The sequence below is a fragment of the Mustela lutreola genome, chromosome 2 (genome assembly GCF_030435805.1).
Source record: "Mustela lutreola isolate mMusLut2 chromosome 2, mMusLut2.pri, whole genome shotgun sequence".
In the NCBI taxonomy this organism is placed as follows: domain Eukaryota; kingdom Metazoa; phylum Chordata; class Mammalia; order Carnivora; family Mustelidae; genus Mustela; species Mustela lutreola.
The window spans coordinates 155,543,335-155,665,230 of NC_081291.1; the positions used below are offsets into that span (position 1 = coordinate 155,543,335).

General features: G+C 41.1%; 1 protein-coding gene and 1 pseudogene across 1 annotated transcript; one reads left to right on the plus strand and one right to left on the minus strand.

Moving 5' to 3' along the window:
- Positions 1–54,670: 54,670 nt before the first annotated feature.
- Positions 54,671–121,373, plus strand: PCOLCE2 (procollagen C-endopeptidase enhancer 2). Its single transcript, XM_059163857.1, has 9 exons — positions 54,671–55,162; positions 56,160–56,268; positions 93,385–93,640; positions 97,697–97,821; positions 101,592–101,728; positions 111,648–111,802; positions 115,812–115,895; positions 117,914–118,081; positions 120,795–121,373. Exons 1-9 carry the CDS (start codon positions 55,080–55,082, stop codon positions 120,923–120,925), a joined length of 1,248 nt encoding a protein of 415 aa, XP_059019840.1. The 5' UTR covers positions 54,671–55,079; the 3' UTR covers positions 120,926–121,373.
- Positions 63,934–64,058, minus strand: LOC131826099 (U4 spliceosomal RNA; annotated as a pseudogene).
- Positions 121,374–121,896: the final 523 nt, after the last annotated feature.

A 121,896-nucleotide genomic window follows, 5' to 3' on the forward strand; every position in this document is an offset into this window, starting at 1 on the left:
TAGCAATTTAGAGTTCTTTCCTATTCTAATTTTAGTTACACAGAGAGGTCATAAAGCACAAAAAGACATGAGTTTAAGGAAAACTTCTTCTACAGCTACACATATAATACACCAACTGTAGGTAGATGATGCTCCTATCTTCCATTGTCTTGGTTTGATTTTTTGGTTTTGATTTTGGTGCCTCCTTTTTCATCCCCTTCAGCACCTAGAGAAAGGGTCAGATATTTAAGATGGCAGATGTGAAATCCTGCCAGAAGTCCCTCATTTTGATCTCCGGTGTTAACCTCTTTCTTGCCAAATGTAAAGTTTGTTCATTTATAGGTGCAAATTTATCACAGAAACACATAAAGGGATCCGCAACAGGTGGCGTAAATCAGGGTTCCTCCCTTCAGTTTTATTACCAGGTGGACCTGGCTAAAATAAATTTAAAAATAAGAGTTAGAAGAAAAGGGGGGTTTTCTTACCAGTAGATGGAATTCTACATTGACTCCCCGTCCTACTGCTTCATGGAATCATTTGAGTCCTGGGGCTATCATTTGCTTGCTTGTAGCAAAGGGAGCTGTCTGGATGGAGGATGGTGGGTGAGTCATAGCTATCCTGTAAGCCAGATTCCAGTGTTCCAGAGCAAAACAAAGCAGCGCTCATTATGCTGCTCAAAAGCAGGACACCTTAAAAAATAAACCTTTCACTCCCTGTCCTTGCTGTCCAGTCCCATAAATACTTCTAACAAGGCCTATGTCAGGCCACAGTGTCACTCAGCTCCCTCCACAAGGGCTGGTAACTCTTCACAACCGGCCCTAAGAAATCCCAAAGAAAAAACAGGTGCCAATCTGAAAAATGGGGGGCCGCATCAGGAATAGCTGCTTAAGTATTGGGACATCTTAGCGTCCAGCCTGGTTCCGTGTGGCGCTCTGTCCCCACTGTCCATGCTGCAGCCGTGGAGCTGGATAACCGCAGTCAGGCAACCTCCCGTAGATGCTGCCCGTAGGTCTTTACAACTGGTAAGAAAATGCTGGACACCACCCCCCGCCCAAGTTGGGTGTGGGAGCAGTGGGGATCCTGCCCTCCTCCTCCAGAGAGTGGTGTCTAAAGAACGATGGACACACAACACACAAGCTCTTTCCCCCTCTCTCTCATGCGCATACCCCCAAACTCAAACTTCCTGGTCACTGCGAGATGGTGGGACAATCTCCAGCCGTAAAGGTCCCTAGAAAGGGCTCTTCCAGAACCACAGAAGACAGAGCGGAGGAGATTCCTGCAGGAATCCTGGCAGGCCGGGCATGGGCTCTGGAATACACTGAGCAGCCAGAGGGAGGAGTGCGTTTTCCCCACCGCGGGCATGGGCGAGCTCTCAAGGGGCAGGTGCTGGGAGGTCTGCGGAGCAAGGTGGCGAGTGGGTGGGGGGTGATGCGGTCAGAGCGCAGGTGCCTGTGAGAAGGCCCAGGGGCTGGGCGGTGGGACCAGGGAACTCGAGGTCCCAGGGCAACCCGAGACACCTCCACGTGATCCTGAGCCTGTAGATGCTCTAATTCTGGCCTCTTTCCTCCATTGCAGCCTCTTGCATCATCAGACCTCGGTTGGGTTGGACTTCTGGAGCCATTATTCCCTAGTCTTGTCGGCAAATTACTTGGTCCCTCTGGACCTCCATTTTCTCATCTGTAAAATGGGGTTGTAAATCTCTCTCTCTCAGAGTAGCGCCAACAATCCAGTGGATGAATGTAAAGCTTTTCAGCTCAGTGCCTGGCACATGGTAATTGTTCAGTACATTTTAGCTAGTGTTGCAATAACTAAAACACTTAAGAATCCGTAGCACACCCAATCCATGAGGTTCCTGGGGGAATGCGTGCATTCTGGGGAAAAAAGTGGAATTGATTTAACTTTCTTTCTACATCAGTGCTATCTAATAGAAATATAATGCAAACTGCATATGTAATTTTCTAGTATCCACATTAAAAGGGTAAAAAAAAATCAAGTGAAATTAATTTTAGTAATACTTTTGATTTAGCCCAGTAGATCCTAAATATTATCATTTCACCAGCCACGTTTCAAAACCTTCAATTTCTTCAATATGGCTCAGACTCCTTGTCACCATATGGGTCTCAGCTCAAGTGTCACCAACACCTTTGAGCATATAAGGAACACCTTGGTTTCCTCCCCACCCCACATTCACCATGGCTTCACCCTGTTTTATTTCCTACACATCACTAGCATGTGAAACTACCTTGTTTATTGTTTCCTTTTCTCCATGAGAATCTAGACTATAGGACTGCAGAGATGAATTTAGCAGCCAGCATGGTGCCTTCCTTGCCTGCTGCAGACCCCCCTGAACACTTGTCGAATGTATAAATAAATGAACGAACAAATTCATAAATGAGTGGATGTGGTATTATCCACCCACTCTACAGACAGAACTGTCCAATGTTGACTAAGAAGATCTCTCTGCAATGCGGAAATTATACTATATGTGAAGAATTCAAAGGATGCACAATACTCACAAGGATATAAAAACAGAATTCTACCATTTTGATGATTATGGTGGCAAAGGCAAGTAACTTAGTTACTACTTTTATGCCTAGGTTTATAAACTACCTCTCCCAGCTATGATGGCACAAGTATCAGATGTTCTTCAATAGCCATTTATTTACTTTATGCATTATCTAAAATGTATACCAATTCAAAGATTTAAGATTTTTAAAAACAGTTTTAAAATAAAGATTAATACATAAAAATATTAAATTGTGCCCAAATGGTGAGGAGTCAGTTAACCATGACTAGGTTAACTTCAGTAAAAAGAGATTAACTGGCCTAGCTTAAGAGTATGTATATATCTCTGTTGAGACACTTCAACAACAGAGCTTTCTTGTAAAACTATATTTGGGCAATGGGTCAATAACAATAGCTAAAACCTATATCTGGTTGGGCCACTCGGTTATGGCAATAATGAGTTTGTGGTACTGGTTCTAATGGATTCATTTGTTATTATAAAATAGCTAGTGAAATAGTGGTTTCCAAACCTGGCTGCGTAGAAGAATTACCTAGAGAGGATTGGGAGGGAGACAAACCATAAAAGACTCCTTATCTCATGAAACAAACAAGGTTGCTGAGGGCTGGGGGGGCTGGGGAGAGGGTGGCTGGGTTATGGACATTGGGGAGGGTATGTGCTATGGTGGGTGCTGTGAAGTGGGTAAGCCTGATGATTCACAGACCTGTACCTCTGGGGCAAATAATACATTATATATTAATAAAAATAAAAATTTTAAAAAAAGAATTACCTAGAGAGCTTGGCAAGAGAGCTGATTCCTAGGATCTATCCTCGTAGATTGTAATTCAGACAATCTGTCAGGGCTTTGGAAACTGTTGTTAGAAAAGCTCTCTCAGTGTCTCCAGTAACGAGCGGGGTCTGGGACATTCTGCAGCAGAATTGTCCAATTACCACCAGATACACATTAACCAGGACACCAAAGAGACTCAGTTTTCAAGGACATATCATGTGCATGAGTCCCTCCCAAAGCCCTGTATCTAATTTTGTGTTTGTAATTTTGCATTCTTTTTCTTAAACAAGACCCCCCAAATTATAAAGGGTTCACTCCCCACAAAACCTGGATCTGCTCCCGACCATAAACTATACTATAGTCAGAAAACTACAGCCACAGAGCAAATCCAGCCCTCTGCCTATTTTTGCACAGCTCATAGCTAGGAACAGTTGCTCCATTTCTTACTGGTTGGAAAGAATGAAAAGAGTAACACTTGGTGACACGTGAAAGTTACATGAAATTCAAATTTCGCCTTCTATAGGTAGTTAAGTTGGCTCCCAGCCATGCAGGCTCATTCATTTACAAATTGCCTGTGACTGCTGCCATGGCAGAGTTGAACAGCTGCCACAGAGATTGCATGGCCTGCAAAGCTCAAAGTATTTATTATCTGGCCTTTTACAGAAAAAGTTTGCCAACCTTGACTTACACTGTCAGCTGATAACATCATAGACACAACAGAACAGTGATTTAAATGGGTTACATTATTTAAAGTGAAAAGCATGCATGATGGGGGAATGGTGTAACATTGTTTTATGAAAATCTAGAAGTGACTAAACTCACGTGTGAATAGCAAAAAACCATAGCATTTTGTTCAATATCACTCAGAGTAAGCTATGTTTGGTCTATAGGTTAGGAGCAATGACTGGGGAGACTAAAGGCTTTATGAGATGATTAAGAATAGAATGATTAGCGGTAAAACAACAACAACAACAACAACAACAACAAAAAACCTTCCCAGGTAGGACATACAAGAAGAATCTGGCAAAAGATGTATGCAGTTAGATTAACCATTAAGCATAAACTAGGCATGTGTTCTGAGTTGTGGAAAAGTATAGTAAAATGTTGCTGAAGTTGTACTTCAAAATTTAGCTCTGAGGTGGGATTCTAAAACAAGTTAACCCAATACTTGAAATGAAGCCAGAAATGTTTGAACAATAATGATTAGGTGAATTGGGCAAGAACTGTGACAGATCATCAAAGCAGATCCAAACTACTGATTTGACTGTCCCGCTTCATAGAAGTAGGACAATAAGTTTACAGAGAGCTGTGTGAGGGTCACTCTGAAGATCTGAGGTAGAAGAGGGAAGCCTATCAAAGGACAGCTAGTGTACCACCTGAATTGTTGTGAATGCTGGCTGGCCAGAGGCCATAAATGTTGCAGATTTCTCAGTTAGGCAAACAACAGGTAGAAAAGTAGACTAAAGGGCAGATCAGTTGGGGAGATTAGTCAGGTAAAATGTTATTAGGTTAGTAGGTCAATGGTGAAGGCACAGCTCTTTTATCAGTGGTTGACTTCAAAGATCTCGTGATTGGATTATACAAAAAAAAAAAAAAAAAAAAAGGACAAGAGATCTTCCTTAATGGACTCAGGAGCCCAAGACTTTGAAGATCCAAGTGGTCTGCTATTCTAGGTTCTGATGGAATCTTAGCTGTTTGAAGACCATTGGTTCTGTGTCTTTTGAAGAGATCACAGTCTTCTGTTCCAAAGACTACCTGGGAATAATAGCCCCAAGGGTAGCCTAACATTTCAATTTTCGTGATAAGAGAGGAGTCTGGAGAGCTGGACGGTAAGAGGATTAGTGATTTATAGGCAGGCAGACATAGGGAAAAAAGAAGTAAAGGAACATTTTGGAGCATCTGCTATGAGCTAACTTCGTTATCTCCACATCCCCTCAGTATAATGATTCCAGTAAATATCTGAAGAAACAGAAACAGTAAGTTTTGTAACAGGGAAAACCTTAGCATATCTAACTACATATTGCTTCTATTTCCCTTGCTGCTATGACCTATAGCTTAAATCTTCTGCTTACAGCTAAGATGTACATAAACTGCTTTTTACCCAAAATCTACCTCACTCGAGGAGATAAGGAAATAAGTACAGAAATGACTATACTCTGTTCAAGATATATAGGATTGACAGGACCAGACTCCCATATACAAAGATCAACTGACCATGGTCAGAGAAGTTACATGACTTTCCTGGGATGTCTACAGATAATCAGTCACTTTTTGACTCCAACCCCATTCTGCTTCTCCCTTTTGCTAATGTAGCAGAAGCCTGAATTTCTTGCCAAGGAGAGATATTCTTTAGGATAATAGTACGCCATCCCCTTGGTCTGCTGGTTTTCCAAATAAAGTTGCATTCTTTACCCCAACATCTTGCCTCTCAACTTGTTGGCCTGTCGTGGGGCAAACAGAACGAGCTTGGACTCAGTTACAGTTTCATGCTTACAACCAGCCAGCCAGTAATGGCAGAGTTGAAGTAGGAACTCAGGTCTGACTGTTTGCCTGGTCCTGAGTCTTTACTTACGACCCGGCCCCCAGCAGGCTCTCCAAGCAGAGAAAGCAACAGGCAGAAATGCACAGCCTCATAAATACGGTTTTCCACTTTCAGTGACCACCAAGATATTTCTTTAAGTTTACTGGAGTTATAAAAACAGAACTAAACTAATATCCTTCATTAATTAATAATATGTCTCCAAGTTGGAAGGTCACATTACCCATTGTAGTCTTTCTTAAAACAAATTGCCACGTTCTAAATCTATGAAATGTCCTCTATTGGGTCCTTTTGAGACTGTACAGAATTTAAACCTGCAAACTGGCTGTAAAAATTGCCTCATAGGCAAATGCAAAGTCTTGCTGACTCGATTGCCCCCGATGGGGCTCTTTGCTCCATCTGTGACTAGTTTCTCTGTCACCAGATTCCAATTAGAAATGAGGTTGTAATTTTAAGTCTTCCCTCCCCATGGGGGTTTCTTTACGAGGGTTTCTTTACACAGGCCATTACAGTAATGAGTTCCATGGTCTTCCCTCAGGTGATGGTCACTGGTAAAAAACACATTCAGTAGATTACTAGAGCAATTATTACAAGCTTCTTTAAAAAAATTGGTTAAGGGGTGGCACCTGAGTGGCTTAGTCAGTTGAGCCTCTGTATTTGGCTCAGGCCATGATCTCAGGGTCCTGGGATCGAGCCCCACATGGGGCTCTCTGCTCCCCAGGGAGCCTGCTTCCCCCGCCCCCTCTGCCTGCCTCTCTGCCTACTTGTGATCTCTCTCCCTCTGTCAAATAAATAAATACAATCTTTAATAAATAAAGAATCGGTTAAGGAACATGTGCTACCATTGAGAAGTCCTTCAACAAGATACGTGATCAATTTGTAGATAATTCTGTTCTTTCCTAAAGTGCATCTTCAAGTTTGTCGGAGCTTGAAGTATTTACATTTCACCCCGCAAATTACAAGCCATTCAAAGGAAGCTATAGGAAGACACTACTATCCAGTAACACTGTTTTAAATAATCCCAGCCACTCTGAATTTCGTAGATTTCTTTTGTAAACCTAGGTCTAATCTCAGATTAAACAGAACAAATGGTAGCTAAATAGACAGCCTCTTCAAATCTGTTTGCTTTACCACAGATGAATAGGCCAAGTCTTTCATAATTTGTAGTTGAGAGCTCTCTTCCCAACTTAGAAGCAGAGGGAAAAGGAAGACCAAACACCAATTTAAACAAAGGGTCTGTAATTATAGGATTTTAGGTTTGGAGTCACTTCACTTAATCTTTGCATGACCCAGAATTCAACCCAGAAGATTAAAAGAACAGCATTCTCAATTCTATTCATGAAAAGGAAGGACTTGGCTAGAGTTAATAAAGCTGAGGGAAAAAAATATATAAGTTGTTAGTCAAAGTGAAATAATCCTCACTTCAGTGCAAAGTGGAAAAAAAAAAATTCATTGTACATGGTTTCCATTGTAAGAGGTAATAGTTCTGCATACAGAATTGTAAAAGAGGACATAATATCCTGAAGCTGAATGATTCCATGTGGGAGAACCATACTAAGATTCCACTGTTGAAGCAACCCCTGGAGCTTCTCAGATCTAAATAAAAGATTGATGGTGATTCTGAGTTTAAAATTTAATGCCGAGTCTAGCTACTTAATTTTACATTACAAGAATGGTGATGGTACTATAAATCAATAAAATCAATTGTGCCCTCTTAGGGGATGGATTTTACAACAGGAAAATTATTTACATATTGTACTTTTAAAGAAGGCATTGTTTACTTATTTTACGCACTGTCACTTGTCAAAATTTTCATCTTGATACATTTAATGAGTAATATTTTTACATGCTTCATTAGAAATCCACTCTTCTAAAAATGCCCTGTTTTCCCTAGAAGTTACTGACAGACATGATCATTTCTATCTACAAACATGGTATATGGATTTGCAGATACAATCTAGTAACGTGATATACCTATATTCAAGAAAGCAATTCCCCACTTTAAATTTAGCTGATCCTCTTCCTGGAAAAAGGAACTTCAAGACAGCTACATTGTGCTGCAAAGAAATAATCAATACAATCATCATAGCTATGAGGCTGCTTTGTAAATATATATAAGTGTCTGTTTACTCAACACCTTAGTTACTATGCAAGTCTTTTCCCAAAACCAGGTTACCAATTCACAGGAGCTTTATCTTTGGCTAACCCCATCTCTCAAGTGAGTTAAAGTCTTGTGAGAGAAGGTAAGTGACCTTTCCCTGGGTTTAAAATGGGCTGTAAGATGAGGACCTGTGAAATGCCGCTCAAAGGCTAGAGTAGCCATGTTCTTCTCCTCTGTATGATGTCATTAGTGTTCCCCCATCTCCCTTCCCCAACCTCCGGAGGGAAAAGGCCATCTTACTAAATAATGCACATATAAGTACTGTAACAACATATGTCTCCAAAATGTGTTTTTGTAAAACCGTAACATCAAGATTTTGGTCATTTGGGCCGATCAGATAGTTGGTGATGTTTATCATCAAGAAATCAAAGATGACAGCATGGAAAAACGTCACAAATGCTATCCTAAGTAACCGTTTAAAACACATTTCAGAATAAACTGTGATAAGAACTTCCAGTCTATTAACTCAGAATTAGAATGTGAGAAAGACAAATTTCCAGCTCAATAATGAAATAATTTATTATTTTGTTTTCTTAACGGGGGCGGGGAGATATATTTTGATCATTAGGGAGAAATCCTGTTTCTTATTCCTCAATATATTGGATTAATACCATAGGTGCATCATGCTAACTAATGTTTCAAAGAACATTAATAATTTTAACTCAAGATAAAGATATAAAGAGCACCAATCAATTATATTTAAGTTCTGAAATCAAGAATTTACTCAGAAAAGCTTTTCTGGGCTTTCATCAGCTAATATGATTATTCTATAAAGATGGTCCTTGTATCAAATTTAAGCTGTTTTTTCTTTTCCCAGGTCACTTGCACTATTATCACCTCTATAAAATCCCACATTTGGAAAAACACAAGATATATGACATTCATTTTTTTAAATTTATAAGATTTTTAAAAATTACAAAAGATACAAACACACAAGTCAAACATTCCAGAGGTGTATAACACCCCTTCCTTCTCCAATCCCATCCCCCTGAGGCACCCAATGTTAACATTTTAATGTATATCCTCCACACCAAACAAATACATATGAATGTACCTATCCAAACACAAATGCATAATTATAAAAGTCAGAATCAATTCATCCACATTGTTCTCTATATTAATCAGGACTCTTGATTACAAGTAACAGAAAAAGAAAGGAATTTAAGTAAGAGGGAGGATTTATTGGTTCACAAACCTGGTAGGCTTCAGGCATAGCTGGATCTAGGGACTTAAATCTGTAAAGTTTCACAGGCGAGGTAAACATAACACCAGGCAAGGTGGGTGCAAGGCAAGATTTATTAAAGGCACTCTCCCACGAAGTTTCAGGGCTCAGGAGAAGGGGAGCCAGGAAGGTCCCACCAGGAGGAGGTGGGCACCCTCGGGGTGAGGTTCCTCAACTCCAGAAAGGGGAGTGGGGGAAGTGGCACTAGGAGGGAGTTGGTGGGGGTCTTTTATTGGGCCAAGGCAGGGCATGGGCTCACATCCATATTTGGTGATGGGACGGTATGGGGTGAGGGCTCCTGATACTCCTGTTTCCTGCATAGGTGTGAGGTTACCTATGGAGACGTGATCTGGGCGTTAGCCCTTTTGGCGGGAGAATCTAGGGTTAAGGAAGGATGGGAGGGGACTGGAAGATGGCGGCCCCCGCGGTCATTTCCATTGTTCCTCCTGCATTCCCGGAACCGCCGACCCAACACTATCAATCCCTGGTTTAGCTTTGTCTTGATTCAGTTTTTCTCCATACTGGGACATTTTTGGGAAAGTCTCCCCCTGTGGGGGCAAAGATGGATGCCACAGCTCGGGGTGTACATACTTACAGTTCCAAACCCAGGAGAAAAGAGAGTATGTTTCTATTTATTTTTTTACTTATTTATTTATCTGACAGAGAGAAACAGTGAGAAAAGGAACACAAGCAGGGAGAGTGGGAGAGGGAGAAGCAGGCTTTCTGCTGAGCCAAGAGCCCGATGCAGAGCTCCATCCCAGAACCCTGGGATTCCAGAACCTTGGGATCATGACCTGAGCCGAAGGCCGTTGCTTAACAACTGAGCCACCCAGGCATTCCTGAGTATGTTTCTTTTTCAACAGAATCAGTGAAAGTTCTGAAACTTTGCACTTATTATTTCTTTCGTTCCTTTTTTTAAAGGTTTTTATTTGTTTGATAGAGAGTACAAGTAGGCAGAGCAGCAGGCAGAGGGAGAAGCAGGCTCTCCACCAAGCAGGGAGCCTGGTATAGGGCTAGATCCCAGGACCCTGGGATCATGACCTGAACTGAAGACAGCAGCTTAAACGACTGAGCCACCCAGGCCCCCGGAACTTACTGTTTCTGATCAGATTAAACATTCATCCCTGAATCAATCCCTGTGGCTAGAGCGATGCTCTGATTCTCCAGGCATGTGTCATGGGCACACTTGGGCTGAGAACAAGGGTCTATCTTAGTTTGGGCTGCCATATAAAAATATCCTACGCCAAGTAGCTTAAACAACAAGCATTTATTTTTCACAATTTTAAAGGCTGGAAAGTCCAATATCAAGGTGCTTTAAAGATCTGGTACCTGGTAAGGACATTCTTACTGGTTTGCAGACCGCTGTTTTGGAAAGACAAAGAGGCTGAGAGAAGTCAGAGGCAGAGAGAGACAGAGAAAGAGATGAAGGAAAAGGAGTAAGGTGCAGGGGGTGTGGAGGGAGATGGAGAAGGACCGAGAGAAAGCGCTCATGTCTCTTCTTACAAGGGCACAAATCCCATTCCTGAAGCCTCCACCCTCATGGGCTGTCCCCTCCCAACAGCTCCACTTCCTAATTGCCATCACTGTGGCAGTTAGGATTTCAACATTTGAACTTGGTGAGGGGGTGTGTGTGACACAAACTCTCCCAAAAGGAAAACCCAGGTCCTATTTTATGAAAAAGTTTAACGAATCCTGGGTCGGCAAAATCAACACATGATCTATTACATCCTGTATCCTCCTTTCTTCACTTAGTAGGTTATTATGAATAACTCTCTGTATAATCAGTGTAAATATAGTAATGCCAAAATGGGGGGGGAAACCCCACCTCATTCTGTGAATCCCCATAGAATTTACCATTCTAGGGGTGCCTGGGTGACTTAGTGGGTTAAGCCTCTGCCTTCAGCTCAGGTCATGATCCCAGGGTCCTGGGATCGAGCCCAGCATGAGGGGGGGGGGGTCTCTGCTCAGCAGAGAGCCTGCTTCCCCACCCCCCCCATCCCAGCCTGCCTCTCTGCCTACTTGTGATCTCTCTCTGTCAGATAAATAAATAAAATCTTAAAAAAAAAAAAAAAGAATTTACCATTCTATTCCTGATGGATATTCAACTGTCCCTGCTCCCTCCACTTCCCCCAACTTCCCACAGAGTTTTATAAACAGTGCTGCAAGAACCATCCTTGTATTTTCTGATTCATTGGTTTCTGAAATATAGATTCCTCAAAGTGGGATTGCAAGTTCAAAAGATGAACATGTTTAATATTTCAATATTTGCTGTCTGATTACATTTCAAAATCTGTTGTTTGCACTCCTATCAACAACATGGGACGAGAATGTTGGTTCCTCCCATCTTTTATGATGTTATTACATATGTTAATGTTATTATATAGAATATTATATAACCCATAGGATAGTATAACCTCTTCAGTTTTTTTCAAATCTCAAGGGAATAAAACAGTATCACCCTCATAAAAAGAATAATGAGGGGTGCCTGAGTGGCTCAGTCGGTTAGGTGACTACCTCGAACCCCTGCTTCCGCACTCACATCACAAAAGCAGAGATGGCAACCTGCTCTTTTCTCTCCCCAACGTTGTAATAGATAGACTTCTGGGTCTCCTTCATGTGGGAGACATACTCTGAAGGAAGTCATCTCATCTCCAGACTGAGAAGCATAACATAGCAGCTCAGCAAGGCTGTGACGAGGAGTCGAGCTCTCATGGATTCCAGGCTTGAGGTTTTTAGAGAAGGCCTCGTAGAATTTCCTATAGTTCTCCTTGTCCTCTGCCAGCTCAGAGGAGAGCTCAAGGCATCATTACTTTACAATGGTTTTGCAAATGACCTTCTAGAGTTTGCTCTGCTGGAGCATTTCTAGGGAGATTTCTAGGGCAGGTCCTTGGAGTCGACCACACCCCGAATGAAACTGAGATGCTCTGTCATCACAGCTGTCCTCGATGAACACATGGCGGACATAGAGTTTAATGTTGTTCATTTTCTTCTTGTTCTCAAAGAGGTTGAAAGGAGCCCTGCGAGGGATGAACGGCAATACACTGAATTCCAGGTGATCTTCTCCAAAAAAGTGCTTAACTACCAAGGGTCTTCCCAGTCATTGGTAATAGAAGCGTGTATTTATTCTCACATAGGATTGTTGACTTTTAATTAGTTAACTATAGTATATTGAATTACATTGATATATTTCTTAAGGTTGAACCACCTTTGCATGTGGTCACAGGGCATTAGTCTCTGAATCCACTTTTAAAGTCAGTTTCTAATTATTATTATTATTATTATTATTATTTTTAAATTTATTTGAGAGAGAGACAGTGAGAGAGAGCATGAGCGAGGAGAAGTTCAGAGGAGAAGCAGACACCCCCATGGAGCTGGGAGCCCGATGTGGGACTCGATCCCGGAACTCCGGGATCATGACCTGAGCCAAAGGCAGTCGTCCAACCAACTGAGCCACCCAGGCGTCCCAGTTTCTAACTATTTTATCTTTCTCTACAGTGAAAGAGATCTTGTTTTCCTTTTATTTTTAAGCTTTCTTTCTACATATATATCTTTACATAGATAGATATTTATTAAAATCCCTAAATATAATCATACATGTTTGCATCTTTTGTTTCCCTTTTTGTTTTGTTATTTCCCCACCTTCTTTGTCCTCATCACCCACACCATGCTTTCCCCTCCCTTCCCTTCACTCCCATGCTCACATGACTGTGTTAAAAATAGATGGTGCATCTTCCCATGTTTCTTCTTCAAGCTGATATAACATTATAAATATAGATGTGTGTATCTGAATGTTTTTAGTTTGTCCTAGAGATTTTTCTTTTTGGGTGGGGGGTGGGAGTAAGGATAGGATTCTTTTTGAATCTATGGGGGTTTTTCCATCAGTTCTGGAAATTCACACACACACGCGCGCATACACACACACACACACACAATTTCTAAGAAAAAGACAGTCTTTTAGCAAACACTTTAAGCATACTAGGACATAAGGCACCATGAACAAGATTCAGCGTAACAGGTAGATATCAGCAAAGGACTCCAAAGACCTCAGATACTGAACATATCAGACAGCAAATACAAAATAACTATGTCTGACAATTTTAAAGAAGTACAAGACAGGCTTGAGATATGGACAGGCAATAAGAAATCATTTTAAATTATCAGAGACCTAAGGCCCACCTGAAACTTTTAAGAATGAAAACTATAATGATGAAATTTTAAAAAAACTCGGTGGAAGATTTCTATTTCTGACTGTATTGGTTACCAAGATGTTTTGGATCACTCTCCCACTGAAAAGAACTAAAAATGCTGGCTAGATTAGAAAAAATATCTTAGAGGCATCAAAGAGCTAACAGAACGGTAAGAAATAGCCAAGCCGAAACCCAAGTGCAAGTGTGTTGCAGAAAAATAAGCATAATGATGAAGCCAGTATGTATTTATTCAAACTAATTTCTAAATGTTCTTTAATTTGTGTGGGGGCATACTTCGTAACCTCATGTCTTGATGACCCTGTGAACAAGGCCTCAACACTGAACAGCTGTCGCCTAGGCTGCAGGGATACTCAACAAGTGGGCTTGTCTGGACAAGGGCCAACTGGGAGGCACTTGCCTGCACATCCCAGAATGAGACCTGTCCCTTGAAAGTCTAGACCACAGACAGCCAACTCTGCAGGACCAGCCCAACGATGGGTTTGCAAACCCTTAGCTCATAACATGCAAGTAGGATTGGGCTGGGGTGAGGATGGGAAGGATGATCTAGCCTGTCATTCTTCCTACCTGCCTTACTCACAACAAAGAGGGTGGGGGAGAGGGCATGAGGCTCACCCTCAGTTCCGGGGCAACGAGGCTGCTGAACTGAGTTCAGAGCTGCTGTCCTCCCCCCACCCCCTGCAGTCACCAGGTGACTATTCCCTGCTGCAACCTCCTTGCCTGCACTGGGTCGATGCATTAGGCTAAGTTCAGTCACATACCCAACCCATTCTGACACTTCGTTATTGCTCAGGGCTCTGAGAACACGTCCTGCCAGTACTCCAGACTCAGTTAGGATGCTTCTAGCTTCACATAGCAGAAAGTCCAGTTCAGGAGGGCTTAGACACAATGAAAGGGGATGTTTGGCTAAACATTCTAGAGAGGATTCTCAGTCTGAGCATTATCAATGGATTCTAACTGATCACATTTGCTGAAAAGATGTTGGGTAAGTCAAAGGCTAGGTAGACCTGCAGTGGAAATTGGGCCACAGAAGCAGTTTGGTCAAGATGGTGCACTCCATTCCGACCCTGGGATTCAGGATGCTAAGCACTACTTCTGACACTGTTGCTCTAGGGCATTGCATGTTGCTCCCATGCACCACACCTGCCTCTAACAAAAGGAATTCTTCAATTCCTTCACATTGCTAGCTCGGGATTCACAGAACCACACAGGTTGTTCAGATGGCTGAGCAGAAGCTGTGAAGCTGCCTGGGACAATGACTATCTGGCCCTCAGTGTGTTCTACACTGAGAGGCATCCCTGTCCCCCAGGGATATGCATGTGGTGGGATATCCCCTAATATGGCAATGTGTTGAGCAGCAGGCCCAGGCCTCACAACCATATTCACTCAGAAGGAGGGAGAGTATCTGCACTCCAAAAATTCCACAGAAATCCTGAGCTTCCAACTGACTGAGTTCCCATGCCCAGTCCCTATGGCTGTAGGAATTTCATGAATCACTTGGCTCCAGAGCCTGGGATTACTTTGATTGATTTAGGCCAGTTAGGGATCAGCCCTGGAGCTGGGGGTGAGGATAATCCCACCTATATAAAACGATTTTTTTTTTCCCCAAAATGAGTTGAGGTTGAGGCTTAATGGATGTTGGAGAGAAAACACTGTCTCTTCTCCAGCTAGTCTCACTGGTCTTTCAGAATTTTTTCTTCAGAATAAAATATTCTTTTCAGAATATTTTATACCTCTGTTATTAATTTTTTTAAAAAGATTTATTTGATAGAGAGAGGGTGCACAAGCAGGGGGAGTGGAAGAGGGAGAAGCAGGCTCCCCATTGAGCAGGGAACCTGATGTGGGGCTCGATCCCAGGATACTGGGATCATCATGACCTGAGCCAAAGGCAGATGCTTAACCAACTGAGCCACCCAGGTGCCCCTGTTACTAATTTTTTAAAAATGTACTGATTACCTCCCCAAATAGACAATAGGATCCTGTGAACAAGGACGGGTTTTATAATGTCAGGATTCTCTCAGTGCCGAAAATGTGATAAGCTTTCAGTAAATGATAATAAATTAAAGATTGGTTCTCCATTGCATTGCTCTGAAGTATATGAAGAATATCAATTCAAAGTATATGAAGAATATCGATTACTCAAAAGGATGAGAGTGAAGTTGAATTGAGTCAAATAATTAAATAACTAGACTTTTCACCAATTGTTTTAGTTTTTCACAGATACTCATTAAGTTTTTACACAAAATGAGAGTAAAATATTTATCTTTCACGTAACAGGGTCGATAGGGATTCCTTTTAAAGAGTTTTGTACTATTTGGGATAATAGCATCTTCTAAATCTAAGTTTTGTTCTTATTTCTCTTAGACCCCTAAAATTGTTGTAAAGGGTCTTCTTTATGAGATAGGTATTTACTGTGTTGCCTCTGAGTTTATGTTTTTGATTAACTTATTTTTCCCTTTCTTCCACCCTACCCCAATCTGCGGGACAATTAATACAGTTGGTTATTAGAAGAAACGCATTTCCTCAAAAGTGTGCCTTGCCCTGTTTAGTGCGAAAACGAATTCCCCTTTGGGTGAACTGATACAGTAATATACTTTATAATTACTATCCTTACTCTATTAACTCTTCAGTAAATAGTGCAAGAAAGTGCTTTAGAGACCAAGCTTCTCTAACTCCCTCAACAGTTGCAGATGAGCACTATAAAGAAATGGTTTTTGGAGTTTTTTGAACATCCCTTGGGAGTTAAATAAGTAACTGACTTATATAATTAATATACAAATTTGGCAAACACCAAAGTTTTATGGATTGAGTGTCTATCTATATAAGGAGTTTATAGTGAATTTTAAAAACAGTGTTTCAGAGATTTCTAAGTTTCCAAGGATTGGAGTAAAGAAGGCAGTTCCATGCCTCCAGTGTTAAGCAACAGTAACTAGAAAGTTGGACTTGCCATCTTAATTTTACACAGTTGATGTAGAGCCCCTTGATGCCCCGTCCTTCACTCCTCCTTGCCCACTCTCTTTGCAATGTGACTTTGCATCTACTCCCCCTAGGATGAGTCCTTCAACTCTGGGTTTGGCCAACAGACTAAGAGAGAGTGAAACTGTGCTGGTTCCACCCCTGGGCCTCGGAAGACTTCATGCTCAATCCCTCTATCTTGGAGCTATATAAATACTTTATTTTCATATACCTCTGAGATTTTGTGGATGTTTGTTCACAGTATATCTAGTAGATAAAACTAGTTTATTTGTAAAGAATTCGTATCACTTTTTTCTGGGAATGAATTTGACTTAAGATATAAAAATTGCTCTTAAAAATCAAGACTCCAGGCGTGCCTGGGTGGTGCAGTTGGTTAAGTGGTTCCCTTCAGGTCAGGTCATGATCTCAGGGTCCTAGGATCGAACGCCACACCAGGCTCACTGCTCAGGGGGGAACCTGCTTCTCCTTCTCCCAATCCCCCTGCTTGTGTACCCTCTCTTTCTGTGTCTCTCTCTCTGCCAAATAAACAAATAAAATCTTTAAAAAAAAAAAAATCAAGACTCCAGTTTCTGAAAATCAAGAGTCTATAGCTAGTTCATAGACTTGGGGTTCATCTCCTTGCAATGGAATAAAGTAGAAGTTCTTAAAACTTTTGTCCCGTATGCTCTTAAAAATTATTGGGGACCCAAAAAGCTATTTCTGGTGGTTACATCTATTGATATTTACAGTTTGGAAATTAAAACTGAGAGATTTTAAAATATTAAGTAATTATAAAGTACCTATAATAAACCTATTACATCCTTTTATGAAAAATAACTATGTCTTCCAGGGACACCTGGGTGGCTCAGTTGGCTCAGATCATGATCCTCAGGTCCCAGGATAGATTCCCAGGTCAGGCTCCCTGCTCAGCGGTGAGTGTTTCTCCCTCCGGCCCTCCCCTGCTTGTACTCACTCTCTGTCTCTCTGTCTCTGACAAATGAATAAATAAAATATTTTTAAAAAAGAAAAATAACTATATTTTCCAGAATGAAAAAAAGATACAGTGAGAGAGTAGCACTGTTTTACCTTTTCACAAATCTCTTTAATGTCTGGCTCAGCAGAAGACAACTATACATTCACATAGTTTCTTTAATTTGTCTTTAATTTATTACAATATATTATTTTGATTAAAGTACATGAAGAAGATTTGGCCTCATGCAGATATGATGTTGGAAAATGAAAGAGAATTATTTTGGGGGGGCTGGAAGAGTATTTTTTAAAAGATTATTATTTATTTATTTGAGAGACGGAGAGTGAGAGAGAGCATAGAGGGAGAAGAAGACTCCATGCTGAGCAGAGAGTCCCACATGGGGCTTGATCCCAGGACCTTGGGATCATAACCTCAGCCGAGGGCAGATGCTTAACTGACTAAGCCACCCAAGCCCCTGGAAAGGTATTTTAACAGTCTTTTCAGATTATTGGAAGATATTCTTTTGTGCTACTATACTAAAACTTAACAAGCAATAGTTTCTTAAAACTTGGCAACATTGTGGAAACTGAAAGCGTATTGATGATTATTCTGCACTCTGTTATCTTAAAATCCATCGGTCTCTTTCGAATTTTGAACAGATCTTTTGTGCATTTATGGTTTTGACCTCATGATCCCCCTGAAAAGGTCTTGAGACCTCCCAAGGAGTCCTCAGACCACACTTTGAGAACGACTGATACAAAATATCCAATAAGCTTGGTCTACATTCTACTCCAAACTTGCCTCTTCCCATGAGTCACAAATAAAGAACATTATCCACGATCTCATTTCCTACATTAATAAAATCTGTACTTATATTTTTCTGATCCTTGAATTTACATAAAGGGAACCAAGGAACACAAGGCTATTTCTCACATCGTCCTTAGTCTGTATATGCTGGGTATTGAACTTAAGCTGAAGGTATAGAGACGAGAAAGGCAAAGTCCTTGCTCACTATGCATTTATAGTCTTACAGGGAGGTTAACAGATAATAAACAGGTAAACAAATAAACAAAGATGACAGTTTCAGGTCTTGGTTAGAGTTCTGAAGACTATGAGGCTCCTCACAAAATCCAAACCTGATGTTGCCTCGTGACGCCAGAGGGAAGCATGACTTTTCAAATTTGGGTAAGTGTAGGAAAGAGGCAAAAGGAGCCCTGGGTGGAGAGGAGGGGTGGTTGTGACCTGCTGGGGGCAAACAACAGGGGAAACAGAGGAGGTCATCTCTGGAGCATGGTGGAGGCGGAGTTGCGGCTGTTTTCTTGGCAAATCACTGCCCAGCCTGGTGCCACCTTGAGGCCAATAGCAGCTGGCCAGGGGTGTCAGAGGCTGGCCACGGTAAGGAAGATAACAATGGGCCATCCATCCCTTCCACAGCCTGAGGGCTAGGGGACTACCAATGAGGGGAAAACAGTCTCTGTAAAGTGCAGGACAGGGTGCTTGTTCTCTGAGTGGCGTTTGTGTAGAGCATAAGTGGATGGGGTGAGGGGTAGGACAGCTCCGGCTAGGGCACTGGGGGTTCTTCTTATACTCACCTGGAGGGAGTCACCTCCAAGTTTAAAGCCCAGCTCTGTCACTAACAAACTTGAACAGGTCATGAACCACTCGGTTTCTTTACTGGTAAAATGGGGATGATAATAACACTTCAGAAGGTTCTTGTGAGGATTGACTGATTTAATATATATAAAGTATTTAGACCTTATATGTATGTAAGTATGTACTTACATATGGCCAGCAATCCCTCCCCAGTTAGATGGGGAGATCAATTCTCTCCCAGATCTATAAAGGGGCAAAGATGGGGATAGTCAATGTAAAGCTCTTTTGGGGAGCTCATCCTAAGGGGGGATACATGCATTCTACAGAATGCCAGGGATCGCTTGGAAGAAATGAAGACAAACACATATGGATCTTTAAATCCCACTACTGATTGTAAAACATAAATAGAACAAGGTCTATGGAACAATGCTTTAATAAAAATTTAAAACATATACCAAACAGGGGCGCCTGGGTGGCTCAGTGGGTTAAAGCCTCTGCCATCGGCTCAGGTCATGATCTCAGAGTCCAGCGCCGCTGGTGTAGTGGTATCATGCAAGATTCCCATGATCTCAGAGTCCTAGGATGGGGTCCCGCATCAGGATCTCTGCTCAGCGGGGAGCCTTCTCCCCCCCCCCCCGCACCTCTCTGCCTGCCTCTCTGCTTACTTCTGATCTCTGTCAAATAAATAAATAAATATATAAAGTCTTTAAAAAAAGAAAACATATATCAAACAACACCTGACATTTTACAGTATTGCACTTATATCAAAGAGTATATATCTACTATCCTACAGTGGATGCCTATGTGAAAGGAAAGAGAATGAAAATGGAGATCAGGGCTGAGTGAAAGAAATATCCATGAAAGAAAGGGAATAATAGTGTATCATGAATTGAGGTATATGATTGACTCACTGTTTTTTACCTGAAGCATTAAAAAAAAAAAAAAATGAAAGAACAGGACGGAGGGACGGAGGGAGAAAGAAGGAAGAGAAAGTATAAGATAATTAGTTAGTGTCTGGGCTGCAAGTGGGATGATTAACACTGAGTAGGGTGGTCAGGGAAGGCTTCTCCACAGAGGTGACAGTGAAGCCTGTTGTGTGATGATTTGGGAGTATGAATTCCAGGCAGAGGGAACAGCATGTGCTAAGACCCTGAAACAGAAACAAGACATATTCAAAGAATAGGGGGGAAAAAGACAAGTGTTTTTGGACCATGGTGAGCATAAAGGTGAGTTTTCATTTTAAAATATGGTCTGTTACCAGGCTTTCCCTCATACACTGGTCTATATATCTAGATGATTTTGGACAGTTGGTTTCACAGAATTGGCAATTCCCCAAGAGAAGGGAAGTCCTCTGTGTGCTTGCTTATGGTGACCCGGCTTGTGACAGAGAGATAAGAAGTGAGCATCAGGCAACGGGAGAGGGGAGGACAAAACTTTGCTCCCTCGGGTGTAGAGGAGCCAAATCCCACCCCAGGGAAGACAGAAATTTTAGTGGGACGTCCGACCTCAGTTCTCCCCACCAGTCGCTGGGCAGTCAGCAAAGTACCTGGTTGGGACTTCTGAGGTAACAGTATCGCAGATGTGGTCCTCTTTCCATCCACGCCCTCAACATTTCCCTGGCAACAGCACTTCCCTGGGGCCACTGTCGACAACTGTCACCTCTGGGATTTGAACCGTGGTCTCTTTTTTGCCCCCCTTCCACACCTTTCCAGAGAACATACATTTCTTGGTTTCTTTCAAAATAACATCTAAGTGTATCAAAACTACAAACCTCGGGTTTTCTCATCTGTCCTGGGGTATTGATCTCTCATCACCTTACCAAATGCTGAATATCTCCTGAATAGCTAGCAAATAAGCAAAAACAAAACAAAAAGCACCAATAGCAAGATTTTTTTTCTGAACAAGAAATCCTTTAGAACAGAGACCTGGTCTATCTTGATTTCCATCTATTTTCATGCCTTGAAAAATGCCAGGTCTACAATAGGTAATCAAGAAAATGGGTTGAATGAGTTCATACACACACATACTCACACACACACAATGATGAAAAAAAATCCTATATCGTTCTCCAATTCCAGCTGGAGCTTTTACTCCAACTGGAATTCATCTTTCTCAAGATAACAAGCATAAATGTAGCTTCGTTCGGCACCAATTTTTGCTCACTTGATTTTCCTCCTTGGGGCTATAATGGATAATGATAATGTTTATTGAATACTATGCGCCAGACACTGAATCTCATTTAAAACCCAAGACAACCCTATGAATTGAGGACTATCTTATCCTTACCTAAAAGAAGAGAAAGTTGAAGCTTAAAGAAATAAAAGAACTTTTAAGTGATGGCTACATATGTGTTTTTAATCCCAGGTCACCTGACCCCAGAATTCTTGGATGAACTTCTGAAATTTGGGTCAATTTTACAAAAATTAAAGGTATTGAATTTGTACCTGAAACAGCAACTACTCTTCTGAATATTGTTTTTCTCTTCTAGACTAATCATTGGCATCCATATATTTAAGCATATTTTTCGGAGCTGAAAGCTGAAAGCTTTTCACAATCTTGCAATGATTTAAATATAAGGTTATAGGACAGCTTGCAAAAGAGCAGCAGAGACAGAACAGAAGTGAAGTCTTCTAAGCCATAGACTGTTCTTTTTTTTTTTTTAAGATTTTATTTATTTATTTGACAGAGAGAGATTACAAGTAGACAGAGAGGCAGGCAGAGAGAGAGAGAGGAGGAAGCAGACTCCCTGCTGAGCAGAGAGTCCGATTCGGGGCTTGATCCCAGGACCCTGAGATCATGACCTGAACCGAAGGCAGAGGCTCAACCCACTGAGCCACCCAGGCGCCCCCATAGACTGTTCTTAGTGTGGAGTTTGCTTTAATTTTAGTTTTCAGTTTGAAAGTCCCCTTTTCCCCCCTCTATTTTTCCTTCTTTTTCTTTGTTCTAATGGTTTAACTAATTTTTGAGATCATAAAACAATGTCTGAGCATTGTGACAATTTTGCTGCAGCAAACATTCTTTGTCTGAGTCTGAGTTCCCTAGAAACGATAGTCTGAGGCAAAATTTACATTCTGAATCTTTACTGGAAGAATGCGAAGCCCAAAGCAGCAAGAGTGAAGGAGGACAGGGCACTGAGGCAGAGAGGAGGGGAAGGAAAGTTCTTAAATGGCCCTCCACGTCACTAAAAAGCACAACTGGTTGCTCGGTCAGGTAAGAAGTTTCTAGAAAAGCCTCATGGAAACAGTTCTCGGAAGAGTCCTTTGAAGGAGAGGAAAGAGAAAAATTTATCTATGGTTCTGTCTCTCATGCTTTACCTCTCTGGGGTTGAAATTTGCTTCATTGGGTCTGAACGCCTCGAACTTCTGGAATTGTTTCCTGGCTCCCCTTGCAGCCATAAAGAAATGGCAGTGAGAGCCACCAGCCTATGAGCCGACACAAGCCAGGGACATTCCTTTTCTGCCTGCAGTCTCCTGGGCCCTATCACGCCAGTTTGCCCCTGGCAGTCTTGTTGTATCTTGTACCTCAGTGGTGACAGGGAGGCCCTGGGTAGGAGGGGAGAGGCCTGTAGTGTGAGGCACAAGGTAGGTGAGGATTGGGCTGTGCCTTGGGTGAGCCGGGGGACCTGGAGCCCAGCTGGCTGAGCAGAGGAACAACATGGCTTCCACAGCAATGGCCCAGAAGGCCATCTTCCTTGAGCGTCATCGGTGGCATCGAGTAGCCCAACAGAGTCAGTCTGTCAGAACGTTCTCACACATGTCTGTCTCCTTGTGCACATACAGGAGATGTCCGCTGTGTGTGCCTCTGCAAGTGGACTGGCTGGGTCACTGGGAAGCTTCAACCGAACCAGACAGTGCCGTGTTACACTCCTAAACAATAGCTTTCAATAATTGCTTGTTATTGATTTGGTCTGATTTTTTTCCCTTTTCTGTACATACATCTAAAATTCATCTGTTGTTTCATACATTCGCCTTGGGACGGGGCGAATCACTGCATATCCCTATCACGATGTCCTCCTTAGTAAACTATAATAGGCATCTCTTGCCAAACTCACGAGGAGACTGAAAATAGGAATTAAAGGGCATCTGTGAAGTATTTCAAACTTCTTGAAGAGAGAGGCTATTTAAATCCACATTAATTTTAAAACCAAAATTTCCCATTATTTCCAGGAGGGGGCACAAATTCATCTTATGTGTATCCTAAGGCTCTTCACCAGCCTCCTGAACCTCACCCCTCACACACACACACACACACACAAATACACACCCTAATTCCAATTTTGCACTCACCCAGTAGATAAACCACTTTATACTATCATTTCAAAACCTACCAAAGGCAACTTAGGGCTCCCAGGCTCCTTACTCTGCTGCAAGATCCAGAACGTCTGCTGGGGCTTCGTGAGGTCCCTGTGTGGGGCTGCGTCCCCTGGGCCTGGAATGCGGAAGGAGGAAGAATCATACAAATTCAACACATGTGGCTCTAAGTTCCTATACTATTTTTCCTCGTTTCCTATGGCATGGGGGAGTCCATGAGTAGTAATAGGAGGGATCTCAAACAATAAGGGTGTGCATGGTCTATAGGGAATTTTGAAACAATAATAAAAACAGGCTAAAAGTTGGTCTGCTTTTAAGAACGATAGTCATACATCAGCAATTCTACACAATGTCCGATCTCATGTAAAATACTCTTCCTCCCCCCAGATCTTTTAGCAGTCTAAGTTCTCAATAATTTCTGCAGTTACTATTCAATATTATAATAAATAAAATTAATACTTTTTCATCCTTCCAGAGGCCTTGATCTCTACATAGAAGTTAAGTCAGAAGAGCACAGGCATCAACCAACCCATCTACAAGTGTTTGTTGGGGAGTTAGGTTCCTTATGGTTCGGAACCATCTATGCTTGCTTTTGGTGCCTTTCCTGACTCCACCTTGGGTGGAACTATCTGCTACTGCACTTAAACATAGATTTGAAAGAAGTGATTGTAACAGAACTTGTGCTACTTCCATTCTCTCTCATTCAATTTAATCCCCTCATTCTATGTGGCCACTTAGAGCTTTTATCTGTGATTATAATTTAAAACAGTGCAAACTGCAAGCTATAATATTCTTGTTTGGTAAGTGCAAGTTTTCATACATGAAATATTTTACTCTATTGGAATAGTATCTTTAAAATTTGAAATGGATCTTTTCTTGTTATTTTTCTTGCTTAATTGTGAACTAATGATTATTAGTTGTTAGATTACTCATGTCTGTGGCAGGCTAGTATGTAGGTATATGCTTTTTCCCTTTCATTTGGAAAAAAACTAATGTAATTTAAAAATATTAGTCCATTGTTTTTCCCTCTTCTTTGATTCTGTGCTAATTTATTTTATGATTTAATAATTATTTTTATTGACGTGATTACATATACAGAGTTCAATAAAAGAAAAATCTCACTGTTTCTTTTCTGTCCATTATTATGATTATTCATTTAGTTTCAGTGTTATTACTGAAAATAACATTGTATGCAGAAGGTTAAGCAATGTCCTGCCCTGTTGGTTATACCAGGTACATGGCTGTTTCCCTGGAGGGGTGAGACCGCCCTGTAGACCCACAGAGCTGCCCACCCTGAGGAGACCGCCCCCTGCTGCCAGAGTATGAACCTGCCTATGAGGCTAATGGAGGGAGATTAACCCTCACTTTACCTTCACTTTTTTCTTTGATTCAAAGTTGTATATATAACTAAAATGTCAACTCCAAGAGGTCTAGAACTTTGTCTGGTTCAGCCCCGATCCCCAGGAACAGAGCAAGCAATGAATACACTTTTGTTAAATGAAAGTAGTGTGGTATTAACTTGGCACACGCTGGCCTGTGCACAACTTTGTATTTCTGAGCAATTTGTTGGCATGTTTCCAACACAAGATAGGAGCACAAAAGCAAACATCATGTATTTCTTGTCTTCCCCCACCCCCCATCCCGGCATCCCAGCAGGGCCAGAGACTCTATAATTACAGAATGACTAATCTATTAACCGTATAGGACTAGGACTCAAAAGACTGCTCTGAAAAAACTAAGAATGATCAAAGAGTTAAAATTAAATAAAATAAAGTAACATTTTATATTATTTTCTTATCATCTTACTGGTTTCTTTGGAGGGCAGAGTTACTCATTAGAAATAAAATGCTCAAATTATCAAAAGACACTATAATTGCTATTGACCTCTCCCAAATTTTAATAATTTATTTCTCATTCATCTAATGGATGCCCAGACATACATCTAACTATGTGTCAGAATTACTAAAGTTATATTTAAAGTAGGAAATGAGGGATAATGTAATCTTTTAAAAGCTCTGATCAGATCAGATAAGATGTTCTTTCAAAGGTAAGTAATATAGAATGTTGGCATTAGAGACCCTAAAGCTTATGTAGTCCAGCCTCAGTCTGTAAATGAAACCTGCAAGAATGCAAGATTTTGTCCAGACTCACAGTGTACAGGTAGAGCCAAGACCAGAGCCAACCCTAACTTTTACCACAGCCTCTCCTCCGAAATGACAGAGATTCCAAAGTCCAAGAAAATGGCTCTATACTTGTTTATTATATCAACTCGCTTAAAGTATTTAAGATAGTGTCCAGAGTTATAGCTGTTTACAGTGACCATTGACAAAACAAGGAAAAAAAAATTATAAAGAAACTTTACATTGGCAGATATCAATATATTAAATAATGATTTGAAGTTATTTTTACGAATCCCCTTTATAGTACATATATACACGGAGTAGAAGACCCTGGTGTCATGAGTTCAAGCCCCATGTTGGACATAGAGATTCCTTTTAAAAACTGGTAATAAATACTTATTAAGCATCTATATGCACATAACATAGTCATTTTTTATAGAGACTTCTGAATGAATAAATAATAGCACACGCTTACATAAAACTCACCATATGTTACTCTCTATTCTAAATGCTTTACATTCATCAACTTACTGAATCTTCACAACAACCCGCTATCATCATCATTCCCATTTAACAGATGAGGACATTGAGGCATTGAGAACTTCACCAAGACTAAACAGCTAATAAGTAGAGCTCTCTGAATCAGATCATCTAGCTCCAAAGATTGTACAAACTATGATCTACTTCTCATTTTAAGGAACATAAACATAGGAAAAGGTTAATGGAAGTACAGGTTAAAGAAAAACAGCTAAGGAAAACTATAAGGCCCACAAGGTGGTACACAAGAGCTGAGTGAATGTTAAGTCAAGGATGTTTAGGTGCAAGTGGCAGAAACTAAGTTAGAAATAGCTTAAGTTATTTCAAAATCTATTTGTTTGCTGTCCGTATTAATTTTAACAGGTTAAATTGTGCTCCTCATCTCAAAATTCGTATACTGAAGTCCTAACAACAAATACTTCAGAATGTGACTCCAGGGATGCCTGGGTGGCTCAGTGAGTTAGGCGTCTGACTTTGGCCCAGGTCGTGATCTCAGGGTCCTAGGATTGAGCCCCACAAGGAGCCTCATGTCTCCAGGCCCTACACTCAGCAGGGAGACTACCTCTCCCCCTGTGCCCCCCCACTCCAATTCGTGCTGTCTCTCTCTAATAATAAATAAAATCTTTAAAAACAAACAAAAAGAACGTGACTCTATCTGGAGATAGGGTCTTTAAAGAAATAAGCAAAAATGAACTCGTATAAGTAAGCCCAATCCAATCTAGTTTTCTTAAAAGGGGAGGGTAGGATACAGAGAGCACAGAGGGAAGACCCTGGGAAGGCACAAGGGAGAAGATGGCCGTCTACAAGCCAAGGAGAGATGCCTCAGAAGACGCTAACCCTGCCAACACTTTCATTCTGGACTTCCCGCCTCCAGAACTATGAGGAAATAAATTTCTGGTGTGTAAGCCACCCACCCAATCTGTGGTACTTTGTGATGGCAGTCCTAGCAAACGGATATAGAAGGATACTGAGTGGTTTATAGAATTGAAGGAAGAATTACAAGAACAAGTCAAAGAAGTAATCTCAAAGATTTGAACAGGGCCTCAACACATCCAGGACACTCACCTGGACGGACGGACAGACAGACAGACAGACACACACACACACACAATCAACTTCTGTCCCTCCCCCACCCCGTCCCTCTCTCTCTGTCCCTCTTTCTCTGTCTCTCTCTCTCTCTGTCTTTCTCTCTTTCCCTCTCATCTGCATTTTACTTCCTTCTTATCTATTTCAATAGGCTTTTTTCATGTGAAGGGGAGACGTGGCTTCCAACCCCGCTTTTCTCTCCTGGTCTCAGAATACAGAAATGCCAAGAATGGATTCGGTTGGCCCTGTTTGGGTCACATGTCTAATCCAGAACCAGTCAGTTCATTCTCTTGCCATATGATGTCTCCACCACCCTGGCCTGGCTTCTGTCCCTGAGTCTGGAGCCTCTTCACTATCTCCAGCATAACCCTGGCTTCTGCTGAGGTGGGAGAGAAGTCATTCTTAGGCTGCTGAGAGAAGAGGAAAGGAGTCGGGGATCTGACTGCTCCTCCAGAAGACTTTCCACAAACCACAGCCCTGCCTCTTACCCTCTCTTTCGGAAGGATTTGTGCCTCCAATTTCAGGGCCTTTCCAGGGTGCTATACCCCAGACAGGCTTCCTTCTTCACAGTTCCTCATCTGGCCGGTTTCCGTAGTGTAGTGGTTATCACATTCGCCTCACACAGTTCCTCATCTGCAGACGCTTAGGTTTCTGTTTCCTCAGCTATGGGGGCTTGGATTCCCTCATCTAGCTGCTGTCCATGTTCCCAAAAAGGTTGACACTGACTCTTCACCCATTTTGGCCCTTTTGCTGTCAATTTAGTGGCATTTTAGAAAGGATCAAAGCAAAATGCATGTTTTTAAACTGCAGTGTTTAACCAGAAGTCCATTCTGGGGCTTTTCAAATCCTCCTGCTCTCTGAACACGCCATGGCAGCTGCCCTCATGTCTGGGAGGAGAGGTGTTGGCACAGGGGCAGCAGGACGAGAACAGTAAAAGAAGCGCGGGCAGGCTCTGGCTCTCACCCCTCAATCAAGCACCCCTACAAACCTCTGCCTTTTTCTGTTTTATATTTTGAACTTCTAAGATTTTACATGAACAAAAAGCTTTTAACTAAAAATATAAAACCTTAGAAACCACCACACAACACCAGGCTGCTGCCTACCTATTTTATAGAGTCGTAATCACAGTGTCCGTATGGTTTGGTCATCTGGTTTTGTTGCTTATGTGTTTATTTATTTTCCATCAGATTGCCGTATAAACCTGTTTCTCTATTTCTGTTGCTTTTTCATAATTGGTTTCTTAACCCAGGGCCTCATACATAGAGGGTCCTTAGTAAATAGTGATTGAATGAGTGGATCAATTGTAATACTTAATAGCTGCTATTTCTGAATATTTTTGATATTATAGTAATAACTTCTGTTGAGTTCATGCATTCATTCACCCAACACATATTGTTGAATACCTGCTATGGGCCACACACTGGTAGGTGGGGCTGGGAATACAGCAACGAACAGACAGAGTCCTTTCCATGGGGTCGAAAGGGGGAATCTGACAAGTAAGTTGTCAGTCGCAATGCAGAAGCATCAGAGCTACCAGGAACAAAAAGAACTATTTGGGCACCTAGTAGAGGCCTCTAGCTTAGTCTGGAAAGTCCATGAAATCTCCTTGGAGGAAGAGACCAACGAAAATCATAAAAAATAAACAGGACATGCCAGTGCAGGAGGGAAGATAAGTGCTCCATACAGAGGAAGTAGCCGGTAGAAAGACTCTTGGCTTTTCATTAAACAGTAGCTCCCTGGGCACCTACTGTGGGCCAGGTATATAATGTATTTAAGGTACCTGGGGTACATCTCAGTGAAGTTGTCTGCAAAATGAGCAGAAATGTAGTTCAGAAGCACAGGAGAAAGGGCTGGGCTGCAGGTGGGGATGTGGGTATCCTTAGGACCGACATGGTAAGTGATGTGGAACTGAAGAGGGCAGTGAGATCCCTCAGGGAGAGACGTGGAAGAGAAACCGGAGGCCACTATCATCACCCTAATTTTATAAATGAGGAAATTCAGGCTCAGAGAGGTTAAGTAACCTGCCCAAGGTCACACAGCCATTGAAGGATTGAACCAAGACTGCATCTTAAAATCTCTTGGCCCTTGGAGCTTATGATCCTTTTCAGGACACCACGCTGACACTGCTGACTTCTCTCTGCTTTTGTTGCTGACTTGAAGAATGGAGAAAAATCATTTTAGGAAATGTTCTAGCATTGTTCTCAGTAACTGTCATACAGAAGGTAATAAAACATGCGGTTTTAGGAAGCCCTTTCAGAGCAGTAGAAAAGGCTGTAGATTCTGTCATTTTTCCTTTAAAATTCAGTAATGAGTATATACCATAAACAATAGCAACCTCCAAGAAATAGCCAGGTAGAATTTAGTCAGTGAAAAATAAAGGTATTGGAATATGAGAAGCTAGATAGGAGAAAAAGTCACTTCGCTTGGCTTTCATTTGGTGGCACTTAATATTTAATAAATTCTGAGTGTTCAACTCCCTGGCATGATTCTAAGAACCAATTTCTCACAAAAAATACATATGTCAGTGAGTTTCCTAAGAACATTCTCTCATGGTGACACAAAATTAGGTGGCCTTAGTTCTTCAAACTTGTAAAAATGACTGTTTGCTTAAATGATTTTGTTTTTCTAGCACAGAAACATCAAGCATAACAAGTTTTCACTGCCTGGAATGAGAACCCTGCCCTCATTCCTAGGTAATGATCCAGGAGTTGGATTGTATTTTCTTGTTTTCACAAACTCGTTGCATTATGGCTTTTTCCATTCATCTAATAACATTACTCATTATTTCTTGACAATGATCATTTAACAATTCATTTGTTTTTCTTTGGGATTCTATTTCTAATTACATAGTCATTATAATAAAATTAAAATATAGCTCAATTTCAGCTAATAGACTGTGGCATTCTTCATATTAGAAAAAACTTCTATCTGTATGGCGTTATAAAGACATCGAGTTCCAGGAATATTCTGAACAAAGTAAGAAACATCCAGTAATAGTCCTTACTTTGGCCAGATTCCCAGTAATGTCATTTTCCCCAAAAGGCCTATTAGAATGCTGGTTTCTTTTAAAGATGAGCAGTCCATCCTTGTTTGATGTGAAAGATGTCTCTTTTGGCCTGGCTCCCTTTCTTCTCTCTGACCACCTGTCTTCCATCAAAAAATGCCCCATGAAACACTTTTTAAAATAAAAGTGAGAGACGCCTGGCTGGCCCAATCAGTAGAGCATGTGACTTTTGATCTTGGGATCATGAGTTCAAGCCCCATGTTGGGCATTGAGATTACTTAAAAAAAAAAAAAAAAAAAAAGTAAAATTAAAATTACTGTGTTTTGAGATTTTCTTTTTCCCCACAGAATTCTGGATCAAGCCTAGTGAATCAGTTTCAACAAATACAATTTTATAACCCTTAAGAAATCCTTCCAGATTCGTTAACATCTGAAAGTTTTATGATGGATTTATTATTTCTTCCTTTTTATTTAATGAAAATTTTAGAATTTGGTTAAAATAACTTACTTAAGTAGAGAATTTCAGAGAGGAGCCTAGCTTTTGGAGACACTCTCTGTCACATTTTCAGCCATGCAACAGCTGTGCTTTGCCCTTAGCTTCAGGGCCCAGGGTAGTAGGTGGAGTGCATTGCTGCATCCAATGGGGTAAGGCCAAGGCAGGAATGCAAATGTGAGAGTGGCCTGGTAGGAAGCAACATGGTTTATGGCAGCTGTGTTACATTGCATGTTGCATGCTGGTAGAGTTCTGGTCTCAGGTAGACCTGATTCAAATCCCAGAAAACCTCACCATGACCTTGGGAATTTCCTTAACCAACACGAATCCCTGTTTTCTTATTCACAACGTGGAAAAACTTTTGTATCCCTCCAAGTCTTGTCAGCAGACAGAAACCATGCCAGTGACTGAGAAGTGAGAATGTAATATAAAAGAAACTGTTAAGCAGATATAATAAAGTTGTTAACTTGGTGACTGAAAGGTGAAATGGAGGCACTAAGAAATCATAGCAGTAGCCACTGTGGGAAGTAGCTTCCTCCCCTAGAGGTGCAGAAGAGAGGAAGAAGTTGGAGGAGGGACCAAGAGCCCTGCAGCTGGAGTACCAGTGGGCTGGCATTGGTGTCTCTGAGAAGGTGCAATGAGGCTGCTCCTGCACGGGAACTGGGTTCAGACGGCCCTCAGCCAAGGTGAACAGACATGGCTGACCTGCTGCTCACAGAACAGGAAGTAGCTATAAGCCCCCAAAGAAGGAGCAAGTTCCTTCTCCCCCCTCCAGCCTTCTAGTTTCTCTCTGGTTTCTCCACTGGCAGAGCCCAATAAGGAGTAGTTGGTAAAGCAGAAATGTGGTCTGTAGAGCCCCAGATAGACCCAGCACCACAAAGCAGAGAACAGAACAGTGGATTTGCAATTGAGAAACAAAAAGCTATAGGTAGCCCAAATATCAGGTAGTAAGCACCCACTCCATGCCACGTCGAGGGCTTACCATGCATTCTTATTTATCTTCACAACTTAATGAAGTGCCCTCAGTTGACAGATGGGTAAGAAAGGAAGCCAGGTTTATCTGACTTCTTCAGTCCTCTGCTGTATATAACAAGGTGTTGCCTGAATCCTATTTCCATAAGCAGATGCTGTCCTTTCCACCTTCACCCTTTCTCTACGTTCAATATTCTCAGAGCTTGGTGGTTCCTGAGGAGAGGTGAGGGAAGTGGAGAGTCAGGCAAATTTACATAGGAGCTGAGGGAAGGAAGTGGACCCATTTTGTGGTTCAGAATGTGGTCCATAATAGCCCGTAATGTGGCCCTGACAACAGATGGGGGGAAAAAAATCAAACATGAGAGTTTCAAAGGAATTCACCTTGCAGGAAGGAGAAGACCAAGCCAATGGCTGAGGTACTATTAGTTCACTGGGGAGCATCAGTACTGGTCAATGAAGCCCTGGTACCTGGCATGACCCAAGAGGGTTGCCAGGGTGAAGGACACATATGAAAGCTGGGGTGGAGCTTCTGAGAGAATCTCGAAGGGCAGAAGCATTCTTCTTTGTGTCTTGAGCTGCCATGGCAGCCTTGAAGGGATCTGCTTTGGGGCAGTGAGGCAAAAGAGCCATCTCTGGTCTCCAGGACTGAACAAAGAATTCCAGGGTTAGTGAGAGCAGAGGAGATAAGAAGTGGCATTCTGGGGCGCCTGGGTGGCTCAGTGGGTTAAGCCGCTGCCTTTGGCTCAGGTCATGATCCCAGGGTCCTGGGATCGAGTCCCACATCGGGCCCTCTGCTGGGCAGGGAGCCTGCTTCTTCCTCTCTCTCTTTCAGCCTGCCTCTCTGCCTACTTGTGATCTCTGTCTGTCAAATAAATAAATAAAATCTTTAAAAAAAAAAGAAGTGGCATTCTTCCTGAACTTTCAAGGTTTCAGTGAGGATAGCAAAGACTTTCACAACAGCAATAGCACATCGTGAAGCAACCAGCTGCCGTGTCACCTCGAACAGCACTAGAAAAAGAATAAATCTATAGAGAGGATTGTTGATGTCAGAGCCACAAGGCCAAATGAATGACATACTCCATTTGCCTTGGGCTAAGTTCCCTGGAAACAAACTCAGATGAGACTTGCTTGCAGGTGGTTCACTGAGGGCTCTAGCCAGTGACAACCCCTATAAAGAAGTAAGGAAAGCAAGGCTTGGCAGGGCGAGAGATTGAACTGCAATGCAGGTGTGACAGAGGCCTGGTTGATTTCGCCTTCAGTGGGAACTGCGATGGTCCTTCAGAGTTGGACCGATCTTTTGACTGCCTCCAGACCAGCCACTGGGGGGCAATCCTTGGAGATGGGGTGTAAATCTTGTCCTGTGGGAAATTCCTAGACAGATGCCAACTGGAAGCCCTTAGCAGCTGGCGTCCCAGCAGCTGGGGGAATGAATGCCTTGGACCTAAATGACAGATCAAGGAGGCCCACTACTGCACCTGCTACGCATCCATCCATGAAAATAAAAATCTGGGGCACCTGGGTGGCTCAGTGGTTTGGGCTGCTGCCTTCGGCTCGGGTCATGATCTCAGGGTCCTGGGATCGAGCCCCGCATCGGGCTCTCTGCTCCGCAGGAAGCCTGCTTCCCTCTCTCTCTCTCTCTCTCTCTGCCTGCCTCTCTGCCTACTTGTGATCTCTGTCTGTCAAATAAATAAATAAAATCTTAAAAAAAAAAAAAAGAAAAGAAAAATCTACTGGATAACTACTCTTAGTCAGGCACTGTGCTGGAAACACATCAGGGATGGAGACAACAAATAGCTGGCTTCTTGGTAGAGTTATATTTCCTAAATCCTTGTTTGCCTCAAGGACCTCACTGTAAACTATGGATAATAAGATCCTAAGTCATAGGATTGCTATAAGAGTGAGTAAGATAATTCTGCCTGGCACACAGTAAGCTTTCAGCTAGTACCATATGTTGTTATTACTATCTGTAATGTCTACCCTATGGTGTTTGAGGACTGCCTGGAGGACCAGCAGGGGAGTTAACTCTGCTGTGACCCCTGCCACAAGCATGGATCTGCGTGAAGGAGGAGCTCCTAAGAGAGAAAAAGTTGGAACACTGAGCCAGCCCCGCGGGCAGTATTAAGTTACCCCTGAAGGAAAGGCATGGTTCTGAGAAGTCCCCAGGAGCTCAGAGTGTGAAAGGACTTTAAGACAAAGTGCTAACACCCTGGGTTCTGTGACTAAAATGTCTGTGGCCGCATAACCATATCCCCTCTCTGAATACCATGCCAGCCCAGGCCAGCAGCTCTGGGAGAGCAGCTCTGGGAAAATCATCAAGCAATCGTCTCAAGCTCAAGTCCACCTCTCCATCTTGTTGCTCCTGGGCTCTGAACTGGGACTTGAAAAGGGCACTGCACCTAGGACTTTCCCTGGCCCCATGGCTTCAAATCCTGGACTTTTTAATCACAAATAGCTGTACTCCAGTGCCAGCCCCTGGCTTACCCCTTGGCTGGACACATACCACCTGACCCCCCTTTGTCAGAGGGACTGGATGGCAGAAATGGCAGTGGAGGGATTTCACGGTCCTCACGTGGAATCCCTGCTACAGATATGGGAAGAGAGACTATTTTTGAAAGGGTTTGGGTTTTTTCAGCAGCACAAGCAGTGTCTGCTATCTCTGGAAGGCACTGGGGACAGCAGCAGCAGCATCATGCTTTGAACCCCTGGGCCTTGGCAGCCATGCAAACATCCCAGGAGACCACAGCAAAAGCCACAAAGTGGCTACAGGTCCCGAGTGTTACCCAAAAGAAATGTTTCACAAGTACACATGAGACTCCTTGCTAAAGTCTCCAGGAACAGAAGCTGACCTTTCCTCCTGTAATTTGGGAGGGGCTGATGTTCTCACATAGCAGGTGAAGGTAAAACCACACAAATTTTAGTTTGTTTGGTCTTGTGACTCTGTCCGTCCCATCTGCCCCCCGCACTACCACCATCTTGTGTGGCTTAAGGCATTAAGAGTTATATTCAGGGGCGCCTGGGTGGCTCAGTGGGTTAAAGCCTCTGCCTTCGGCTCGGGTCATGATCCCAGGGTCCTGGGATCGAGCCTCGCATCGGGCTCTCGGCTCAGCGGGAAGCCTGCTTCCTCCTCTCTCTCTGCCTGCCTCTCTGCCTACTTGTGATCTCTGTCTGTCAAATAAATAAATAAAATCTTTAAAAAACGAGAGAGAGAGTTATATTCAGGTAATTGATACTGTTTCATCACCCGTTCTCCAGTTCTGCTACTGGAAACCATAACCCAGTTCCCTTCAGGGAGATTACCAACTCTTCTCCCAGTTCATAAAATGATGGTGGGGTTGATTGTACCATTGGTTTGAGGTATGGACATATGACTCAACTCAGCCTAGTCAATCAGAAAGAATGTGACTTTTTTTTTGGTGGCAACAGTTGGTTTGGGGATGGGCACATGATCCAAACAGAGTCAATAAAACTTGGGGAGATTTTGTTGGGAATCCTGGGGAAAGGGTAATCACTCCTTTCAAATAGAATTGAATGAGGTCTGCTGCTGCTGGAAGCATCTTCTGACCTCAAGGGACAGTAATGTTTGAAAGTTGAGCCAGCATTGAGAAGAGCAGAGGTGAGAAAGTGACTGGTTCTCCAGTGAGACCATTTGAGCCTAGATCTATCTTCGGATTTTTCAGTTATTAGAGCCAATGTGTTGTGTTTTTGCTTAAAGCCCTTTGGGTTTTTTTTCCTCTGTCACTTGCAGCCAAGAAAATCACGACAGAATATATAGATCAAGCAAGCAGCACAGGACTGGAACATAAAAGACATGCAAGTTAAATTTAGTTCCTCTTCTTTCCTTTCACTTAATCCTCATTACAACGATTATATGTAAGTAGGAATAATGGTTTTATTGTCCTATTAAAACAGTGATAAAATTACACACTCGATATGTTGAATGAGTTGCTCAAGGTCTTTTGGCTAATAGATGATTGAGCTCAGGTTGGTAACCTTTAGATTTGGGAAACAGGAAAACTCAACAATATCAGTACACCAACCATAATAATTAATCACATCTATTTACTGATACTGTCTCGAGGATTTTTAAGTTTATTTTAAAGATTTGATTTATTTATTTGAGGGAGAGAGCATGATGGGTCAGGGAGGAACAACAGAGAGAGGGAGAAGCAGGCTCCTTACTGAGCTCGGAGCCCAACACAGGGCTTATTCCAGGACCCTGAGACTCTGACCTGAGCCGAAAGCAGATGTTTAACTGATGGAGCACCCCAGGTGCCCCATGTCAAGGATACTCTTAGATAATTACTTGATCATGCAAACATTTTCTCTTTACATCTGTCAATGTCACTTTATTCTGCTACTGGTCATATTTTCAACTCCATACAGCTTTTCATATTCATGAAGAGAAAAAAGTGGCTGTAAGAAACAAATTCAATTGGTCAATAAGAATTTATTAAATCCTTAGACAGCCTTCCATTACCTTTTCAACTCCATTTCCTTAACCTTTGTGTCCCTGGTTCTCCAGAGCTGCCCACGGAGCTCCCCACCTGAGAGATCTATGGGACAAACACAGTTGTCGGGAAAATCAGAGCTGGGTGTAGACAGCACTTAAACAGCCCTGAACTGCCTATTCCCAAGCATGAGTCACCCCCCTAGCATAGGAGTCCTGGTTTTGAATGATGCCCATGGACATTCAGATAGACAGATAGCCTGAATGACCGGCAAACAGACAAACTGATTCTTTCCATTGTCCATCCCCAATTCTCCATAGCCTCACCCTGTCTACCAGCTAAGATGTGAATGTCTCTTACTGGAAAACTGGAGGGCAGACTCTTACTCCGTTCGTTCATGAGTTTGTGCCACCAATACTAGTCACGGACCTACTGTGTGTCAGAGGCTGGGCCAGACTCTGATGATACAAAGCCCACAAACAGCCCCTACCCTCAACAGCTCTGTGGCTTTATGGAAAGAGAGACATACCCATTAAGAACAAGGATTCTAGGGGCGCCTGGGTGGCTCAGTGGGTTAAAGCCTTTGCCCTCAGCTCAGCTCATGATCCCAGGGTCCTGGGATCAAGCACCACATCGGACTCTGCTCAGCAGGGAGCCTGCTTCCCCCACCCCCCGCCTCTCTGCCTACTTGTGATCTCTGTCAAATAAATAAATAAAATCTTAAACAAACAAACAAACAAACAAGGATTCTAAAGCAATTTAAGTGTTATGATAGTGTATGCGGAATACAGTGGAGGAAAATCACTGTGGGACTAGTTCCACCTGAGGTTGGGGAGCAGGAAAAACTCACAGCTCATTGGTGTTTAAAGTGAGTCTTTTTTTTTTTTTTTTTTTAAGATTTTATTGATTTATTTGAGAGATACAGCGAGAGAGGGAACACAAGTGCGGGGAGTGGGAGAGGGAGAAGCAGGCTTCCTGCGGAGCAGGGAGCCTGATTTGGGGCTTGAACCCAGGACACTGGGATCCTGACCTGAGCAGAAGGCAGCCGCTTAAGGACTGAGCCACCGTCTTGAATGAGAAGAAGGTGTTTGCCAGAAGAGTGGGTAAGAAGAGCTTGCCACTTGAGTTGTATATGACAGAAAACTTGACTCCAACTGGTTTAAGCAAGATGGGAACTTATTGGGGGAACTGAGCGAGGAAACAAAAAGTCCAGGGATAGACTTGTCAGGCATGGCTGGATTCAGGGCCCAAATGCTGTCTCCAGGACTTGATTTCTCTCTGTCTTTCATCTGCTTTCCTCTGAGATGGCTTCACTAGCCTCAAGATGGTGAGAGCAGATCCAACCCTACATTCTCTCAGGTTTCAGCTTCAGAGCAAAAAGTACTACTGGCGGGGCACCTGGGTGGCTCAGTGGGTTAAAGCCTCTGCCTTCGGCTCAGGTCATGATCCCAGGGTCCTGGGATCAAGCCCCACATCGGGCTCTCTGCTTAGCAGGGAGCCTGCTTCCATCTCTCTCTCTCTCTCTCTCTCTCTCTCTACCTGCCTCTCCCATCTACTTGTGATCTCTATCAAATAAATAAATAAAATCTTAAAAAAAATAAATAAAATAAAATCTTTAAAAAAAAAAAAAGTACTACTGGCATGCTACTCTTAGAAATGTCTCATTCTCCAAAAGTGTCTCATGTTATCCCCTTGGCTCTGTGGAGGAGGCAGTCCTATGTCTACCCCTGAAGAGATCACAGTGGCCAAGGGAGTGTGAGGCTCCGGTTCACTGGCCTGAGTCATTGCTCTCCCTAGAGAGCCAGGGCGGATCCTTCTTTACCAGGACAACTTGGACTGAGAGGAGAAGGACAATCCAGCACTATTATCAAAGAAAGGGGAGTTAACGACAAACTCCATTTCAGGGCAAGTCCTGTTGACCCCTGTTATTCCAGATCACTGTGACTAGGAGTCTAGAGCTGAGAAGGTCAACACCACAGAACCTCTGGCGACTAACACGAAGTCAGATTTTCCGGAAGGACCCATTTTTGTTCCTCTCAGCTGGAGCAGTCATCTTCCTAATGGAGTCTACACTTGGGGGAAACGTTTTTTTTTTTTTTTTTGTCTTCATTCCCACTGGAGAGCCCGGGCCTCTGGGGGGAGCCAGTGAGCAGCCTCAGTCTGGAGAGACTTCTGGAACCTTGGGAGAGGCCTGGCTGAGCTGCCAGACAGGACATCATCTTTTCCATCTCTCTTCTGCTCCACTACCAATTCCTCCCTCTCTATTCCTGTGTCTACCAAGGTCAGGTCACAGGTAGTGAACCTCAGGTTTCTATTTTTTATTATACCTTATTGGAATCTCATAGCAGGAAAAGCTAGAGGCTTCACTTCCCTGGAGTTGGACTTCAAGTTTGAGCAGTGACCTCGCTCTTGTATTTTGGAATCTATTGCTACTTGCTTTTTGCATGCTATGCTCAAAGCTAGAGATATTCTCACTCTTGGTATTGTTTCTTCTATTTCTGGAACTTTCTGACTTATGTACAGGTTCCTATATCCCCATCGTCCTTCTTATACAAATAAGGGGGGGGGGAAATACACACACACGCACATATATATAAAGTATATAAATATAATTTTTAGGCAGCTATGTATTTTATTGTTTTTTTTTTTTTAGGATTTTATTTATTTATTTGACAGAAAGAGAAACCACAATCGAGGCAGAGGGAGAAGCAGTCTCCCAGCTGAGCAGGGAGCCGGACACCGGACTTGAGCCCAGGACCCTGGGATCACAACTTGAGCTGAAGGCAGACACTTTCCCGACAGAGCCACCAAGGCACCCTGGCAGATATGTATTTTTAAAATTATTTATATTGAGATATAAATTACATACAATAAAGGGCATCCATTTTAAGTGTATAGTTCAGTGGTTTTTGACAAAAGCATACACCCATGTAATCACCACCACAATTAAGCTATAGAACATTTCCATCTGGCACCTGGGTGGCTCAGTGGGTTAGAGCCTCTGCGTTCGGCTCAGGTCATGATCCCAGGGTCCTGGGATCGAGTCCCTCATCGGGTTCTCTGCTCAGCAGGGAGCCTGCTTCCTCCCCTCTCTCTCTGCCTGCCTCTCTGCCTACTTGTGATCTCTGTCTGTCAAAATCTTTAAAAAAAAAAAAGAACATTTCCATCAGCCCCCAAATTCCCTGCTCCTTTGCAATCTATACTTGCCCACCACCCACCTCTATTTCTGACCCCAGATAGCTGTGATAGGCTTTCTGTCACCCTAGATTAGCTTTGCTTACTGTAAAATTCCAAATAAGTGAAATAAATAAATGTTTGCTCTTGTAGATCTAGTTTCCTTTGCTCAGCCTAATGTTTTTGAGATCTGTCCATGTTTTGGCATATATCAGAAGTTTATTCCTTTCTGTGGCTGAGGCATTTTCCATTGTAGGCAAACCACGGTTTGTTTATCTGATCTCCTGTTGATGAACACCTGGGCTATTTTCACTTGGAGCTATTATGAATAAAGCTACAATAAACAGTCATGTATGTCTTTGTGTGGACATATATTTTTATATGTCCTAGGAGGATTCCTGGGTCAAAAGTATATGTTTAACTTTATGGAAACTAGGCAGATTGATATTTAATAGAAGAATAGAACACTCACTAAATATTTAATACTCCAGACTTTGGTTTCCTCATTAGCAAAATGGGAGTATCTGCCCTAATTCTTGCCACCATTGGAATGATCAGAATGGATAATGCAGGTATTCACCATGAAGTACTAAACTGTGCAGTATGGAGAAAGGGCGATAGGGATCCCGAGGGAAGGGAGACAACACTCCCTTTCCACTTGCCTCCCTCCAGGGAGACTAAATGGAGAAGGAACTGATCTTGGATGCTCAATTAAATCTACCCAACAGGTGGGTGGTTGGATGGACGGATGGGCGGATACAGAGAGTTAGATGTTATAGCTTCAAGGAATAAATAATAACTTAAAGAATATAGGAAGAATATGATATTTTTTAAGTTTGTGATATGTTTGGGGCGCCTGGGTGGCTCAGTGGGTTAAGCCTCTGCCTTCAGCTCAGGTCATGATCTCAGGATTCTGGGATGGAACCCTGTGCTGGTCTCTCTGCTTGGCAGGGAGCCTCCTTCCCCTCCCCCTCTCTGTGCCTGCCTCTCTGCCTACTTGTGATCTCTGTCTGTCAAATATATAAACAAAATCTTTAAAAAAAAATTTTTAAACCACATTGCTGTCAAGAAGGCCCCTAACAACTTTATCACATATATTGTCTTGTTTAGGTGCTCAATAGAAGCAAGAGTGACAAGTGGCCAGCATGATCCTCCAAGAAAGATGACAGTTTTGCTAAAGAAAAAGAGTCATCTTGGCTCTTGCTTCAAACTATGCTATATCCAGCTGTGGACTTTCCTAGTAGTGTCTCTACTTTCTACTAAAAGCAAAAAATAGGCAATGCAAGAAATATAAAAGAAAGAAATGCACAAGTTTATGAAAGAATGTTTACTCTTGTGTGATAAAGGTCTAAGATGACATGAAAGTTTCTCTTTCCTAATACTTTCTGGCTGCCCAAGCTCCTCCCTTTCTGAGGCAGCCTCATGCATTGTTCTGGGCCTGGGAGGAGGTACAAGAATCCCCTCTGCTGGTGTTGGAGACAGTGGAGACTTTGCAAACTAGAAGTCAAGCTTCCTCAACTTAGAGTCTTTTTGCTTGCTGTTCCCTTCACCTGAAGTGCTCTTTTCCCTTTCTCAAGCCTTGTTCTTTCTTATTATTCAGGTCTCAGTTCAGCTCCTACAAACCTTGAAGATTCCCTGCTCACCCAGGCCCCTATCATAGCACAATGTTTTAACTCTCTATTGAGCTTTTATCTCCTGGTATTTTTCCTATATTTATTTGTTTGCTTTCTTACTGTTCGTTTGCCTCACTGAAACATGTGGTCCACAAAAGCAAGGACTTTTTGTCGTATTTGCCATGTGCTCAGTTCCTAGCTCCTGGTACATAGTAGGAGCTCAACAAATATTTGATGAATGAATGAATGAGCTCACGGCTTGAGAAGGAGAAGAGAAGGAAAGTGATGATCTTTGAAGTGCTGGAGGATTTACCCAAAATAAACAGAAGAATCAGGAAGTGACTAGGTTTAGAGTCAATAGGTAAAACGAGTCTTTCAGCCAGATAAGGCTTGAGAGATGGTTTCATTTGTTATAAAATAATAGAGAAAGTTCCATTTTTGTGACACCTAGACCTGTCACTATGAGATTCATATGTGCTGCATAACTGATGAAATGAATGAATGTTCTTACTCATATGAAGACTATTGACTTCAAAATTAGTACCTGGTTTGATGAGCAAGATTTTATGATTTAATGATTTAACCAATAGGACTTGTGTCCCTAATTGTATATATGACATTTGACCAATTTAACCATAAAAATATTTTTTATTTCTTTAAAAAATATTGTAAAAATCTCTAAAAATATGTCTGTAGAAATAAGCCACTGATTTTTTAAGTGTCCTCTGAAAATATAATCAAGGGGTTTTTCTTGATTCCCAAATGTATTTTTCTTTTTTTTTTTTTTAAAGAGTTTATTTATTGGACACAGAGAGGGGGAGGAGAGCAAGCACAAATAGGGGGGAGTAGCAGAGAGAGAAGCAGGCTCCCTCCTGAGCAAGGAGTCCAAGGCAGGGCTGATCCCAGGACTGTGGGATCATGACCTGAGCCAAAGGCAGCCACTTAACCGACTGAGCCACTCGGGGACCCCATATTTTTCATTTTTTTAAGAACTCTGAGCTCTTTTGTCTTTACTTGGATGAATAAAATAAAGGACTAATATAATATAATTCTGTTTAATTAAACAAACAAACAAACAAACTTGAATTTAACCCAATCAGAAAGTTCATTTCCAGGGGGAAGGGTACAAACTCTAGTTGTTTGCTGTTTGGAAATTCTAACTGGTCTGAGGTCTATCTTTTTCTTTATCCTTCCTCTTGGGTTTTAAATGCCAGAGGTGGGAGGTGCAGGCTACACCTGTTTAGAATGTTTGGAAGCAGAGCTCTCCTCACAGACAAGGAAAGGATAAACAAAGCAAAAGGAGGAAGGAAAGCAGGAAAGGAAGCATTGGCTAAAGTCAAAAGCACTTCTTATTTAATCATTTGCAAGTGAGAAGCTATTTGACTATCCTGTATTCCAGGCCAATTTGTTTTAAAATGTAATCAATCATCGCCATCAGCACTGCCCATTAGCTGTAGCTAACACTCCAAATGTGACTAGTCAGCTGAGGAACTGAGTATTTGAACTTTGTTCCATTTTAATTAATCTACATTTAAATTCAAATAGTCACCTATGACTAGTTGCTCCACATTGAACAGCATGGATCTAGATAACTAGGTACATTATACTAATCAAATGCTTCAAAATTAATTAATGTTATGGAGTGAGTATTTTGAAATTTATTAAGTAATCTCAACACCCAATGTGGGGCTCGAAATCATGACCCCGAGATCAAGGGTCACATGTCCTTCCATCTGAGCCAGCCTGGTGATGGAGTGAGTATTTTGGATATGTAGAGATCCAACCTCAAAAGAAGTAGAAAAGAGGCAACAATTAGAGAGGACGTGCTCCTCATTGTCTTCTTGGCTTTTCATTGTGTCTGATGTTCTTCTATTTCCTTGGCTTTTTGGCAGCCAATGAGCAAGTTTCTCCTGTTTCTCTAGTGGTTTTTGCAGATTAAAAAAGGCGGGGGGGCGCCTGGGTGGCTCAGTGGGTTAAGCTGCTGCCTTCGGCTCAGGTCATGATCTCAGGGTCCTGGGATCGAGTCCCTCATCGGGTTCTCTGCTCAGCAGGGAGCTTGCTTCCTCCTCTCTCTCTCTCTGCCTGCCTCTCTGCCTACTTGTGATCTCTCTCTGTCAAATAAATAAATAAAATCTTAAAAAAAAAAAGTCCAATTACCAGATCTTTATCTGACATACTACCTGTTGGGTCCCCCAATGTTGGGTCCCCCAATAATGGGTCCATGATTAAAGGAGCGAGACTGATACAAAGAGAAGGTCAAGCAAAGCTTTATTTCGAGCCAAGCATCGAGAATGAAACCGACCATTCAGGGCTGCACTTCTTAAAGAGAGGGCAACCCCTCCCTGCCTTACAGACTAACTTATAGAGCAAAGGCCATGTGGTTGGGCCTGGCCACACACAGGTGACCAATGAGATTGTAACACACAGAGGAAGCTGCACAGTCATGCTAGGCAGCAGTCATGCTAGGCCCCACGCAAGTGGCCAATTGAATTACAATTCACCCCAGAGTAGCTATTTGGTTTTTTTTTATAAGTATCTTTTTCTTTTTTTTTAATTTATTTGACAGAGAGACATCACAAGTAGGCAGAGAGGCAGACAGAGAGAAGCAGGTTCCCTGCCGAGCAGAGAGCCCGATGCGGGACTCGATCCCAGGACCCTGAGATCATGACCCGAGCCGAAGGCAGCGGCCCAACCCACTGAGCCACCCAGGTGCCCCCCAGAGTAGCTATTTGAACTAGCCTATCACCTTGGTCAGAATTGGCACCCAAAAGGCGGGGCTCTCACTCCTTGGTACCTAGGGAAACAGTATACATGCTTTACTGATTGGATGTCTCCACCTGGCCTGGCTCACCCTTGTATTTGGGCTTTGTTATCTGGAACTGGTTTCCTGGACTTGCTTTTAAGTAAATTCCCCTGAGGGGGTGGGCAGGGTCAATTTAAGTTTTACTGCATAAACAACAAAATGGCTGTTGAATCGGGGTGGGGCCACTCTGGCTGAATAGGCCCTTACACTACCCACATAGACACTTAATGATTTGGTTATTTGTTTGTTTTTGCTCTGAAGAGTTTGGTATTTAAACATTTTCGTGGTGGTAATGATTTTGAAGGCAGGGAGTTATTTACTTGGGATATCATTGGTTAAAATACTTTGGGCTGCCCAAGTTCTCAGACCTTCTAGAGCTATCTGATGACAGGACAACCTGGAGAAGGAGTGAATTACAGTGTGCTGGAGTCATAATTATTCTTGAGATAATCACTTGGATTTCTAGCTTTTCTTTTTAAATTCATTTTTCTTGCTTGGTTGTTCTTTTCCTCTGCTACAAGTCTTTTTTTGTTGGTGGTGACGTAAGATGGTGTGTTTTGGGTTTTATTTTAAGAGAAGGGGAAACGCAATCCAAAGATGTCTCTAGATTTGTGACCCAAGAAGGACCATGACACGAGCAATCTAGAAGACGAAGGTGATGCGAGATGCCTGCTGTGAATCTAATTCTGTGCACGACCACTTGTAGGTGTCTACTCTGGGACAAGAGTGCAAAAAAGGATTCAGAGCCTTGGGCTTCCTAAGAAATGCATCCTTACAAACAGCCCTACATCCCATGGAGTAGCACTTCCAATGGAGTAGCACTTCGAGGGCTTTTTCCCACCCAACCTAAGAACTCTGATAAACCTGGGAAGCACACAGGTCTGCCCTAAAGTGAGCATCATAAAGTTGAATTCTTGATATCTGCAGCCTTCAGCTGGGGTACAGCAGCAAAATGTTTCTCCCACTCCCACTCTACTCCCACCTATATTGAGGTAGTCTTAGAATATAAGTGAGGTTTGGTTGGGTGAGGTCCAGAGCTGATGACCAAGAAAAAATTGTTGAGACATCTTTGGTGCAAAATTGTGGTTTATTAAAGCACAGGGACAGGACTGTGGGAAGAAAGATCTGCTGCCCCAGGGTTGTGTGGAGTGGTCCATTATATACTTGTAAGTGGGGAGGGGGCCAGGGATGGCATAAGTCTCTAAGGAATTTTGGAAACAGGTTTACAGGACCTTGAGGTGCTAGCTATTATTGGGAAAAAGGCTATTCATCACTGGTAATAAAACCTTTGTCGTGAGACCCTTTAGATGTACATCAGTGGGCCATATGCCTGGGAATAATTGTCAACACTATCTTGGAGGGTTTAGAGATAAAAGTAGTTTCCAAAGGAATTGTTAAAGTAGACTTACAGGATACTGGTTGGGGGTAGGGGTAGGTCAGACTAAAGTTGCCCTTTGCCCTTAGCAAAGCCTTAAGGTGGAGGTAGTTGAGTTGCTAGAGGAATGTCACTCTGCCTGTTTCAAGGGCTTGTCAGTGGGTAAGGAAATTTAATAACTTTTCTTCTGCCTCTGTTTCCCAAATCAATACCAAGGACTTGAAAATGAAGTTTCCTCTGAGGATAAAACCCTAAAATCGACTCACAGGACAGCCACAGGAGCGTACCAAATAGATCTCCCTTCAGGAGAGAAGTTGCTGTAAGGACTAGCATTAGTTGGCAGCTTCCAGGGACCATAGTTTCAGGCTCTGCTGCAGAATGTGTGTCAAGACCCCCTCTACCCAGGCTGCTCCTGGCCAATGGCTGAGCAAGGCAGGTGGACTAGAGCCATGCCATTCCTACCCAAAGCAAGTCTCCTGTAACAGGCTCCTTGTTGGAGCTCCTGTCGCTGCCTACTCCCTCTTCCTTTTCCCTTTGTCCTCCACAGGCATTTCCCCCAATATATCCCTTGTACATCTAAGTCTGTGTTGATGTCTTCTTCTCAGAGGACCAACACAATATGAAATGAGTGGAGTCAGTTATTTGAAGAAATAACCTTAAAGAGCATTCCAGGCTGTGAAGATGCCAACGGAACCAGGTCTGCTGTACTCCAGGGCCTACCTAGGGCAGCCCTGGGGAATAAAGCAAGCTCTCGTAACTTGAGAATGGAAGGAGGCTGGAGAGGGAAGGCAGAGGGGAGGGAGAGGAGAAAAATTTTGGATTAGCTGTGATTAAAACCTAATGAAGCTTTAGTAACGCATAGAAAAACAAAACAAAAGCTGTAGCATTAGAAAGAAAAAGTAGTAGAACTAGTAGATAAGACAGAAGAGGATGGTCAGTTTAGAATTTAGAAAACGGAACTTCACAGGGTGAAAATATATTCGTATGCCTCCCGCACTGACCGTGCAAGACACGTGTACACACACGCGCACATGCATATACATATACATCTCACACTGGCATCCACATCTACATATAATAAATAATAACATGCAGGAAATAATATGTATATGACACATATGTGTTTACCTCTTATTTTCCTCAGAACTCAATATATCCAAGTAATACCGAAATATGCCACAAATAGAAGGAAAATGAAACAAATACAAAAGTCTCTAGATGCTGCCAGTGGAAATGTTACCAATTGAGAAAACAGACACAACTGCCAGCTCCAGGCTGTGCTTCTCCTGCTACAACTTCCCATTTGTGCAATTAGTCCTACCCAGTGGGCCAAGACACTCCTGTCATTAGCGTCTGGCAAATATCCCTCCGTTAAGAAGGAGCAATTGCTGTGTCCTTCAGAAAAGACTCTGGACTCCAGCAAGAGATGTAATCCTATTAAATGCCACCAAAGTCGTCTCATGTTAATTTTTAAAATTAATAACCACTTAATACCCACAATAAATATATGTTGATGTTGGGGCATTTTGGCTTTATTGAGAATTTACTGAAAGTGATGTTTCTCCACATATGTTTTCTTTTGCAATTATCTTAATGGAAAAATGTGTATTTGGATTTCTATTTGTTTCTTTTTTTTTTTTTTTTTTTTTTTTTTCTATTTGTTTCTTAGAAGCATGTTTTTGTTGGGGTTATTTCAAAAGCATTTACAGGACTATAAAATGTTTTTAGAATCCTAAGGGGAAAGGACTGAGAGCTTATATTTGAGACTAGTTTTATGAATACCATGGATTTAGGACTCTGTTCATAGCCATCATTTTGTATACATGTAAATTATATACACAATTTATAATGTAGATAGCCATTGTTTTACATATATGAATAATATACATAATTTTAATTATGTATATTTTATATAAATTTAATTTTATATAAAATTAATATAATTTTAATATAAATAAAGTATATCTGTAAATTTTAATATAAATAAAGTAATTCTAATATAAATTTTAATTTTTTATATTTAATGTAAATAATTTTAATATAAATTTAATACAAATCAAGTTAATATACATTTTAACATAAATAAAGTATATCTGTAAACAATGTATAAATTACATACATAATGCTTTATATATTATTGTTTATATATAATTGAATCTATGTATTTAAAATTATATAATCTTTTACAGAAGTTCTCATATTTTAATTTAATTTAATTTTAGTTCTTTAATCCTTAAATTCTTTACAGATTCTTTTTTTTTTTAAAGATTTTATTTATTTGAGAGAGAGAGATCACAAGTAGGCAGAGAGGCAGGCAGAGAGAGAGGGGAGGAAGCAGGCTCCCCGCGGAGCAGAGAGCCCGAGGACCCCAGGATCATGACCTGAGCGGAAAGCAGAGGCTTTAACCCACTGAGCCACCCAGGCGCCCCTCTTTACAGAATTCTTTTTTTTTTTTTATTTAAAGATTTTATTTATTTATCAGAGAGAGAGGGGAGAGAGCGAGCACAGGCAGACAGAATGGCAGGCAGAGGCAGAGGGAGAAGCAGGCTCCCCGCCGAGCAAGGAGCCTGATGTGGGACTCGATCCCAGGACGCGGGGATCATGACCTGAGCCCAAGGCAGCTGCTTAACCAACTGAGCCACCCAGGCGTCCCTCTTTACAGAATTCTTAAAAGAAATCCAACTGCAAAGGTATGCCTTTGTGAATTTTGCAGTTGGTTTTTTCTTTTAACCTCAGAACTCTGAAGAATCTCTTAATGGCTCTAGTGCTTTTGTTTGCATATAATATTTATTTGGATAATACCTTTTAGGTAGCTGTCTTATTTTTCAAAAGCAATAGCCCTTTAGCAATCTTGCAACTCATAACCAGGCTCAAAGTGGAAATGCAAACTCTTTTATTTCAAGATGTTTAATGAGCAATGTGAATGGAATGTAAACGAATGTGCATCTATTCCTTGAGGTAGACTTCTCAGCTCTGTCTGCAATTAGAATTGGTTTCTCCAAAGAACATTTAGAGTAGCAGTGCATAAACAGGAAGTTACTCGTGAATGGTCTTTAAAAGGAAAAGATCCACTCTCACTCTTCTCAGGAAGTCATTCTTCAGTCAGCTGTAATTGCAGCAATGTTGACATTATAAAATCATTATCATTGATCTTCTTTATTGATGACTTGTCCAAAAGCAAAGAAGGACATGGAAATAAAGCATACTCTTCAAATCCCTAGATATAATTTTATCATAGAAGAGACACATTAAAAAGGAAGGGGAACTAAAATGGCACTAGTATTGTCTTTGGGTGGCAAAGTCAATGGTTTTTCTTTTCTTTTTCCTTTTTTACTTTTTCTAGATTTTATTTAATGAGCATGTATTTCCTTTATACTAAGAGAAATCCTTCTTTAAAAAAAAAAAAAGGAAAGAGATGGTGATCAAAAATGGAAACACACACAGCTTGAGAGAGCTTCCATTTTCATTCCTTGGTGTGGTTAGGGTCCAAGTGCTGATGCCAAACTCTTGCTTCAAGTTTTGAGAATCTGTGAGGAGGGCACAAGGAACCCCAGGCACTTGGGCATTTTTTGTTCCAGACTTCTGGCTCTTTGTTAACAGGCAGGTTTGGTGGTATTCCTCTCATCTTTGGCATCCCAGAACTTCCCCCAGTGGCCCTATTGCATTGTCTTCTTGCAACAATTACCAGCTTGGTATGACTAATAATTATAGTAGTATTCAGTCCTGGTGAGATAGCCAGATGAGCTAGCTATGGAAGAACCCAAATGACTATCTGGGTCAATATATTGGATAAGGTTACTTAAATACAGGAAGTTTATCTAACAAATAAAAAGGTATTTCTTTTTTTTTTAAGATTTTATTTATTTATTTGACAGAGAGAGATCACAAGTAGGCAGAGAGGCAGGCAGAGAGAGAGAGGAGGAAGCAGGCTCCCTGCTGAGCAGAGAGCCTGATACAGGACTCGATTCCAGGACCCTGAGATCATGACCTGAGCCGAAGGCAGCGGCTTAACCCACTGAGCCACCCAGGCACCCATAAAAAGGTATTTCTTATCTACATTTAACACTAATCATTCATAAAGGCAAAGTTCACCCCCAAACGTCAACATAATAAAATGATTCTGAGGTGTTTCGGTTTGGTTTGGTTTTGGTTTGGTTTGGTGTTGTTAATTATTACATAATAAGTACTCCTTACTTTATGGTCCTTAATACTATAAATGGGTCATACTTTGAAGATTTTTTATGATCAAAAATTTTTTTTAATTAAAACTTTTCTTTATGTCTTTTCTCATGCCCAAGTCTCTGTATTATATGTTAGAATACAGGTTCTCAAAAGACTCTTTTTCAAATTCTTATAAGTCCATCTCTTTGTGGAAAGGGGGTGACTTGTTACTCTGACCATTCACCTCAGGCTTTCTCCTCTTTCCCTAGGAAATGACTAGCTTACACACTGCTTCCAGTGGGAAAACAAAAGGAGTAACAGAAGAAACTTTTCCCCAATATGTCCAGTAGGAAAGTCCTGGGAGAGCCCTCTAATTGAACAGTCCTTGGTCATATGTTCTTTCCAGGATCTGGAGGAGCAATGAATGAAATTAGTGATCCTGGGGGACAAACAGCATAAGTCTGTCCACCACACCCAATGTTTCCATGTGCATGGAGTATTCATGGGTCCCGAGAGAGGCTCTGATGATGGACTGGCATGCTGCAGTATTTTTAAAAGCATGAGCTTTCTAGGCAGACTAGGTTCAAATCCTGGTATTTCATTTAGACAACTCAGGTTTTGGATTAGTGGTTAACCTCTATATACCTCAGAATCCTCACCTGTGAAATGGTGATAATTATTCTCACTTCATAGGGCTATTGAGTAAATTAAGCGAAACCTTATTAGAAAGTACTTATCACTGTTTCTGGTATATAATAAGTACTCAGTAAAAGTTAGGGATGATGGTGATGATGATTCATTATGAAATGGTTCCATTGGATAAAGTTTCATTCCAAACCAACAAAGAGCAGCTGATTCCTTTGTCCAACACGGGCAGGTGAGTGGAGCTGATTTCATTCAACATCCATTACATTGTCTTAGCACACTTACAGATAAAGACTCCCTTGGGGCTGTTTCCCTCAGCAAGGGCATACAAGGAGAGACTAATTGAATTTTATGGACCCTGTCATGGGCATTAATCATATATGTGCCTGCCCATTATGTTTTGAGTAGTCTTTGAATATTGGGGGAAATCTCTACAGTATATGGCCCTTTCTCCCACAAACAGTTGAATTCTTAGTCTCTCTTGCAGCTGAAATATACTTGTGTGATATAGACATTACCTATCATATAGGATTCCATGTGATTTTGGATTTAAGAGATTAACATGAGGAAAGAGGGTCTGTATTAAGCTTTCCTTCCGTTGGCAGCAGAGCTATCTGGCCTTTGGGGTAGAGGTATTACAAGGTTTAGTTTCCCAGGGCAGAAATGCATCTGATGTGCTCATAGCCGTCACAATTGCAGTGAGCTGGAATATTTCCATTATTGTTTAGTCTTGGTGGCAGCAATGGCAACTGATTTCTCACTGGGCCATTTCAGAAGCCAGGCGTTGGCCATTAGCCTTGACATAGTTTCTTCAGTGCTCTTATTGCTTCTATGAACTACCTTCCATTTTAAAATGGATCCCTTTTATGGCCTGTACTAGCCAGAACAGACTCAGTTGTTTGTGGCTAAAAAGACTAACCAAAACAATTCCCTTCCAATATTTCATTCTTGAAAGTGGGGGAGGTGTACTTCCTAATGCATGTTTACAAACATCAAAAAAAAAATTGAAATAACATTTAATTCTAAAAAGCCTTGTTCATGAGAATATTTAGTAATGAGTCTGTGCACAAGAATTCAAAGATTCAGGGTACCTGGGTGGCTCAGAGGGTTAAAGCCTCTGCCTTCAGCTCAGGTCATGATCCCAGCGTCCTGGGATTGAGCCCCACATCGGGCTCTCTGCTCAGTGAGGCGCCTGCTTCCTCCTCTCTCTCTCTCTCTCTGCCTGCCTCTCTGCCTACTTGTGATCTCTGTTTGTCAAATAAATAAATAAAATCTTAAAAAAATTTTTTTTTAAAAAGAATTAAAAGATTCTGGGGAGTTCTTAAATGTTGACAGCGTCCAAAAGCTGAATTCAGAAGAGGCACTTCTATCACTAAAGTATTAATATCATAATGCTACACTACTGTATTTTCCTAGTTAAAGAAAGCAGGCAGGGGGCACCTGGGTGGTCCAGTCCATTGTCTGTTTGGCTCAGGTCATCAAGCCCCGCATCAAGCTCCTTGCTCAGCAGGGAGCCTGCTTTTCCCTCTTCCTCTGCTTCTCCCCGTGCTCGTACTCTCTCACACACCCTCTGTCTCTTTATTTATAAATAAATTAATAAATACTATCTTTAAAAAAATTTTTTTAAAGGAATAGAAATTCCAGTTTGATGGTTTTATAGAACTACAGATGTAGGGAAATATCACAAACACCATCTTGTCACATAGGCGACATCAAAGAATTTCCACACTAATTGTTTTCCAGATATTTTTCATTCCTTTTATACATTTGTAGCATTTATAAATCTAGAGCCCCATGTGGTACAGTTGGAGTAGTGTCATTTTCAAGGAAGCACAGACCACACCCAAATTTCAGATGAAGGTCCTGCCTCAAAGAACTATGGGAGTAACCCAAGGATAGAGTCCAGCCCCTCATTATCTCCTGTCCTACCTTCTCCTCCTCAATCTGATGCACTGCCCTGGATTGTTGCTCAAGCACCTTTCAAGTTAATTGGAGATCGTCCATATCTGAGATTAACTGTACTGGAAAAGGGCACTTAAAACATACTTAACACAGGCTCCAAATTTTCAAAGATATTGAAAAAGCATTCAGGATTTTATCTTCAAAAATGGAAATGGAAATTCAAAAATTTATTTTGTATTTAATAAAATTTCATTTATATTTGCAACTATGTGCCAATTTTCATAATGAATAATGAGTCAAATGTGGAGTTTTTGACCATAATTTTCTCTGCAAAAATGCATTCTAAGAAAATATAAACATCCTTTCATTTACTCTTGACTTTCACAGCACTATATTGTAGAAAACTAATTTTGAAAAATTATTATAGAGTTTTTTAATTTTTCTCATGGACACCTTTTTTTTTTAAAGATTTTACTTATTTATATGACAAAGAGAGCTCACAAGTAGGCAGAGAGAGAGAGGGGAGGAAGCAGGCTCCTGGCTAAGCAGAGAGCCCAATGCGGGGGCTCAATCCCAGGACTCTGAGATCATGACCCAAGCCGAAGGCGGAGGCTTAACGCACTGAGCCACCCAGGTGCCCCTCATGGACTCCTTTTTAATATTTTGGCATTAAAAATCATTCTTTTTTTTAAGGGATTTTGGTCAGCAACCTTCTTTAGCTTTTTCCGTCAGTTCATCGGTGTAACTCATCCAAGTCTTCATTCATCAAAAGAAGCCCATCATCCTCCCACTTCTTTCAACCTCACTTGCAACCATTTTATAAATTCTGGATATTTTACAATACAGCACTATGGATTGAAAGTGCACTGTTATTTACATTGCATTTTCAGATGTTTACAAAGCTGATGAATTGACCAGAGACTAACCAACAAAGATGTTGACATATTGGGCCTAGCTAGATGCTAATGTTGGGCAGCAAGAAATGTTTGGGGACTAATTTTATAAGTGGTCGTTTCATTGGAGAATATTTCCATATTTCCATGACTTAGATTCTCTGTGCAACCTACTTAACTGCAGAGATTGGGTACTATATACCTTGGAAAATAAGGATCACTTCACTTAACACTCTGCTTTTCTTTCTAGAATCTACCACTAGGCTTTCATCCTCTCTACCCCTGTCCCTGACTAGGCCTGGAGTTCTTTGGCTCCCTGCCCATTATGCCAGTTCGGCATCACTAAAGTCCAGAATTCAGTCTCAAAGAAATGGACCCTACACACACGTTCAAAGTCCACTTGGGTCTGTCTCAATTTTAACACATAAAGTTTCTCAGGACATTTAAGGGTTATAATTTTCATCTTGGAGCTGTAGTTCCAAGACAAATACATTTTTCTAAGAGCAAATACTCTTAAAATCATATGGTAACATCAATGTCTTCCTGTGGGTCTCAACAACAGAACCATCAGTGTTGCAAGTCTGACTCTTTAGTGAGGATAGGAACACAGTTATCATTCCATAAATTAAGAAAAGAAAATATTGTTGCATACTTATGTTCAAATAGTTTTCTATGTACTGGGACAGGTTTAATACTTTATTTTTGAATTTTAAAGTTTAAAAACTTAGCTTAGTCCTAGGAATGAAGTATTTTCTGGCTATGATGACTTCAGATCATTACCAGAAAGTGAATTGAGCAATATTTTCACTTTATAATTTAAAACTTTGACTTTTTCACAAAATATCATCTAAAACACTTATGCTGTTGGTTAGCATATTCTTGAAATGTGTGCAAAATAAACAATCATTTATTTTCCTTTTTGGTGTTTTAAAGCAATTTTTATTGGGTTGAGGGTGTAGGTTTTAGGATATAATGTAGTTTGCCAAATTTTTTTCTTTCTTTCTTTTTTAATGTCATAAACAGGGTGTGGTAGCCTTTAGAGAACTTTTTAAAAGTTGTAGTTCTTGGTCTTTTTTTTTTTTTCCTTCATTTTTTCAAAAATAGTAAGATAATCTAAACCCCATAGGGAAATTCTGGTTTCTACTATTGTTTCCTGGGTTTCCCCACTATTAAAAGACAGATTATTCCCTGTAGCTAGTTTTTACTTATTTTCTTGCTAGGAGTGTTTACATTCTTAACATTGTAAGTTCATTATTAGAAATGAAATCTTGGCAAGAACTATTTCAGTGGTGGTTTTTTGGTTTTTGTTGTTGTTTGGTTATAAAGGTGAAAATAATTTAGAGGGTACAGCATATATGGGGCATCTAGATTCAGCTATATCCCTCTTGTGCTGATGTGGTTGTTGAATATCTCAATGAATCCATTCTGTTCTTGTTTTTCTTTTTTTAATTCCTAGCTATTGGAGAGCACTTAACAAAATAAGGTGTTTAAAATTCTTTTTCTTTAATTAAATAAAGTATTGATTCCACAAGGTTGGAATTGTTGTTCTTAGAAAAACAAATTCTCTGGACTCTTAACTCATTAATGTTACAGAAAGAAATTGTTGGAAAAGATTCTTTAAGAACAGAGAGATGCCGACAACGAAACACCATTTTCAGAACAGAACACGGTGAGATCTCCTGATCTGGGTTCCATCTTCATTATCTGACATAGTTGACATAGTTAATGGCAATTCACTCACAAATCGCTTGGCTGAAAATACAGTTTTAAATCCCTGCACAGAAAACGGTTTCCCTATTCTCACACATCAGGAAAAAAACAGAGAAGACTCTATTGAGGGAGAGTTTCAAGTAAAAAGATAAGAGCAGGAGTTAAAATTTGATAGAACGCCCTTCTGGTTCCCCCTTTTCTTGCCTTATATCTGTGTGTTTGAAGGCGACAGAAGTAAAGAGGGAACCCCAGTTTTCCAGCAACCAGCAAGCGCGAACACTTTTTTTTTTTTTTTTTTTTTAAGCAATTAAGTCAAACCACTCTCCAAAGCAAGCCATGACCCCCTCTCTGTGAATCGTCTGTGGATCCCGAAGTCGGGTCCCGCTTGGGTACCACTCGGCAGGGCTTCCCCCTCCTTTCCTCCCCACAGGCCCTGCGGGCGGGATGTGACAGGCACTGCGGTCCCGGGGGGCCAGTGAGGAGACGCCCGCCCGCCCCAGGAGAGGAGGCGGCTCCGGCCTCAGAGCCGCCCCCTCCCGCCGCCGGAGAACAAACGGGATATTCAGCAGTGGCCTGTGGCTGCCAGAGCAACTCCTCTGGGGAAATTCAGCGTCGAGGCAGCGTGCACCGTGATTGCCTTTAAAAGCGCCCCACCCGCCCGCCGCGCACACCCGGATACCTGGGCTGCCCCGCGGCTGCGTGCGCACGTGTGTGTGCTCGTGTGTGTGTGTGTGTGTGTGTGTGTGTGTGTGTATGTGTGAGACAGAGGGAGAGCGGGGAAGCGAGCCGGGAGTGTGCGGCGCGCGAGCCTGTTTCTCCCCGTGTGTGCCAGAGTGTGAGCCTTGGGGGGTGCGACCCGGTGTGCGGACCGGCGTGCGCGCCGGGGTGGGAGCAAGCCGAGCGCGTCTACACCGGCCATGAGGGCCGCGGGCGCCTGGGCCGCGCTCTGCCTGCTGCTGGCCGTGGCCGCGCAGCTCTCCCGGCAGCAGCCCCCGGAGAGGTAACGCGACCCCCGCCCGGTATCCCTTTCTCCCCGCCTCTGTCCCGCTGTCCTGCAGCCTCGCCCCGCGGTTTTACCGCAGCCGCGTAGGGGCGCTCGGGGATCCGGCGCGCGACCCTGCGCTCACCCGGGCTCCGGCGTCCGCTGCCCCCGCCCGGACGGCCCCCCGCTCGGCCGCGCGCCCCCAGCTCCGCCAGCCCGACCTCCCCGCCGCTGGCCGCACCACCACGTGGCGGGGTCTGAAGGGGACCGAGTGCGTCTGCGGGCGGAGGGAGGCACGAGGGCCCGAGGCTGCGGTTTTTGCTTTTTCACTTCTGCTTTACTCCTCCGGGAGGCTCGGCCCAGAGACGGAAAGCCTCGGGGAAAACCCGAGTCGCGCGGCGCGCGGGGAGCCGCTCCCGGAAAGTTAACCCTTCGTCAGCCCCCGTCAGGGCTGCCAGACCGCCCAGGACCTGGGCTGGGGGACCCATCCCGTGGCCACCTTTGGCATCTCCTCTTCCACCTCCATCACCAGCAGCCTCCCTTTATAAATGCGAGGCTCTGCCAATGGTTAATGGTTTTCAGAAAAGGGGAGGAGAAGTAGGCATCTCTCCACATTTAGGAAATTAAAACTTTTTAAAATCTATTGCTTGTCTGTCTTTAAGACCGTGTACCTCGCCTAGCTCTCACCTTCTTTCACTCACCTCCACTCCCCAGTCAAATTTTCCATTGACTATTTCCCATTAACTTTTACCACTACGTGGAGCATTTGATTGCTTATGGATAGATGGATAAACAGATGTTGTGTTAGGAGGATGGAGATGGCAACTGGACAGAATGTTTTATTAAACTGTAATTTAAAAATTCTCAACTAGCAAGTTTCAAATCCCTTATATGGTGCAGGCATTTATTAATCAATATTAACTTTATCCATATTTAGAAGCTACAACCTTTCTAAAATTGACATTAGATTGTTAGACCTAGTTTCAAATTAAGTTTCCTTCTTTTATTTTCCCAGATCTGTTTTCACATGTGGCGGCATTCTTACTGGAGAGTCTGGATTTATTGGCAGCGAAGGTTTCCCTGGAGTGTACCCTCCAAATAGCAAATGTACTTGGAAAATCACAGTAAGCATTTTTTTTTTTTCTTTTTAAGGGTATTCTCCTGGAAGTGGGTATTGGAAACAGTGGAAGGCTGCTGCATTTTTCCTCTGGTGTGAGGATTTGGGTAGGGGGCAAATGCCTGAAATAGTAAAATGTTGGATTTACCTCAACTATTTGGGAGATTTTTATTAATAGAACTAGTGGTGTCCTGCATTAGTGATTAGAAAGGGCACAAGATAACGGTTGAAGGAATAAATTCTTAAAGCAGATGTGTTCCTGAAAACCCTTCCTGATCCTGCTGAGTTTCATGGATTCAAAATTAAGGCCGTTTTCAAAGTTCTGTGGTAATGACTTTTAGAATCCATTTATTACCTGTGCATTACATAAATGTCTCCCAGTGGGGAGTAGAAGAGCAAAGGTAATGCTCATCCCTGACTACTTTATACCCACTATGGGTGAAAGGGAAAAGAAAAAGGAAAAGAAAATCTCACTTAATGTCCCTGACTTAAAACCACCACTAAAGGCAGTTTAAGAATAGAGAATAATAATAATTGTGGGGTAGGGTGGGAAAATGTAAACAGCAAAAAAAAGGCTAATAAAATGCCCATGCAGTTAGTAATGACATAGATTATGCTGAGTCCAAAAGTCGGATTTCCAGACAGCCATCTTAAAAAAGAAGTCTGAATTTAGAATCAGCCAAAATGAGTCATCTTGCCAGTCCGTGTGATAGTGAGTCTTCTTCATTTTTCATTGTTGGGAAGTTATTTGGTAATTGAACACATTGGTTCACTGAGAGCTTTAGTCTATCAGATTGTGCTACCCACTGATGATAATTTTTAAAAGTAGCTACCTCTCTATGGGCACTTAATGTGTACTAGACACTGTACCAGGTAGCTAACAAGTATAACCTCACTGAATCTTTGAAATCACTCTGAGAAAGTGACTCTTACATCCCCATTTTATAGATGGGGAAGCTGAGGCCTAGAACAGTTATGTAAATTGACTTGATCAGACATTTGGTAAGTCCAACTTTATGTATGAATGAGACCTGTTTTGCAGTGAGGCATTCTTACCAACAGGCAAATATTTGGGGTCCCCTTCCTTAATAGAAGGTGTGGCTTCTGTCTGCACTGATACTTTCCTATAAAATATTGACTATCTGATGAACTGATGCAGATTTCATTGTGTTATTGCAACACATGGGGCTAGGAGAGAATATGTCATAAAAAACAGCTTTGAAATATTGATATTAGCATAAATGTGAAATAAGGCTTCAAAATAAACATGTAACTTGGTTTTCATATTATAGTTGTGTTTCATTTGCAATTTAATGGATTTAAGTTATAAACGGTCCAAGGAAATTAATAACTGAGGGGCATCGTGTACATAACAAGTAGAAATTCATGGTTGGCTGTATATTTAGGGTATTATGGGCATTGTTGGTGTGGCATCAAACTTTGATGGGTGAAGGGTATCCAGGGGACTTTCTTTGGTAAAGAAGTGGTAGGCTTCTGGAGAGGACTGACTGACTACCATATTCTTATGTGGGGGGAAGGAAAGTATAGTGGATGTTCTATTTGGATGCAGTGTAAAGGTAAGGCATATGGGCTCAACAGTCAGACTTCTCTGGATTCAAATTCTCATTCTGTCACTCATAAATTGTGTGATCAGGACTCCTCTTTTTTAAACCTCGGAATTGTTGTGAAGATAAAATGGGTTAGTACAGGTAAAGCCCCTTGGCTCAGTGTTGGGGTTATAATAAATTAATTACTTAATAAATGTTAGCCATCACCATTATCATTTTCATTATCCTCATTATTGTTGGTATTGACTTCCCATTCCTTCAGACCCTTGGTTGATTTGGCAGATCACTGTTACGCCCTTACCTCACTGGCTAAGCTGTGCTTGGCATCAGCTCAGCTCAGAATAGCTCAAATCTTGCCGAACAATCTCCTTTGTCATCTATATCTAGGAAGAATTATTTCTGTGTTGGGTTCTCCTGTAGTCTTACTGAAAAGATTCCGTGTGAGTCAGAACTAGGGCAGCTTCCAATAACAGTGGCCTAGAACAACAATGGCTCTGACAAAACTTTGGTTCTCTCTCACATAAGGGAATCTACAGGTAAGCAATCCAAGATTGGGGTGGCAGCTTCAAGCCAGTAGGCACACTGTATCTTTGTCTCCCCCTGCTTTGCCATACTCAGATGTGTGCTACAGTTCTAGCCATCATGTTTACATTTCAGCCAACAAAAAGGAGGCAAAGATGAACATGTGTCTTCCCTTTAAGGACATTGTGCATAATTACATGCAACTTGCTGCTTACATTTCATTGGCTTGTTCTTAGTTACACCACCACTTCTCTGCAAGAAAGCTGAGAAAGGAGGGCTTCATTTCAGGTGTCCATGTGCTCTGTTAAAATTCAAAAGCCTTCTTTGGAGTAAAAGTTTTCTATCAGCTGTGGAAAGAAGGGAAAACAGGCAGATGACAAGCAGTCTCTGTGGCATATTTATTTGTGGTTTTCTCAGGCTGCCTGAAGTGATGTTCATGAAGTTGAGTAACAAATATCAGCCTTTTTGGAAAAGGAAAAAAAAATTTTTTTTTAAAAGAGAGTATAGGTAATATAGAAGAAAGGACTACACAATTTGCTTTTCTAGTCAAAAGCTTAATAGTTTTCACTCTTAGTTGAGTTTATTCTATTCCAAGGGGCTGGGTCTTCTATGTTTGCATGAGTTGCCACCAAGAACTTCCAGAGAAGCCCAGCATGTTCTCCTGGTTATAATTACTGCCTCTGTTGTGCACAAAGGCCATGGGTGCTCTCAAGGTCTTAGTTTGACAACATTTTTATTTCTTTGTATGTCACAGAGAATAGCACTAACTCATTTGTTAAAATCTTCTTAATTCTTCTTCACAGTCCTCTGGCTTGTCAGAGTAGCAGAAGGGAACTCCCCAGCTCCCATATATCCTAGGGAACCTAAAAAGAGGAGAACTGTGGTAGCTCTAAAGCTGGTGACCCTGAGGTCTCTCACACATTCGACAAATGTGCTTTGAGTTCTGGGTGCTATTTGGGTTATGGTAGCAAACAAGGCAGCCAAACTCCTTACTGCCATGCAGCTAGAATTCTAGTTTGGGGAGATAGGCGATGAATGTTTAAATAAACAAAAAAAGAAAATATGAAGTAGCGATAAATATATTATAAAAATAAAATAGATATTACTTCATATCCATTAGGATGGCTATTATAAAGAAATAGAAAATAACAAGTGTTGGCAAGATATAGAGAAATTGGACCCCTTGTGCGTTGGTGGTGGGAATGTAAAATAATGCAGCATGCTGTGGAAAGTATTTCTCAAGAAATTAAACATGAGAAAAGCAGAATCAGACCTGCACATACAGAGAACAAACTGATGTTTGCGAGAGGAGGGAGGGTGCAAAATGGTTGAAAGGGAGTAGGAGATACAGGCTTTCAGTTATGGAATGTTAAGTCATGGGGATGAGGGGTGCAGCACAGAGAATGTAGTCAATGGCATTGTAATAGTGTTGTGTGGTGACAGATGATAGCCACCTAGCCTGATGTATAGAGTTGTCCAGTCACTATGTTGTACACCTGAAACTAATGTAACATTGTGTGTCAACTATAATCCAACAACAACAACAAAAAAGAAATTAAACACAGAATTACCATATTATCCAGCATTGCCACTTCTGGGTCTATACCCCAAAGAAGTGAAAGCAGGGACTTGAGCAGATATTTATACATCCATGTTCGTGGCAGCATTATCATAGTAGCCAAAAGGTGGAAGAAGCCCCAGTATTTATCCGCAGATGAAGGAATGAACAAAACGTGGTATAGACATGCAAGGAAACATTATTCAGCCTTAAAAAGTAAGAGAATTCTGGGGCACCTGCATGGCTCAGTCGGCTGGGTGTCTGCCTTTGGCTCGGGTCATGATCTCAGGGTCCTGGGATAGAGCCCCGTATCGGGCTCCCTGCTCATTGGGGAGTCTCTTCTCCCTCTGCTCCTCCTCTGCTCGTGCTCTCTCTCTCAAATAAATAAAATCTTCAGGAAAAAAAAAAGGGGGGGGGGAATTCTGACACATGCTCCAATAGGGACGAACTGTGAAGACATTGTGCTGAGTGAAATAAACCGTCACAAAAGAACAAATAGTGCGTGATTCTGTTTTTATAAAAATAGAATATTTTCTTTTTATAAAAATATAAAATATTTTTCCACATTCTCTATGTGGCACCTAGAGTACTCAGGTTCATAGAGACAGAAAGGAGAATGATGGTTGCCAGCCTGGGGGTGGGGAGTTAGTATTTAATGGGAATAGAGTTTCCCTAGGGGAAGATGAAAACGTTCAGAGACAGATGGTGGTGGTGACTGTTGCACAGCAATGTGTAAAGCTCGTTCTGGCTGCTGTCTAGAGGATGCGTTGTGGGGGGTTGAGAATGGAGCAAGGAGACCAATTAGGAAGCTACTCTGGCATCCAAGAGAGAGAAGATGGTGGATTGAACAAGGGCGGTAACAAAGGAGATGAAGAAACATGGAATATTCTGCCCAGAGCAGCTCTCTCAGCAGTTCTGAGTGCAGTTAGGATCTAGTGGCTCCAGCTGAAAGGCTGGATACACCAGGCTTCAGGCCCTGGCTTGGCAGCTGCTCCAGATGCGGCTGAGCTCTGGAATGACCTCATCCAAGGCCGTATTAAAGTCTTTCCCAAAGTGGAGGATCTAGTCCATCTTGCTGCTCCTGCAGACAGTAAACCAAGAATAGAATTTCTACTGGGTGATTCAGTATCACTTTTATTAAACATCACAGAGATGCTTCAGGGCACCTGGGTGGCTTAATTGGGTAAGCACCTGCCTTCGGCTCAGGTCGTGGTCACAGAGTCCTGGGATTGGATCCCACATCGGGCTCCATGCTCAGCCAGAAGTCTGCTTCTCCCTCTTCTGCCCCTCCTCTCTGTACTCCCCCCAAATAAACAAATAAAATCGTTTAATAAAAACCATAGAAATGCCTCTAAATGGGATTCTCAGAGTGGCCCTAAAATTCTAGTTCCTGTAGTTGGAGAAAAATATACTGCCTCTCACTCCTTACCTGCCTCTTATCCTGTTCTCCCAGGTTAGAGTTGTATTCCAAGCAAGGTGGCTTTCCTCACCAAATGGTTTTCCTTGAACTATATCTTATCAATAGGATATTGAGGAGAGTCTAACATTAGTATCTGTATGCTTTGAGGAAGTTGAATGCTAGTTGTCACAGCCAAACTTCCTAGCCAATTGTAATGGACTTTTTGGTATGGAAATATAGCCTACAAATTGGAAATTTAGATTTGTCCTTATATTACAGTACTTTAAAATTTCCATAGCTATTTCTTGGACAGCTGCACTGTCCCATATACTGTCTACATTGCTACTTAACTTAATTGACTAAATTAATTACAAATTCAGTGTCTCAGTCACTTTAGCCATTTTTCAAGGGCTCTGTAGCCACATGTAGATAGTGGCTATCATATTGGTCAGTATATAATATAAATATTTCCATCAACACAAAAAATGCCTTTGGACAGTGCTGTTCCAGAGAACTTCTGAGGTTCATTTTACTCATGTAAAGCTATGATAAGGACATGGTGCTCTATGCTGCTTAGTTGTACTTCTGTTTTGCAAGTGGGGAAGGTGACCCTTGTTCTGTGTGGTGTTGAAATTGTGACTGGAACTCAAACCTCATGACTTAGCTCTATCTTTCTGGGTACAACTCTTGGTGACCTCAACTAGTCTTAGGTTCTACTAATTAATTTTGCTGAGTATGAAAAAAATTTTGCTGAATATGTTCTCAAAAACATATGGTTAGACATTAAAGAGAGAATTTGAGGGTGAAGAAATTGTAAGATATTTTGTAATCCGTGATGAGGTTGAAGGTTTCTTAGTTTCCTGTGAGGGTCGATTTTCAGAACTGGATTTAAGGGACATCTGCATAAAAAACCTACTTGACGTGGATGATGGAGGTGGGAGTTAAGTATGATTTGAGAGCTAACGTATGTATAATTCTTTGGAAAACAGTGGTTGATCTAAGCAGGTTTGGAAGGACAGCAAGACTGGGTTGAGACAAAGGTCACCTGAATTGACCTCCATGCCATTAATGGTGTCATTAAAAATTCAGTGCAAATGTGGCAAATCACCAATACCTTTTCTGTTCCTTGGTCTTTTCATCAATAACTTGTTCACTTTATAATCCCACAGTAGAATTACAGATTTGTATTGACGGTTCGACACAATTTTTGAATGAAAAAATAGGCATAGTAGCAAAGTAATACCTTGTGAAAGCAACTATTCAGAGTTTGATTTGGGCTACATATGTTATGGCAGGTTAAGTGGAACCAACAGAATCTTTGTTTATAGCAACTATGCAAATTAGAAGAAACTGGAAGCCTAGAACCTTCTGGGAAATCACCTTGAATAGGTATGTAGGAATTGTCATTTTGAATCAAAGTTAAAACTAAATGTCACATCTGAATGTGTTGGGCAGTTGCTATCATTAGGTAACAGAAACAGCAGCTGGTATGTAGGTTAAGGTGAAGATGATTTTGTGCTTGGAGTTGAAGCGGGGCATGATTTACAAAATTTTTAAAAATGAGATACTTCATTTATGTTGTCCTGTTGTTACAGATCATTATTGAATTACAAAGTATTTACTATTTATATCTTTACACCCCCCCCCAATTTAAAAGTATTGAAATTAGAGAGCCAATTATTGAAGGCTTCAGTTATTTTCTTCAGTAGAAATCTGGCTTGAGAAAAATCAGCAAACATTTGAGGAATTTAAAATTTTAGAGGCATTGGAGGTTCTTTTAACTCTGAATTAAATAATGTGGGAGAGTCGGAAAGTCACAGACCTTTGCCAAAAATGGGAGAACAATTATAACAATGAATGGACTCACTCCCATTTAAACTGGAAGTGTGTGGCAGTTTTCTTTATCTAGCTAATTCATGCAGAAGATAAAAAACCATAAATTATCGCATGTTGAAGATCTTTGGGCTCCCAGGTAATACATATACTATTATTTTGATAACTTTTTTTTTCTGTTGAGCTGAAATTAAATATACTAGTTATTATATAGATTATAGATATAAAGTAATATAGGATAATATAAAGTAATATATAAAGTAATAATGTGTGGTTTTCAGTATACTTTCAAATATATTGTATCATTTTATTTCATTCCCATCCAATTCTGTGATGTCAGAGGATGCCCATTTTGTAAGTAGTGAAACTGAGGTCTAAAGAACCCCTAATATTGTCATTCTTACAAAAATATGAAAAGACTAGAGAATTTTTCGACCAGTTGATACAAAGGCACTGTTACAGACTTATTGAGCAAATAAATGGACATTTACCCAATGCTTATTGAACATCTTCTATGAGCTGAACATTGTGGTGGGCTCAGGGGGTAAAAAGATAAGGCATGGTTTCTGTCTTCAAGGAGTTTATAATCTGGTATGGAGTAGTTAGACACGAAAACCAGTAGCAGTTATGTATGTAAATAACTATGATGCTCACTGTAAGTCATTTTAAGTATTGATCATGTGGAATGAGTCTTATTTACATTTTTAATTATTGAAATTCTTAGATTCAGTAAATGAAAATAATTATTGCCTCATGCTAAGAGTAAAAGATGTCGACCCATTTTACATCTGTCTTACTCTAAGACTTGAGAAATTGTTACTGTATCCTTTGTTTGACATCCTAGGGCCATTTTCAGTTAGCAATAATCATGCCTCGGATAAACCTCATTGGCTATGATACTGCCACTTCGCAAAGCTTCCTTGGACCGTTTTATAGTGCTTGCCTTGATATTTCCAAATATGAGAATAAATAATTATTTAAGGGCATTCCTGTACCATTGCCTTTGGGGTGATTGTGCCACTAAGGTATGTTAAAGTCATCATTCTGATTTCATCCTCCAAAAGCCTGATCAAGTTTAAATGGCATTCACATTTAAAGAAATGATAGATTAAAAATGTGGTGGGGATATATATTTTCCCAATAACCTTCATATGGCTTCATGAGAAGAAAGACAGCTGTGGTGGGGCATGGAGTTGTGTGAAAATTGAAACAAATAATGATGTTCCTCTAAGATCGGTGCTAGGTATATAATTTGAGAAAACAAATAGTGGATTTAGACGGGAACTCAACATTTAAGGCACTTAATTATACCTAAGGTATGGCAAGGGGTTCTAAAATTACTATAACTATTATTTCCCTGGCATAACCACAGCAGGACAGATAGGAGAATGGAATTTTTGGCCTTAAACACATATTTCCTGGCTTTAAACTACATGTACGATTTAGAATTATATAGAGACTTAAATTCCGATCTTAACTACAGGTTTTTTTTTAAAACGTACATATACATTTGTTGGACTAGGCTTGGTTATTTCAGCTGCCTTGAATAGTAATTTAACCCCCTGCTTGACTTAATATTATTTACATCTGATCCCTTAGTAAAGATGTGGATAACTAGCAGAATGTCTGTATACCCAAGGCTGAGGACCGTAAGAATGGGACGAGAGCACTAAAGCTGGTTTTTGTTTGCTTGTTTAATTAAGAGAGTATAATTCAGATACTTTGTGATTCTTAGGGCACTTAAACTGTCCCAATTAGGTTTTAGTTGGTAAGGCACTGGAAGAACTAAATAAAATCTGTTTCCTGCTCCCTTAAATCCCCCCTGGGAAGCAGGGAGAATATAAATCCTAAAAAAATAAGCAAATAGGTGACATTTTCCCACTGGGGCCTCAGTCCAGTTTTTCTAAACTTGTTTAGTTTTCTACTTGTTTTTTAAGGACCTCTATTGCTTGCTTTTGTTTTGTTTTTCTTTGTTCTTTCCATGAAAGTCAAATATATTTTTATTGATTAAAAACCTAATGTTTTATAAATGCTCTTATTTGTTCTGCCTGTATTTTTTGTGCAGGGGTGAACCAGAAGCCTTGGAAAGGGCCTAATGAGGAGGGAAGAAAATGAGAAACCATGAAAACAGTCTTCATGTTTTTCTGAAGAAAATTCTCTTTCATAACATCTTAATGATGAAAAAGTCATTCTTTCCTGAAACATCACTTTAATAACGGAGCACCAAAATAACACATTTAAAACCTCTCTATTAAAAAGCACTATAAACGAAGAAGGTATTTAACAGAGGTAGAACAGCCAGAAAGAATCTTAAGGCATATGTTCTTAAAAGGACGGATGGAATTACGTTCCCATTCCTTGCCCACCTCCAGAGTTTAATTTATGATGTGAAATTATGGGCAAGTTAGAATTGTTCCATAAATTTGCAGATTCCTTTCAATCTATCATGTATTGACAATACAGAGAGAGAGAGAGAGAGAAAGAGAGAGAGCATTCTCATCTGTTGGTTACTCTGTGCTGGAGGCCAGAGAAGCATTTAGGGGACTCCTAATTCTCAAGGTTTCTCTTTTCTCCCCCACCTCCATTCTTCTGCTTAGGTAGGAAAGCATTCTTGTGACGGTTGCTGTCCCATGTTCCTGGCACAGTGAAGTTTTATACGTATGGATTATTGTGTCTTGATCCTACAAGAAATGCAATCACTACCTTCACCTTACACAGTTGCACCTTATAATTTAGCAGCTTTAACAACAGTGGCAGTAGCTGTTTGGGGGTACACTTGACTGTCTTACTCTAGGAACTTTGGAGAATAGAAGTGTTTTCTTCAGATATATTATTTGTTAGATCATGGCAGTCCATGTGGCAAGTCTTTGGAAACCCAGTATAAACATCTAAAAATAAATGGAACACCCACAGAGGAGTGGGGAGATGGAATTAAACCAGTACAAGCTCTGCCACTAAATATCACCTCTCTTTCATCGCCTCACCCCCAGGACAGTCTGGAGCATCACATATAATAAAACAGTGTTTCCCAAAATGTGGAGGGAGGAGAGACCATTAGGTCAGAGATGGGCTGTTCTGTGGGTGAGACTGACAAGGACACAGGGAAGCCAGTGGGCATATTATCACTGCATATATTTCTGCTCCTAGAAATGAATTGATAGGAGTCTGATTGCTAGACACAGATTTCTAAAGGTGCTAGGCTACAATTTGCCTTTCCTGGAAAAAAAAAAAATCATACTTTATTAATTTATTAAAACCATTTTTAAAGTACCTACCAGAGACCAGATGCTGGGTTGGGCCCAGAGATGGCAATAAGAAGAAAACCACATCCCTGAATAGGACAGGAGGAGATAAGGAGGCTCTTAACTAGTCAAGGAGATGTCCCCAGAGTGAATCACCCTGACACAAGGTGACAGGTTTCATGGTTAAAGGTTGTTAAGTGTGGCAATACTCAGTGACTAGAAGAATGGATATTGGAGAGTCATACTGCTGACATGTGGTCAGACCTGCCTTGTAGGGGTAAAGGGAGGATCGAAGGAGATAGTAGATGAAAGGTCCTTGGCTTGGTGCTTGATACAAGCATGCACTCGTAAACGGTGGTTATGGTGGCGGTTATTTTTCTAACCTCTCTTCTAGGGCTGTAATAAGGCATAAAAGGGTGATGTCTGTGTAGAACTTGTCTACAAGCCAATGCATTTCAAGCTGGATGGTAATCCCTTTGGGGCATGGCTAGCTCCCATTGGAAATACCCACTCCTACTCACTATGTCCTTTCTTCATTTAAAATGTGATCTTTCATAAGACTTTGTCCACAGAAGTACTTCCAAAACTTTTCTGCTTCTCCTCAAGCCATGTCCCCTTGACCAAACACCTCCCATTCCAGAACCAACCCAAAATGCTCCATAGCTTTTGAAACTAGGATGTTTAGAAACAGGGAAAGGATTGTCACTTAAAAATTGCCAATAATTTTCTATCTTTAGAGATTGGGACTTCAGTTTGCCTTAGAAGCCTCAATCACCAGAATAGTCCCTGCTAGTCACACAAATCAAGTAACGAATTTATTCATTTATTCCTAATAGAGACACCTCATGATAGAGCGGTTAAAAGTGTGTAATTCCCAGAGTCAGACTCGCCTGCGTTCAAACACCAGCTCCACTATTGTCGTGTAAGTCCTTAAAGATGACCCCCCAATACCACACCTCCTGGTATTTATGCCTTTTTCTAGTACTCCCAAATATTGAATCTGGGCTGGCCCTGTGAAGCAGATAGAGTGGGGCAGAAGGGACATGCATGACTTTGTGGCCAGGGCATAAGAAGTCTTAAAGCTTTTGCCTTAGTCTCTAAACATGCACTCTGGGGGAACTAGTGGCCATGTGAAGACCACCATGCTGTGAGGAAGCCCAAGCCAGCCATGTAGAGGGGCTTCATGATGGGGAGTGGGGGCGAAGAGGGAGAGAGATGGGGAGAGAGAGATGCCTAGGCAGGCCCCGGTTATTCCAGTCTTCTCAGCTGAGGTGCTAGACATGGTGTGCAGATGACATCTTGGACAACCAGCCCAGTTAAGCCTTCAGATGACTTAAGCCGTAGCTGATAACTGATGATAATTATGTAAGATGATTCAAGCCAGAAACCACCCAGCTGAGGGTAGTGAACTCATAGAACTGTAAGAAATAATTGTACAGTGCTCCTGGGTGGCTCAGTTAAGCATCTACCTCTAGTTCAGGTCATGATCCCAGGGTCAAGTCCTAGGGGGGGCTCTCTGCTCAGCCCGGAGACTACTTCTCCTTCTAACCCTCTCCCCTTCTCATGATCTCTCTCTCTCTCAAATGAAAAAATAAAATCTTAAAAAAAGAAGGGTACATTGTTTTAAGCCACTGAGTTTTGGGGTGTATTTTTTATGCAGCAATAGGTTACCAAAACAGTTATTTACTAGCTGTATGGCCTTGAGTTTGTTAGTTAACCTCTCTGTGCCCCATTTTCCTCATATCTAAAATGTGACTAATGATATTCCCTACCTCATGGGATAACTTTGGGGATTTAGTTATTGAATGTGTGGTATTAAGGTGACTTCATAGGGAAAGAACCGGGGAAATAAATGTCCTGACCAAACTCCCTTTCTTATTTTCAATTTCTTTTGAGCTTCCCACACGCAACTGGAGGACAACTGTTGATCCATTCATTCAGGTCAACCACTCAGGAAGGAGAGTAAAGGGGAAATGGAAGGCGAACGGATCTGGAGGGGCAAATAGAAGTTATTTGACACAGGAAGCCTATGTCAGGGTTCTCCAGAGAAACAGAACTAGTAGGAAATATATATGCATATACATGAAGGCATGTGCACATACAAGCATCGACATGTGTCCTTCTAAATAACATATGCACAAATACATAGAAATACATATGTAGGGGCGCCTGGGTGGCTCAGTGGGTTAGGCCGCTGCCTTCGGCTCGGGTCATGATCTCAGGGTCCTGGGATCGAGTCCCGCATCGGGCTCTCTGCTCGGCGGGGGGCCTGTTTCCCTTCCTCTCTCTCTGTGATCTCTTCCCTTCCTCTCTCCTACTGTGATCTCTCTCTGTCAAATAAATAAATAAAATATTAAAAAAAAAAAAAAGAAATACATATGTATATATACATACATACTTAAAAAGATTTGTTTCAAGGAATAGGCTTATGTAGTTGTGATGGTTCTCCAGTCTGAAATTTGTAGGGAATCTGTCAGGCAGGAGCTGATGCTGCAGTCTTGAGGCAGAATTTCTTTTTCCTTGGCGATACCTCAGTTTTGCTCTTAAGGCCGTTCAGCTGATTAGATGAGGCCCACCCATATTGTATTATAGTCTCCATAAAGTGAGCTGACTGTAGATGTTAACACATTTATGAAATACCTTCATGGCAGTACCTGGATTAGTGTTCGAATAACCATGTCAACCAAGTGGACACGTGAAACCAACCATCACAGAGGCACTGCAGGGGAGTGACAAGGGTCGCCCTGGATACTGTGTTGAGAGCAGAGATTGGGGTGCAGGAGTGATAGATAATAGGAAGCTAGTTAGGAGTCAACTCCTGTAATTTAGGTGAGGGAGGACAGTGGCTTGAACCAGCATGGGAGCCATGGAGGTGGTAAGGGATAGTTATTTTCTGGATATACTTTAAAAGAGAGCCAAGAAGTGTGGGGGGGGGGGCGGGGCAGGAACCAAGGATGGCTTCACAGTTACTGGCTCGAGTAAACCAGAAGGATGGAAGTGCAATCCATCAGCCATGACGGGGAGGCCAGGGTACAGCTGCTTTGGTGGGGGAGGTCACATGTTGTTTTGACAGCATTAAGCGGAGGTGTACATCAGATCTCACAGCAAAATGCCATTCCGAATACTATGTCTCCTGCAGAGAGACCAGGTGGCAGCTAACGGTTTACTCCCTATTCTTGAAACAGTGCTTTAGGAAGTAACAAAAGGTAGAAATGTGATCAGCTGGCAGTGGGTGAGCCCCTGTCTTTAAAGTGTGAGGTTCATGAAACTGGTTGCAGACATGGCTATGTTTAGGTGTGGTGGCAGCTGAAGATAAAGGTGCTTTTTGAAATGAAAAATGGTACATAGTAAACAGTGATAATGCCAGTAAAGGCCTTCTCTGGTGTATTAGAGTAATAAATCCTGCTTCTTGATAGCCTAAACCTATTATTCAGAGGCAAAATATCACTATTTTATACTGAAAATAAGGTATTGAAATCTTTTGAGATTGAACCATTTTACAAACGGTTTGGTCGCTTGAGAGTCTGGCATGCTCCCAACACTGGATGTTTTTCTTCACTTTTCAGGAAAATAAATCAGTAACTTAATATGGGGCGTATTTTCAAGCCACACCTAAATGCTGGAGCAGAACATGAAAAATACTTTCTAGAGCTAAATGTTATCAAACACAGAATCGGGAATCCATTCACTGCTATTGCCCAGATTGAAACAGTCAGCTTTCTAGGTCTTGATTGTGATCTGTCCATTAGCCTGACATTTTACGGGATGTAAAATGCTGTAGTTTATAATGAGAAATCACCTCATTATTCTGGGTCCTAATCTGATTTGAGTACCTGGAACTATCTGACAAAGCCAGAAGATACTTGCTGCCATTCTTGACATCCTGTTATTCTTCTCAGTTAGGCTTTTCTAACTTGTAGTGATAAGAATAAAAAATCAAACTGATGGCCTTTCAGACTAGTACCAAATGTATTGGCATACTTTACAATCATCTCTCTTGTTTATGTGAAAATACTATTAAGTGTAAATTAATTTTAGGCTTTTTTTTTTTAAATTTTGTTTAATTTAAATTCAGTTAGCCAGCATATAGTACATCATTATACTACTTTCCATAAGTTTAATTTTAGACTTTTTTAGGAAAAGACTTTATTTAAGAGAGAGAGAAAGGGAGAGAATGAGAATGAGAACACAAGTGGGGGAGGGACAGAGGCAGAGGGAGAAGCCGACTCCCCACTGAGCAGGGAGCCCGATGCGGGGCTCGATCCCAGAACCCTGTGATCATGACCTGAGCCAAAAGCAGGCATTTGAGCCACCCAGGAACCCCTTGATTTTAGGCTTTTAGAATCAGACCTAAAAGTGGCTAACTGTATATATTCCCAATATCCATTAAATAGTAACATGGAGAGCAGAAGTTGGAGAAACACTCTCTTGAATAATGCTTTCCTTAAGAGCAGAAGCCACAGTTATCTTTTTCCTCTCCTTAGACCCTAGCACAGGACCTGACACATAGTTAGGTAGTTGATAAATATTTCATTATATTGGAAAAAATTGGATCACCTTTCTGGGAAAAACAAGAGCGTGTCATTGTTCTCTTATGGTCCTTGCCCCACTTTCAAGGAACTTAGATTGATTTGTCAAGAGCTTTCAGCCATTGCACTTCTGAGTTTGACCAATGACAGGTTTTCATACCAGTCACAGTTGAGGTTCTCATCAACATTCTTCTTCAGTTTTCTCACCCGCCTCAAGTATTTTTCTTAGCAGAGACCAAGAACCACAAGTCACAACCCTCCATGACAATCCAGCTTTAGCTCCTTTGGGAAATTGTCAAATTACCCACTGATATTTTCTACATTTATTTATATATGGAGTGGCTGTTATTTCTAATTAAGATTATAGTTGATATTAACAAGACAGGATAAATTGGATGTGGCATGTAAAAACTTGTGTAAGATTTTTATGATAGGTCACAGGGTGATGGAGGATGACTGGGTTTCATAGTAATTCGTATCAATTTCAGACTTGTCCCAAATAGCAGGGTTCAAGTTTGCACGGTGATGTGGATGACACTTAGCTGGTAGCTTTGTTGTGATAGATAATACTTATAATTTTAATCAGCATTTACTGAGCATTAAGTAAGTGACAAGCACTATCCTAAATGTAGTAAACTGATAGATACATGTTTATGCCACCTGCACAGCACTCTATTTCTGCTTGTTTTAGTTTGGGTTTTTTTGGGGTATACTTTACATAGAGTGTGCAAATCTTAAATTTGCAATTCAGTGTATTTGACAAAATCAAACATCTGTCTAAATCACACCTGTATCAAAAGAAACATTTTCAGCACTCAGAACCCTCCCTCTTACTCCTTTCCAGCCAATTCCCCATCCCTCCAAGAGGCAAGTAGCATAGATTAGTTTTTCCTATTCTAGAACTTCATAAAAATGGAATGATACGGAATGTACTCTTTTTTTCCTTCATAGTTTATTCAGTATAATGTTTTTGGATTTGTCTCTATTGTTGAGTTAGTAGTTGTTCCTTTTATTGCTAATTACCATTCTATTGTATAAACACACCACGATTTGTTTATCCATTCTCCTGTTGATGGACATTTGTGCTTTTTTCAAATTCGGGCTACTACGAATAAAGCTGCTATGTACCTTCTTGTGCAAGGCTAATTATGAATGTATGTTTTCTTTTCTCCTCGATGCATACCTGGGAGTGGAATTGCTGAGTCATGGGATATGTATATGTTTAACTTTATAAGAACCTGCCAGATCAATTTACAAAGTGATGGCCTTAGTTTACCCTCCCACCAGCAATGGTAGAAAGTTGTATTTGCTCTACATTCTGGCATTTGGTGTTGGTCAGCCTTTCTGATTTTAGCTCTTCTAGCGGGTGTGTAGTTAATGTCTTATTGTGATTATTGTAATTCTAGTTTGCATTTCCCTAGTGGGTACTGAGATTGAATGCTTTCTGTGTGCATATTGGTCTGTCTTTTTGAAGTATCTGCTCATGTCTTTCACCCATGTTTTTTATTGGGTAATTTGTCTTATATCATTAAACTGTAGGAATTCTTTATTCCAAATATAAGCTCCTTGTCAGATATATGTGTTGCAAGTATTTTCCTCCCATCTGTGGTTATCTATTCATTTTGTTGACAGTATCCTTCAATGAGCAAAAATTAGGACATTTTTGAAGTCCAGTTGATCTAGTGTTACTCTGTAGTTAGTGTTTTCTTGCTATCCAGGATTATAAAGTATTCTATGTTTTCTTCTAGAAGTCTCATAGGTTTAACATTTAAATTCATGTCTGTGATCCTTCTCAAATGAATTTGTTTAATGGTTTGAGGTGGAAGTCAAGGTTCATATTTTTTCTGTGTGGATTTCCAGGTTTTGCAACATCCTTTGTTGAAAAGACTGTCCTTTTACCCATTGAAGGGCTTTGCCGCCTTTGCCAAAAATTGACCATGTAAGTGTGGCTGTATTTCTGGACTGTCTACTCCACACCATTGATCTATTTGCCTTTCTTGACTGGTTTGCCATTGCTCGCAAAAGTCTTTTGAACATCGTATTATGGTGATAACAAACAACAAATTAAGTGAACCACACTTTTAGAAGAGAAAAATGAGCCTTAGATTAAACAATCTTAACATATCTACATTTTTATTCTTCCCAGTCACACAGATTATTCTAAGCTGTCCACACTTCAGTTTGATTTTACTGATATCATTGTTGACCCTTGAACAATGCCAGTTTGAATTGCATGGGTCCATTTATAAGTGGATTTTTTAAAAATAAATATAGTACTGTACTGGAAATGTATTTTCTCTTCCTTATGATTTTCTTAGCACTTTCTTTTCTCTAGCTTTATTGTAAGAGTATGGTGAATAATGCATAGGCAAAATATGTTGTCGATCAACTGATTCTGTTTTTGGTAAGGCTTCCATTCAGTAGTAGGGCCATTAGTAGTTAAGTTTCAGGGAGATAGAAGTTGTATGCAGATTTTCAGTTGGCATCCCCAACATATAGAGTTCAACTCTATATCATGAGTTAGCATGCTGATTGCAGTGTTTGTGTTTGTAGTTATTTCTAAAACTTTCCTATGTCTTTGAATTGTTGCTCTTTCATACTGTCCTCTGCAAAGCACTGAGAGGCTTCCCATCCTTAGCAGAGAGTTATTTCTTTTTATACTTTGTAGAACGGTTGCTTGTGGAGAAATTTAAAAAGTGAGAAGCCCATGTTCCTAACCAGTGGTTTCTCGGAGAGTTGTCAGCTCGCTGTTATTCTGTGTAGAGTAACTTCATCAAACAGGCTTGTTAGGGAGGCCTCGCCTCTTCCTTTGGCCTTAAAATGGGTATATGAAGCCAGATTTTACAGTGTGACTTAGATGCTTATCTTTATTTTGAGACAAGTTTTGGTGCTTTTCAAAGCGTTTTAGGATTGACGATTTAAAAAACAGCAAAAGATTTGAAGAGACATTTCATCAAAGAAGATATATGAGCGGCCAATAAGCAAAGGAAGAGATAATCATTAGGGAAATGCAGCCCAAAGCACAATGAGATACCGCTTCACCTCCGCTGGCTGGATGGATGGTTTTAGGGATGACCATAAAACAACAACAACAACAGATGATAGTAAGAGTGGTTGAGGATGTGGAGAAATTCTAACTCTTGTAAGCTAATGGTAGGTGTGTAAACTATTGTAGCCACTTAGGAAAACAGACTCTTTTAAAGTTAAACATTTACCGTAGGACCCAGCAATTGTATTCTTAGGTGCAAGAAGAATGAAAACATGCACCACATAAAAGTTTGCACAATAGTGTTCATAAAAGCATCATTAATAATAACCAAAAAGTGGATACTTCTCAAATACCCATCAACTGATAAATGGATAAATAGTAGTGGTATATCCATACAAGGAAATATTAATTACCCATAAAAAGGAATGAAGCATTAGTTAGCACTACAGTATGTATGAACTTGGAAACCCTATGCTAAATGAAAGAAGCCAGATGCAAAAGAGCCCAAGTGATATGATACCATTTATAGAAATGTCCAGAAAAAGAAAGTAGATTAATGGTTGTCTGAGGCTGGGGGTGGGAATGAAGACTGACTGTGAACAGACATGAGGGATCTTTTTGCAGGAATGGAATTGTTTGAAAGTTGGATTGTGATGATGCTTGGCGAAACTCTAAAAATTTACTAAAAATCATTGAAATGTATGCTTCAACTAGTGTGTTGTATGGTCTGTAAATATTACCATGATGAAGGTTTTTTGTTTTTGTTTTTGTTTTTTCCCAAGCAGGATTAGAGGGAGGGCCAGAGGGAGAGAGAGAATCTCCAGCAGACTCCACGCTGAGCACAGAGCCCTATGCAGGACTTGGTCCTATGACCCTGAGATCATGACCTGAGCTGAAATTAAGAGTTACATAATACTTAACCAACTGAGCCACCCAGGCATCTTGAAAGGTGTTTTTTGTTTGTTTGTTTAAGTGTTTTAGGATTGAAAAATTCTGTTCTGAATGGGGTCTGGGATACTAAGGAAACACCAAGACTCACCTGAGACATGTGACCAAGTGGGGGATGCTGATGGCAGAATGGCTGTGTCTGGGGCATTATAGGACTCTCAGTTTTAAGAATCAGCCCCTTGAATTGAAAAACCACCAAATAATGCCCCTCTTCAACATCAGCCATCAATTCAGGCTGCTGAGGAGAGGGGGCTTGGTGAAACTTGGGTTTTCTTATTTTATGAGCAATTCCAAAGTCTGCAACTGAAGGAACAAGGACAGATAGGACCTGTAAGAACCACAGAGGAAGTGCCAGGCATGTCTGAACATAATTACCTCTACCTCGCCAAAACTTTTCAAGCCATCTGTGCCAGTTACATGCATTCTAGACAAGTGAATTCATTCGGAGCCTCTCCGATTTACTCTTTCGTATCCACTAATGTCTTCTTTTTTATGATTTGTCCTAAATGTGTTGTTGTCACAGAACATTTAATTTAAATGTCACACCATTGGAGCAAAATGACTCACTGTCTTTTCTCTTGCTGACTAAACTCTCCTCTGGGAATCTAAAGGTTTTTCTTAAATAGCATGTTAGTTTATATCTACTTTTCTTTTGTTTTTCATCTCATTGACATTTAAAAAAAAAATTCTTCTCTTGGGGTGGTCTGAGTGGAAGAGAGTTTGTAAACAAAGTTCTTTAGGTTGTTGGTAGGGTTGGGACTGGATGGTCGGAAATAATGAAGGTGCCTCCTTTGTTTGTGCTCCTAACCACCACTGGCAGCCATGCCCTATGGGTTGTGGCTTCTGGCATCTCTGAGTCCTTCCCTTCACACACCCTCTTTCTCTCTCACCCTCTCCTTGTGGCTACACGTTTGTGAGACATCTGGCTATGGGCAGAGTCTTCTGTGGCCTCAGACTGTTTTCTCTTGTAAAAGTTTTTCCATGTCCTCTTTGCTGACAGAACTACACCTTTTAAAATCCTCCTTCCTCAAGCCATCATTCTGATTTTTAATACAGAATTGTATACCTCTAATATCTTAAACTTGACCTATTCAAGACCAAAATTATTACACCCTCTGTCCTTCCACAGTATCTTTCTCTAAAACAAAACAACATGAAACCTCTCTCTCCTCACTGCCTTTCTAGTGTGGGCGGTGCCTATGGGACTTGAAACCTTGAGGTCGGTGTCGAAGGCATTTCTTACCAGCTGCCCCTTGTTCCAACTCCACTGCTTAAAGGAAGCCAGCATCCCCTTGCTAATGCCTAGTGTGACATTAAAACAACCATGATGTCCCATTTTTTTACCGACCTGATTAATCACTATTGGCAGCATCCGTGTAGTTGAGGGTGTGAAAAATGATAATGTGAATTAATTTAGCTTTTCTTGGGAGTATACTATTATAATCTAAAAGGCCTATATTCCTTGACTTAGCAAATCCCATTTCTAGTAATTTATTCTATAGAAATATTCCATTTAACAGAGGGTGGTTTATATAATTATGTTCATAGCAGCATTGTTTATATTAATGAAAAATTAGAAACATACTAAATGTAGAAAAAAGATGTGATTGTTTCTATAAAATATGGTATAGGTATACATTAAAGTAGTATAAAGTCATTAAAAATGGTAATATACCTGTCTTGCAGTTCTTTCCAATTTTCGTATATGTGCTGCCAAAGTGAGTACCCTGTCTTGCAGTTCTTTTGAATCCTCTGGCATCTGGCATCATTGGTGTTATTTACAGGTGCTTAATAGAATCTGGCTTTTATTTTTAAATATGCTCTTACATATAATTTTATAATGTTATACTGTATATACTGTTATAAATAACCTCAGAATATAGTGTTATCTCTTTTTTTTTTATTAATTTATTTGACACAGAGCAGGAGAGCGAGCGAGAAAAAGCACAGGCAGAGGGAGAGGGAGAGGCAGACTCCCCGCTGAGCAGGGAGGCGGACACAGGGTTCTATCCCAGGACCCTGGGATCATGACCCTGAGCCAAAGACAGTCACCTAACTGACTGAGCCACCCAGGTGCTTCGTGTTAATGTTCTTATTACTTCTTAATAAAAATCACATTAGTGACTTCTGGTTAAGCATGGTGAATTAAACATGTGTGTTTATTTCTACCCTTTCTCAAAATCCCACAAAAATTTCAGTGAGGAAATAAGTTTAAACTCACAAAGACAAAGGAAATTGGAATGGAATTAACAGTAGATGAGAGATATCAACAAAATTTCAGAAGAAACCAAATGGTCAGTGGTAACTGAGTTAGCAAAAGAGAGAATGAAAAGCAGTGTTGTCTGCTAGAGGGGAGGGGCATGCCCCAGAATCCCCGAAAGGCTCAGGAACTAGAGGCACCAGATTTCCTGGAAGGCAGCAGAGCAGGTGGGTTGGAGTTACAAAAAAACCTTTTAAGAACAATTAGCCTTCCAGGTTCCCTCCTCCACTAAGAGCAGCAAGGGGCCTGTCTCCCTTCCCATCGTGGTAAGGCTTGTTTTCTGGGAACCAGAGGGGCTCCAGACTTGAGAACTTCAACTCCAGCGGATGGGGCTGGGCCGAGGTGTGGCACTGAAAACAGGTAATGAAATTAAGTCTACATCCTGAACCCTGAGGCCCTCCCAACCTCCTCTCTTCCTGCTCCTCCCAAGAAAACTGCAGCAAAGGTTTAACCGTCAGGCAAAGCATTGAAGGATTTTAAAGAAAACATCCCTAGAGTTAGGACCTCCAAATAATGACTATTGAGAGGCCCTGTGAAAACACTGGCCTGTCCCCAGTCACATGATGGTGGCACATCCTCCCATAGAGCATCCAGTCAGCCTCCCCTCAGCTTTGAATATGGATAGTCAAGGGTTACTGGACATTTGAGGAAAGCACCTTACATGAAGAGGTGGAGCCCCAAACGGGAAAACAGCAACAACAACAAAACGCTCCAAGGAAACAGAGACAATACAGAGGGCTGAAGAAAATTTCAAGATGATTATTATTATCTTTAGATCAGAAGAGGTATAATGCATGTAAAATAAAATAAAATGCTAACAAACAAACAAATACATTATCAACAATAGCCAAACTCGGGAGAGAGCCCAATTGTCCATTGACTGATGAATGGATAAGGAAGATGTGGTGTGTGTGTGTGTGCGTGTGTGTATCATGGACTATTATTCAGCCTTAAAAAAAAAAAAAAAAAACGGAATCCTGGGACGCCAGGGTGGCTCAGTCAGGTAAGCCGCTCAGGTCATCTGAGACTTCAGCTCAGGTCATGATCCCAGGGTCCTGGGATCGAGTCCTGCATCAGGCTCCTTGTCCAGCTGGGAGCCTGCTTCTCTCTCTACCTCTGCATGCAACTCTACTTTGCTCTCTCTCTGACAAATAAATAAATGAAATCTTAAACAAACAAAAAAATGGAATCCTGCCATTTGCAATCATGTGGATGGAGCTAGAGTGTATTATTCTAAGTGAAGTAAGTCAGTCAGAGAAAGAAAAATACCATGATTTCACTCACGTGGAATTTAAGAAACAAAACAAATGAGCCTTTGGAGGGGGGGGAAAGAGAGAGGGGAGAAACAAATCATGAGAGACTCTTAACTATGGAGAACAGAGTGAGGGTGATGGAGAGAGGTGGGTGGGGGATGGGTTAGATGGGTGATGGGTATTAAAGAGAGCACTTGTTAGGAAGAGCACTGGATGTTGTATGTAAGTGATGAATCATTGAATTCTATTCCTGAAACCAATATTGTACTGTATGTTAAATAACTAGAATTAAATTAAAATTTGAAGGAGAAAAAAAGAAAGAAACAAAATTTAAAAATGTGATCAGAAATTAATAACTTGATAATGGAAATAAAAATATTGATAAAAGTACTGGAAGATGGGGCGCCTGGGTGGCTCAGTGGGTTAAGCCGCTGCCTTTGATCTCAGTGGGTTAAGCCGCTGCCTTTGATCGAGTTCTGCATTGGGCTCTCTGCTCAGCAGGGAGCCTGCTTCCCTCTCTCTCTCTCTCTCTCTCTGCGTACTTGTGAGCTCTCTCTCTCTCAAATAAATAAATAAAATCCTTAAAAAAAAAAAAAGGTACCAGAAGATAAACTTGAAGAAGACACCTCAGAAAGTGGAACATTCAGAAGAGATGAACTATTAGAGAGGAAAGATAAAAAAATTAGAAGGGAGGGGGTGCCTGGGTGGCTCAGTTGGTTAAGTGTCTGACTTTTGATTTCAGCTCAGGTCATGATCTCAGGGTCTAGAGATCAGCTCCACATTGGGCTCTGAAGTCTGCTTGTTCCTCTTATTCCCCAATGCCTCTCTCTCTGCTTGTGTGTGTGTACACATGTGCTCTATCTCTCTCTCAAGATGTCTCTCAAATAAATAAATAAAATCTTAAGAAGATTTGAGGATCTATTCAGGAAGCCTTGACCTGACTAGTGAGAGTTCTTTGAGAGTTCTAGGGAAAGAGAACAGAGACTATGAAGGGGAGGGAATAATCAAAAAAGTAATAATCAGCCCAATGAAAGGAAAAAGACAAACACCAAGGCACATTTTTGTTCAATTTAGATGAGAAAATCCTACAAGCTTTTAGAGGAGGGGAAAATCACACAGAGAGAGGAAACAACAACATCAGCTTATTGGAAGCGAGAAAATTGTGGAATGATGCCCCAAAAATTCTGATGAAAATTACTTTAAAGCTACAATTCTATACCCTACCAAACTGGTAGACCAATGTGAGTACAGATTAAAGGTGTTTTTAGAAATGTCAGATCTTCTTCTCCCTATTCACCCTGTGTAAGAAAATTGCAAGAGAATGAGCTCCAACAAAATAAGGGAATAAAACAAGCAAGAAAAAAGACATATGGGGACTTCCTGAGTTGAATAAAGCCAAGTCCCAGCCTCTTAGCTGTGTAGCATGCATTGGGAGCAGCTAATCAAGACTGGACAGAGAAATAGCAGGAGGATGGAGAACTCTAGGTTGGATATTTCCAGGAAGAAAATGGAACTGACAGGATACCAGTGCCTGGCCATTATTTAGAGGGGTTTTTGTGATAGGTAGATAGAAAACGAAGGAAACTTAAAGAACAAGGAAATGATTAGCCTTAGGAAAAGCAAAAAATTGTATAAGAAGTGTAACAACTCAGTTCAGCAGTGAATAATATTTATGTAGTAATGGAAATCCTGACTTTTGATTTAACCAGAATTTTGATGAAGGATTTGGGCAATAAGAGGAAGCAAAGAGATGTTTAAAATGGATAAATTAAGAAATAGCAGCACAAGCATGTTATTAAGCAAAGAGGTAGATGCCAGATAAAATAGCTGAAAGAGTTAAAATTGATTGCTTCTGAGGAGTGGGAATCAGGGACGGGAAGAGGGGTGAGGATTCATTTTTCATTAAAATCTTGTAGTACTATTTTAGATTATAAACTATAGACAAGAATTTCTTGATTTAAAAAAAAGGGTTTAAAAACAATTTTAGTTCCAGCTTGTAGCAACCTAATGCTACTGTGTAAACCTTTGTCTCTTACTCATTCAGGAGAACATTGGCTGCTCACATTTGCATCTATTTTGCTTTAAATGTGTTGATTACCTTACTGTGATTCTTCTCATCAGAGCAAGGAAACTAGGAGCTGATTCTTTGAAAGAATTAAGATTAATAAGCCCCTGGGCAGAACTATCAAAAAGAAAAGAGAAAAGACCCAAATAAAACCATGAATGAAAGAGAAGAGATCACAACCAACACCAAAGTAATACAAAGAATTATAAGGACATATTATGAGCAATTATATACCAAAAAATTGGGCAATCTGGAAGAAATGGGTGCTCTCCTGGAGACATATTAACTACCAAAACTGAAACAGGAAGAAATAGACAACCTGAACAGACCCATAACTAGCAAGGAAATTGAAGCAGTAATCAAAAATTTCCCAACAAACAAGAGTCCAAGGCCACTAGGGCCTTCCTAGGGGAATTTTATCAAATTTTATCAAATATTTAAAGAAGAATTAATACCAGGGCACCTGGGTGGCTCAGTCAGTTAAACATCTGCCTTCAGCTCAGGTCAGGTTCTCGGGGTCCTGGGATCTAGCCCTGCATCGGGCTCCCTACTCAGTGGGGAGTCTGCTTTTCCCTCTGCCCCTTTCCCCCACTCGTGCACGTTCTCTCTCTCTTTCTCTCAAATAAATAAAATCTTTTAAAAAGAGAGAGAATTAATACCTATTCTTCTGAAGCTGTTTCAGAAAGTCGAAATGGAAGGAAAACTTCCAAACACATTTTATGAGGCCAGCAACACCTTGATCCCAGAACCAGACAAAGACCTCATCAAAAAGGTGAATTACAGATGAATATCCCTGATGAACATGGATGCAAAAATTCTCACCAGGATACTAGCCAATAGGATCCAACAGCACATTAAAAGGATTATTCCCCATGACCAAACAGGATTTTTTCCTAGGCTGCAAGGGTGGTTCAACATCCACAAATCAATCAATGTGATACACTACGTTAAAAGAAGGGACAAGAACCATACGATCCTCTCAATAGATGCAGAGAAAGCATTTGACAAAGTACAGCATCCTTTCTTGATCAAAACTTTTCAAGATGTAGGAATAGAGGGAACAAATATCAATATCATAAAAGCCATATACAAAAAGCCCACAACCAATATCATCCTCAATGAAGAAAAACCGAGAGCTTTTCCCCTAAGGTTAAGAATGCAAGAAGGATGTCCACTCTCACCACTGTTGTTCAACATAGTACTAGAAGTCCTAGCCTCAGCAACCAGACAACTAAAAGAGGTAAAAGGCATCTGAATCAGCAAAGAAGTCAATCTCTCACTCTTTGCAGATGACCTGATCCTCTATGTGGAAAACCCAAAAGACCACCCCCAGATTGCTAGGACTCCTACAGGAATTCAGCAACATTGTAGGATAGAAAATCAATGCACAGGAATCAGTTGCATTTCTGTACACTAACAGTGAGGCAGAAGGAAATGAAGGGGTTGATCCCGTTTCCAACTGCACCCAGACCATAAGATACCTAGGAATAAACCTAACCAAAGAGGCTCTGTACTCAGAAAACTATAGAACTATAGTTCTATAAATAGAATACTCATGAAAGAAATTGAGGACGTTACAAAAATAATAGAAAAATATTCCACGCTCATGGATTGGAACAACAAATATTGTTAAGCCGTCTATGCTACCTAGAGCAGTCTGTACATTCAGTGCAATCCCCATCAGAATACCATGAACTTTTTCAGAAAACTGGAACAAATAATCCTAAAATTTGTATGGAACCATAAAAGATACCGAATAGCCAAAGGAATATTGGAAAAGAAAACCAAAGCTGGTGGCATCACAATCCCAGACCTCAAACTCTATTTCAAAGCTGTAATCATCAAGACAGTATGGTACTGGCACAAAAACAGACACATAGATCAATGGACCAGAATAGAGAACCCAGAAATGGTCCCTCAACTCTATGGTCAATTAATCTTCGACAAAGCAGGAAAGAAAATGGAATGGAAAAAAGTCTCTTCAACGAATGGTATTGGGAAAATTGGACAGTCACATACAGAAGAATGAAACTGGACCCTTTCCTTACACCATACACAAAAACAGACTCAAAATGGATGAAAGATACCTCAAAATCCCAGAGGAGAACATGGGCAGCAACTTTTTTTTTAAGATTTTATTTTTTGTATTTAACAGAGAGAGACACAGCAGGAGAGGGAACACTAGCAGGGGGAGTGAGAGAGGGAGAATCAGGCTTCCTGCTGAGCAGGGAGCCCACTGCTTGACTGGATCCCCTGGGATCGTGGCCTGAGCCGAAGACAGATGCTTGACCACTGAGCCACACAGGCACCCTCACAGGCAGCAACTTCTTGCTAGATATGTCCAAAGGCAAGGGAAACAAAGGCAAAAATGAACTATTAGGATAAAGATAAATAGCTTTTGCACAGCAAAGGAAACAGTTGATAATATCAAACCAAAAGATAACTGACAGAATGGGAGAAGTTATTTGCAAATCACATCAGATAAAGGGCTAGTATCTAAAATCGATAAAGAACTTATCAAACTCAACACCCAAAGAACAAATAATCCAATAAAAAAATAGAAGATGTGAACAGACATTTCTCCAAAGAAGATATCCAGATGACCAACAGATACATGAAAAAGTGTTCAACATCACTTGGCATCAGGAAATACACATCAAAACCACACCTCACACCAGTCAGTCAGAATGGCTAAAATTAACAAGTCAGGAAATGACAGATGTTGGTGAGGTTGCAGAGAAAGGGGAACCTTCTTACACTATTGGTGGGAATGCAAGCTGGTGCATCCACTGCAGAAAAGAGTATGGAGGTTCCTCAAAAAGTTGAAAATAGAGCTACCCTATGACCCAGCAATTGCACACTGGATATTTACCCCAAAGATACAAATGGAGTGATCTGAAGGGGCACGTGCACCAGAATGTTTATAGCAGCAATGTCCACAATAGCCAAACTATGGAAAGAGCCCAGATGTCCATCAACAGATGAATGGATAAAGAAGATGTGATATATATATATATATATATATATATATATACACACACAATAGAATTAGTATTCAGCCATCAAAAAATGAAATCTTACCATTTGCAATGATGTGGATGGAACTAGAGGGTATTAGGCTGAGCAAAATAAGTCAATCAGAGAAAGAATTATATGATCTCGCTGATATGTGGAATTTAAAAAGTAAAATAGAGGATCATAGGGGAAGGGAAGAAAAAATAAAACGAGATGAACTCAGAGAGGGAGACAAACTGTAAGAGACTCTTAATCTCAGGAAAGAAACTGAGGGTTGCTGGAGAGAAGGTGGGTGGGAGAATAGGGTACCTGGGTGATGGGCATTAAGGAGGGCATGGGAGTAATGAGCACTGGATATTATATAAGGCTGATGGATCATTTACCTCTACCTCTGAAACTAATAATACATTTTATATTTATATATATATATATGTTTTGTTTTTTTTTTAAAGATTTTGTTTATTTATTTGACAGGCAGAGAAGCAGGCAGAGAGAGACGGGGAAGCGGAGCCCAATGCGGGGCTCGATCCCAGGACACTGAGATCATGACCTGAGCCGAAAGTAGAGGCTTTAACCCACTGAGCCACGCAGGCACCTCTACATTATATGTTAATTAATTGAGTTTAAATTTAAAACAATATTTAAAATAACCTAGGATGGGCTTGGTAGAGCTCACTTTGAAGTCGCATCTTCTGCTGTGGTCTTGTCTAGAAGTGTATCACGCACATGTGCCATGCCCAGGGTTCTCTCTTCAACACACGGTTCAGTGCAAAAGACAAATGTGACAACTCACGTCTTCACTTGACACAGTTAACGCATTTCAAGAACAGGATTTAAGTAAAACACTAATCACATGAAACAGCTTGGGCACTGGCCACTATGTTCCTGTCCTGGGGGGAGGGGTGATAAGGGTTCGATGCTGCTATTCCCATCAGTCACGTGGTACCAGTGCTGTGGTTTGCACGCTGGTCAGGGAGACACCTGATGCCACCAGGCTACCCGTTGGCTGATTCAGTGCACAACGCGGGAAGTAAAGGTTTGCTGTACAAGGGATAGATGCTGGAAAATGGAAGCTGATCCCCCCGTTGAGGAATAGTCCGATTGCTCTCGCTACAATGGTTTTGTTACTTACTGCTTGGTGTAAATTTACAACTCTTCGTTTTAGAAATATTTTATTGTGTGGCAGGGCTTTGATCAATTGTACTGTTTGGCAGTGCTTTTTTTTATTTTGCAGTAAACCCTTTCGGAAACAAACAGCTAGAAAGCTCATGTTTAATGAAAATCAAATAATGAATTTCCAGTTTTTCAAGGAAGTTGACGATGCATGCATAGCTTGCTCAGATTTGTCATCCCTTCTATCCAGCATCGGGTTCTAGTGATAGTAGCCACAGGGAAACCAGAAGATGCACCCTGTGGAAAGAACACAGTAGTGTCCCTTATCTGCAGCTTTGCTCCCCACGGTTGCCCACAGTCAGCCCTGGTCTAGCAGCCTCCAGCTATGCCACTCGCCTGCATCGTCCCCCACCCTCCCTCTCATCCTGGAGCCCATCTGCCGTATCACGTCATCGTAGGAAGAGAAGATGATGGAGATATTTTGAGAAAGACCACATTCACATAACTTTTATTGCAGTTTATTGTATAATTGTCCTATTTTATTATGAGTTTTTGTTAATGGCTTACCGTGCCAGTTTATAAATGAAACTTTATCGTAGGTATGTATGTATAGGAAAACACATAGTGTAGAAAAGGCATCCACTGGGGGTCTTGGAACATATGTCCTATGGATGGAGGGGGATGACTGGACTCTACATTTAAACTTTATCTCCTCCCCCAAGCAAGACCTAAACCGCAGCCCTTTGCCCCATTGCTTGTCCCCTAGTCCTGGCTCTAAGTACCTAGGGGTCCCATTGTTTTGGTGTTCCAGTGTTTCCCATCTGTGTTTTCTCTTGGCAGGGTTGAGTTTGGCAACCCTCACAGCACTGGGGGTGGGGGGGCGCCAGCCCAGCCTCGATCTCCCCTCTGGCATTTTCTTCTTCACCCTTAGGCAGCATTTGCAAAAGAGGCATACTCTGAAGCCCAGTTTCTGGTTCATTCCACAGCCAGGCCTCTGGCTAAAAAGTCCACGTCTTTTCTCAGTTCAAGAAGCACTCACGGCTGTTGATCGCCATGTCACCCCAGCTGACTGGCTACACAGAAGGGACTCAGAGGGTCATGATAGTGGTGCCAGAGGCACGAGTTACAGTTTTGCAGCGGCCACTAAAATTACAGAGGTACCTCAGTGAAGCCGAGTTTACTCACTTTTGCAGTCGCTCCCAATTGCCTGCTGCCTCCCCTGCTGTTCACACAGCCCGCGACAGTCATCCCTTTGGATAGATAGCTCTATTACAGTGTTGATTCATATAGAATTTATATGCAGCAAAAAGAACAGAAACGTCTCCACAGTTGCTGTCACAGCGCTGGTGGGTAAGGACAACAGGTGAACATAACTAATCGTTTGTTAACCAGGGTTATTAAGACAAAGTGCAGAGCTGTAACAAATGACACCCCAAGTCTCAGTAGCCTGACTCAACGAATGGCTCTGTCTTGTACCCTTCACAGCTTAGTGCAGGTGGATGGCTGTCCCAGGCAGCTGGCCTCTGAGCATTAACTCCTCTGTGGCTCTGCTGTCTCCTAGAATGTTCCTATTTCCTGTGTTGAATTTTCTCCGTAAGAGCAAAAAGAGAGCTCCAAAAAGATTGCACTGGACGTTCTGTGGCTAAGCCTAGAGGTGGATGCGTCACTTCTACCTGCGTGCCATTGACCAGGACTGAGCCCATGGCCCCGACCTAACTGCAGGGGAGGCTGGGAACTGTTGACTTCCTGTGTGCCCAGGCAGAGGAAACACGATGGCTGAACGTCTCCTCAGCCCTTGTGACAGGCCATGGAAAAACAGCTGGGTAGAAGTCAGAGCTGGGCTTTGCAGCTGATGTGCTGGGTGGCTTTAGGTAAGTCACCAGAACCACTCTGAGCTGTTTCTAACTTCCGGTAAGGGTGCTGACACTGCTTGCCTTGTTTCTGTAAGTGAGTTCACATTGTTGTATAAATGTATGTGCTGGTAATAGGGCTTGTGGCCTGCACTCTTTTTTTTTTTTTTTTTTTTTTTTTTTAAATTAAGAGTATAGGGATCCCAGTTATCAATTCACTAACTACATTTTGAACTCCTATAATAGTCAGGCATTGGATTAGCTACTGGCAAACTCTGATCCCTGGATCTTACATTCTGGTGGAGAGACAGACAATAAATAATCTATAAAGAAATAACGTGGTTTTGTGATCTACATGATCTAAAGCAACTGAAGGGCTCAGGATAGGCTTCTCTGGAAAGGCAGCACTTGAGCTGAGACCTGAAGGATGACCCAGAGGCAGACACGTGAATATTGGTAGAAGATTGTGCCCAGAGGAGGGGCCAAATTGTGCAAAGATCCTGGGGTGTGATGAAGTTCTAGAACCTAGCGCCAGCTTTTGCTTTGTCCTCAGCCAGCCTCGTGCTCCCTCATCAGGTGGAAAACCGGTTTGGAGGGATCCTTGCATGGCCGAATTGTTGTATGAGAGGGAAAGATTAGGTCAGAGATAGGGGCCATGTCTTGCAGGGCTTTCACCTTTCTGTGCCTCAGTTTCCTCACTTGTAAAATAGGGCTAATAATATCAACTTCATAGGGTGACTGTAAAGGATTACATGAGATCATGTGTAAAGCGCTTAGAAAAATATCTGGCACGTGATATATGCTAAGTGTATACAGTGAGAGAGGATTTTATTCTAAGCACAGTGGGAAAGTTTTGGACACTTTATAGCAAGGAGTGTGACCTATTGTCCACAGGTGCAGCCAGGCTGGGTTTGAGGTGGGGGTGTCTTCCCTTCTTCCAGACATGAGATTGTAAAGGGGTTTTTTTTGGTGAAATTACCAATCTCCCCCCACCCAGAATTTTCAAAACATCACATGTTTCCATTAATGAAAATGTATGTTTTATTTTCTGAACATTTATAAGATTCCTTCTAAAGATATCTAAATATACAAAGTATTTAAATATACAAAGAATATACATGAATAAGCTTTTGTAAGCTTCTGGTTTATCCCCTCCACACCGCTCCCCCCCCCTAAATAGAGCCAAATATTGGTGCATAGTTTGCACGGAAATTTCTCTGCATTGCATTCGGGGGGGTATGTGAGATGACACCAAGGTGCACACCTCTTGAACTTCATGTAAATAAAAGGCGGCCTTGTATTTTAGAGCATGTAGTTCCAAAGGTCTGTTTGTGGAAGAGGACAGTTTTAGGAGATTAAAACAATGGCTTTAAAAAAAATCAAACATGCTGCAGAAACCGATTTTTTTTTTTTTAATATTTTATTTATTTATTTGACAGAGAGAGATCACAAGTAGGCAGAGAGGCAGGCAGAGAGAGAGAGAGGAGGAAGCAGGCTCTCCGCCGAGCAGAGAGCCCGATGTGGGACTCGATCCCGGGACGCGAGATCATGACCTGAGCCGAAGGCAGCAGCTCAACCCACTGAGCCACCCAGGTGCCCCAGAAACCGATTTTTTTGCTCAAATTTGTAAATGGTGTGTTGGGGGAAGAAAAGCTGCAGACGCAAGGAGAATTACCATTTCTACAGAAATCGATTCCATACAAAAGAGGCTGCCCTCCTATTTGCATTTTGCTCCCAGGATCCTGAAAATGCAAACCATCAGCTTAAAATGTACTTCCCCTATTGGTTCTCTGGCAGCAGCTCCCGCACTTGGAACGTTGGCCCGTGACAGTAAGGACATCCCAGGGGCTGTGGGGTGAGCTGAGGTCATTGTTGCAGCATGAACAAGGTTTTGGCCCACACAGGACTCAGCTGTTGACAGGGAAAAGCATGAATATAGAATTGTTTTTCTACAGGCAGATAATAAATCCCCTGGTCCATATAATCTCACAAAACAGCAGCTTTTTCTCCATTGCCACCAAAAAAAGCATCTTAATGGAGTTTCTGCATTAAGTATTAGCATCCCAGCAGATTTGAAATATAAGGTTTCCTAAAAGATCTGCATCTTCTTTTGTTTGTAAAGAATGACCTAGAAAGCAGAGCAGCCTTCTGGAACTCTTGCTGCTCTTGGGGGTAGGAAATACTAGGACACAAGAGGTGGGGCTGCCTAGTAGGTGCCTTGTTCAGGGTTTGTGCAAAGAAGCTGGTGTTCCTTTGAGTACCTGGCAGATTCATTCACTTAACAGGTCTTCATGAGACCCCTCTGATTGGGGGCATACGCTGTCCAGAAGCTGGGATACAGCAGTGACCAAGGCAGGAGGGAGACTTGCCTCTTAGAGTTCTATCTTTCAGGGAGAATAGACAGTCAGGGAGTAGGTGGGTTGAGTGACCTCATGCTCAGGGACAAGGGGCAAGTAGCTCACTGGGCAGAGCCCATTGTGGGAGGAGGGGCTGGGGTCTGGGAGTGCCTCCAAGAAGCGATGACCTTGAAACTGAGACCCTCAACATGAGTGAAAGAAAGGCAGAGGTGGGCAAGTATTCTAGGCAGAAGGAATAGCTTGTGAAGGGCCTATGAGGTTTTTTTTGTTTTGTTTTTTTAAGATTTATTTATTTATTTTGGGGAGGGGGGGAGGGGCACAGGGAGAGGCACAAGCAGGGGGAGGGGCAGAGGGAGCGGGAGAGAGGTCTTAAGCAGACTCCACACTGAGCGTGGAACCTGGGCTTAGTCTCAGGACTCCGAGATCATGACCTGAGCTGAAATCAAGAGTTGGCCACTTAACCAACTGAGCCATCCAGGTATCCCCTGTGCAGTTTTGTTTTTATTTTTATTTCTCCCTCTTCTCTTCTTCCTCACCCAGAAAACTCAAGGATGCCCAGGCTGGAGAATATGTAGAGCATTATCCCATCTTCATTGATTTTTAAAACAGACACAAAAACACAACCATGTATTTTTCATGAATACAGACATACTTAAACAAAAGTATTTTGAATGGCACAGAAGGAAACCCACTGAATTTATGACAGTGGTCCCTTCTGAGAAAGGAGGGGAAATGGGTCCTGGGATGGGGACGATAAACTTCATTTTATCTGAAAACTTGTATTTATTTTATTAAAGGAGACACTAAAAATGTGCTGTCAAAATGTTAACAATAATTAGTTCTGGATGGCTGGTACCTAGGTGTTTGTTGTATTACTCCATCATATATATATATATTATATATATATATTTATTCTTTTAATATCCTTAACAAAGGAAAATCAAGAGTACAGACTGTAGATTCTTCAAGTGGAGAGGTCACCTTTGAAAAATATGCTTTACAAAGTCCTTTAGAATGAGCCTCTAGGAGCTCTAAGCAAAGTTCACCTGGGAGGGCTCCAGACAATCTTGATTACTCACATTAAAATGAAGAACAGCTGTTGTGTGGTCGTGGAAGGGTTCCCCGAAGTATGCATCTCACTGCAACAGACAGCCCTTGGCCTTTGGTGCAAAATGGCGTTTGTTTCTGGTTACAGTAGACCCACAACTGATACCGACCAATCTCTGTGTCCTTCCTTCAAAAGAGTTTTTGCCGGGGAATGTTGTTGGGATCAGCAGGTGTTCAATATTTCAGTGACGTAATCTTGTTTCTATTGCCGAAAAATGCTACTTTATCCCATTGGAAATGTGTATCCAGCTTGACCACAGAAACGGATCAGCAGAGCTTTCTTAGCACCAAAGAACTGAAAACTTGCAAGTGAAACAAGACTCTGCCCTCCTCTGCCCCTCTTTGCTCCTCTTGTTGTAGAAAGTCCCCAGGGCAGTTTTCCTCATTTCTTAAAAATTTTGGCCTCTGGCTCACTGCCAGAGTGTCTTCAACACTCTTCCTTGTCACAATTCATAGTGATTTCGGTGCCTACATGGGGGATCCTGTTGGGTCTTGCAGCTCCCATCCTCCATAAGCTTATCCTCCATTGTTCCTTGGCCACCCACTTCCATTGCATGGTCCTGTCTCCACCACAACCGAGGTTGTTACTGCCCTCACCCCACTGATTCAAGGTTTCTATCCTTCCCCAGCTTAGATGCCATGGCCCATCATTATTGTCATTCCCCTGCCCCTGTCTTTAACTCTCTTGGCTCTCCCTCCCTCCATAGTCTTTGCTTGGCAAACTTACCCACCCCACCAACCTCCCACGCTCTGCTGCTTAAGTCCAGCCCTCCACCTGCTCTGCATCTTCACCCGGGGACTGTGTGTGGCTGGGGGGAAACCACGACCATGCAAAGAGGCCTCACTCTTGGTTTATTTGCCTCAAACGAGCTCTCAGCACTCCTGACACTCCTGCTACACTTCCTTAATCCATTTACACAGCTCTCCTCTGCTCCCAGACTCCTGATAGCTCTTCTCACATCCATGTTTGCTGCTGATGACCTTGTTCCCTATTTCACAGAAGAAAAATTTCATCTGCTCTCACAGCATCACCTGCAACCCCACCTGCCGCTGCCTTCCCTCCTCTCTCTAGGCACAACAGTCCATGCTCCTTTCAAAGACTGAACCCCCCCCATCTGTGCCTTAGATTAAATTTTCCCTTGCCTACCCAATGCCTTTTCTCCAGCAACTCTATCTCTTTCCTACTTTATCAGTTTTGCCCTTTCTGTGGAATTATTCCCATTGGCATGCAAATGAGTCTTAATAGAGCCCATTTTAACTATCCTGCCTTGACCCCCACCCCCTTTTCCAGCTACCCACCTATTACTCTGTTCATCTTTCCAGCAAAGCTCCTTGAAAACTTTGTCCCTATTCCTCTCACCCATTTCTCTTGATCCTTCTCTTACCAGGCTTTATCCCTGCTGCTCCACCGAAACAGCTTTTTCAGAGCTACCAGCGACCTCTGGTTGATAAACCCAGTGGCCATCTTGTAGTCATCTTCCAGTACATCCTCCTAGTTAGTAGCCACTCCTAACTCAGCAGACTACTTCTTCTTTCTTTTTTTTTTTTTTTTTTTTAAAGATTTTATTTATTTATTTGACAGAGAGAAATTACAAGTAAGCAGAGAGGCAGGCAGAGAGAGGAGGAAGCAGGCTCCCTGCTGAGCAGAGAGCCCGATGCGGGACTCGATCCCAGGACCCTGAGATCATGACCTGAGCCGAAGGCAGCGGCTTAACCCACTGAGCCACCCAGGCGCCCTACTTCTTCTTTCAACACACTCTTTTCACCTGGCTTCTGGGCACCACAGACTTCTGATTGCATCCTACTTCTTAACTCAGTTTGATCGTATCTGGAAGACCCGATGGCATCAGAGTCCCCCAGGGGTCAATCCTTCCACCTCTTCCCTTTTTTACTTAATCTGGACGTGGAAGAGTCTCAGAGCTTTGAATTAACCCCCCATAGAGTTTATCTACATTTACACGGTCACTCTTCATGCAGAGACAACCAATGTTAAATTAATGTAGCTCAGAACGGTTTGGGGTTTTTTTTTTTGGGCTGGAAAATTTTCAGTGATTGATAGCTTATATTTACAATTACAAATGTAGTGTCACATTTTTGTAATTTTCTGATCATAGGCTAACTAGGGATTGCATGCAAAAAAATAAATACAACCAAAAAACCCAGAGGAATTCTCCAAGAACTATCTCAGTGAGAATGTTTAAAAGTTAAATTGCATTTTCTGCTATCAGCTTTATAGACTTTGGCTTTGGAACTTCTAATACACTATTAAGATAAGCTCCTAGCAATTAGAATACAGCCATGACAAAGCCAAAATATCCTTTTGAGACTCCTGCACTATGGTTTTTGCCATGGGGTGTGTATGTCTTTGACACCAAAGGCAAATAGTACTGAAACACTGCTTCTTATCACAGAGGGGGAAAAAAAATAAAAACAACTATGGCACTGAACTCACCAACATAGGAAACCACGTTTATGTTAAAGCATCTATTGACCCTTGAATAGGAGATAATTACTTAAGATGAATATAAACCAACTACCGTTGGCTGTTGTGGGTTTGTCTTTCAAATCACTGACTTTTTTTGTCATCTGTAAAATGAAATTCTTACATCATACAGTGGAGAGCTCATTGAGTTGAAAAGATAAAATGCATCTGGTTGTGAGACTTTATGATCAAATGCTTGGATGAGTAAATTAAAAGATAGTGTGCACTGAAAAAGAAATGGGGCTTTTGTTAGAATCCTGCTGAATGCTTTTGTAGCCATTTTTTCTGCCTGTTCAGGGAACAAGGAGGGAAGCATCATAAGAATTCTATGGAGGAAAATATAGTGAAGAAAGTTGTATAAGAAAGTGAAAACTCAACTTTTTCATCAGTGCATTGTGTTTCAAGGACACCTGGTATATAAAGTTTCCATGTGGAAAACAAAAACTCAGTGATTCTGAGAAGAGATGATTCGGTAATTACTCAGCATCATCAGTATAAATAGTTGATCTGGATTTTTCAGGACCCAAACTGAAGTATCTGTAAATTAACTGCACAATTGCCAAACAATCCAAATTTGATAGAAGTATTCTACATATTGAGATTATCCTGTTGTATTATTTGTGAAGAATGCTATTTCAAATATTTCTTTGCCAAGCAATACCTCTGGGTGCCATGGTGTTTTACAATTTGCAAATGGGGGTGCTAAGATCCAGTTAGAACTGGTATTCTTTGTAAGCAGTGACTAACAAATTTTAAGACTAACCCAACATTTTGCAACTTTGTTGAGATAAACTCTCTAGGAATAAGATTGTGTTCCCTCATGAATTGTAGCATTTGTCAAAAGACAATAAATACTTATATTTTATTAGGAACTCATTATGGTAGAAAACCTTTTCTGGGTTAGTTCAGATTTGTGGAAAGAAAAGCATCGTCTTAGGTATATTATATTTTAATCTGCTCACTTCAGGCTAGATGGGAAGACTTCAGATACTGTTTTCATGACATGGTTTTCCAATTGGTAATTTCTCTCCAGGTTCCTGAAGGAAAAGTGGTAGTTCTTAATTTCCGATTCATAGATCTGGAGAGCGACAACCTGTGCCGCTATGACTTTGTAGACGTGTACAATGGTCACACCAATGGCCAGCGTATCGGGCGCTTCTGTGGCACGTTCCGGCCTGGAGCCCTTGTGTCCAGCGGTAACAAGATGATGGTGCAGATGATTTCCGATGCCAACACGGCTGGGAATGGCTTCATGGCCATGTTCTCTGCTGCTGAACCAAACGAAAGAGGTAGTGTTTCCACATAATAGCAATCATGGCGGTAATAATGGCTTACGGGTTAGTGGGTGCCTCCTGTCCCTGGCTGAGCCTCGTCCCAGGCTCTCTTTGTATGTATTTACTCCTTTAGCCTAAAGTTGAAGAGCAGTTCTTCTCAGGCAGAGCTAATAAATGCTGTTGAACCACCAAGAGACCATTCCAAAAAGTCTCTTTTTAAATTTTATTTATTTATTTATTATAATTGTATGTTATTTATTATATTTATGTTTAATATATAGTATTTATTATAATATTTATTATTTTATTTTGTTTATTTTTATTATTTTTTCAAAAAAGTCTCTTTTTTTAAAGCCCATGTGATTCTTATCAAAATTCAAATATAGAAATTCCTGGAGTAAAAATATGAAGCTTACATACACATATACACATACGGATATCAAAACATATCCCTTCACTCCATTATAGTCCCATCTTGGAAGGAGACGTGGTCGGTGATTGCCATCCCTTTCTAGGTACAATTCTGCAATAGCTTTTTAAAAATCTAAGTGGGATCATACATTCATATTATTTCACAACTTTTTTTTTTTTTTTCACTTAAGAACTACATATTGGGTGTTTTCATGTCAGTACATATAAGCACCCATGGGTAGAAACGTCTACCCTGAAGAGATAAGATTGGGCAAGATCTGTTAAATATGCAGCCTTTTCCTGGAGGGCATTTCCTAGTCTGCTCTTGCTTTAGGTTGTTGCACTGCATTTCGGTTGGAGATGTCAGAGAACAGGCTCTGGGGCTGCCAAGAGCAGCCAGAACGTTTGGGAGGAAATGCTGGCTGGGAGCTACAGAGGAACTGAGGCACAGAATGTACATGTAAAATCCACCAAGATCTCTCTTTGGGCAACAGCCAAACTCTGTGTTTGACTGACTGTGCGGGTCAGTACAGCTGACCCGTCACAAAAGCATCAGGTGAAAGTGAACAGAGATGACAGCTGCTGCGCACGGTCAGGGAGACCCACCGTGAGCTTGAGTCTAGGCAAGTGAAATGCCTGCTGGAACCCAAATCCTTTTTCACACAAACACAACAGAATCTAGAGTCTCTGTAAGGTATCATTCATAATATCCGGTATCTATGTGGTAAAACCAGAAAAGTGTGTCTATAATCAAGAGGAAAAGCAGTCAGTAAAAACCAGTCCCAGGATAACTCAGATGTGGCAGTTAGCAGATACGCACTTAAAGGAACTATTCTAACTATGCGTAAGGACTTCAAGGGAAACAGATGTGTAGTAAGTAAACAGACTGAGAATTTCAGAAGAGAAACAGAACTATGAAACTATAAACTATATTTTAAAAAAAAGAATAAAAGAGCAATTCTAGAACTGAAAGAGATTCTGAAATTTAAAAATTTACCTGGTGGGCTTTCAAGCAGATTGGAGATGGCAGAAGAGTCAGTGGATCTACATAGAATGATCCAATCTGAAGAACCAGGAGGAAAAAGATTAAAGAAAAAGAGCCCAAGAGAGTGACGCAATGTCAAGTAGGACAGGAAAATGTCTGAAGAAATAATGGCTTGAAGCCACCCACATTCACTGAAGAACGTTAATTTTATAGAGCAAAGAAGATCAACAAGCCCCAAACAGGATAAATTTTTAAAAAGCCACACTGAGGAACATCAAAATTGCAGAACTTTAAATATAAAGAGAAAGTTTTAAAATTAGTGAGATGGAAATCAAATCACATACAAGGGAAAGATGGGGTGAAGGATGGCTTTCTTTTCATTAGAAACAGTAGAGGCCAGAAGACAGTAGAGTAGCATTCTTAAAGTAGCTGGAGTAAAACTATCAGCCCAGAATTCTGTACCTGGTCTTTAAAAATGAAAGTGGATTAAGGACATATCTTGCACCCCAAGAAATATTGAAGGAAGTTCCTCAAGTTGAAGGGAAATGGTCCCACAGGGTAACACGAAGGTAATAGGATTGGCAGCCACTGGAAATGGTAAATATAAAAGACTACTGGGGTGCCTGGGTGGCTCAGTCATTAAGCATCTGCCTTCAGCTCAGGTCATGATCTCAGAGTCCTGGGATCGAGCCCCGCATCCAGCCCCATATCGAGAGGTCTCTGCTCAGCAGGGAGCCTGCTTCCCCATCACTGCTTGCCTCTCTGCCTACTTGTGATCTCTCTCTCTGTCAAATAAATAAAAAAAAATTTTTTTTAAACCATCCTGAGGAACCGTTACAAACCTACCAGATTGGCAAAAATAATTGACATCATCCAAGTATGACCGAAGGGCTCGTACCTGGAGACATACAAAATGCTGCAGCCTCGAGGGGAAATCATTCGTAGTTTCTTCTGAAATTAAACATCGACAGCTATTCTTGGCCTAGGAATTGTTTTCCTGGGTACTGGTGCAAGAGAAATGAAAATGCACGTCCACAAAGAGATTTGTACAGAACAGGTCACAGCAGCTTCACTCACAATAGCCTGAACTGGAAACACCCAAAGGAATGTCCAGCAGAAGAAGAGGGAGACAAATTGTGTTTCCACACCCACAATCACCCGGGAGAGTAAAACAGCAAACTATGAATACAAACGGCAATATGAATCCACCTGAGATGCCGTGCAGGGGAAGCCAGATGCAGAAGAGTCCACAGTACATGAGTCCATGTTTGGGAAGCGCTAGAATAAAACTAAGGTAAAATTTTTCAGAAAAGTGGTGTGAAGAGTTGGCCGACTGGGAAGGGATACTGGAATTTGGTGGGAAATGGATTCTGTATGATCACAGGAGTGTGGTTAACACAAGGAGATTAATTTTTCAAATTAGTATAGCTAATATTTGTGCCTTTCACTGTACATGAATTTACCTCCCTGAAATCTCTAATAATAAAGCAAATGGTGGGGATTGGATAATGATATTAATAAAAAGAACAGTAGAATAATAATTAATTGTTGAAATTGGGTGACGGATACATAGAAGCTAATTATATTATTCTAATTACTTTGTATCTGCCTGAAATTTTCCATGATAAACAGTTTTAGAAATTATCCAGCCTCAATTTTTATAGGGCATTTTCTTAGAGATGCCTTTTAAGAATGATTCTCTTCTGCTTCAAAGATATTATATAAAGTATATTAAGTTCTCTTAGTTTCAGTTCAGTTTTTGTTAGTTTAATTCAAATAAAATTAAATTTAGAACTTTGTATTAAAATACTGTTTTGGGGCACCTGGGTGGCTCAGTCATTAAGCCTCTGCCTTCGGCTCAGGTCATGATCTCAAGGTCCTGGAATCGAGCCCTACATCAGGCTTCCTGCTCTGCGGGAAGCCTGCTATCCCTCTCCTACTCCCCCTACTTCTTTCTGTTCCTGCTCTCACTATCTCCCTCTCTCTGTCAAATAAATAAAAATTTTAAAAATATATATATTGTTCTGAAATTATTCCTGTTGACCTATCAGTATATATGCATGGGCATGTCTGAAATGATGTTTCTCAAATATTAATTGTGGTTAGTTTTAGGTGGTTGGATTTGGGGTAATTTTCTTTTTCTTCTTGATGCTCTTCTGTATTGCTGAAAATTTATAAACTTTTTACAAACAAAATCTGTTCTTAAAATTATTAAAGATGCATAGCATATAGAGTTTTCTGGTAATGAGAGTATTCTCTGCCAACATATTCAAATTTTGTCTGTGGGCATGCATTTTAATCCTATTAATAAACACCTCTGTCATGAAGGTTCTTTAAAATCTGTATGATTTGTTGAGCCAGCATGATTTCTGAATGTTTCATGCCCAAATGTCTGTCTTCACTTACCCAAAAAAACAGAAAGAAAAGAAGCTATAGGCCTGACTCCACTCCTGTGTTCTCTTGTGCTCATGTGATCAGGTAACAGAGATCATTCAGTGTGTGGCTGGTGGGGGTGGGGGGGGTGTAGGAGGCTGTGTAACCATGTTTTAGGAAAAAATTGAAGAGCTTCTGCCAGTGGCTTTATTCACTGTATTATTACCAATATTCCAAATCCCAGTCTTCTTACAGTTGCATTGCCATAACCTGGATTTTTTTTTCATACTTTAAAAATTCAGGGGATCGGTATTGTGGAGGACGCCTTGAAAGACCTTCCGGCTCTTTTAAAACCCCCAACTGGCCAGACCGAGATTACCCTGCAGGAGTCACTTGTGTGTGGCACATTGTAGCCCCAAAGAATCAGGTAAGATTCCCTAAAAACATGAAGAAAGCGTGTGTGTGTGTGAATTGCCTAGATGATGCAAGGGGCCCATCTCTCAGGAGCTTAGCATGCGGGGTGAGGAAGGCTCTGCTGGTCGCAGGTGTCTTTTCATACAAAGACCCAGATTAAAATTGCTTTTGCACTATTTGACTTACAAAAGTTGTGCATTTAATTTCCTAGTATATAAATATGATTTTCAAATTTCAGTATAATTGTAAGCAAATCCCTGTGAGATTTCTGAACCCTGGGGAAGGTGTTATAAACAGCAGTGACTGAGTATGGGAGGACTGGAATCCCCAAGTACATGTAGGTTTCAGGTCACCGTTTGTTCACGTGACAGATGAACTGTGACACCTTCACCTGGACAAAGCTGGGGCAGGCACACTACATCTTCCCCTCAGAGAACGAGTCTGAAGGCTAATCTGCCTTGTGGGTATTTTTTTTGGTTATTGTTTAATATAAAATTTATTCAGGTTCCCCACAAATAACTTCATTCATTGCTGTAAAACAACCAACAGAGAAGGTCTGGTTTTCCAGTGCTTATTAGTTTGTGGTTATATGAAATTTTACCATTTCTGGGAACCACTTTCAGATATGAATTTCAGGACAAAACTTAGCATGGGAATAGACCAAGTCTTCTTTGTGGACTTGGGGAAAGAACTTTTAAAAAATTACTGTTATAAACACTACAGACTTTACTCAAACACTAGAGGGTGAGTGTTAGGATACTGTCTAAAAAAAACTTTTCTTTTTTTTTTTTTTTTTTTTTTAAGATTTTATTTATTTGACAGAGAGAGATCACAAGTAGGCAGAGAGAGAGAGAGAGAGAGAGAGGGAGTAGGCGCAGAGAGAGAGAGAGAGAGAGAGGGAAGCAGGCTCCCTGCCGAGCAGAGAGCCCGATGCGGGACTCGATCCCAGGACCCTGAGATCATGACCTGAGCCGAAGGCAGCGGCTTAACCCACTGAGCCACCCAGGCGCCCTAAAAAAAACTTTTCTAGGCACCTGAGTGGCTCAGTTGCTTCAGCAACCCACTCTTGATTCTGGTTCAGGTCATGATCTCAGGTTCCTGTGATGGAGGCTTCAGACTTCCTACTCAGCAGGGAATCTGCTTCTCTCCTTCTGCCCCTCCACTCGTGTGTGCACACATGCTCTTTCTCTCTCTCTAAAACAAATAAATAAATCTTTAAAAAATTTTCTAAGCTTATCATTTGTATGACTTATACAAATACTATTTGTCATATATTGATTTTTTAATGGAAAATTATTCAGGCAAATATACCATGCAAGTTAGTGATTTGAACACTCCCTCTCTCTCTCTCTCACATACCACACACACACACACACACACACACACACACTTTGATCATAATCTCCAAACCCAGTTTTATTTTCAAGAATAAAAATATGGTCATTTACTTAATGATGAAAGATTCTACAAATTTATTGAACTTTTTTAATAGTTTAACACTTAAAAATCACATTTCTTGATATTTAAGCCATTATGTAATTTTTTTTTTTTAAGGTTTTATTTATTTGACAGAGAGAGACAGCTAGAGAGGAAACACAAGCAGGGGGACTGGGAAAGGGAAAAGCAGGCTTTTGCTGAGCAGGAGCCCAACATGGGGCTTGATCACAGGACCTTAAGATCATGACCTGAGCCAAAGGCAGAGGCTTAATCCACTGAGCCACCCAGGGGCCCCTCCATTATGTAATTCTTGAGATTGTGCTGGTCATTTTTCTCTCTGTGACATTTGGAAATGTATTAATTTTTTTTTTTTTTTTTAAAGATTTTATTTATTTATTTGACAGAGAGAAATCACAAGTAGGTAGAAAGGCAGGCAGAGAGAGAGAGGAGGAGGAAACAGGCTCCCTGCCAAGCAGAGAGCCCGATGTGGGACTCGATCCCAGGACCCTGAGATCATGACCTGAGCCGAAGGCAGCGGCTTAACCCACTGAGCCACCCAGGCGCCCCTGGAAATGTATTAATTAGCCTAAATAATTTCAGCCTAGTTATCCTTGCAGATTACAATTCAGCATCTTTTTTTCATTGTTCATCTCTTTGATTATTTAAACTTAAATTTGGCTTCCATTTTACTAATGTGATTTTTGGCTTTAGCCAAGTTTTTTTTTTTTTTTTTTTTTTAAGGTTTTATTTATTTGTTTGACAGAGACCACAAGTAGGCAGAGAGGCAAGCAGAGAGAGAGGAGGAAGCAGGCTCCCTGCCAAGCAGAGAGCCCGATGCGGGTTGATCCCAGGACCCTAGAATAATGACCTGAGCTGAAGGCAGAGGCTTTAACCCACTGAGCCACCCAGGCGCCCCCAGCCAAGTAGTTTTTAATGACTATTGCAATGCCTGAAATCATGGAAGCACTGTCAAAGTAGAATATAATGGGAAGATTAAGTCCTAAGTAATTTCTGTGCAAACCTATGAGCATAAGTTAAAGACTTATTTTCATTTTTTTATCATAGCTTTTCCCTTTATTCTCCTTTTTATTTACTCATTTTTAATCCTTTCTTCAAAAGTTATTATGTGACTAATTTCTAAGTAGAGAAAATTCAGCCAATTTTTAATAATCTGGAAAACATTTTATTAGTAACCGGTTAGAAATTACTGGACCCAAAGAGGAAATATTTTAATATAATTTAAAACAGTGCTAAATATGAATAAGCTGTTATTCAGCCATAACTGGTGCTGACTTTTTAAAGGTGGGTAAATATGTAGATATGCGACGGTTACGTTCAAAGCCAGAATTTACCACTGGTCCCTCTGTGGTGCTGTTGCTGTTACCATCTTCATCCAATTATTGCGTGTGAGTCTCCTTTAGCTAATAACTATGGCCTGTCCTAACAGAAATTAATGCCTGTTATCTTCTGTAAGCAGCAGGGGGGGTTGCCTGCCCACCTGCATAGAACCAGCTATCTGGGTACCATGGGTATTGATGACCCATTGAGATTTCCTTTGATTCACAAATTGGAGGTGCCCTGGAAAAATCTGCTTGTGAGGGGAATGTTGCCTATTAAAACAAAACTTCCTATTGACTTGAATAACTTAAGGATACTATTATTGGTACTAGTACAAAAAAACTAATACTTAAGAAATCTAACACTGACTTGTTTATCAGTGCTTTCAAGCAGCCTCTTCAGAAATCAACCACATCACCAAGTAGGCTGTGCTCAACTCAGTAGGCACACTTTTCAAACAAACTTCAGGAAGACTCACAGTCAATCTCTACTTCCTGAATCTCTGGTCCTAAAGAATTTATCTTCTTACATGTAATAGGAATATCATTCTCCTTCCCTTGAAAGAGGAGCAACTCTATCCAGCATCTCACCTACCCAAATACGAAACACATACACCACACCTCAACACACTCTAACATAGGGGACATGTCAGAGGAGAAGAATGAAGTAGGTATATACCTCTGCTTCCCACTCCAACACGTATCCAGTTATGTTCTTAACGTAGGCTGTTAGGGTTACATGGTGTTCCCATACATTTGTAACTGTAGGTGAACAGATCTCTCAAATTTAAGATCTTAACCAAGGTTGATCTTTTGGAATGATTAAAATAAAAAATACCACAGTTTTGTTAGAGAAGAAATATGAAAACAATAAGAAACAAATAATTCAAACAGAATGAACACATTCTTTACCAAGGAAAATCTTGCAGATCTGGGGAGAGGAAGATTCCCGTTTGAGATTATTCCTCAGTGCTATCTTGATATTTCTAATGTTGTGCTTTCTCTAAAGCTTATAGAATTAAAATTTGAGAAGTTTGATGTTGAGCGTGACAACTATTGCCGGTATGATTTTGTGGCTGTGTTCAATGGTGGAGAAATCAATGACGCTAAAAGAATTGGAAAATATTGTGGCGATAGCCCACCTGCGTAAGTAGTGTCTGTATTATTTCATTAATGTTTTAGTGGCTCTAGACTTCTTTTTCAGTCAATTAACCAATTATATTGATATTTATATTTTATTTATATGTAAATATATTTTTATTTATAAATTTATAATTTATAGATTTATTTATGTTTATATAAATATATAAAAATTATTTTATATTTATAAAATTTATCTATAAATTTTATTTTAAATTTTTAATTATTTATAAATATACAAATATATTTATTATATTTTATTTATATATAAATATGTGTATTATATATCTATATTTTATTTTCTGGAGGATTCTATGCTGTTATTGTTTTGTTCACAAATTCTGGGGTTCCATGGCTATAGAGTCCCATACAGCACCAGCACTAAGAGTTAGGCAGCCCAGAAAGCAAGGCAACATTGATGAGTGGAGTGAGGCCTCAACAGCCAGATAACAGAAGCAGGGTTGGTGATGCCCCAGAGTCAGCCGCTAGCCAGATACCTGGAGACATCACTGCTCTACAAAGGTGACTTCAGGCATCAGAGTGGAATGGGGGAAGTTCTGAGAAAAAAAGCAGGCGGCTGAAATTGAAATTACTACAGCTCAGGGTGTCTAGCTTACTGAGTGAGTAGAGCTTGCAACACTTGACCTCAGGGTCATAAGTTTGAGCCTGTAGAGATTACTAAAAAAAAAAAGGGCGGGATCATGGGTGGCTCAGTCAGTTAAGCATCTGCCTTCAGCTCAGGTCATGATCCCGGGGTCCTGGAATCGAGTCCTGTGTCAGCTCCGCAGGGAGTCTGCTTCTCCCTCTGCCTGCAGCTTCCCCTGCTTGTGCTTTCCCTCATCCTCTCTCCATCTCTTTGTGTTAAATAAATAAATAAATAACATCTTTAAAAAACTACTACAGCTTGCTGTCAAAGTCACCATTCTGCCAATTGAAATACCCTTTCTACTTTGTTGCTTAAACACAATTAGATTATATGTGTCACTGGATTTTACATGCATGTCTATGATTCCCCTCGATGCATGTGAGTTACAGCAAAGTAGTTTTCAATTTAAATTCATTTAGCTTAAGATTGATAATACAAAGAATTCTTAATACATGCAAGTTGGTTAAAATTTGAACATTACCATACCCAAATTTGACTCTCCAGCTTAATGTGTTAGAGAAAGGCCCATTTCTAAGCTTTCAGAAAAGGCGTTCCTGAGCTTTCAGAAAAGGTGTTCCTGCTGTATTCTTCTCCTGTTGCTGCTCTAACAGATTAACACAAACCGAGTGGCTTGTAGGAACCCATTAATTCCCTTACAGTTGTGAAGGTCAGAAGTCTGAACTTACTTTCACTGGACTAAAGCCAAGCTGTCAGCAGACTGTTTGCTTCTGGAAGCTCTGAGGGGAGAATCTATTTCCATGCCTATTTCAGCTTCAAGAAGCTGCTGCTATGTTTTGGCAGCGGTTTCCTCCTCCATCTTCAAAGCACATCACTCCTATCTCTGCTTCTGTCCCATATTGCCTTCTCCTCTTCTGGAGTCAAACCTCTCTTTTCTGAGGACACCTGTGGTTACATTTAGGGCCCACCTAAGCAATCCAGGACACTCTCCCCTTTTTGAGATCCTTAACTAAATCATACCTGCGAAGTCCCTTTGCACAGAAGATAGCGTATTGACAAGCCCCGAAGATTAGAATGTGGACACACGGGGGTGGGGGCACTACTCAGCCTACCACACACTCCTTTATTCAAAGCCAGTCCTACGCCTAATCCTCCTTCTGACCTTCTCCTTTTCTCCCTTGATACTTCCCTCTGTCCAGTAGTCCTCTTCTTTTTCTCCATCATCTCCACCTTTAACCTCTGCCTCCCTTTTGTTTTTATTTCTTTCCCATAGCCTGTAAATTTAAGTTCTACTGAATTAAGGGGCAAAAAAAAAAAAAAAGGAGCCCTTTCTTGACTCTATCCTGCTGTTGCTTTTTCTGCCATATCTCTCCTTCTCTTTATATTCAAATATTTTTAAAAATTTTTCTCAAGTTTCTAGCAATACAGAAATGAAGATAGCCTTTAAAAATCATACAGGGCGCACTCTCTGCTCAGCGGAGAGCCTGCTTCCTCCTCTCTCTCTCTCTCTGCCTGCCTCTCTGCCTACTTGTGATCTCTGTCTGTCAGATAAATTAAAAAAGTAAAAAATAAAAAATAAAAATCATACAGGGATAAGTACTAAGCAGTGTTCCTAAGTTAAAAAAAATTTTTTAAGCATTGCTCAGTTGATAAAAAATAAGAGAACTCATAAGAGGTCAAAAATGTTAAGAAACCTATATCCGAAAGGATAAGTACTTGCAGGTGACATGTGCCAGTTCTTGGTGACCTAGAACTTCACTCACAGCAGACCAGGCTTCGAGATAGGAGACAGAGCTCAGGGTCGAGGCAAGAGGTGAGATTGGATCAAAGACCAGAACATAAGTCAGGCACCCATAGAAAGTGACACCATATGGAGAATGTGACTGAACTCATTCTCCTCCCCACCAAGGGTGAAGGTAAGGAGATTGGCTGTTGGGGCTTTGGCATTCGGTAAACGGAAGAAAAGGTATTCTCTCATGAGAATTCCTAACCAAAAACCAGTCCACATGTGAGTCTGAGGTTAGAATTGACACTACCTGACTGTACAAAAAACTGTAGCCCAGAATTTAAGGTTTCCCATTTGATAGTGCCCAGAGGGACTGAGAGGAGAAAACACAAATCCTGTCTGGGAGAAGGCATCTAACATAGGCTTTAGCAATTCCTATAAGTAAATTTCAAGGAATATAAGTTCCCAATCTAAATAATCATAAAACATAAAGGAAAAGTTAACATAAACAAGAACCAGCAGAAATAAATAATATAATCAGATAATAATATAATAATATATAATAATAATATAATCAGAGGCCATATATAGTAATTATCATACAGAATGTGAAATAAATATGCTTAAAGAAATTCATACAAAATGAAGGTGCAGATTATTGGAAGTCTGACCAAGAAACAAGAGACTTTGAGATATGATCAGAATTAACAAAGAGCCTAATAAAATTTCTAGAACTGAGACATTTGATAATTTACACAGAAAACTGAATACATGTGTTAAATAGTAGATAAGACACAGCTCCAAAAAGAATTAGGGAACTGAGAAACAGTTGTGAAGTAATTACCTGGAATATAGCATAAGAAGATAATAGATGGGAAATATGAAAGAGAGGTTAAGAGCCATAGAGGCTAGAGTGCGAGGATCTAAAATACATTTAATTGGAGTTCCATAAGAAAAAAATAGGGAATATAGGAGATGTAATGTTTGAAGAAATAATAGCCAAGTTTTCCATTATAAATGAAAGACCCCAATTATCAAGTTCAAGAACTCAAATCCTAAGCAGTATATATATTAATATACCAATTCCTACATATATTATAGCAAAACCAGAGGACAACAGAGAGATGTTAAAAACAGCAGAGAGAAAAGACAGATTTTCACAGAAGGAAGCCAATTAGCCTAACATCTGACTTCTCCGTAGCAATAGTGGAAGTCTGAAGCTCTTAGAACAGTATCCTCAAAATGCAGAGACAAAGTAACTGTCATTTTAGAATTATTTACTCAAGAAAATCTCTCATTTATGAATAAAAGAAGTTAAAAAACCTTTTCATTTAAACAAGAGCTGAGACAGTTTTCTACCAATAGACCGTAACTAAAGAAGCTTCACATTCTGTATTTCAAGCGGAAAAGTAGCGGTTGCTGGATAAAGGACTGAGCTACAGGAGGAAACCCTGAGCAAAGATCCTGGTTCTAAGAGCTGAAGGACTCATGGGCCCTTGTGTCGTTTAGAAACAGGGTGAAGATATTATTAAGCTGTATAAGATGCTTAAGTAAATGAAGATGTTAAGTTCAGGGCAACCATTAGAGTCTTTAACTTCCAAAACAGGGGAGAGAAAACATGAAATGAGAAAGAAGTTCATTCCAAAGGAGGGCAAGAAAAGAGAAAAGGAGAAACGTTTTTTTTTAAAAAAAAGGCAAGACAAAAAAAAAAAAAGTGCGCCAAATAAGATGGTAAAATTATATTTTGATCTATGTGTAATCAATATAAATGCAAATGAATCAGATCATTAGTGAGAAGACAAAGCATGTTAGACTGGACAATAAATCCAATATATGCTGTTTATAAGACACATTTCCAACAAAAATAAGAACACAGGACATTTGAGACTAAAAGGATAGAAAAAGATATTGGAACCAAATGTTGGTTGAAAGAAAATGAACATAGTTTTATTGATATTAGGGAAAAGTAGATTTTAGGAAGAAAGCATTACTAAAAATAGTTGCTATGTAATGATAAAAAGTACACTTTATCAGGAAGGTATAATAACTGTAAACTTGTATGTACAGAAAAATATATAAAGCAAAAACTAGGTAAACAAAAACTAATATATCTACAAAGTTACTATTACAGTAGGAGATTCTTAACACATCTCTTTGTATAGTTGAGAGATTAACTGTCAGTTGGAGAAAGATGGAAAAATGGGATATAGAAGATTTGAAAAATAATTAATAGGTTATCTAATGGATAAATAGGGAGCAAGTACATTCAGCAACTGGGGAAAATGTATTTTTTAAGCAAAAATGGACACAGGGAAAAGAAAAACCCAGAATTGCCAAATAATCATTAAAGAAACTTAATTGGTTGTTAAAAGTCTTCCTAATGGGGGGGGCATTCTTGGGGAAAACAGGCCCAGATTGTTTTTCTCCATGCGTGCCAACAAACATTTGAGGAACAAATGATACCAAACACTATACAGATTCTTCCAGAGAAAAACAGAGATTGTTCCACAATTGATTTTTTTTTAAAGATTTTATTTATTTACTTGGCAGATAGAGAGATCATAAGTAGGCAGAGAGGCAGTCAGAGAAAGAGGGGGAAGCAGGCTTCCTCCTGAGCAGAGAGCCCGATGCAGGGCTCGATCCCAGAATCCTGGGATCATGACCTGAGTGGAAGGCAGAAGTTTAACCCACTGAGCCACACAGGTGCCCCTCCACAACTGATTTTATTTATTTATTTATTTATTTATTTATTTATTTATTTTTAAAGATTTTATTTATTTATCAGAGAGAGAGAGGGGGTGAGAGCGAGCACAGGCAGACAGAATGGCAGGCAGAGGCAGAGGGAGAAGCAGGCTCCCTGCCGAGCAAGGAGCCCGATGTGGGACTCGATTCCAGGACGCTGGGATCATGACCTGAGCCGAAGGCAGCTGCTTAACCAACTGAGCCACCCAGGCGTCCCCATAACTGATTTTATAAAGCTAGTATAAATACACACCAAAACAAGGTAAGGACAGAATCCCCCCCCAAAAAAGAATATTAAAGATTGATCTTACTTACGAATGTGATGAAAAACAAATCTTAAAAGAAAAAATATTAGGAAGTCAAATCTAACAATGTATAAAAAAGACGCTCTAACCAGGAATTTGAGGTTGGTTTGAACTTAGAAAATATATTACTAGATTAAAGTGTGACTTGCAGATTTAATTTTGGGGGGGGGTTGGAAACATTAATTATTCAAGAATACCTTTTCTTAAAAAGCTTGAATAAAAAATTTAGGGGTGCCTGGGTGGCTCAGTCAGTTGGGGAATCCAGTCTTGATCTCAGCTCATGTCTTAATCTCAGGGTTGTGAGTTCACGTAGGCTCCATGCCCAGCTTGGAGCCTTAAAAGAAAAGGTTGCATTTCTTAAATACTTAAAAAAAAAAAAAAGTTCGTATTTTTAGAAAGATTATTTTCATAGCAACTAAAAAGATATTAAAAAATAAATCTAATACTTCTATATAAGGCCTCAATGGAGAAAATTGTAAGACCTTACTCAAAGGTATGTTAAAAGACCTCAATAAATGGAGTTAGTTATATACTTTCTCATGAATAGGAAGAATTAGTGTCATTTAAAAATAACAAAATCCGTTTTTCATTAGCCATGACAGCCTGATTCTAAAATTCATGAAATTGCAAGGGGGTGGGGGAAGGAGAGGACACTAAGGCAGCTCTGAAGGAGAACCTGGCAAGAGGATTTGCCTTACATGATGAAGTCATTTCGAAAAGCCGTCATAATTGAGACAAGGTGGTTTTAATAGAGATAGACGAACAGACTAATGACGACAACAAAGGGAGGCCAGAAACGTTTCCACACGGTCTGCAGATGAGGCACATCACAGAGACCCACATGTCCATTGGTAAGAAAATGGCCCACTGAAAAATGAGGCAGGGATAAGTCTTACTCTTTTTTTTTTTTTTAACATTTTATTTATTTGACAAAGAGAAATCACAGCTAGGCAGAGAGTCAGGCAGAGAGAGAGGAGGAAGCAGGCTCCCTGCTGAGCAGAGATTCCCCAGCGGGGCTCCATCCCAGGACCCTGGGATCATGACCTGAGCTGAAGGCAGAGGGTTTAACCCACTGAGCCACCCAGGTGCCCCATAAGTCTTACTCTTATGGGTAAAATGAATCGTATCACACAAAAATCAACTACAGAGGCATTGGAAACTTAAATGATAATTTCTACTCATCAAAATACACCTTCAAGAGAGGGAAAAGAGAAGATACAAAACAGAAACTGGTATCTGTCACATATTTGACAAGGACCCCCGGGTCCAGGATTTCTGACAAGGAATCAGATTAGTTCTTCCCAAGATTAGTCCATAGAAATGGCATTAGATGGTCAAGGGGTCCTTCAATAAAAGTTGAAGACAGTTGGGACAAGTGGTGAAGAAGTCAGGAGAGGTTTTTCGGAGGAGATTGTGCCTCTTGAAGCTTAGTCTTGAAGGGCTAGTGTTGGTCACAGGCGGAAGGGAGGACAGAGTCATTCCAAGTTAGAAGGAGTTCCGCAAATAGAGGTACACAGGGGAGGTATGTGCTATTCTGTAACCCAAACCCCTGGGGTCTAGGGGGAGAGAGAGGAGGCAGGAGCACTGAACAGGGTTCCACATCCTGCAGACGCAGGAACCTTTTGGGTGCATTTAGGCCGGAAATGATGGGACCATTGCCTTAGAATCTCCATCCTTGACAAGATGAGCAAGAGAGTCTGGTTAGAAGGCTGCGGCAGGGGGTCCCAGTGAAGTTGAGGAGGCAGGAAAGAATGGTAGAGATGGACAGGAGGTGGATTAAGAAATGCTCAGGGTGCAAGATTGGCAGGACATGGTGGTTGACTGGCCGTAGAGATGAAGATGAGGAAGGCTGGATGACAAAGCAACGACCACTAACACAGCTAGCTCTGTAAGACCAAACAGCCTCCTCCATTCCTTCCCGGGACCTGCCAGCATGGAATGAACCCGCGTGCGAGTTCCTCTTGCCTTTCTAGTGATGTGTAACATTAATTTGCAGATGCACCACATGGCTCTCAGAACATTTATGGCTCTGTGATTCTGTCACATTCATGCCTAAAGCTCAGTAGCAATGTAACAAAAATATGTCTTTGTTACTAAAATACTCTTCCTTGAGAAAAGTCAACTTCCAATTTAACGCTCCCAAGATTAGTTCATAGAAAAGGCATTCGATGATGACTGTAATTATAACACTTGCCCAGAAGGCTGACCTGATTAGGTCTTGAGGTTTCCTTTGCCGATTACAATAAGGGCTTTTTGTAATTTTATCATTTAAATAAGTTTAACATACTTTATTGTAGTTGGGAATTGTGTTTCATGCACATTGTTTGTATTTATTTAATGGAATGTGTTTTCAAAAGCAAGACAGAATTTTTTTTTAATTTTTAAATTTTTTAATTAACATATAATGTATTAGTCGTCCCAGGGGTACAGGTCTGTGAATCGCCAGGTTTATACACTTCATAGCACTCACCATAGCACATACCTTCCCCAGTGTCCATAACCCAACCACCCTCTCCCGACACCCCTCCCCCCGTAACCCTCAGTTTGTTTTGTGAGATTAAGAGTCCTATGGTTTGTCTCCCTCCCAATCCCATTTTGTTTCATTTATTCTTTTCCTACCCACCAAACCCCACACACTGCATCTCCACTTCCTCATATCAGGGAGATCATATGATAGTTGTCTTTCTCCAACTGACTTATTTCGCTAAGCACAATACCCTCTAGTTCCATCCACGTTGTCGCAAAAGGCAAGATTTCATTTCTTTTGATGGCTGCATAGTATTCCATTGTGTATATACACCACATCTTCTTTATCCATTCATCTGTTGATGGACATCTAGGTTCTTTCCATAGTTTGGCTATTGTGGACATTGCTGCTATAAACATTCGGGTGCATGTGCCCCTTCGGATCACTATGGTTGTATCTTTAGGGTAAATACCCAGTGCAATTGCTGGGTCATAGGGTATCTCTATTTTCAACTTTTTGAAGAATCTCCATGCTGTTTTTCAGAGTGGCTGCACCAGCTTGCATTCCCACCAACGGTGTAAGAGGGTCCCCCTTTCTCCGCATCCTTGCCAGCATCTGTCATTTCCTGTCTTGTTAATTTTAGCCATTCTGACTGGTGTGAGGTGGTATCTCATTGTGGTTTTGATTTGTATTTCCCCGCTGCCGAGTGATGTGGAGCACTTTGTCATGAAGACAGAATATTTCTGATAAAGGCTTGATTCTCAATGATCTCAATCACTTTCATGACAAGGATGCTAACTATAGGTCACAAAGCTCACTCTTAGGTTTGTCCCATCCCTTGGCTCAGGAGGTAGTAGACTTCATGGCAGAAAAGATCCTGCAGTTTTTCTAGCTGGTTTGGTCAAATTCAGATCTACCTCCTTCATCGACACACACACACAGACATTCCTACTCAAAGTAGCTGTCAGGTGTTGGGGGGGGCGGGGGGATGCAGTGCCTCCTTATTTGCTGTCCATAATGCCTGAGAAGTCGTTTGACTGAGAAGATGCCTCAAAAAACTTTAGTCAAACCGCCAGTTAACTCTGTTAAATAACCTGTTCAGGTTTTGTTTCCCCCCCCCCCACACTTTTCAATTAACTAGTCTTTAAATAGAATTAGCCACATAGCATTTTTAAACCATTGCTTAAATTATAATAGAAAAAGTTCAAATGAAACTCTTTTATGTAATAGTTATCCCCTAAGACTTACAAGTGCTTCTGAGCCTCAGTTATCATCACCAGTAAATCTTTAGTGCCAGCTAATCAGCAAGCCCCCAAAATAGCTTTAAAATTAGAGTTCTTCATGATGTTGTTCATAACTACCAAAGCAATTACTTTCTCCTTCACAGCATTCTGCCACTGAGATTATAAACAGAAATGTTTCCATTTGGGGCATGCACCAGAGGTCTCATTAAATATGAAATGGAAGTCATAGCTTTTTTATCCCCTAGTGACCAGCCCACTGAGATGATCCCTCTGGCTGAGTCTTTGTGGGGTGTAAGAATTTGTTCATCAGATTTCTCCATCTGACTCTCTTGGGCCAGTATCCCTAGCTTCCTGGCCAGCTTAGGTCCAGACTCTTTGTCAAAAGCAGCAGTGTGGTTCCCAGGTCAGACCAAAAGCTGAGGTGCTCGTGAGGAACCAGGCACAGCTTCCATGTTTACATTGGTCCCAAGGTCTACCTGGTCCTATGTTCAAATCCTGCATCCCCCACATATACTAGCTGTAGGGCCTCCGGCAAATCACTTGGAACTCTGAAGTTCAGTTGTCTTTTTGTTAAGAAAGGGATAACAATAGAGTTGCTGTGAAGGTGGAATTCAAGAGTTTGCATAAAGCCTAGTGCTGAGCTGAACAAACACTCAGGAAATGTTAGCTAAGTAGCATTAATACTGAGCAGATTGAGACTTTTGCCTTTTGAAGTATTCCACATTTAAGTTTACACATACCGTAATCTACTGTCAGAAATGAATGGAGAGCAGAAGTCTACATTTCAGAGAGGTGCCACTTTAAAAAAAAATTTTTTTAATGCTTTTCTTCTTTTAGGCCAATTGTATCTGAGAGAAATGAACTTCTCATTCAGTTTTTATCAGACTTAAGTTTAACTGCAGATGGGTTTATTGGTCACTACAAATTCAGGCCAAAAAAACTGCCTACAACTACAGCATCACCTGTTACCACCACGTTCCCTGTAACTACAGGTGAGTTTTTCTGTTTTGATGTTTGCACACACACTTCAGGAGTATAAGAAAAATTCTTTTGAAACAGAAAAAAAAAAGTAAAGATACTTGAAACTAAATTAAATAAGATGAAAACCTATCTAAGGGGGACGCCTGGGTGGCTCAGTTGGTTAAGCAGCTGCCTTCGGCTCAGGTCATGATCCCAGCGTCCTGGAATCGAGTCCCACATCGGGCTCCTTGCTCAGCAGGGAGCCTGCTTCTCCCTCTGCCTCTGCCTGCCATTCTGTCTGCCTGTGCTCGCTCTCTCTCCCTCTTTCTCTGATAAATAAATAAAAAATCTAAAAAAAAAAAAAATACCAAACTTATCTAAGGGAATAATATGACTCCATTAATGGAAGAAAAGTATAAGGTATAAGTGTGTAGAAGCTAATAATTTTCAAATGTCATCTAAGAAAATTATGACCACTTAAAAAAATTAGGAACCCTGACATAGGCATAGATCATTATAAGCCCAGTTTTTTCTTTTTCTGGTACTTAAAAAATTATGACTTTATTACATAGAATTGTAGTATTTTAGATTAAAGTTCTAGGGTCTTGATACCTGTCTATTTTCCCATCTGCCAGTTTTTTGGGTTTTTGTTTTTATTTTGCTTCCCTCTGAAATGTGTTATGCAAAATATATATTTTTTCTTTCAAAATGGGGTTAATCAAACAGAAATACTCAATGGGTTATAGTAGCTAGTTGGGAAACTCTGGAGCATGATCTAAGAAATGGAGCGGCAAGAGTGGAACCCCATGCTGAGTCCCTACAGCCTGTCAGCTCCACCCAGTGAGATTTCAGGCATCAGATCTCAAAATCTAAATCTGGAGAAAGAAAAAGGTGGGAATGAAAGATCTAAAGTTAGGATACATGACAGGTTGAAAATGAGCCCAGCTTTATTGCCCACCATTTTCTGCTTGCACCCGAAGTCGGCCTGACTTGAGTACAGGCGCTTCTACAAAGGGCTGTTTCTTCTGACACTCCACAAGTCTGCCACCTTGTGGCCTAGAGATGTACTGCCTTACTTTGAAGCCCTATTTCTTGTTTCTCTAGCTCGTCTCCCGGGGACTCTGTTGTCCTTATTCCTTTCAGTGAATTAAATGGCTCCCTAGATTTTTATCTTCAGTCCTAAACTTCTCTGAAATTGCAAACATCAATTTAGGATTATCTCCTAGGGTTTTGTGACTGCTAACCATTTAAATTAAATTAAATTAAAACACACATTTAAATTAAATTAAATTAAAACACACCAAACTCAACTTATTTTGATCACACTATTTTCTGCTTTAAATCAGCTTCTCCGCGGCTTCCCCAAGCATGCCCACAGCATTAGCAGCCACACTCTTAGATCATCCTTGAGCTCCTCTCGCCTGCCTCCCCACTGCATGCCCCCCTCCGCACACAAAGCAGATCATGTCTCCCACTGGAATTCATTGTCTGCACCTGTGCTATCCAATACCATAGCCACTGTTGGACATTTGAAATGTGGCTAGTGATGCAGAGGAACTGAATTTTAATTTAATTAATTAAGAAGCCTCATGTGGCTAGTGGCTATCAGAATGGGCAGTACAGGCGTCAAGTTTCTTCATGCCATGTATAAGACCCTTCATACGTTGTGCTTAGCTTCTCTCTCTAGCTCCGTCGTTAGGTCCTACTACCTCTCTCCTTATGCTTCTAAGTATTTTAGAGTGTTAGAATTCTGTCCTAAGCGTGGGGATTTTTTAGAGTATTGGGATTTTTTCCTAATTTGGGGGGAAACTGTCGATGGAGTTAGGCAAAGTTCAGGATTAGATTCTCACTCTTTGAAGATCAGTCTGGTCAGTGTGAGTGAATGGATGGGAGGGTCAGGAGGCCACAGGTTCTTGTGGTTATCCAGGGAAACTGTGCTGAAATACAGAGTCAAGAAATGCTGGCTGTTGTACAAGGCAGGGGCCTTGGGAGATACTGACAAGTCTTTCATTGATGATTCATTGGATTAGGGAGATAAGGAGGGTGTCAAGAATGCTTCCCAAGTCTCTGGCTTGCTCTGTTCCAAGGATAATGAGACCATCATTGAAGCAGAGAACTGGGTTTAAGGCTCTAGTCATTAGTTAAGCTGCGGCTTGTTGGGCTTGAGTGTGTGACACTCAAGTGGACTAGTCAAGTCCAGTTTGATCCATGGTCTCCTCCAGAAGAGATTTCTGCAAGAGATTTACATTTGCAGATCATCAGTATATACATGGTTGGCCCAGGAGGAGGTCATCTAGGGAGAGGTTAGGAGAGAAAGGTGGAGAAAGGGCTGGAATTCAATCTCTGGAAGTTCCAGCTTTTTAAAAAGGAAGCTATAATGGCAAAGGAGACTGAAAAGAGAAGGGCTTGAAGGAGAGGCAGCTTGGATGTCTAAGCTTGAGAGCTTGGTGATGAAGCTCTAGGAGGAAGACATGTGAGCCTGGCACTGAGTGACAGACACAGAGCAGAGGGAAGGTCTGGGAGTGATGGAGCCACAGCACTGAGAGGACCGTGGAGGGGGGGGTGCAGTGAGATGGTTGCAGGTGCACCTGGAGAAGAAGGCTGGGGACCACATGGTACCTAGGGAGTGCAGGGAGAGAGTAGACAGTGAGGTTACAGGGTCAGGGTGCTCTAACGTTGATTTAAAGCCAAGAACGCAGAGATCTACTGAAGGGAGGGGAGGAGCAGGGTGGGACATGTGCCCATTTTGCAGACTGATGTTCCCAAGCTGAGAGGAGCGGTTTCCAGAGCCCACAGAAAGGATGTTCTTTCATCAGACAGAGAGAACCACTAACGCCACTACTTTTTGACTCAGTTAATTAGGTATATTTAGGTGTCCAACTTCTAGAACAATGTTCCCTCTAAATGTTGTCTGAGCTCTGTCTTAAAAAATTTATACACACACAGATCCTATTATATGAACTTAACATTAAATTGTAAATATTTTAATAATGTGATTCACCTGAAGTCCTTTTTTGGAGTTAAGTATAGGTACAAATTAAAACCAAATAAATAATAAATTCACAGAAGAGTTCACAAATTCTTGCCCAACAAGTACAATTCTGTTACAGTTGATTTGTTTAGTTCTTCCTTGCATATTGCCACGTGTAAGTGAATAACTAGCAAATATTTTGGAAACTTTGTTCATGATAATGGGAATTAACTACTTTGATTTTGTTAATTCACAGTTTTTCAACCTTGGCAGTGTTTACATTTTAGGCCAGATGATGCTTTGCTGTTGGGGCTGTTTCTTGTAGGACTTTCAGCAGCATCCTTGGTATCTACCCACTAGAGGCCAATAGCGACCCTGTTGGGACAGCCAAAACTATTTCCGGACATGGCAAAATGTCACCCGAGGACAAAAATCACCTTTGCTGGAGAACTACTGTGTTTATCTATTTTGTTTTATTTTTAAATTAGTCAACTTCCCAGTTCTTAAGATCTTTATAGGCAATGACGGGCTCAAAATAAATGTTTAATGACTAGTTACATCTCATTACAGGCATAACACGCTTTACACATGAGCAGTATTTCTACAGAGTCATACTACTGACATTTGGACAGTTGGGTATTTTTAAATGCACCAAGAAAGCTCCCTCCATCCTCAAGGGGAACACCACTCGATTCCTTTTGTAAAGTGAAGAATTAACATGTATTTCCTGAGTTCATATTTGATGTACTGGGTTTTTCTAAGCTGGGCGCATGGAGACTGCATCTATTTTTGGTTAGTGTTTGTTATATATAAAGGAAGAAGAGAATAGGGTTATCTTTGATCTCAGGTTTAAAATTCAGCAGAGAGCATTGAGTTACCCTGAGGAAATTAGAGCAGTAGTTAGTAGCATAAAGAATTTCTTTTGAATGTTTTCTAGTTATTTCATTGCAATGACAGCTTGGTGGTCGAGGGAAATAAATAGGAATTTTAAGTAGATGGATTCAGGTCTAAACACCAATTATACTTGAATTCATTTTCCTGAATCTTATATCTGTCTGCTTTGAATTTAGGTTTAAAACCCACCGTGGCCCTGTGTCAACAAAAGTGTAGACGGACGGGGACTCTGGAGAGCAATTATTGTTCAAGTAACTTTGGTAAGAAATAAAACCCAGGCTTTTCTCTTTAATCAGAAACTTGAGACTGCATTCTTAATCTCAAAGGAACTGCCATGAATGTGATGGTGAAGTGTCAGTTACACTCTTCATTTACCTAAGAAAATATTTTCCTATACCCTGAGGTATGTTGACTAGTGCTGTTCAAAGTGTTGGATTTCACAACTGAGAATAATACATATACAGAAAATGTGCTTTTAATTAACTTAATAATTTGACTCTGGAGTATGATACCGCTCCTCTGTGTGCTCTCAGTGGCTCAGTGATCCTGAAAAACCCTGCACAATTTTTCTCACATATTTTTCATGTCCGAAGCACTTTTTTACATCTGTAATTCCACCTAAGTAAATTAGAAACATATCCAAGCTGGCCTTTCTCAGAAGAAATTCAAGTATTTCTTCTGTCATGTCCTTCCAAAGTACTAAATTAAGACTTGGGAACCTGAAATCTCTTTGGGAATGACTTGTAAGTTAGAACCTAAGGAGATACTACCTAATGATTTAGAATTTCTAAGAGCTTTCTCCAGTTTAAAAAAATGGCACTTCCTGTAAAAAATCACTGAAAAGCAAGAGATACCAAATTTAATTATGTGGGTTTTTTAAAAAAGGGATGTTGAAGAAAATTCTTGTCAGGAAAAGAAAGTTGCTAAAACCTAAGTATGTTACCCCGAATGAACAGTCTCCCGGAAAAGGCTTTGCTTGCCTTTTCCTATCTGAAGTGCAGACGAACTATGTCGTCTGCAAAGGCATGAAGGCACTGAAGAACCCAATGGGCCCTAAATCTTACTGGAGTTGCCATGCCGAAATTCAAATAACAGGCATAAAAATTAAAACAAATTGCTATCACACCCTGGTTAGTCTTCTGTGAGGTGCTTGAGGCAATCCCCTCCATGTCCTTCGGAGCCCCCTGAGTTCCCTTGGCTATCGACTAACATTTTTCAGTGAACACATCACCAGGAATCAAAGTAGGGCATGATAAAAATTCTCATTTTATGAATTTTGCCTGCTACATAAGAAGTGACTTCTCACCTTAACCTCAAGGGTCTTGTCAGCCAAGTCCAAAACTTGATTTAGTCCACTGTTACTCTCTTACCTGGTAAAATGACCAAATGCTATCCCCAGCGGCCCACTGGTTCTCCGCCTACATTGGTAACAGGAACAGGGCTCTTAAAACAGTCTCCCAACCCAAGTCCTGCACCACATGGAATGGTCACCCACAAAATATCAAAAGCATGCCTTTGAGAAACATAGCATCTTTCCTTGTGGCTCCAAAGTGAGACTCTTTCTTACATCACAATGGAAGAAAGAGAAATTACATAATGAAAAGCAACTGAGTTTTGCTAGGGTTTTTTGGTTGTGTTTTTTTTGTTTTAAAGCAAGAAAATGTTGTTTTACTCAGTTCTATACTTTATTAAATGAGATATACAAGGTAGATAAGAAAGACCCAGAAAAACACAGGTATTTACCAATAATTAGAGATGGGGACCCATAGGATGAACCAAAGTTGAAGGAGAGAGGACAGCTAAAGAGAAAGGGGGAAAGACACAGAGAGGTAGGCACTCAACCATACCAACAGGAAGGCTCATGTCTTAATGGCTTGAACCCCTGCCATGCAACCTCAGTATAGTATTGTGTCCAAAGACTCAAGATCTTATTGAGAATTAAGAGGTAGAGGCTCATAAGTCTCTGCCTTACTTGGTAAATGGTCCCCATGTTGGATAAAACATTGTCAAGAGTCCCCATCTCAGCAGTAGCTTGCAGGGCAGGAGACATTTCGGTTTCTGTCACAGGTAACCTGGGTAACATTATGGCTCCATGGCCTCTTTTTTTCCAACCTGAATTTTGGGGACAAATGCACAGACTCAAATCCGATAGTTCTATTAGGGCCTTGTCTTGAACATTAAAACGTTTCCTATCAGAAACTTAGAAGAATGTACAGTGATTTTCAGTTCTGCCTACATTTACCTTCACAGTCTTATTTCCAAATGTTTTCTTCGGCAGTATTGGCTGGCACCGTGATCACAACTGTCACCCGGGGTGGAAGCTTGCATGCCACTGTCTCGATCATCAACATCTACAAGGAGGGAAATCTGGCAATTCAGCAGGCTGGCAAGAACATGAGTGCCAAGATCACTGTGGTCTGCAAGCAGTGCCCTCTCCTCAGGAGAGGTAAGGAGGAAAACTTTAGTCTTTCTTGGAGGGGAGCTCAGGGACAGAGAAGGGAACGAGAGAAAGTCTGAGCAAGTCATGGATATTTCCACGCCCTGGCTGGGCAAGGGAACTAAAATCAAGCTTCATCTGTTGGCCACTTCTGGTGTAGAAGGAAGGCCTTGGAGTCAGGCAGAATAGGGCTCTGGTCCCAGTTCTTGTAACTTGTGGCAGAAGGTGAGATAGTGAAAGTGATAAAAGGGTTCAAGAATCATTTGAAGCTGGATCAACAAGGAACAAACACAGAAGGAGCAGTTCGGGGGAAAGAGAGTTTCTTTTTGCACTTAAAGTTCCAATACAGTTTTAGAGGAAAATATCCAGCAAGGGGCAGGAAATTTGGAGCTGACATTCAGAAGACAGAGATATATATGGGCTAGAATTAAAGATTTGGGAATCATTTTCAGACACAGAATCATTAAATCCACACATGGAAATCAGATTAGGAGAAATTATGGAAAAAGGAAAGTTAAAAAAAGGAAAAAGTCCAGAGCCCGAGGTACATGATTTTTTTTTTTTTAACAAGTTCTTTAACTTATAAAAGTAGTGTATGGTCTATGGTTTTTAAAGAGTTTAAGTAAGTAGGGATATAAAATAAAAAGTGAAACCTTTTCCCTTTCCCCAGAGATACTGTGAACGTTCCTTCTAGAAAGTTCTATCTACAGAAAGCACCCACATACACACTCAAATGAGATTGTGCTATAAAATTCTACTGCAGCTTCCCTCACATGATGTGTACAGATATCTTTCCACAAATAGCACCTATAGATAGATCTCTCTCTGGAATGGTGATAATGCCTGGTATTCTCTTGTGTGATATACCATGATTTCTCTATCCAATCTCGGCTCATTCCTTTCCTCAGTCTTGTTACAATAACCAAACCACAAAACACACACACACACACACACACACACACACACACACACACACACCAGAGAGAGCAAAGAACATCCAGTTCCAGAAAGCTTTACTGTGCATTCAGATTGTTCAGAAAAGTCTGGAGGCTAGCAGCAGAATGTTGATTCTTCAGAGAGAAAGACTCTGTAAGAGATAACACTTCTCCCCAGAACTGCCAGGAGAAGCAAGTAACATACATGGAGATACTTACTGGAGGGTCTCCTCACAATGCTAGCAGCCCAGCCTTGAGGAGGGGCCCCCCATGCACAGTCCTCCACACTTGCACAGGCTCAAGATCACTACAGGACAATGTTAGCCCATGGAGGAAGGCTTATAACAGAGAAAAAGGATACACATGTTTCTCTTATGACACACAGGAGAAAGGGAGAGTGAAGGAGACTGTAATACACGCTTGCTTTATGACATTTTTCTCAGATAAGGTAGGTCTTCAGAGTTGAACCCGACATACCTCAGCTTGAACCCCACTCTAGGCCTAACTTAGCCAGACACACTGTGATACAAAAAAGTGTCCATCTGGGACGCCTGGGTGGCTCAGTTGGTTAAGCAGCTGCCTTCAGCTCAGGTCATGATCCCAGAGTCCTGGGATCGAGTCCCACATCGGGCTCCTTGCTCGGCAGGGAGCCTGCTTCTCCCTCTGCCTCTGCCTGCCATTCTGTCTGCCTGTGCTCGCTCTCTCTCCCTCTCTCTCTCTCTGACAAATAAATAAAATTAAAAAAAAAAAAAGTGTCCATCTGATAGAAGTACTTTTTCATAACTATTTGTTGCAAGGAACTGTGAGAATGCAAAGAAATAGATGATGCAACTTTGTCCTCAAGGAACGAACGTAGTATAAATGCTCAAGGTGTTGAGAAGAGTTCAAGTCGACCACAGGAGCAGAAGCCAGTGGCCCATTAGTTGCCAAAGGCCTGGGAATCCAGAAGTGTTCTGAGAGGATGAGAGGCCATCTGAGGATGATGTGTCAGGGAGCACTGCGGCCCCTCAAGGAAGGACAATCTTTCACATAAACACAGGGTGTCATACACAGCAGACACTCAGTAAATGCCCCAGACCCAGGGCACCACAGAGCAGGACATGACAGGATCTCACCATTCCACCCATCTTCCTAGTGTTGGCAGAGCTGGAACATGTAACTTAGTTGAATTTAGATTTTTTTTTTTCTGATGAGAGGCTTAAACCTGATTTTATCCTGAATAGACAAAATGTGTAGTTTTATCATTTACAGATCATTTATCTAGAGGTAGGTTATAGTCTAAATTTTATCAAAACAATACACATAGAGGGGACCTGGGTGACTCAGTCAGTTTAGCATCTGCCTGCGGCTCAGGGCACGATCCCAGGGTCCTGGGATCAAGCTCCCCCCACCCCACCCCCCAGGTTGGGGCTCCCTGCTCAGCAGGGAGTCTTTTTCTCCCTCTCCCTTTCCCTCTCCCCCTCCTCCCTGCACTTGCATGTGCTTCCTCGCTCTAATAAAATCTTTTTTTGTTTGTTTTTAAGATTTTATTTATTTGACATACAGAGAAAGAAATAGCAAGAGAGAGAACACAAGCAGGACAAGTGGGAGAGGAGGAAGCAGGCTTCCCGCTGAGCAGACAGCCTATGCAGGGCTCAATCCCAGGACTCTGGAATCATGACCTGAGCCGAAGGCAGATGCTTAACGACTGAGCCACCCAGGCACCCCTCTAATAAGATCTTTAAAAAGAATAATAAAAAAAAAATGCACATGGAGAAAAAAATTAATTTATGTTCTCTTTTTTTTAGGTCTAAATTACATTATTATGGGCCAAGTGGGTGAAGACGGGCGAGGCAAAATCATGCCAAACAGCTTTATCATGATGTTCAAGACCAAGAATCAGAAGCTCCTGGATGCCTTGAAAAACAAGCAATGTTAATAATGAACTGTGTCGAGTTAAGCTGCATTCTGTCATTGCCTTGGAAAGATCTATATTTTTCTCTGTAGGAAAAAAAAGTCTTATATTAAATATTGAGCATTCAGAAAGATTTACTCTTCACATGATGTAGGTATGAGACCTCCGGTATCACTGGTGGGAGTTCTGTGCCTGCGCCGAGAGGAGCAGATACATGATTGAAAACTTGCAGACTTGGTGCGGCTATAGGAAACTGAATGTATCAAGCACTGACAGTGTGGAAGCAGTTTATTTATACGTCTCTGTAAAAGGGTAATTTAGAAATGAGTGGTGTGAAGATGTAAAAAAGAGATTTTATAAGTGCAATATTTATAGTGATATTTGTTTTTCCTTCAAGCATTTTCTCTGAGGGGTTATATTCTTCTCTTGCATTTTTTAAGTCACTGCTTAATAAAATATTTTTAAATGATTACGTAACAGCCATTACACTTGTTTTTATAGAAAATGGGGCACTGTAAAAAGAATATTCCCTGCTTTTTACATACCAATTTGGCATGGATGTACACTTTGCTGAAAGAGTGTGTATTCCAAGAACTTCGGGGACCAGATGGATCCAGTAATGTAAGTAGACTAGAATTCTCTGTAGAACCAGAGAACATGGTATCCCTCTGGGATCGAATTCAACTCCTTCAGTTTGTGACAGAAATTGAAGCTCAGGTCTAGTTAGTGACTTGTCTAGAGCACACATCTCCCAAAGGACAGAGCTGGCACTCAAGCTTGGAAGTCCTGATTCCAACCCAGTGCCCTCCCCGCCAGCAAAGAAGCCCTCTCAGGCCCAGAGGAAAATCCTCGGATCCTGGCTCGGCAGCATCTGCTCTTTGTTTCTTTTGCAGCCCAAATCATAACTGGTCGTTTTATAGGACTTGAAAGTAGAGGGGAGTCTGATGCCCCAGTCCTGTTCATCCCCGGTTAACTGATGCTTTCTGCAGTTGCCT

Coding starts and splice junctions, on each gene's coding strand:
- PCOLCE2 (XM_059163857.1), top strand. CDS start 55,080: ATGAGGGCCGCGGGCGCCTGGGCCGCGCTCTGCCTGCTGCTGGCCGTG. Junction 55,163..56,159: donor CGGCAGCAGCCCCCGGAGAG/GTAACGCGACCC, acceptor TTATTTTCCCAG/ATCTGTTTTCACATGTGGCG. Junction 111,803..115,811: donor CACGTTCCCTGTAACTACAG/GTGAGTTTTTCT, acceptor CTTTGAATTTAG/GTTTAAAACCCACCGTGGCC.